Source organism: Hyperoodon ampullatus (assembly GCF_949752795.1).
Source record: "Hyperoodon ampullatus genome assembly, chromosome: 6".
Classification (NCBI taxonomy): Eukaryota; Metazoa; Chordata; class Mammalia; order Artiodactyla; family Ziphiidae; genus Hyperoodon; species Hyperoodon ampullatus.
This window is the reverse complement of record NC_136919.1, coordinates 63,485,256-63,629,434: the sequence shown is the minus strand read 5'-3', so window position 1 is coordinate 63,629,434 and position 144,179 is coordinate 63,485,256.

Sequence of the window (144,179 nt, the reverse complement as noted above, 5' to 3'; positions counted from 1 at the left end):
AATGAGTATTTGGAAACACATTCCCTAGGTATTAGAGTCTTTTATTATTTAAATTTTCAATATCATCAAGGAGTTGTGAAATTCTCAAAGTAGTATTAATGTTGAACCAACTGAAAATATAAAATAGGCTATGCTGTCTCATGCTTTGGAAGATGAGAAGTAGTTACAGCAAACACAAGAATAGAGTGTTAAATTTCCAAAGAATAAGCAATCACTGTTGAAAACAGTGTACGCCTGTGTGAGATGCCGTAAGAAAATATAGGACAATGGCTTTCTTGATAACTGTGAAAAATTAAGGCAAGGCACCAACCAGACAGATCTCCCATTTCTCAGATGCCTTTCAGGAAAGGTATCTCTTACTAAAGCTACAAGATCAAAAGTGAGAGACAGAACAAACATTACAATTTATTACCACCATGATACTTCACCAAGAATCCCTCTAGAAGGATAGAATTTCTTGTGACTGCTGAATTTCTGAGCCAGAGGTGACCAAAATCATATATATATATACACACAAACACACATATATATGTGTATATATATATATATATACACACATATATATGTGTGTGTATATATATATATATACATATATATAAATAACATACCATTTAAGCCTTTTACATCTTAAGGTATCTTTGGACAAAAATTTGGGAAATATACACATGAAATATTGATGCTTATCTGTGGTGAATAATCAGGTTAAAGCTATTGATAGAATGGATTGAGATAATTAATAGGGGGATGTGTCACAATGAGTAAATGAATCCATTATAGTATGTTATGTCACGATCCTATCTTTGCTACCATCATTTTGAAATAAAAATAGCATTTAACAAGTTCTGTGCCACAAAGTTGAAAATAGAATGTTATAGAGTTGTCATTATTTCTTTTCTGGGAAAGATTGTGACTGATAAGATAACTATTGCCTAAACTATTTTAGTATGTGGCATTGGCACAAATTCTCTGCTCTGTGTACTAATTACTGTAATTTTATCATTATAATGATTATAATTTCATATTCACTTTATATGAGATACTCTCTTAACACTGCCTGTCATATCACAGTAAATGTGCTTGTAAGATTCTTTTGGGGGGAAACTATTATATCTTATCAACAATGTCTTTAGTAGCTCAATTAGGATATGTCTTCAGGATTTTTGTAACACCTCTCATAGAGCCTGTTTTCTAAATGAGAATGTTATCCTTCTAAGAGCTGTGTTGAGATACTGTTATCAGTAGGTACATTTCTAATATTTTTATAACAAAAAATATTAAAAACCTAAAATTCCATCAAGGAAGTACTTATTAAATTAATAATGATATATGCATATAATAGAACATCAGATATTTACAAACAGGATGAGGAAACTCCCCATGTACTGATTCAGAAAGGTTTCCAAGGTATATTATGGAATGAAAACAGCAAGTTCAGAATAGTATGTACAGAATATTCTTTGTATAAAATAGGAGACATATAAAAATCTATCCCTATTTTCCTGCATTTTCATAAAGGAAAACTCTGGTAGGATAAATAATAAAGTAATGAGTGGTTTCCTGAAGGTCAGCAGAGGGATATATGTAGTAACTGAGTGAGTGGAAGATGCAGTTAAAGACAAACTTTCACTGTATTTCCTTCCTTAGAATCTCTGTTTATGGGTCCTGGTGCCATGAAACGTTTTTGATATTTATACGGCCCGCTACATCAAGCTTTCTTTTATTTCTTTCAGATTTTGAGTCATATATATAAAAGCCTTTATTTAACTTTTGTCATTTTATCACCTACATAAATTTTTACAATTAAATATTTGATCCATTTGTAATTTATTATGGTGCAGATTATGAGAAATAATGGTCATCCAGTTGCCTCAACACTACTGAATGGATTAAAATTTCCCTATTGGGGCTTCCCTGGTGGCGCAGTGGTTGAGAGTCCGCCTGCCGATGCAGGGGACACGGGTTCGTGCCCCGGTCCGGGAAGATCCCACATGCCGCAGAGCGGCTAGGCCCGTGAGCCACGGCCGCTGAGCCTGCGCATCCAGAGCCTGTGCTCCACAACGGGAGAGGCCACAACAGTGAGAGGCCCACGTACTGCAAAAAAAAAAAAAAAAAAAAAAAAAAAAATTCCCTATTGATTAGAGATGCTATCTTCTTCACATATGAAATTCCCTCAATATTTTTGAACTTTATATTTTTTTACATTCGTCTGTCTTTGTATATGCCCCATGTTTTAATTACTAAGACTCTATGCTTTAAAATTAATAGGTCTGGTCTGCCCTTATTTTCCTTTTCTTTCAGGGGTTTGCTGCCTTTTAAAACATTTTTTTTCAGAAAGGTAAATCATTAATAGAATCAGATTGTCTAATTGAAAAATGTTGGCATTTTACTTATTGTGCTAAATTTATCAATTAAGGAGACTTGATAACCTTATGATGTGTGTCTTCCTATCCCAAACCTGGTATGTCCTTCTATTTATTCTTCTCTTTGGTGTTTCAGCATTATGTTAGTTTTCTTCATATAGGGCTGGTACATTTCTTATTACACTTATTCCTATGTATTTTACACTTCTGTTGATTTTTAAAATTTACTGATTATTCACATATTCAGACTGGTGGTTGCTTGTATAATATATATGAAGGCTATCACTTTCTGATTATTTTGTACCCATCTACCTTACTGATTTTCTTATTGTTGGTAGCAGTTTTCCAGTTAGTTCTCTTGGACTTTTCAGATATATAATCATATTACCTGCAAATAGTGATAATTCTACCTTCTCCTTTCCCTTTTCCATATTTCTACTTTCTTTTTCTCATCTAATTACAATGGTTAGTTAAATACACTCTTAAAAATTCTACAAAGACCAGCCAACGGAATGAAGTTTCTAGCAACAGAATCTGGGTGGAAAAATCTTAACCCATTTACACAATGCATTATTTTAAATAACTCTTTTGGTTATATCAACATGACCTGTAAGTTAGAGATTTTTCTTGATGCATTATTTCTAAGGAATGAAAAATGATTTCACCAGTCATTAAAACCATCTTCAGTGTATTAGTCTGGAGCTGTACTTGAGGGGCAGGTTACAAATGGTCATAATTCATCTGAAGTATTTTAAGGGAAGATACATAGACAAGATAAAGATTGATTTAGCAATTGATTGGTTAATCCCTCTTTTCCCCAAGCCTGGTATATTGGAAATGGATGGAGCAAAATGTGTGGTTTACATCCCACTCCCCACCCTACTATGTTTCCATTAAGTTCTTTTTCTTTTTTCTTTACAAAATTCAGTTTATTTTCTAAAAATGTGGACCGATGGTGGTTGTATAATAAGATGTGCTAGCATTGATAATTTCTTTTCATTTTATTTTTTTATAATTTTTATTGGAGTATAGTTGATTTACAATGTTGTGTTAGCTTCAGGTGTACAGTAAAGTGAATCAGTTATACATACACATATATCCACTCTTTTTAAGATTCTTTTCCCATATAGGTCATTACAGAGTAATGCTATACAGTAGGTCCTCATTAGTTATCTATTTTATATATAGTAATGTGTATATGTCAATCCCAATCTCCTACTTTATCCCTCCCCCTCATACCCCTTAGTAACCATAAATTTGTTTTCTACATCTGTAACTCTATTTCTGTTTTACAGATAATTGAAGGAAAAAAACCCATATGATCATTTCAATAGATGTAGAAAAAGCTTTTGACAAAATTCAATAAGCATTTATGATGAAAACTCTCCAGAAAGTGGGCATAGAGGGAACCTACCTCAACATAACAAAGGCCATTATGACAAACCCACAGCAAACCTCATTCTCAATGGTGAAAAACTGAAAGCATTTCCTTTAAGATCAGGAACAAGACAAGCATGTCCACTGTTGCCACTATTATTCAACATAGATTTGGAAGTTCTAGCCACGGCAATAAGAGAAGAAAAAGAAATAAAAGGAATACAAATTGGAAAAGAAGAAGTAAAACTGTCACTCTTTGCAAATGACATGATACTATACATAGAGAATCCTAAAGATACCACCAGAAAACTACTAGAGCTAACCAATGAATTTGGTAAAGTTGCAGGATACAAAATTAATACACAGAAATCTCTTGCATTCCTATACACTAAACAAAAGATCAGAAAGAGAAATTAAGGAAACAATCTCATTTACCATCTCAACAAAATGAATAAAATACCTAGGAATAGACCTACCTAAGGAGGCAAAAGATCTGTACTCGGAAAACTATAAGATATTGATGAAAGAAATGAAAGATGACACAAACAGATGGAGAGATATACCATGCTCCTGGATTGGAAGAATCAATATTGTGAAAATGACTATACTACCAAAGCAATCTACAGATTCAATGCAATCCCTATCAAATCACCAATGGCAGTTTTCACAGAATTTGAACAAAAAAATTTACAGTTTGTATGGGAACACAAAAGACCACAGATAGCCAAAGCAATCTTGAGAAAGAAAAACAGAGCTGGAGGAATCAGGCTCCCTGACTTCAAACTATACTACAAAGCTACAGTAATTAAGTTCAATTCTTATATTTGAACATACCCATCATGGTATATTTAAGAATATTCTTCTTCATCTATGGTAGCAAGATTGTCTGATGAGTTGTATGAGGATATCTATATTTATATCTTTATCTAAAACTTTAATAGCCAATTCAGGGCTGAATTTGGTCCCAATATGAAGCAAAAAATATTTGACAACTAAATGGAATGAATAACAACTAACAGTTGTTAAGTTCAGAGATTCTTCATTTGAGAAGAGAAATGTTAATCAATACCTTTGAAAATCCAAGGCTGGAATTATCAGTTGCAAGACTAGATTTCCACAATCAAAAGTCACAAATAGGGCTTCCCTGGTGGTGCAGTGGTTGAGAGTCTGCCTGCTGATGCAGGGGACACGGGTTCGTGCCCTGGTTTGGGAAGATCCCACATGCCTCAGAGTGGCTGGGCCCGTGAGCCATGGCCGCTGGGCCTGCACGTCCGGAGCCTGTGCTCCGCAACGGGAGAGGCCACAGCAGTGTGAGGCCCGCGTACCGCAGAAAAAAAAAAAAAGTCACAAATGTTACTGACACAAATCTTTAGCATATGTGATAGATGAGGGAGTTCATTATGGAAGGAAAGGCACATACGGAAATGCTGAAAGACTACCAAAGTTAAACAGGACACTGTATAGTATTGACACAGACAAATTAAACATAAAACACACACATATACACAAACATCTCAAGAGAACTTCCTTACAAGTCAGCAGTCACTTGATTTACAAATAAAGTGTCGTCTCAGACCACAGGGGCCACAAACTCCCATGCTCTGGTTTGAAGAGCCCTTAGCTTTTAAGAGTTGATTTACTTTGAATCCTTGAAGCTCATCTCTGGACAAAAATCAAGATCACTAAATCTGCCATGTAGCAAGAAAGCAAGATCAGGATAAAACTTCCCATTTGTGAGTTCTAACATGCTAGTCCAATCCACTGTCCTTTGCAGACTGAGAAAAAAACTGTCGCCATCTGGAAAAGCTAATGAAAGTTGGCTCCTTATTCTAACTCCCGCATTTAGCCAAGCTACCATTACCTTACAGATCTACAGAATACAGACAGAATAGAGCATCCACTCAACCATGGAAATCCACCAGCATATGTTATTTTAGGATACCAAGATGAGTGTTTCTTACTCATTATGTCTACCAAATTGGTAACACTAAGGTTATCTTTCCATATCAGAGAGTTTACATTTTAACCTAGACTTTCAATGATGAATAGAGAGTGATTTCTACCAGGTGAAAATCTTATTTATCTATCCTAGGCTAAGAGTAAAAAACCCTGAATGAGAGCCAAAAGACACATGAACCAGATTATATGTACTCAGAGGAATTTGTAAATCAAGTGACTGCTGATTTGTAAGGCGTGTGTGTGTGTGTATGTGTGTGTGTGTGTGTGTGTGTGTGTGTGTGTTGTATTTAACTTGTCTGTATCCATGCTATACAATGCCAGGTTTTGTAAATTATCCAATATATAGTCATTACCTATTGAAAAGACTGAATATTGGCTTGGAGGCATTGGCTGAACTTTACCATAGTTCTTTTTATAATTAGATTTTTTAAAAACTTAGCCCCACATGCTGCTACTTTTAGCCTGATACAGCAGGGTCTAGTTAAGCTATGCTATATGCTTTTCAATTAAACCATAACTTTCACATATGCATTTTGTTGTGCTTGCCCAACATTAAATAAATGGATAACACCTGAATAAATTCAGAGTCCCAGCCTACACCAGTTCTTGGACCTAAATTACCAGTGAGAGATTTTTCATTTTCGTTTCATCAAGAGTTTTGCTTAATTGAGGTAAAGCAAGAGTTACTTAAGTACAACCTCTAAAAACAGGTAATAGTAAATTACATAATAGTATTTATGACTGACCCATTTCTCAACCTATTTAAATCTGGAAATATATGTAATAAATTTGAGTCTGGTTTATACACTTGGACTATTCATATATACAGTAAAGCTCTTTCATAAAGCTTCTTATCAGGGGAAATGTCTTAGAAAGGAAATGGAAAATTATGGGCATGGAGATAGGACATGAGATTTCAGCCTCCTATTTTACATTTCTATCTCCTATTTGTATTAAAAGACACAGCTACGGACAATGACACTGTACATGTGTATAACATGTCAAGGAGTCTTATATCCTCAGCAATTCTTGGAACACTAAGAACTCTGTGGCCTCTCCCTACTGCTGATATCATTTTTCTAGTAGCTTTTTCTTGGTAAAGCTGAGTGACAATGACAATAAATGTGAAGTTTCTCATTTTGAAAGCTTCAGCACTTGATTTTTATTAGGTATCTGTTGTGTGGCCTTGTGCAGAGAAGGCATTTAATGGATATTGGTTAATGATGATCACTCCCTGCCAAATAAAATTAAATATTATGCATGATGTAGATGCAGATAAATTGGATGAAGAAACTGAATAATTCTGTGAAAGATCTAAATCTTCAAATTGTAGTCTGTGAACTACTTGCCTTTTGGGCTTCTTGTTAAAAGTAAAAATCCCTAGCCCATACCTAAGGCCCTGTGATTAAGAGCCTATGGTTCTGGAAATTTTAATTTTTAACAATTTCTTGGGCGATGCTCCTGCAGTATAAAATTTGACCACCATTAACCATTAAATCTTGGATTCTTAAAAGACTCCTAATTACCTAGATTTTCATTTTCATTTAGACTACTAGAAAGAAAATCTACAGAGAATATGATTTTCAATACTAAATTCTGAATTTGTTTCCACATGGTAAAAATAATACTCAGTATACAAAGTCTTAAGCTATGCCTGTAAAATTTTTTAAAATACAGCATAAAACTGAAATATTCCCAATGGCAAATATCTGACTTGTGAAGAAAATCTTCGATTTTTGACAAATTTTTTATCAGTAAGTTTGGTGATAAGTCAACAAAGAAGTTTTGAATCAATTTACTAATGGAAAGGTCAGGAAGAAAAAGACAACAGCATACAACAAAACTTTTTACTTTACCATGAACAGCAGGAGAATGTGTGAAAGCCAAAGCTGGAGAATTTTTAGAATTAAGTGCAACATAAAATGATATCATAACACTACTTCTCAAATATAAAAAGCAAAGGCAAGGGACCCAGTAAGAAGATCTGGGATGAAAGAAAGGCTCCCAGAATGAGGAAGGCAATTACCACACCTGGAATTCAATTCACATCTAGAAGAAATTTACACACTGCAGTGCATCCAGGAGAGAAAGCAGGGCTTATGAAAGTTAAAAGAAATTTGGGTGCTTTGTCTGAAAATGAAGAGTTTTGACCTGAGTGTAGATGACGGTTGAGGATACAAGCTGGGGCTGGTGATGTCAGATCTAAACTGATAGCTATACTCAGTGCTTAAAGGGGTATCATAAGAAGAGGGGTTAAACTAACATGGGTTTGAAAATAAAACATGAAGACCAAAAGATAGAAGTAATAGGAAAACTGAAATACGGAGAAAGTCTCTAAAGGAAATTCAATGAACACCATCCTACAGAGGAATAGGATGACCGTGGGTTAATGAGTTCCCTGTCTTGGAGGAACAATTGTCTGGGATGTTGTAGAACAGGAGTTCTCAGACTTAACGGGCATATGGACCATGTAAAGATCATGTTAAGTTGCAGATTCTGGTTCAGGAGGTCTGGGTGAGACTTGAGTTTTTTTATGTCTAACATAACTCCCAGGTGAAACCAGTGCTGCTGGCCTGAGTAAAACATTTTGACTAGCAAGATTCTAAGGGACTTTTCAAATCTAAGATTCCAGAATAGATTTTGTGGCTCTCCCTTTCTGCGTGATCATTGAACTATTTCCTTATCTTTTCTTTGTCTCAGATGTCCTCCATTGTAAATTGGAAATAATAAGGGTTTTGCTTTGTGGGGATGTTTGGGGGATTCAGTGAATTAATGCAGGCAAAATGCACGCAAAAGAGAGCCTTACGTATAGTAAATACCCAATAAATGTCAGCCTTTATCATCACCATCATTATTATAAAACGAAAAATTTTTTAAATGCAGAGTGCTTTGGCTTTTTCTGATTTCCATCTTAGTTGATATAATCAGATTGTGTTTATTATCTCAACGGAGCAGTGATGTCATAGAGTTTATCCTCCTTACTGCCAGACAGAACTCCGACTGCAGCCTAAAGTCACTTCTAGGTTTTGCTAAATTCCAAAGGAAATGAAATCTGCAATGACTCTATTATGCAAATAACAGTAATGTTGAAGAAACATGGGAATGAATTTCTAGAGGCACAGTTTTCAGTCCTGTCTCTAATTAGCCACGTAAACAACGAGTATTCGCCTAAGCCTGACAATCCCACAATGCAGAAGAACATGTGTTCTTTTTACACATGACCCAAACCTCCAGGACATCTTTAATGGATTGATGATTTAGCCATAGGCTTCCAAGAAACAGAGGCTCTCATCATCATTCTTTGGGCTCCATCGTCTCCATCATTTCCTCTGACTTCTGGCTAATGCCCTGCTTCTAGTTACCAAGAATTTTTGGCACTTAAGCTCATATCAAAGTAAAAGGCTATGAAACCTACCTAATCGGTGACTGTAGCTTAATGAAAATATCTGACCTTTTAAATCTTGGTACCCAATAAAGAGCTGAACCTTACTCCCCAAATGCTTTAGCTAACTAAGAAAAAAATCTAAACTTTAAAATGAACATTTAAAGTTCACTTAATGTGTCACTTCCAAAGGCCAATTATAATCTGAAAATAGTTTTAAGTGAAGGATATCTGTTAAGTAAATAAGCATGTGGTAAATCATCAAATATCTATTGAACTCTTACCATGAGGTCAGCTCTGTGCTAAGTGTTATGGAGACTATAATAAAATGCCTAAGACAGAGGAGTTTAACATAGTAGCTAAGAGGATAATACTTACATCCATGGAAAAGTTAGAGACAATTCAAAACTGACATAAGCAGAACGAGCTTTGGGTACCACAAACTCTACAGCACCTCCGCCTGCTTCTCTCTCTCTCTTTTTTCACTTCCATTCGGTTTCCTCTACTTAGTTTTTTCTTTTTTTTTTTCACGACATTTCTGAAATTCTATAAAAGTTACTTACATATTACACTTATTGTCTAGTCTTGTTTTCGCCTGTGAGAATGTAAATTCCACCGGGATGGAATTTTTGTCCTTGCTTATTGATGTATCTCGAGTCCCTAGAAGAGCGCTTGGGACCACAGTAGTACACAATAACTATGGCTTGAGTGAGGGAATGACTCATTCAAGAGACTGATGCCAAGTTTAATCCTGCATTTTACAGTTCATAGCCCTCTTTTGTTCCTCATATGAAGAGGTGAGCAGAAAATATTATATTATTTTATTTTTTTGGCTGCCACCACACGGCATGCAGTATCCTTAGTACCCCATCCAGGGATGGAACCCTTGCCCCCTGCAGCGGAAGCACGGAGTCTTAACCACTGGACCGCCAGGGAAGTCCCAGAAAATATTTTATAACTGACTAGTTTATATGAGTTGTATTTGTTTTCTGTACTCTACAATTCCTGTTGACAGCTAAAAACTAGACTGATCTAAAGATGTAAAATAATGAGAATAAATTATAGATCACTATTGCCATTCCAAAAGGAAATGAAATCTGCAATGATTCCGTTATGCAAATAATAGTAACACTGAACGAACGTGGGAATGGATTTTTAGAGTTCTCGTTCTGCAGCCCGCCTCCAATTAGCCATGTAAACTAATAGTATCTCTTGACCTCAAAGTTCCAATGTCTTCAACTGAAATACGAAATTATATCGTAATGATAACTAATCATATTTAACTTTAACATCTAACTTTTTATAGCACCAACTCCATTTTGCCCACTCCATCCCAGTAGCCCCCCCAATTCTATTCATATTTCAAGTTCAACGAATTAGAAAAGACACAGAAATGAACAAAGAAGAAGGAGAATAATGTCTGATAGGAAACATCTACTGCTATTATCATTATAAGCAGGATGATAAATATAAATCAGATAAAAAAAAATACTCCACTGACCAAGAATCAGGTTTCTTGGAATTCTAACCTAGTCCTGCTTCCCCTCTGCAAACCAAGAAACAAACAAACAAAAAACTTGAAAGTAAATTTAAAAGGCCCTTGAATGGTGAAAATTGTGTCATTACATTTATCCTCTAGACCTGTTTGATAACCTCAGACTCTCACTCAGAGTCTATTTACTTCACACATAATTCTTTTGGGCTTGAATCTGTTTTTCCCAATACAAAGAGAACAGAAGCAGCAAATTTTATAATGTTACTGAGGAAGCCCATGTATTGTCAGAATAAATAAGCTAAAGCTGTTGAGAGTTAAAGACTTACAAAGATAAGCTATTGAAAAAACTTATTGTAAACATTTTATTAGCATCATTATATTACAGCAAATTAAAAAATGTTTTCTTGACAGTGATCCTGGCTTAAGAGTAAATTAAATTATATTGATTACCTGGTATAAGAAGGCAGGCTACAGTTTTTGCTAGAAGTGTTCCCATTAAAAATAGTTGACCTGTAAAAAATTTTATTTGAGGTATCTGGAAAGATGACCTCATATCAAACTTTTAAGCCTAAGTGATGTTGCATAATGTGATACTGCATTCTCTCTCCCTGGATTTCCCTGGTTATGATTAATAAGGATATTTTGGCACTCCTCTTGTATCAATACATTTTCTCATTATATCAATATATCAATATTTAGTATGCATTGGGCAATGTGGGGACCTGCAATGTAAAGCACAGGTCTGGATCTTGATAGTATAGGAGTAGATGGACAAGTCAGATTAAGAAGGAATGGTTTAGAGCATGTGCTTTGGAGAAGGTCAGAAATGGATTATAAGCTCATGCTTACTAGATGTGTGACAATGGGCAAGCTACTTAATAACTCTGTTACAAAGGTTCCACAGCTGTAAAACGGTGATCATGATACCTATTTCCAGAGATGTGAAGATTAAATAAAATACATATGCCAAGCACTTAAATTTAGAGCCTGAAATAAGGATGTGAGACAAATACTTGCTGGTGAATGAATCAACTGGGTTATCTGGGGCAAGTTATTCAAGAACTTCTGTTGTTTCATCTGTAAAATAGGGAAAATGGTGCTTAACTTCATATAGTGGTTGTAAAAAATAAATGAAACTACACATATAATGTACTTATGTACCTGGAACATAATGTAACCCCAGAGTCCAGTAAAAACCCAATAAATTGTATTCTTTAGAAATATTATGTTTTAATAATTTAGAAAACAAATGCCAAGGTACATGGTATAAGTTCAGAAAAAGAGCAGACCAGTGCGGGTGGGAGTCAAAAGGTAAGGCTGCATTTAGAAGGTGCAGCCCTCAGTTACAGTTCTGTAACTCTGACGGGGCCTGATGGAATCAGCCCCTCTGTCCACTCTTTTCTTGGTGCCTTAAGGGGATAGTGGGCATGGATGAGGCCCTAACAATTAGATCATGAGGGGTAATTATCCACAAGGAGCTGGAGATGGGAACTTCAAAAAGGAAAGAATAAAAGTGGAGTAAAAATGGGAAATGGAGGAAATGGAAAAACATTAAGTAAAAGTACTTGATTAATCTAAGAAATCTAAGAAAAAAGAAATAAAAAATAAAAACATGAGCCAAATAGAAAACAAATAACAAGAAGGTAAATTTAAGCCAAACTAGATCAGCAATTCCATTAACTATAAAGGAGCTAAACAGACCAATTAAAAGATAAAGATTATAAGACTATATTAAAAAGAAAACAATATTGTTTTAAAATAAGTGATCTTTTAAAAATAAGGTCACAGAAAGAGTAATAGAAAAAGATATATCATACCAGCACTAACCTAAATAAAGTTGATGTGATTATATTAAAATCAGATGAAGTGGACTCCTCTTTTATTAAGCTATAAAACACATACTGTAAAATTCACTTTTTTTTTTTTTAACTGTACTAGCTTATGGGTTTTGACAAATACTTACAGGTCTCTAACCACCACCACCATCAAGATAGTTCACTGTTCTATCACCCCCCTCCCCTCCCAAATAGGCCACTAGTCAACCCCTTTGCAGTCAACTCTTTTCTAGTAGCCCATGGAAATCACTGATCTCTTTTATGTCCATATAACTCTGCCTTTTCCATCATGTAATATAAATGGAATAATACAGAATGTACACTTTGAGTACGACTTCTTTCCATTACCATAAAGCGTTTAAGATCCATCCACACTGTTGTATTACTTGCTCATTTCTTTGTATTCTGGTAGTATTGTGTTATACAGTTGTACCAGTTTGTTTAACCAGTACCTAGTTCAAACATTTGGATTGTTTCCAGTTTTGTACAACTACAAATAAAGCCACTATAAACATTCACATATAAGTTTTTGTGAGAACATAAGGTTTCATTTCACTTGAGTAAATAGCTAGGAGTGGGATTGCAGGGTTGTATGATAAGTGTATTTTTAACTTTATAAGAAACTGCCAAATTGTTTTCTAAAGTGTCTGGGCCATGTTGTATTCCCACCAGCAATGTGTGAAAGTTCCAGTTGCTCTGCATCCATGTCAACAGTTGTTATGATAAGTAGCTTTTAAAACTTTATCTGTCCAAATAGGTGTGTTGTGGTATCTCATTGTGGCTCTAATTTTCATTCTCCTGACAAATAACTTGCCTAGTCTTTTGGTGCTTCTTTTCCATTTGTATATTTGTTTTGGTCAGATGTCTCTTCATATGTTTTGCCCATTGTTTGATTGAGGTTTGGGTTTTGTTTTTCTTGTTATTGAGAGTAGAACGTTCTTTATAAATTTTAGATAAAAGTCCTCTGTGAGATATGTGATTTACAAAAATTTTCTCTCAGTCTGAGGCTTTGCTTTTCCATTCTCTTAACACATGAGCCAAATTATTTTTTCTTTTATAGACAATGCTTTTGCTGTTGTATCTAAGAAATCATTGCCAGCCCCAAATAGCAAGGGTTATTTTCTTGTTTTTTTTTTTCCTAGACGTTTTATAGTTTTACATATTACACAAAACTCTCAAAACTCTATGATTGTTGTTAATTTTCATAGAGATGTGAGGTATGGACTAAGGGGTGTGTGTGTGTGTGTGTGTGTGTGTGTGTGTGTATGGCATGCGAGTATTTAATTGTTTCAGCAACTTTCTTTTTTTTTTCAGAAAATACTATTCTTTCTCTATTGAATTACCTTTGCCCGTTTGGTGAACATCGGTTGTTTATATCTTTGTGGGTCTATTTCTGGACCCCACTGACCTCTATATCTAGATAACTAGATATCCTTTAATACAACACACTGTCTTGATTTCTGTAATTTCATAATGAGTCTTGAAATCATGTAAAGTGACATTAGATACAATATAAAATAAAGGGAGACCTACAACTGATTTATGAATTTAAAGAATCCATACTGCAAAATTTGTCACTTTTTTCCACATTGGTTTTATGGATATATAAAATACCAGTAATATTTTCCTTCTGTTGCTCTCTTATTTTCTGAAGCATGATAAATTGCTTCTGAAATGTTTATATGAAATTAAAAGGCCAAGAATAGTCTAGACCACTGAGGAAGAAGAAAATATTAGGGACTTGCCCTCTAATTTATCAAAATTATTACAAAGCTACAGTAATTAATACACTATATCACGCACACAGGGATAGACAAATATACCAATGAAACAGAGTAGAAAGAAATCACCAGAAACAGACCCAAACATAAACAGACATTTAATATGATGGATGGCATTACAGATAGTTGAAAAAGATGGACTTTTCATAAAACGTTAGGACAACTGACTATTATATAGAAAAATAAATTTGGACCCTTCTTCACACAATGTATAAAAATCAACTGCAGGTTAATTAAACATTTTAATGCAAATGCAAATATTAAATCTGCTATGACATAGAGTATCTTTACAAACTTGGGGCAGGAAAATTTTTTTAAGCAAGTCTGAAGAATGCATAAACCAAAGGAAAGGATGGATAATTTAGATGACACCAAGAGTAAGAACTGTTCACCATAGGACAATATAGGAAGACTTAAAATGCAAGCCACTACATAGTGATTTGCTATTTCTATAGATGTCAAAGTGATCACCTTGGTAAGTCTAGTTACCATGTCACCATGCAGAGATATTAAAATTATTGACTATATTCCCTACAGTGAGCAATATATTTTTTAGGATATATACATATGATACATACATAAAGGAAATTAAGTCAATGATTATCACAAATGTTATGATTATTTTATTGGGTTATACAGATAATATAATTCTAGAAAAGGATTCAGGGGCTTTAAAAATACTGTCATTGTTCTATTCTTTAACCTGGATTGTATTTACATAGGTGTTTACTTTGTTATTAGTCTTTTAAAAGACTAATTTGACACCCAGTCATGATGTAGCAAAAAAAAAAAAAAAAAAAAATCCCCTGCAGACATCATCCTTAATATAGAAACATATGCAGCATTCTCTTTAAAGTAAATCAGACAATTGTGCCCACCATAACTACTTGTATTCAGTATTGTTTCAAAGGTCCTAGCCAAATTAGTAAAAGAGAAAAATCAAAACAAATAAATATTCACAGGTTTAAGAAGAAATAATAAAAACAAATTATCATTATCTGAAGATGATATGATTATTTTCATAGAAAATCCAAGATAATCTACACACAGAAGATTAGACCTAATAAGAAAATTCTGCACATTTCCTGGATATAAGATCAGTATAAAAAATGATGTTTACTACACAATTAATAATTTAAAATAAATCATTTCAAATGTAATTAAATATTTCATTCAAAAGAGCAACAGATAAAATATTTACAAGTCCTTCTGGTTGGAAAATTTTAAATTTTGTGGGAGGATCCAAAATAAGACTACAATAGATATACTGTTTTCATGAATAGAAAGACATGCATGTTAAAGGTAAATTCAGTTTTCTTAGTTGCTAGCATTTTCATAGAAAATTGACATTGATGTTAAAATTCATATGAAAAACTAAAGAACCAGAAGGATCCAAAACAATTTGGAAGAAGACTGAAAAGGGGAAATTTTCTCCAGTGAGTTACAGATTTACTATGAATTTCCCCTTACCTAGTGTCACCTACTTTAAGATTCTGTTGATATGTCTTCTGTTCTGTGAATCCTTCCCAGCCTGTAGCATTTTCCTTCCCATGTAATTCCATTACACTGTGTACTTATCTTTATCACAGTATACAGCACAACCGCACTGAGATTTGTGTTTACTCCTTTATCTCCTTCTCTGGGCTATGACCTGACTATGTGGTCCATCTCTCTACACCCAGAGTGCCACACAGAGCCTGGTTCATAGGAATCAGTTAAGAAATATCAGCTCCTTGCTCTCTCACATTGCCATTATTATTCCTTGGTAGGATGAGCTTACTGTTTCATTAAGTTCTCACTTAGTCCCCAGGTATGGGAAGAGGACTTTAAGGTTTGGTCACTGTCCATACTCAACTACCTGGGGCTCCATTTTAAAGTCATTTCTGAAAGTAGCAATTTGTTACTACCTCCACATTTTCTCTAATATTGAATGCAATCATGCAAGGCATGCATTATAGAATTCTCACATGAAAAGGACCTTAGCTTATATTCCTTTATTTCTCCTTTTATAGATGAGGAAACAGGGTATGCAGGGTACGCAGACAGGTATTTCATTTAAGTTTATTTTATCTATTGTATAATATTTCTACTTCCTGACATGGGTGGTATTAAATGAACTGAAATCTTAAAGGATGGATTTGGAATTCTGACAATGAAAAGAGCCAGGACATGCAGAAAGTATGTAGAAGTTACAGGATAATCCAGTAGGATAGGTGAGGTTTAAATATTTATAGCCTGTTATTTTTACCTACTCTATTCTCTTATCCTGCTTTACAACATATACTTATCTTGTTAAAATTGTAGGAAAATGTAGGAACATACTTAAGAGACTGTTCAAGAGAATTTCAGCTCATACTCTCAAGACATAAAAATAGTCTATAATTGTGTACAAGCTATCCTAAGGCAGTTGTTTATGTTTCGCAAAGAGTTATGTAATCTTCTGACTTTAATTTCAGCTACCTCTTTCATTAAAGAAATAATTCTGAATATCATTATTTATTTCTTTTTGGAATCTTACCAGGCGAAAAGATAATTCTAATTCTATGAATCTTGGCTAGCAGAAAACTTTGGTGTTGGCTTTGCAATTTATACATCCTGTTTGTATTCTCACACATTGTGAGCAGATTTCCTATTTGCTTATACAATAGCCTTTTCCACTCCTACACCCCTCCTTGTTTTTCTTATGCAATTACAGCTTACCTATTTAAAACTTCAGTGAGTGCCACAGCCAGTATATTTCACTTTTTGGTGATATTCTTTGGAGGAAGCCATTTACAGTAACTTAATCCACTCTTAATTTGAACAGAAAAAGAAAAGAGCTATTTACGAAAAGGAAAGCATTGCCAGCATAAGGTAGTTTTGGCATCTTCATATTTGAGAAGTCAACTTCAGTGAAAAGAGAAAGATGAAAAATTTTAACAAACACAGCCTCAAAAAAATTAAAAGGCCTTGCTAGGAAATTAAGGTATGGATTTTCAATGTGTATGGTCAAAGGAGAAAAAATACAATACAGAATGCTATCATACTTGATCAAAGTAAGTGTGGACTAATTCTGTGTTGATGTGAATAGTGGTTACAATGTGGAGAAAATTGGAATGATACAACAGGAATTGATCTTCTCCCTCCAAAACTAGGAGGAAGGAATGATTCCCATCTCAGCGGAGGCCACAGGCAGACCATCATTGAAGAAATGTGTAGTCATTTTGTCTTGTGGGAGGACTCATGCTTCTGCTTCTGATTGTTTTGTAGAAGAATGTGGAAGCTTAGAGATTTATTTAGCTTTTAAGAAAGAATCTGCTTTACATCGACAAGTTAGTTTAATGAGATTATCTTCCATACAAATTGTAATAATTAGCTGTGGGTTATATGAAATTAAAAATACAAGGACTAGAAAACATAGGCACACTTCCATATATAAAATACTGTGGTTCCACTACTCTTCAGTTTTTCTAAAAGTCTGCACAGGATATATGATGAATATAAATGCATAAAATAATTCATTTTAATCTATTTTCCCTGTCTCTCCTCAACAGGCAAAAATTCTTCCTGTCAGTTATCAACCTAACACCAAACACATAAAAGAGCATTTTTTTTTTTTTTTTGCGGTACGCGGGCCTCTCACTGTTGCAACCTCTCCCGTTGCGGAGCACAGGCTCCAGACACGCAGGCTCAGTGGCCATGGCTCACGGGCCCAGCCACTCCGTGGCATGTGGGATTCTCCCGGACCGGGGCACGAACCAGTGTCCCCTGCATCGGCAGGCGGACTCGCAACCACTGCGCCACCAGGGAAGCCCCCAAAAGAGCATTTTTAAAAAGCCAAAGTTTGTTGTGCCATGTTGAATATATGCTTGAGTCTTTCCACTTCCTTTTTTATCTTTGGTATTATTCACGTAAAGTCAGGGGGTAAAGTAGAAAAAGAACTTAGAAACATGCTCTTGCCAAACACTAAACTTCTATAAAAGGATTTAAAAGCAAAACCCAAACAAAAGAGGGGGCATATTCACCAAGGAATGTGATACAGTTCTGATACATTGACAGCAGGATGTGAAGACTTTTGGTTGGAAGATTGCAATAAGTAGAGTATTTCCCTTCTTGCTCCCTTTCACAGAATTTCAGCAGCGGATTAGTATTTTTGGATAATGTTCAAATTGTACAAAATTTAAAAACTGATGATGTAAGTTCCATCATCTACAGTTTCATTCCATTAAGCCTTGCCTGAACCAATAATTTTGGAAATGTACTTTTGCTGACTTATTACTGCTTTTGCTCATCAGTTCAGTTTACAAGTAACGTACGAATAGTGTATTTTTATTAGGAGTAGTAAATTTTACATTTCTTTCAGAGGTTAATCTTATTCATGTTTTAGACTTCTTTTTTTTTTTTTTTTTTTTTTTTTTTGCGGTACGCGGGCCTCTCCCGTTGCGGAGCACAGGCTCCGGACGCGCAGGCTCAGCGGCCATGGCTCACGGGCCCAGCCGCTCCGCGGCATGTGGGATCTTCCCGGACTGGGGCACGAACCCGTGTCCCCTGCATCGGCGGGCGGACTCTCAACCACTGCGCCACCAGGGAAGCCCTGTTTTAGACTTCTTAATGCTTAAGGGTTTAAATCATTCTCCAAATCCCATGAAATGTACATAATTTCAGATCTTTTTAATGTTCTGAATAAAGGACCATACTATTTCCTACCAGTTTGTCATCCAGGGCGTGGCATTCCTCTGCTGTACTTGGCATACAGATCAACAACCAGGAGGAAGAGGCCATAGCTCTGCCCTCAGCGGCTGACAGCTGTGCTCTTTTGTTTATTGGTTTATTTTTCACCATATTCCTCCCCACTTCCTCCTAGGCTTCTTTAAACTTTTTTCTAATTTTCTTACATGTTTTGCAGCATACAACAGTCTGAAGAAGTCACTGGGCAATTGTTTTAAAAAACTACTCTGCCCAATTCAAGTTGGCTTTTAAAAGGGTTTTTGTCCCCTTAAAAAAAAGTTGATCTAATTCAAATTGTAAAGAGCAGAATCTGGTTTAGATCGTTGAACAAATCATTTTAGTATAAATGGAGCACTGATGATGGGATTATGCAGGACACAGACTTGTGGATTCTGGTATTTTCCTTACTTTTCTGTTCTAGCCACAGAAGTAACAGAGACCTAGAGAGGGTTTCTCTCTGGGTGTAATACAAGGACTCCAAGTCCTTTGCTCTAGAAGGACACATGAACAGATAAGTTTCTATTTAGAGTAATTAGACTAAGTAGCTAATTAAAGGCTTCTTGGCACCTAGTACAGAGAACAGACTGAAATGGTTCTGCTGTCCTCAAGCTTGAAGTACTGCCAATGTGAACACATCAGACAATTTTTGATGCTAGGAAGGTGGCCATATTGGGTTCTATTTACGTCTGGGAAATCAAACCACCTTGTTTAGTAAACTAAGCAAGAATATAGAGCAATGCTTCATTTATCTTGAGTGAATGCAGTGTGTAACTAGGTATTTGACTTTCTTCCAATTTTGCTCTAAATTGTGTTTTTCTTAAGTAACATTAAAGTTAGTAATTCAATAGTAATTTTAATTTATACATGATATTTATACCACAGATGGATAAGAGCAATCTCCTTAGCTTTAAATTCTTCAGGACCCTTGATATTTGATTAGCCTTTTAGGGACACTAAGGAGGCTTTGCTGGAAACTAGTCATTGGGCTATTTAGGGTGGCTGATGATTTACACAAGGTACAGGGAAGTTGGAGGAGCCATAGAACTATTCCAAACAAAAGTCTTGGTGGGGAATGTGTAACTCGACTCTGATTCTGAATGTAAACACCATGTGCAAATGGAGAGTAATACCAAAATTGGCAGGCCCTTTCTCTCTTTGGTTGATGTCCCTTTTGTAATTGTTTGCTGATTCTTTTGCACTCACTTCTGCCAACTCTGTGCTGCCTTGTATCATTCCCACTTATTCTATCCTTTGCTCCAGTGTCAGTTCATGTCTGGTCCAGAGCTAGCTCTACAGAGGTGGGCTGGATAGAGGGCAAGGAAAAGAAGATGGAGGAAAACAACATCTTCCTCCTCTGTCTACCATTGTACTTGGCTCAACTTTAATATTTCTAGTTAACAGGTAAAGTTAGGGTTTTGCACAAAGGATGACAAGTCCCCTGAGTGAATAGGATCTTTCTAGAAGAAACCAGCACTGAAATGGAAATGGCCCTTAGAGATCACACACGGGAAGAAGACATAGCTCCTGCACCCTGGGGAAGCAGACTTCCGCTTGCTCTTGGAAAAAAGGAAAAATGGTGAATTGTCCTCAGTTCAACCTGGCACACAGTACTGAAGGGATATCCATCTCAGAGCAGAAATCCATAATTTTGGTGTGAAGTAGTTTTGTCCCATTTAGTGAAGGAGGTATATATGTCTATCAGGCACTGTAGCCAGAGATGGTTCTAATGGAAGAATGCCTAGCACTGATTATATTTATTGAATGAATGTCAAGTTAGTGACACAGAAGTTAAAGGGCCAGGCCAAAAGCTGGCAGTAATATCAGCAACAATATGGCAGAAGGTATTATTACTGCTTGGGACCAAAGACACCATGTGAGTGGTACCAGCTGTAGTGAGGAAAGGTTGCTAAGGCAACAGTGAAGTAACAGCACCATTATTTTGATGAGGACAGACTGGTTGTTAACCAGGTTCATGGCTGCAGTGACAAGAGTTTGTGGGATCCTCTAGCCCCACCCCAACCTTCTCTGCTGCCCTTCTCATCCTTCCACCAAATTAGATGCCAGGGAACAAAAGATACTAAGAAGAACTAGGGGTCCAGTATGTATTCTTATGGGGATCTGTCTGCAGGAAGTTCTTTGTTTCCCTTACCTTTGTTTTGTTACTCAATTTGTTATCTGATTGTTCTACTTAGCACTGGTGGCATCATCAACATATCAGTTCCCTACCTCTCTTAGAAGGAACAGTTTATTGTTGTGGATATGTGCAAGGGCTCATGAGTCTGAGAAGTCTAGGTGTGAGTTCAAATCAAAAATTCTTGCTAACCCTCTCAAGCTTTGGTTCTGTTAAATGACAAATAATAATAAATGATCATAATAATAGTACTAACCTCTTGGAAATGTGAAAAATGTTTATTATATTATATATAATATAAATACATATTTATATTTTTATATATTACATAAAAATATATATTAATAATATACATTGAAGGCTCAACACAGCAGATACTAGCTAACAAAATTAATTAGATCTTTTGTGTGTTATTAAACTCATGTTATTTCATGTGGTTACAAGTGGAAAAAACAAGAGTAAGAAGAGTGTGCTGAGCAGTGGTGGGAATGATGATTTATTGATTACCTACTCTGTGCTGGGCACTGCCTGAGATGCAGGCGTAATAGCAGGAAATAAGAACTAGTTCCTAATTGATCGTCAGAGTTCTCATTTAAAAATAAGAAAACTCGGGCTTCTCTGGTGGCGCAGTGGTTGAGAGTCTGCCTGCCGATGCAGGGGACGCGGGTTCGTGCCCCGGTTCAGGAAGATCCCACATGCCTCAGAGCGGCTGGTCCCGTGAGCCATGGCCGCTGGGCCTGCGTGTCCGGAGCCTGTGCTCCGCAACGGGAGAGGCCACAACAGTGAGAGGCCCGCGTACTGCAAAAAAAAAAAAAAAAAAAAAAAGAAAACTCAACCACTCAAAAAGTTTACAAATAACAAATGTAGGAGAGGGTGTGGAGAATGGAACCCTAGTACACTGTTCCTGGGAATGTAAATTGGTGCAGCCACTATGGAAAATACTACGGAGGATCCTTTAAAAACTAAAAATAGAACTACCATATGATCCAGCAATTCCACTCATGGGCATATATCCAGAAAAAAAGGAAGCACTAATTTGAAAAGATACATGCACCCCAATGTTTAGAGCAGCACTATTTACAATAGCCAAGACATAAAAGCAACCCAATGGCCCATCAACGGATGATTGGATTAAGAAGATGCGGTATAGGGCTTCCCTGGTGGCGCAGTGGTTGGGAGTCCGCCTGCCGATGCAGGGGACGCGGGTTCGTGCCCCGGTCCGGGAAGATCCCACATGCCGCGGAGCGGCTGGGCCCGTGAGCCGTGGCCGCTGAGCCTGCGCGTCCGGGGCCTGTGCTCCGCAACGGGAGAGGCCGCAGCAGTGAGAGGCCCACGTACCGCAAAAAAAAAAAAAAAAAGAAGATGCGGTATATATACACAATGGAATATTAGACATAAAAAGAATGAAATATTGCCATTTGCAGCAACATGGGTGGACTCAGAGATTACACTTAGTGAAATAAGTCAGAGAAAGACAAATACTATATGATATCACTTATATGTGGTTATACATTATTAAAAAATAGGGCTTCCCTTGTAGCGCAGTGGTTAAGAATCCTCCTGCAAGTGCAGGGGACATGGGTTTGAGCCCTGGTCCGGGAAGATCCCACATGCCGTGGAGCAACTAAGCCCATGCACCACAACTCCTGAACCCACGTGCCTAGAGCCTCTGCTCCGCCAGAAGAGAAACCACCACAATGAGGAGCCTGTGAACCCCAACAAAGAGTAGCCCCCGCTCGCCACAACTAGAAAAAGCCGGCACGCAGCAACAAAGACCCAACGCAGCAAAAATAAATAAATTAATTAAATAAATAATACAAATGAACGTATATGCAAAATAAATGGACTCACAGATATAGAAAACAAACTTGTGGTTACCAAAGGGGAGAAGGAAAGGGGGAGGGGCAAATTAGGGGTATGGGATTCACAGATGTGAACTACTATGTGTAAAATAGATAAGCAACAAGGATATACTGTATAGCACAGAGAATTATACCCATTACCTTATAATAACCTGTAATGGAATATAATCTGAATCACTATGCTGTATACCTGAAACTAACACAATATTGTAAATCAACTATACTTCAAAAAATATAAAGAAGTCCACCACTAAGAATATAGCTTTTCATATGCTCCTTACAAACCAATAATCAGTTAAAAGTATAACAGAGTGGAATTACATTTGGCAAATAAAAATGACTTATGTAAAACCAAATTAGAATCATATTTACGAAATAATAAAATAAATTTACGTTTTAGAAATGTACAGTATGACAATTCCAAGTATTATGTTAAGCATTAAGTAAAGGAAACATATGAAAAGAGTAATGGTAGAAGCTGTGACCAAAATTGTCTTATTTCCTATCAGGTATAAACAAGGTATTAACAAAACTACTGACAACTAGAGAGCAGTTTCAATTTGACTGAAGATACTAAGTAAAAGGTGGAGGAATAGATGAATCTTCTGCTGGATAAACACATTACCGTATTCTTTTTGTTGTTGTTTTTTTTGCGGTACGCGGGCCTCTCACTGTTGTGGCCTCTCCCGTTGCGGAGCACAGGCTCCGGACATGCAGGCTCAGCGGCCGTGGCTCACGGGACCAGCCGCTCCGCGGCATGTGGGATCCTCCCGGACCGGGGCACGAACCGGTGTCCCCTGCATTGGCAGGCGGACTCTCAACCACTGTGCCACCAGGGAAGCCCCATTACCATATTCTTTATGTGTACATAGTGATGTAAATGAAAGAGTATGGGCTTTGGAGTCAAGACAAACCTGGGTTTGTAGCCTCTATGACTGATACTTACTCAACACCTCTGAAACTGTTACACAATCTGAAAAACGGGATAATAATAACTAACAGGAAAATTGCCAAGAGTATTAAATATGTGTAGGCAGGTATAAGTGCAGAATAGTGGTAGAGTCCATTAATATTAGCTTTCCCTCTCTCTCTCACTTTCTTTCTCTATCTGCTTCCCTTCAAAATCACCCCTCTTTTGCAATACCCCAGAGAAGATGGAACAGCTGCTTCCTTACTAAATAGGAACTAAGATAAAATCCCACTAAGATCTGATCAATGTAACATTTCCAGTAATATTCATACTTTAGGATAATTTTTACAATCCATTTGTTGAAAAATACCCATGGGCTGATAAGACCAGCTCAAGTTCAGAAAAAAAAAAACTCATTTTGCATTTAGCATGCTGATCTGTGAATTTATAAAAGTGAGCATTCTGAAAGACGTATTGTTCTATTTCCTTAACATTAGCTTCACTACGTAAAATTAAATCAATTTAAAGTTTAATACAAATAGCAAAGTTTTATAAACTGCTCAAGGGACTTTCAATTCTAAAAATTATTATGGTGTTGATTAAGCTTTCTCTTAACTGACAAATACAGAGGCTGAAATGGGGAGTATTTACTATTGGGACAGACATTTCTTCAAGAGTACAGATGGAATTACAAGGAAAAGTGTAGAGGTGTGTGTGTGTGTGTGTGTGTGTGTGTGTGCGTTTTAATTCTTCAGATTTTAATGCAGATGAAATGAAGGGTGTAGATAGGCATGCTGGATTGGAAACAGTGTATGTAACGCCTGTCTCAAAGGGGTCATTTCTTCATCTCTTGACACATATTTGGGAATTGCTTCCACACATATGAAAAGAAGAAAGAGAACTGTTTATAAGGAACAAAATTCATGCATGGATGTGAGCATGTGTGCATGTGGTATGTGGTTTGTATGTGTGTGTGTGTTCACATGTGTGTAGAGTGAGCCATAGACAGATAGCAAGTTTCTTGTTCCTTCTCCCAGCAGGTGTGGGCCTTTCATTTTTTCCTTTCTTCATATTCCTTGGGTAATCACATCCATTTCTATATTTGGACTATTCTGTTAACAAATTCCTGGCTGTAACATAAACTGAATCCCATCATTTCTAACTATTTACCAGCCACATTTTTACCTCAAACTCCACATGCCTAAAGTAGAACTCCTCGTCTTTTGCCACCAAACAAACTGTTCCTGACATTAAAAATTTAGACTTGGGATTGGAAGGAAAATGCAATTTATACAGTCTACCCTCCCACAAATCGCAATGTAATGCCACCCATAGCAATCCTGGACTTGGTCGTCTATTTACATTTACTTCACCAGGTGACTCGTTACATTATTAAAAAAAAACAAAAAGAAAGACATTACCTCACAAGACAACCCTTTCCATTTTTAAGAGAATAGTACACCACAGACTACTGCCTGGCTTCAAATCTCAGCACTGCTCCTTACTAATTAGATGCGATCTTAGACTTGTTACCTAACTTCCTTGTGTTTGGTGTGCTTATTTGTAAAACTAGGTTAATAACAGTGCCTGTCTGACAAGGCTTTTGTGAGGAAGAAACAAGTTAATACATACTAAATCCTTAGCATAGTGGCTGACCCATAGTAAGTGCTAAGTAAGTTATTATTATTGATATCATTATGATTATTATTATGACACATTTCACACATAAACGTATAAAAGTTGTGTGATTATTATCAAGTACCCACCAACGAGCATAAGAGGCAAAGCATAACTGATATAATTCAAGTTCCCAGGTATCCTTCTCTAACCCCACTTCTCCTTGCTCCTGAAGGCTAACCTCTAGCCTAAATTTGGTACTCACCATTCCTATGCATCGCTTAATAATTTTGTTGTATAAATACCTATCCATAAACAATGCAGAGTATTGGGTGACACGTTTCCTAACTTCCTATCAATGTTATCGTATTGTGTGTATTCTTTTGCAACCTGCTCTTATGGCTCAGCAATGTATTTATGAGACTTATGAATGTGGATAAAGCTAGCTCTGGGTCACTCATTATCACAGCTGTACTTTATTCCACTGTATGGATACACCCCACTTCATTTATTCAGTTTTCTGTTAAAGATACTTAGGTTGATTTTAACATTTTTTGGTTTTTTGGCAATATAAACAATGCTGCTAGGCTATTTAATCATTAGATGGCAAAGAACTTATCTTTCCTAACGATCCCAAAATTTGCCTCCGTACAATGTCCACACAGTGTTTCTAGCTCTTCCCTGTAAATACATACAGGATTCTCTTATAACCTGTATATTCAGGTCTTGCTACTCTGATTTTAATAGTAGCTCATATTATATTATATAAAAACTCGCACTTATTGATCTCATTTTTATTTATTATCTTTTGAAATTGTATAAGTAATGCATGCATGTCATAAAAATCATCTCAACAATATAAAATGGCATAAGTGTAATATGGAAATCACCATTCTCTTCTTGCTAGTGATGACTGCCCAATAGAGTTTGGTGAGCATTTTTCCAGTCTTTTCCTATGCCTGTAACAGTACATTCAAACATACAGGTGTTTGCGTAGTTTTCCTTCTGGATCTGTTTGTGTCCTAATCTCCTCTTCTTGTAACGACATCAGTCGTATTGGATAAGGGTCTACCCTAAAAACCTCATTTTAATTTAATTACCTTTTTAAAGACCCATATACAGTCATATTCTGAGATAAGGTTTAAATTAGCACATATTCATAAATTATTCCTTTGTAAATACTGTATTCAACACGGAAATTAATTCAAGACTCCCAGTTATACAGTGGGGTCATGGCACCATGTGACTCAAGTTTGTTAATAGTTTGGACTCATTAGAGTTCGCTTTCACAGAGTTCATCTCTCCAACCCCTACGATACCATATTTTCCCTCATTAAAAAAAAAAAAAAGTGACTAGAGAATGAAAACCCAGTGACTCTAAACATGAAGTTACAAAACTTAAGTTCCTTTAATACTAGTAGGAAAAATTTTAAACAGAGGGATAAGAATGTGTATTTAAAATTATTTGACATATTTGAAAGCTGCTAGAATTGATCCTAAAGACATAAACAGTACTGTAATATCTGGAATTGCAGGTGTTACTTCATGCTAATCTGAAAGAAACTTGTTGAAATTAAAATGTAATAAAAAGTGTTCTTCGATCAAACTATACACAAAAATAGACTGACAGACTTCCGGGGAAGATGGCGGAAGAGTAAGGCGCGGCACCTTCCTCCCCACAGATACACCAGAAATACATCTACACGTGGAACAACTCCTACAGAACATCTACTGAACGCTGGCAGAAGACCTCAGACCTCCCAAAAGGCAAGAAACTCTCCACGTACCTGGGTAGGGAAAAGCGGAGAGATTCCCGCACAGAGGATCGGTGCCGACCGGCACTCACCAGCCCGAGAGGCTTGTCTGCTCGCCCGCCGGGGCGGGCGGGGCTGGGAACTGAGGCTCGGGCTTCGGTCGGAGCGCAGGGAGAGGACTGGGGTTGGCGGCGTGAACACAGCCTCCAGGGGGTTAGTGTGCCACGGCTGGCCGGGAGGGAGTCTGGGGGAAAGTCTGGACCTGCCAAAGAGGCAAGAGACTTTTTCTTCCCTCTTTGTTTCCTGGTGCGTGAGGAGAGGGGATTAAGAGCGCTGCTTAGAGGAGCTTCAGAGACGGGCCCGAGCCGCGGCTAAAAGCGCGGACGCCAGAGACGGTTGTGGGACGCTGGGGCTGCTGCTGCCGCCGCCAAGAGGCCTGTGTGCGAGCGCAGGTCACTGTCCAGGCCCCCCTTCCGGGGAGCCTCTGCAGCCCGCCACTGCCGGGGTCCAGGGATCCAGGGATCCAAGGACGGCTTCCCCGGGAGAACGCACGGCGCGCCTCGGGCTGGTGCAACGTCACGCCGGCCTCTGACACCGCAGGCTCGCCCCGCCTCCGTGCCCCTCCCCACCCCCCGCCCCCGCCACCCGGCCTGAGTGAGCCAGAGTCCCCTAAGCGGCTGCTCCTTTAACTTCGTCCTGTCTGAGTGAGGAACAGACGCCCTCCGGCGACCTACGCGCAGAGGCGGGGCCAAATCCAAAGCTGAGACATGGGAGCAGTGAGAACAAAGAAGAGAAAGGGAAAGCTCTCCCAGTAGCCTCAGAAGCAGCGGATTAAAGCTCCACAATCAACTTGATGTACCCTGCATCTGTGGAATACATGAATAGACAACGAATCATCCCAAATTGACGAGGTGGACTTGGAGAGCAAGATTTATGACGTTTTCCCCTTTTCCTCTTTTTGTGAGTGTGTACGTGTATGCTTCTGTGTGAGATTTTGTCTGTACAGCTTTGCTTCCACCATTTGTCCTAGGGTTCTATCCGTCCGTTCTACTTCTACTAATTCTTTCTTTCTACTTTTTCTCCCTTTTCTGAGCCGTGTGGATGAAAGGCTCTTGGTGCTGAAGCCAGGAGTCAGTGCTGTGCCTCTGAGGTGGGAGAGCCAACTTCAGGACACTGGTCCACAAGAGACCTCCCAGCTCCACATAATATCAAACGGCAAAACTCTCCCAGAGATCTCCATCTCAAAACCAGCACACCCAGCTTCACTCAACGACCAGCAAGCTACAGTACTGGACACCCTATGCCAAACAACTAGGAAGACAGGAACACAACCCCACCTATTAGCAGAGAGGATGCCTAAAATCATAATAAGTCCACAGACACCCCAAAACACACCACCAGACGTGGACCTGCCCACCAGAAAGACAAGATCCAGCCTCATCCACCACAACACAGGCACTAGTCCCCTCCACCAGGAAGCCTACACAACCCACTGAACCAACCTTAGCCACTGGGGACAGATACCAAAAACAACGGGAACTACGAACCTGCAGCCTGCAAAAAGGAGACCCCAAACACAGTAAGATAAGCAAAATGAGAAAGCAGAAAAACACACAGCAGGTGAAGGAGCAAGATAAAAACCCACCAGACCTAACAAATGAAGAGGAAATAGGCAGTCTACCTGAAAAAGAATTCAGAATAATGATAGTAAAGATTATCCAAAATCTTGGAAATAGAATAGACAAAATGCAAGAAACATTTAACAAGGACCTAGAAGAACTAAAGATGAAACAAGCAATGATGAACAACACAATAAATGAAATTAAAAATACTCTAGATGGAATCAGTAGCAGAATAACTGAGGCAGAAGAACGGATAAGTGAGGTGGAAGATAAAATAGTGGAAATAACTACTGCAGAGCAGAAGAAAGAAAAAAGAATAAAAAGAACTGAGGACAGTCTCAGAGACCTGTGGGGCAACATTAAACGCACCAACATTCGAATTAATAGGGGTTCCAGAAGAAGAAGAGAAAAAGAAAGGGTCTGAGAAAATATTTGAAGAGATTATAGTTGAAAACTTCCCTAATATGCGAAAGGAAATAGTTAATCAAGTCCAGGAGGCACAGAGAGTCCCATATAGAATAAATCCAAGGAGAAATACGCCAAGACACATATTAATCAAACTGTCAAAAATTAAATACAAAGAAAACATATTAAAAGCAGCAAGGGAAAAACAACAAATAACACACAAGGGAATCCCCATCAGGTTAACACCAGATCTTTCAGCAGAAACTCTGCAAGCCAGAAGGGACTGGCAGGACATATTTAAAGTGATGAAGGAGAAAAACCTGAAACCAAGAATACTCGACCCAGCAAGAATCTCATTCAGATTTGATGGAGAAATTAAAACGTTTACAGACAAGCAAAAGCTGAGAGAGTTCAGCACCACCAAACCAGCTTTACACCAAATGCTAAAGGAAATTCTCTAGGCAAGAAACACAACAGAAGGAAAAGACCTACAATAACAAACCCAAAACAATTAAGAAAATGGGAATAGGAACATACATATTGCTAACTACCTTAAATGTAAATGGACTAAATGCTCCCACCAAAAGACACAGATTGGCTGAATGGATACAAAAACAAGACCCATATATATGTTGTCTACAAGAGACCCATTTCAGACCTAGAGACACATACAGACTGAAAGTAAGGGGATGGAAAAAGATATTCCATGCAAATGGAAACCAAAAGAAATCTGGAGTAGCAATTCTCCTATCAGACAAAATAGACTTTAAAATAAAGATTATTAAAAGAGACAAAGAAGGACACTACATAATGATCAAGGGATCGATCCAAGAAGAAGATATAACAATTGTAAATATTTATGCACCCAACATAGGAGCACCTCAATACATAAGGCAAATACTAACAGCCATAAAAGGAGAAATTGACAGTAACACAATCATAGTAGGGGACTTAACACCCCACTTTCACCAATGGACAGGTCATCCAAAATGAAAATAAATAAGGAAACACAAGCTTTAAATGATACATTAAACAAGATGGACTTAATTGATATTTATAGGACATTCCATCCAAAAACAACAGAATACACATTTTTCTCAAGTGCTCATGGAACATTCTCCAGGATAGATCATATCTTGGGTCACAAATCAAGCCTTGGTAAATTTAAGAAAATTGAAATTGTATCAAGTATCTTTTCCAACCACAACGCTATGAGACTAGATATCAATTACACGAAAAGATCTGTAAAAAACACAAACACATGGAGGCTAAACAATACACTACTTAATAACGAAGTGATCACTGAAGAAATCAAAAAGGAAATCAAAAAATACCTAGAAACAAATGGCAATGGAGACACGACGACCCAAAACCTATGGGATGCAGCAAAAGCAGTTCTAAGAGGGAAGTTTATAGCAATACAATCCCATCTTAAGAAACCTGAAACACCTCAAATAAACAACCTGACCTTGCACCTAAAGCAATTAGAGAAAGAAGAACAAAAAAAACCCCATAGTTAGCAGAAGGAAAGAAATCAGATCAGAAATAAATGAAAAAGAAATGAAGGAAACGATAGCAAAGATCAATAAAACTAAAAGCTGGTTCTTTGAGAAGATAAACAAAATTGATAAACCATTAGCCAGACTCATCAAGAAAAAAAGGGAGAAGACTCAAATCAATAGAATTAGAAATGAAAAAGGAGAAGTAACAACTGACACTGCAGAAATACAAAAGATCATGAGAGATTACTACAAGCAACTCTATGCCAATAAAATGGACAATCTGGAAGAAATGGACAAATTCTTAGAAATGCACTGAATGAGGAAGAAATAGAAAATATGAACAGACCAATCACCAGCACTGAAATTGAGGCTGTGATTAAAAATCTTCCAACAAACAAAAGCCCAGGACCTGATGGCTTCACAGGTGAATTCTATCAAACATTTAGAGAAGAGCTAACACCTATCCTTCTCAAACTCTTCCAAAATATAGCAGACGGAGGAACACTCCCAAAGTCATTCTACGAGGCCACCATCACCCTGATACCAAAGCCAGACAAGGATGTCACAAAGAAAGAAAACTACAGGCCAATATCACTGATGATCATAGATGCAAAAATCCTCAACAAAATACTAGCAAACAGAATCCAACAGCACATTAAAAGGATCATACACCATGATCAAGTGGGGTTTATTCCAGGAATGCAAGGATTCTTCAATATATGCAAATCAATCAACGTGATACACCATATTAAACTGAAGGAGAAAAACCATATGATCATCTCAATAGATACAGAGAAAGCTTTCAACAAAATTCAACACCCACTTATGATAAAACCCTGCAGAAAGTAGGCATAGAGGGAACTTTCCTCAACATAGTAAAGGCCGTATATGACAAACTCACAGCCAACATCGTCCTCAATGGTGAAAAGCTGAAACCATTTCCACTAAGATCAGGAACAAGACAAGGTTGCCCACTCTCACCACTATTATTCAACATAGTTTTGGAAGTTTTAGCCACAGCACTCAGAGAAGAAAAGTAAATAAAAGGAATCCAAATCGGAAAAGAAGAAGTAAAGCTGTCACTGTTTGCAGATGACATGATACTATACATAGAGAATCCTAAAGATGCTACCAGAAACTACTAGAGCTAATCAATGGATTTGGTAAAGTAGCAGGATACAAAATTAATCCTCAGAAATCTCTAGCATTCCTATACACTAATGATGAAAAATCTGAGCGTGAAATCAAGTAAACACTCCCATTTACCACTGCAACAAAAAGAATAAAATATCTAGGAATAAACCTACCTCAGGAGACAAAAGACCTGTACGCAGAAAATTATAAGACACTGATGAAAGAAATTAAAGATGATACAAACAGATGGGGAGATATACCATGTTCTTGGATTGGAAGAATCAACATTGTGAAAATGACTCTACTACCCAAAGCAATCTACAGATTCAATGCAATCCCTATCAAACTACCACTGGCATTTTTCACAGAAGTAGAACAAAAAATTTCACAATTTGTATGGAAACACAAAAGACCCCGAAAAGCCAAAGCAATCTTGAGAACGAAAAACAGAGCAGTAGGAATCAGGCTCCCTGACTTCAGACTATACTATAAAGCTACATTAATCAAGACAGTATGGTACTGCCACAAAAACAGAAAGATAGATCAATGGAACAGGATAGAAAGCCCAGAGATAAACCCACGCACATATGGTCACCTTATCTTTGATAAAGGAGGCAGGAATGTACAGTGGAGAAAGGACAGCCTCTTCAATAAGTGGTGCTGGGAAAACTGGACAGGTGTATGTAAAAGTATGAGATTAGATCACTCCCTAACACCATACACAAAAATAAGCTCAAAATGGATTAAAGACCTAAATTAAGGCCAGACACTATCAAACTCTTAGAGGAAAACATAGGCAGAACACTCTATGACATAAATCACAGCAAGATCCTTTTTGACCCACCTCCTAGAGAAATCGAAATAAAAACAAAAATAAACAAATGGGACCTAATGAAACTTCAAAGCTTTTGCACAGCAAAGGAAACCATAAACAAGACCAAAAGACAACCCTCAGAATGGGAGAAAATATTTGCAAATGAAGCAACTGACAAAGGATTAATCTCCAAAATTTATAAGCAGCTCATGCAGCTCAATAACAAAAAAACAAACAACCCAATCCAAAAATGGGCAGAAGACCTAAGTAGACATTTCTCCACAGAAGATATACAGACTGCCAACAAACACATGAAAGGATGCTCAACATCTTTACTCATTAGAGAAATGCAAATCAAAACTACAATGAGATATCATCTCACACCAGTCAGAATGGCCATCATCAAAAAATCTAGAAACAATAAATGCTGGAGAGGGTGTGGAAAAAAGGGAACACTCTTGCACTGCTGGTGGGAATGTGAATTGGTACAGCCACTATGGAGAACAGTATGGAGGTTCCTTAAAAAAACTACAAATAGAACTACCATATGACCCAGCATTCCCTCTACTGGGCATATACCCTGAGAAAACTATAATTCAAAAAGAGTCATGTACCAAATTGTTCATTGTAGCTCTATTTACAATAGACTGGAGATGGAAACAACCTAAGTGTCCATCGACAGATGAATGGATAAAGAAGATGTGGCACATATATACAATGGAATATTACTCAGCCATAAAAAGAAACAAAATTGAGCTATTTGTAATGAGGTGGATAGACCTAGAGTCTGTCATTCAGAGTGAAATAAGTCAGAAGGAGAAAGACAAATACCATATGCTAACACATATATATGGAATTTAAGAAAAAAATAATGTCATGAAGAACCTAGGGGTAAAACAGGAATAAAGACACAGACCTACTTGAGAATGGACTTGAGGATATGGGGAGGGGGAAGGGTAAGCTGTGACAAAGCGAGAGAGAGGCATGGACATATATACACTACTAAACGTAAGGTAGATAGCTAGTGGGAAGCAGCCGCATAGCACAGGGAGATCAGATAGGTGCTTTGTGACCGCCTGGAGGGGTGGGATAGGGAGGGTGGGAGGGAGGGAGATGCAAGAGGGAAGGGATATAGGAACAGATGTATATGTATAACTGATTCACTTGGTTATAAAGCAGAAACTAATACACCATTGTGAAGCAATTATACTCCAATAAAGTTGTAAAAAAAGAAAAAAAGAATCCAAAAAAACCAAAAAAAGAATAGACTGACAAATTTTCCTGTTCTGTATATTGAACATAAACATGTGAAGATGAATTCTGACAATGTCATCAATGAATTTGCACAATTTAAAGCATGAGAAAAAACCTGTAATATTATTATTCATTCCTACATCAGACCAACACATAGGTATAAATTTTTATCTTTTCTTCTAAAAAATTTGTTAATGTTATAGAAAAGATTTAAATCACTACTTATTCTTACTTTGTACTGAAATATTTTGTTTATTAATTTTATTTTTTTCTACAGGTATTTCTGATCATTATTTTAATTCATTTTATAACATAATTATTAATAAAATATTTTTTTTCATATGAAGGAAGATGATACATTCTTTATTTCAGATACACTAGTTACACTGTTGCCCCCAGTTCACCTTATCCACTTTGCTACTTCGATTTGTTGGCCATGCCAGTTATAAAACTCATTTTCTCCACAGAATGACTGGAATCAGAATCCCAGGCCTTGCTGGTGGACAATACTATAGAGCATTATGATACAGTTTAATCAAAGAAAAAGATTTATAAAGAGTGCTGTGCTACTAGAAAAATCAAGTAAAAATCATCTCTCTTATGCTCAGTAAACAAACACTAGCAAGCACCGTGCTAGGAGGGGAAATCCAAAAAAAGGGAAATATATTTTTTATTCTCCAGGACCTTCAAATCCAGTGAGGATATAGAATATGAGCAAAGGGGAGAATGTAGTACAGTAGAGAGACCATTCAATAGAGCATCCAAGGACCTTGGCAGAGACGGGTATTTTGTCACCTTCTAGATTTATGACCTAGGGGAAATCACTTACCCTCTCTGTAAAATGGGGATAGTATTATCTTACAGACATAGTGTATCTGGCACATGTTACGCATCCAACAACCAGTAGTTAAATATGAATAAGACATGATGAATTAAACATAGAGGAAATGATTAAAAGTTTGGTGCAACAGTAAATAATAACCGATTAATTTCCCAATAGAAGATGCACATAGTATAAAAGTTCAGAAAAGGAAAAAACACTTGCAACTGAGAGATCTCAATAGATTTAGGCCCAATACTGGCTTCAGAGCACACACTAGGGAGGTGGATAGGAATGGGGCCTGGAACCCTCCTAAGAAGCCCTGATAAAACCAACTGCCGTGCACAAATGGTCTCAACTTCCCATTAGTTCCTCCTGGCTTAAAACAAGATATATTTCAGTGTTGAATGAAAGAAGCTGGACACAAAAGATCCTATACTGCAAGCTTCCTTTATTTAAAGTACACAAAAGACAAACTCATCTATGGTGTTACACGCGGGGATAGAGTTTACCTTGTGGGAGTGGTAGAGAACAGGAAGGGGCAAGAGGAAATTTCCAGGAAATAGGAATCTTCTGTTTTCTCATGAGGGTGCTGGTTACAAGGCTGTCTTCAATTTCTTAGAATTCATTGAGCTGTATTTTTATTTGTGTACTTTTCCATATACAGAGCACTCTTCAATAAAAAATTCAAAATATATAAATTTTCACTTTGAAAAATTTGAAGAAAAAATATGGGAAGAAAATTAAGAAGAAAAATCACCTATAATCCTGGAACTCAGAATAACTACTTATAACATTTCCAAGTAGATGCTTCACACAGAATTAAGATCATCCTGGATAAACTATTTTACAACTCTTTTATCCCTAAGCAAATATATTCGCAAGAAGATTCCCATGTCAGAGAGTATTTTTCTAAAACGTAATTTATGGATATACCAAATTTTCTTAGCCAATCTCTTATATTTTTACAATTAGCATATTTCTATATTTTAAATATTTAAAAATTACCACAATGAACTCTTTGGTACATAAATATATCTCCTAATACTTGAGCAAGACAAATTCCTATCAGTGAAAAAGTTTAAAGTTTCTGATACACATTTTTTCAATTTCCCTTCAAGATTTGAGCTTATTTTGCTCAAATTCTCAATAGTATTGAGTACATTTTTTAATCTGCACATTTTGCAGTTGAACAAGGCTTTTTCTTTCAAATGTTGCTTTTTTTAGTCCGGAGCTTGAACCTTGTTTTATGTTATTAGCTATCTCTGTTTCTTTTTTTGGAATGCCTCTTCCTAGCCTTGGCCAATTTTTTGGTTTTTTCTGTTAGAGCATTTCATTCTCTCAGACTTCTCAGCTTTGCAGTCTCCTATTGTCTCAACTCAGTATATTTCATTCCAACTAAAACCCAGACTCTACTTGCTTTATGAACTAAGTTCCTTTTCATCCACGGACTCTTTCGGCATGTGACCTCGTTTATGTTTCTGGTTTAACTTGCTAAACTTTTTTCCTGGGTTTTAAAAGCTTTTAATAACCAAACCTACATGTGGACAAGACAGTAGCACTTGGTGGTAGAAGCAAAAGAGATTGAATATAAACGTTCCCCAAGCGTGAGGTCACAGAACAAACCTAATTCTCACTACCATTCCCCAAGAGTCACTATATTTATTCATCTTAAATTATAATTAAAATTGCTGACCCCAAAGTTGTGGCATCATAGTTTTAATAGATGGAGCTTTTTCTAGTTTGTGCAGAACATCTGACTTGTAGAATGAACTTTGCTATGTCTGTTTTTTCTAAAAGCCTGTAAAAGCAAGCAAACATATTTTTATTTCCCTTACTGCACTAATGTCCATTAGGGGAAAAAACCCCAGTATTTTCCAACAAGCGCAGATTGCCTACAGTTTCCTCTTGTTGCGGTTTGTTCTCTCTCCAGCCCAGTTGTGAGAAGGCTGCATGTGATCCCTAGTTTTGTGCCATCTCCTTGAAGGATGACTTTCACATTCTGCAGTGACCAAGTCCCTGCTGGGAATGGCTCAGCCAGGCAGGCCAGCAGAGCACGCAGCAGGCATTTTTCTGTTTTATTCTCGATTTGTAGTGTGCCCTTAGTTCTAAGGGCACACTGCTAAGTGGCAAGCCTTAGTTCTTTTCCTCAGTTGGTCCTGAACCCTTACCTTTATTCCTTTTTTTTTTTTTTTTTTTTCCGGCTTATCCCTATCGTTTCTTTTCCTTCTGTCTTTTGCAGTGGGCTTGGGGAACAATGTTGCAGGAACACAGAGCTTTTGAGGGAAATGTAAATTGCAGGCGGCCCTGAGTCCCGTCTGTTTTCTCATAGGAAAGCAGCATTTCAGAGAGCTGAACTGGCGGCAGGGCTCTGCGAAGACATGCCGAGTTCAGGAATATTCCCTGTTCCCAGGCCCTGGTTGTGTAGAAGTGGGACTTTCTGAAGAGGGGGCACTCTGGGAGGGAGGGGAGGTAAAGGGCACTTTCAGAAGCAGATGCTCCCGGCTTCGGAAGGAAAGCCGCTCTAATCAGAGTTCAGCAGTCTTGCAGACAATCCGCAGCTTTGGAGGGAGAGAGACAAAATAGTCTCTTCGCCCAGTGCATAAATGTAAGAGGCTTGCCTTAAGTGTGTGTGCAGGACTCTAGCTGGCTAAAAATGTTATGCAGAGTTAAAGTGAGGCATTGTTTAGGTTTTAATGAAGGCAACCAATTTTTAACAACAGAAGTTCTGTTGCTGAATCCCACCCCCCACCGCCCCCAACATTCAGTTCCTCTGCCCCTGCACCTGCTTTCATTTTTGGCTTCTTGGCACTGATGTTCACAGAGACATCAGCTGGCAGTGGCGAAATGCTAAAAGCTCCCCTGCAATGCAGCTCTGCAAATGCCAGCCATTTATACACTGGTGCATGCCAGCTGAACGTCAGGTCTCCCTTTCTCCCTCCAACCCGGATCCCCTCAGCCCCCCAATTTTCCTTGCAAATGACAGTAAACGATCCCAGTCAAGCAGTGGTCTGGCCCTTTGAGTATCCATTAAGTGTGGCTGCATCTATTTGCTGCATCTATTTGCTGTGATTATAATATTTTGATCCAAAGAGTCTTGCAGAAAATTTAGATGACAATACTATTTCTCCTATTCAATCAAAGCTCTCGGCCCACAGGCTCATTTCTCTATCCTCAGCAGATGGTGGGAGAGTTCCTTGAGGTTTCTTTGATTTGAAACAGCCTTTTTGTTTTTGTTGCTTATTGAGAGCCAGTTGCCCCAAATTCATTGAATAAAGACATCCACGTCTCAGTTTAGGCTAAGCCCCAATAGATAAATACTGACTTAGAGTTGGGGGCTGACGGACAAGCTGCAAAGGCAAAGGGGCTGTTGGAAGTTAAGTATTCAGCACAAAGCTTTGCAGTTTCAAAAATGATGGCTTTATGTTCTCCATTCAGCACAGCGATTTAGGCTGGATACTGAGAAAGTGTGAGAAATCTGTGAGAAATTCGACATATATTTATTTTTCTTGGAAATTAGAGAATATCTTCACAGTGTACACTCTGAAGGGCTTTTGTTTTGTTCTGTTGTGTTTTTAATGATCTAAACCATCTGGGGAGTTGATAAAGAATGTGATTTTCACAAGCTGAGCTAGCAAAGCCTATTGCTAAATCCCAAACCTTTATCCAGCCTACAGATAAAACCAGGGTGGGAGAATTTCCCTTCCAGCTCTAAAATACTAGGATCCCACGTAAGCCAAATGCTTCAGTCTCTGCGTGGTAAGAAAAATACAAAACTGACTAAGGGAGCCTGGCTCAAGCATCCAGAAATGTACGGTACTTTAATTAATTTTCTTAAGATTGGTGGAGGTCACACATTTCCAGAAAATCTGTCTGAAAACCAAGTCAGCATCATATTTTATCTGATGCCTCCATGGTCTTTTTTGATTCAGGGACAAGAATTAGCACATGCAGATGTTTCTTAATCATCAGTTTCTCAAATCTGGAGTTCAAAATCTATCTAAAAAGAGCACATAGAAAACAATACAGGGACACTTTGATTGTGGTGGCCATCTTACAATAATCATAATCTTATATCAGAAGGTGTGTGAACTTGGGGTTTTTGACAAATGAGGATTTGTGCTCAGTATTTGATCTGGCAATATGGATAAGATAGAGAAATCAGGAAATGTCCTTCCCAAGAATAGGCCATACAATCAAAGTATAATCATGTCACAGTGTTAGACTTCCCCCTCTTTCCCCTGGGTTCCATTTCTTTTCTGGCCGTCTACTATAGAGGTACCAAGATCAAACTGGCAAGTTATCCCTTTGTATCAAACACACGCACACTAGCAGTTATAATTTGCTCATGGTGTGCACAAACATCCCTGAGCAGAAGTTTGACAATATTTCCAAGGCTTGGCCATCAATTAGTTTTCTCTATGAAACCTACAGGTTAATCAATCAGTATTTAATGCTTATCACAGCCTGCTCATAATTTATTCAAAAGCAGGAAACTTGTGTCAGAAATGTCATTTTATTACTTTTGTTTAAGATGCCTTTAGAGTTAAGGATGCAGTTAAGTGTTCAGGTGTGTCACACTTCTACTGAATGGGGCTCCTACCCAGGAGACTCAGGAACCGTCACACTGAACAGCTCACTGTTGCAGGCAGTTCAAAGGAAATCACCACTGGGTCATAAAATTTTAAGTAACGAGGATAACTTTTAGTAATAATGCTTGCTTTATGAGTTTTCTTCTTTTACAAAGCCTGAGAGCTATATTACCCCTGCACTCCTCACTCTAGCTATGATGTGTTTCCGATTCTAGAAGAAGCAGAAAAATGAGGGGTAGACCATGAGACAGCAAATCATATCCCCTAAGACCTCCTTCCAACATTTCCTTCTAATTGTTTAGCTCCTCCGAAACTTAGGTTCCTCATCTGCAAAATGTGAAAGACATTACATCGGTCCTTGTCAAATCATAGGCTTGTAAGAAACAAACTAAATAATCTTAATGAGCTTTAGATCACTATACAATGGCTTATTCTTGTAACTATTTCTTGTCTTAGAATGCTTTGTGAACCACACAGGAGTATATGGCTGTTATAATAATTATTATTCACATTACAATTCTTTTGACAAAGCCTTCTCAAATCTGGCCTTCTTCCTCACTCCCCTAATTCAGAGAATGGCACCATTCAAATACTTGCATGAATTTTTTTTTTTGCGGTACGCGGGCCTCTCACTGTTGTGGCCTCTCCAGGCTCCGGACACGCAGGCTCAGCAGCCGTGGCTCACGGGCCCAGCCGCTCCGCGGCATGTGGGATCTTCCCGGACCAGGGCACAAACCCGTGTCCCCTGCATCGGCAGGCGGACTCTCAACCACTGCGCCACCAGGGAAGCCCCCCTTGCGTGAATTTTGACACCTCCTAATCCCTCACTCTCGTATTCAATCTATCCCAAATTTCACTGATTTTAACTTTTCCAAGTCAGAAGAATTTAGGGCAGTGTATTATATTTGGTTCTGATTTATTAGTGGTTCCTAGCTCCATTTTGTTGAATGAACAAGTAAATTTAATTGACACATATTTTATAGGTGATTACTTTTACTCCACCTATTCTGAAAGAAGGATTTTAGAATATATATAAGGAAGGTTATATGATACATAAATACGACAAAATAGCATATATCAGAAGGAGGTGGAAAATACAAAGGAAAACTAATTGTAGGTACCTGATTTAGACCTGGAAGTAAGGCTAATACAAAAGCATTCGCCATTGAGTTCTTACCATGGATGAGTCCAAATATAACTGGAAAGACACAAAATACAGTGTTCAAGGAATGAAAGCAAATATCTTGACTAAGAGAAACACATGTATTCTGGATAGAATTACAGAGAGATATTTCTGGATAAATCTTCTAAAAAGGATGCTGTGAATACAACTCCTGGACATGTATCTGGAGAAAACTATAGTTTGAAAATATACATGCACCCCAATGTTCATAGCAGCACTATTTACAACAGCCAGGACATGGAAGCAACCTAAATGTCCATCAAAAGACAAATGGTTAAAGAAGATGTAGTACACATATACAATGGAATATTACTCAGCCATAAAAAAGAATGAAACAATGCCATTTGTAGCAATATGGATGGACCTAGAGATTATCGTACTGAGTGAAATAAATCAGAAAGAGAAAGACAAATATACCATATTATATCTATATGTGTGTGGGTGTATATATGTATATACACCCATATATATATGAACTTATTTACAAAACAGAAACAGACTCACAGACATAGAAGACAAACTTTTGGTTACAAAAGGGGAAAGAGGGTGGGGAAGGGCTAAATTAGAATTTGGGATTAACAAATATGAACTACTATATATAAAATAGATAAACAACTAGGGCCTACTGTATAGCACAGGGAACTATATTCAATATCCTGTAATAAACCATAAAGGAAAAGGATATGGAAAAGAATATATATCTGAATCACCTTGCTGTACACCAGAAACTAACACAACATTGTAAATCAGCTATACTTCAATTAAAAGAAAAAGAAAAAGGATGCTGTGAAACGTAATGAATAAGGTTTCTAGTGATACCTCTACAGAAGATACATAGTAGTTTCACAGGGCTGTTTCTTTAAGCATTGTGCCTACTTTGTATTGGAGATACTAAAATACAAAGTCAGGCCTTGCTGTCAAGGAATCACTGAGAAAGACAAATCTATAGTATACAAATCAGTACCATTCACTAAGATAAATCCAATAACAGGAGGAGGGTGCATGGTGCCGTGGGCACAGAGGAGGAACTGATCAGTCCTACTCGGTAGACCAAGGAAGCCTTCTTGGAAGAGATAGCATCTGAGCTCCTGGGTTTATTCAACAAGTACTACCTGTCAGTTGCCAACTGCATGGTATGCAAAAGGATGGGTGCTAAGGTTACAGTGCTGAGGAGAACAATGGCTTTGTCTCTATAAGCAGATAAGGCCTTGAACAGAGTTTCAGTGAGAAAGACTCTCACTTGCTAGTGAGTCCTTGCTACCCACACCCCCAAACGCAGCAACTGTGAACCTTTAAGTAACAGATCCCTTGCTTTCCCTTGCCTACTGAAAAGGAAAAAGAAACAATATCAGGAACTGCAAGAGAAGCTCTGGCCACTGTGCAAAGCTGCCAGAGGCCTTGGGAAAGGAAGTAGATAAGAAATACACTTCTAGGAATGTATGGGGAAGCCTCAGCTTCGGACAGAGGGAGCAGTGACCAAACCAGGACAAAAGAAGGACCTAGGTGTTTAGCATTTAGGAAGGGCAGTGTTATTGAACTCCGATTGAAATAACAGGCTGGGAACTAGACCTGAAAGTCATTTTTTTTTTTTTTTTTTACAGGAAAGGAAAGAAGACACAACGTGGGTCTCTTATTTCTGACTAAGTGAGGTGAGCCAAGTTAATCCTAATGTCAAGGGTAGATAATCTTGACTTTTCTCGTGATCAGGCTTGTGTGGTACTTCTCACTGGTAGCAGAATGTTAGGCCAAAAGAGTCAACACTAGGAGGAAGGGATCCTTTGTTTCTGCCTAAATAAATAACGCTCTATTTTCTTGAATATTACCTTGTATGATTACTTACTACATAGAAGAACAATACTCCTTCATCAGCATTCCTCAGAGGATAATATCACATGCTATTTGCAAGGCACTGACTGGCACTGAGGAAGAGACACAGAAATATTCCAGAGAGACTCCATTAGTATAATGCTTAAAAGAATTAGGAAGAATTCCTAAATTATTCCCAAAGCAATGAAGCAATATATTAAACTATGACACAGCATAAGTGTTAAAAGCCTAGTAGGGAAAATAACTCATAGACAAAATTGAAGAAAGGCTTCCTGGAACAGAATGGATCAGGGAAGATTTTATCAAAAATGGGACCTGAAGAATAGGAAAAATTTAGATAGAAAGAGCATCAGGCAGGAGTACTCTAGGTCAGAAGAGGAAAGCTTATAAAGAGATGGAAAAAATTTTTTTAAAAATAACATGTTCAAATCGGGGAATCAGAAGATTAACTATTAACACAATTGCCAGAAGAGATCTCTTGTTATACACACACACACACACACAAACATACATACACATGCTAAAAAGAGTATTCCTGGGAAGAGTGAAACAATTGAGAAAGTAAATGGAAGTGGATTCAGAAAGAGAAGTATTATCCCTTGTAAAGAACCATCAACCTGTACACATTCTTTCAAAGTCACAAATATTACAGAATGAGAGTTCTTACAAGCAACCCTCCAGGGGAAAAAAAACCCCAACTTATTGCCAAGTATATTGCTGCTGGTGGGTTAACTCTAGGTAGATATGACGTAAAACAGTGATTGCCAGGGAGGTAAACCTGAACAAACCACGTTACTTCATTAAATCCAAAACTGATTATTGGTGTTGTATATCAGACCAAATCACATTTTGGTTATAAATAAAATCTAGTTGTATGACCATAAAATCTCAATAAACCTGGAAACAACAATGACAACAACAAAACTCTAGCACTTGTTTTCAAATGTTTGCTTTAAGAACAAACTGGAGGGCTTCCCTGGTGGCGCAGTGGTTGAGAGTCCGCCTGCCGATGCAGGGGATGCGGGTTCGTGCCCCGGTCCGGGAAGATCCCACATGCCGCAGAGCGGCTGGGCCCGTGAGCCATGGCCGCTGAGCCTGCGCGTCCGGAGCCTGTGCTCTGCAGCAGGAGAGGCCGCAGCAGTGAGAGGCCCACATACCACAAAAAAAAAAAAAAAAAAGAACAAACTGGAATATGTTTTCTGAAACAAGCTGTTATTTTCATCTATTCTAATCCTCTCAGATGAAAATTCTAGCACAATTTAAAAAAATATAAACAGATATATGCATACACCAAATATCAATTTTGATATATATCAATATAAATATCAAATATATTAAAATGAATATAAATATCAAATTATATATATATATGCATATATATAATCTTCAGAGAAGGTAAATAACTCACCCAAGGTCACACTCATGCCTGTGGCTCCAGAGCCCTTAGCTCTGAGTTATAAGAAGTTCTCACCTAATATTGTGCTGTGCATCAGCTCCATGGGGAGCTTTCAATATGCTGATGTAGATCAGCACTAGCCCTGATCTCCTGAGTCAGAATCTCCAGCATTGGGCCCAGGTATGTAGATTTTAAAAACTACTTGACAATTTCACATAAATCCCTGGTTAAGATGCCTCCTACCAAAACTACCAAAAAAACCCCCCAAAACCAAAAAACCAAAAAACCAAAACAATAAGAAGCTAGGAGCGCAATTTGGTCACCGAAATGTAGCAAGATAAGATGGAGAAATATTCGTCTTTGTACAGTTCTTACTTACCTTCACTTCCCAACTTTCCCTTAATTAGTTAGAACTATTTACATTGCCTGAAGGTGAGATTGGATTGTAATAGCAAGAATATAGAGGAAAAGAGAAAATTCATGTTCATTTTTGGCTTTCTCAATGAGTCTCTAGAGAATCAAAAGGCAAGCCTGGCGGGGAGGAGAGCACTGATTGGAAAGAATCAGAGAGAGAAGACAGGGGTTGCTGCCCTTCTCAAGGTGTTCACATAGATGGCAGGCAGGGGTGGGGAAGGCAAGAGTGAGACAGGTACCCCAACTGCACCAGCTAATGTGGAGCAGAATGAAAGAAAACCCTGAGAAATGGTAGTAACATGCTGTCAGCACGTGGAGGAGGAGGAGGGTAACTCTGCCTGGTGACATTTGAGCGAAGACCTGAAGAAATTAGCCTTGGAGTTGAGCATTAATGATGGATACGGTTTTCTGCTGAGAGAGAAGAAAGTGGGAAGAAAGAAATGCTTCTTTCTGCTGTGGGAAGAAGCATTCTGGGTATCTTAGTTTGGCAGTATAGGATTAGTTGTAGACAGCTTTTATTGGGACAGAGCAAAGCAGACTCAAGAGAAAAATACTCTAGTACTTTTAAATTCCATTTGCTACCATATTGAAAGACAAAAATGAATAATATTATCACAGTGACTATTGATTATCTCAGTCATATTGATTTAGGAAACTCACAGCTTGCCAAAGACTGCCAAATCACTTGCACCAAGAAGGTCCCTAGCCAAGATGTCTTTGGTGGCTCTTCATTTTCCTCTGACATTCTCATCTTTACTCCCTTTGCCCACTGTCTCTGATTCGAGGCTCTCAAGCTGCTGGGTTCTCAGCTCTCTGCTTCCAGTGACTCAAGTCATTAAACTCAAAATACAGTCACCTCTCGGTATCCACGGGGGATTGGTTCCTGGACCAGCGTGGATACCAAAGTCTGCGGATGCCCAAATCTCTTACATAAAGTGTCCCCACGTACAGCCGACCCTCTGCAGCCACAGGTTCAGTATCTGCGGACTCAACCAACCACAGATGGAAATTCAAATTTTAACCAAGATCGAAATTCAGTTAAAATGCTCTGTGCATTTTAACTGTGGAAGTAGAAAGATAATGCTCCAATCTTTGTGGACCAACCTATCAGCGACTCATTAGTAATTAATGGGGAACAAATTCAGACCTGGTAGAACAGCTGAGGAATAGATTATAAAAGTTAAAAGTGACCTTCAAGATAATCTAATTTCTATTTTATAATCTATCGATATTGAGATCCCAAGAGGTTAGATAATTTGTCCTAATCTGGAAACTTCTATAGATCAGAAATGAAATGTGGACGCAGATCTAAGACTAGTAATCTTCCTCTGATACTTCCTAAGGAGGGGAGGGGAGGGGTCAGCAGCCACACTTAGGTAAGACTTCGTTGGTTTCACTTCTTCTACCTACTTTACCTAAGGGCCGACCCTCAATCTGAACTTGGTGCCTTAGTTCACTTAATTCCCTTTTCCAAACCAAGACCAAAATCCCATACACTAACTCTATACCATTGAACAACAATAATTTATCTTCCTTGAGTTCATTTTAGACTACACCAGGGAGTGATGGAGGAGCTGGGTAGGCTCGAATTTAATGAGACTAGATTGTAATTAGCAATAAGGGTCTTATCCAATATCACATTTAAAATCATTGACAAAATGAGGAATCATTTCCTTCCCATTTTAATGCACTTGGTAAGGAGCATGAGTTTGCCAAACAAAGAATTAATGAAATTTGCAGAAGATCCATCTTTAGAAATCAGAGCTACAGAGTGGGGATTCAACACTAATAAACAACTTGGAAGAACCTATTTAAAATTTTGAATAACATGTCTCAAATTACAGATGAATATATCTAGAAGTAGAGAACCTTAATACCGTTAATACAAAAAGTTATGTCTGGAAAAAAGAGGAATAAAGTCAAGCTAATCTTTGGTTGATTTACAAGGTAATATTGGAGAAAAGGATATAACATGCAATTTGAAACTGGGACAAGAAAAGTCAGTGCTGGGAATTAAGACTAGATGTTTTTAAAATGCAGAGAAAGAAGAGGTAATTCAAAACAAGGGCGATGGAGGGATTATATCATTTGGGGACTAATGTACCTGAAGACAATACGAACACGATGATCAAAGATTTGGTTAGATAAAGACTGAAGTCATAAAGTATCAACAGCCACGATAAACGGAAAGGGGAAAGTATTGTACTATGAAATAAGCCTAAAAAGAGAATCTTTGAAGAAATTTAGAGAAATTTCTATGCCAGTTACTATGAAAAAAATGTAGAAGGCTCACAGTTATGTTTCTAAAAATGACCTGGAATCCTAAAGTTTCTAGTTTAAAGAAAAAAATCGCCTGATGATTGGGATTGTTACATTTATTTTATCAAAAACTGAGTTACCAAACCAGTCAGTGGCTACATATCTTTATAAATTTGGGTTTGAGGGTCAGTATAAAGTTGAGGAATACTAATCTAACAAAACTCAACCTGAAATAGAGTCTTTTGATAAGTGAGGAACTGTATAATATTAGTCCATTTTTAATACCTGGCTTGTCAATACTGCCCTCAGACCCCAGCAAGAGTGCCCCTATCCTGGGCCCCATGCTGGGAATGCCCAACTCTGGCCTTCCTCAGGCCATGCCCCTCCACTAAGGTAGGCGAATGAGCCTCCAGGGCTCCTTCTCACCTGTCACCTACGCCTCCCCTTCTAGACCATACTCCAGGTACCCAAGACTCCAGAATTTCTTTCCCAGAGTTCCCTGAGCCCACTGGCAGGCCTGTGCTGGCCTCTTCTTCTGGTCCTTCCCTCAGGAGTATGGAATGTACTTGGCCCTAGGCCTGAAGGAGTATACATGGAGGAAAGCAGTGGACAGAGCTTGTGAGAATAGGCCAGATTGTCTGCTGGTGCGTGAGGCCCCTCATGGGGCAGGAAGGAGCCCTGAATGGACTGGAGGCCCATTTCACACTCTCTGAAAGCCATCATGTTCCTTGCAGTAACTCTAACAAATCTCAAACTTGTAAATACGTACCTGCTCTTCCAGATCATTATATTTTTCAAGGTTGGAAGATACAACATATTTAATTTAAAAGTCATTAGCTTGACTTCCATATTTGAAATATTTAGGTTTGTGGTATTGCCCTGGGCCTGCAAACTTTTAGAGGCAGGCCTGTTACTTGCCCCCTTCCAGGCTATTTGAGATCCCTGACAACAGAGACTATTCCCTATCAATCCAGTGCTTTTGAATCGTACCTGACAAGAAGCTTCACCCATGTCTGAGGATTCAAATTGAATTGAAGAAGGAAAATGCAGGGATACACAACCGGAAGGTAAGAGAAGTGAGGCAAGTATTTCCAGTAGTTAGTCTTTTCATCAGTCTGCTCCATTTCCCTGACTTTCCCACTACAGAGAGGAATATTCAGGAATTTTACTCCAAACTCAGAACCCGTAGCCACTGATGAACAAGGTCACCAGGGCTGTACGCAACATTTTACCATCTTGCAGCCTGTGTTTCCTATACTACCAAGGTCCCTGGAAACTTCACTTAGCCCGTGGTTAGAATCTCAAGGACAAGGCAGTTTGAATTCCCCTTGGCTGTTTTTTTCTCCCTCAAAGAAATCAACAGAGGCTCCAGAACTTTTAACTTCATATTTTTGGACATTGCGTATTTCAAGAAATATTTGTCAGTCCTTTTATTGAGGTTTTAAAGTACCGTTGATAATATCCTTTCAATGCACAGTTTTTACACCTTACTAAGGAAAATGGACTTTTTTCCAATGGCTCCTATATGATCCATTGAGTTATTCTTTTTTAACAGAAATTACAATCATTTAAATTCAGTTGTCATTATTTTTAGTAGAACCACACTTAATTCTAAGCCCCTTGTAAGGGCATTTGTAATATGCCCTACATCATAGTATTTTGCATGTGTTACACAATTTCAAAAAAGTGTGCTCTTCATCTTGAATTCACCCTGGAAAGCAATGATATATTTTCCTCTCTGTTGCTATTTATGTATGTCACCCTGTCTCAGCAAGTGGTGAACTTGGATTAGGGTCATTAATGCAGTAACAATTATTAACAAATTAATGAACCAGGAACATATTTATATTTTGTTGTTGTCAGTTGTAATCCTGTATTTATGAAACTGCGACTTCTTTGTCTCTTATGATAGTTCTGGGTGGCTGACAGAGATGATGTTTTTTAAATTCCTTTGCAAATAATTACATTCCTACAAGATTTACCGAAGCTAGGAAATTATTACTCTTGTTGACAGACTGTCCCAAAGACCTCCAATTCACAAATTTTCCTTGAATCCCTGTTTGCTAACTATAGGTCTGGGCAAATTTTGTAAGCTCTCTGAGCCTCAGTTTCTATGTCTGTATACAGTAGTCTCACCCTTTTTTATAGGGCTACTATAGGCATTAGAGAGAGATGTTATTAAAAGTGCCTGGCATGTAGTTGGTAAACAGTGTGGTTTTCTTCGCCTTTCCCTTTCTGTTTTTCCCCAGCAAAACATTCTCCGTTAGACATTACTCCCAATTTCGTTTTAGCCCTTAAATTGAAGAATCCAACTTCAGTTACTAAAAGCCATTTCTTAGTTCTGAATTGACTCCCTTGCATGTGGTCTGACTATTGGTATTAGGACTGATAGAGAAGTGGGTTTTCTTTTGGCACATTGTTTATTATTTTTTCTGCTTTTATCAAAAAGAAGAAACATTTCTTTCTTTTTTACAACAGGTAGGAATAGCAATTAGAGGCAGTTAGAGTCCTGATCCTCAGGACCAGTTCAGTCCACTGTGTGGCAGAACTGGATGGGGATTGCAACCAGTGTCCGCTTGCCAAAAGCAATCCCTCCTATCAGACAATGATTCACCAAGTATCTGACCCAAAGTTAACCTGGAGCAACACAAAAAAAGAAACACTAACACTGTATTTTCTTTTATAATCTATTTCCATAAATGATAACTTTTAGATGCAATCCTCCCTACCCCACACACAATCTAAAATTTTCTCAGAAAAGCACTAAAACTGCACCATGATCATCACTTTCCAAATCAGTCTTAACTATTGAAAAGGAATGCCAAGTCTCTGGAAGGCCCACAATATTTCCATGAGTAAGACTTTACTGATACATGACTTTATCAATGACATCAAAAGTGTCTGTCCAAAGCCCTCGCCATTATAAGTTCATCTGGAAAATGGCTTCTTGGAATGGGTCCTATTTCAAAATTCCTCATCATTTTAGTATAAAATTATAGGCATTATCTAGGTCTAATCGTAATCTTAATCCCAAATTATTTTGGGTTGATCACAAATCAAAAATGAGAGCATCATGTTGTTTCTGGTTTTTATGCATAATATTCTGGTTAACTTAGCTCAATCTTACATTTAATACTGATTGACTAGAAGAGTAGGATTGAGCTCTTACATCTTTCCACCTCTTTACAAGCTGTCAGTTGGGGGAGGGGAAGCTCCCATTCTGAACCTTTTGTACACTTACTATTTTCAGAAAACGGAACCCCATCCTTTCTCCTATATAATCCTCATCTTCACATGTCTTATTGACTGAATGGCTACTTTGTCTATATTGATGTCCCAGATGAAGCAGTCCTGGGTCTTCGTGTGGCAACAAGGGAATACATTTAAGTTGGTTCATCTTAAGGAAGGACCATAATAAGTAATATAACTCGATGTCCCTGGATTTACGAGGTTGGGAAGAATCGCCATAATTTGAATCCCAAACTGGCTAAAAAATAAAAATAAAAAACAACCCTAGATTTTCCTCAAGTTTCTACCCCAGGTATTACTGGGATGTTTCTCAAGAAATTCAAATCCATTCTTCCAATCTTTATTTGTTGTTTCTTACCACCAAGTCTTGTGGGAATGCTGTGGATCACAACTATTCTGCTTGGGATTCAGCCTTCCCAATCCTTATTTATTGCCCAGTAATAGGCAGTAGGAATGTTTCTCTGGACAAATGCCATCCCTATGGACAAAGGTAACTGTTCTCCAGGTTTCCACAGGGCAAATTTTCAAAACTCCATAGTCAGATATCAATGTAATTTCCAAAGAATGGGCTCTTTAGTCTTGAATAACACCACATATGGGGTCTCAACATTATAATCCACATTGGAATTCATACACTGGAATGAGGTGAACATATGTCCCCACTTCCTTTTGCTGTCTCTGTGCAAAATTATAGCAAACATAACATATACAACTCTTAAAAATAAAGGATAAATTTCAGAGATAGTAATAATGAAAATCCTTATTTAGGAAAGAAATCATTTTCAGAATGAAATGTAGAATCACACAGGTAAGCCCTTACCTGCTAACTTCTTTAACATGAGTTGCACTGCAAGATGATTGAATCTTTGGAGACCCATCCTCCCCTTTGAAAGAGAACTGGCAAGGAGTCCTGGCCATCAATTTTACATATGGTGCCCAGTCGACAAAACATGTTTAAATGCACTGCTTGCCTCCCTGTTATAATAGACATTTTGGCATAAGACTCTGTAGAAAATCGGGCCCCAAATAGGCCTTTGAAATCCATGACCATCAAGAAGGGCAAATTCTACTCTTTTAAAATGTACTCTAAATAGTCATTTATATACCGAGTGATCAGGCATTATAAGACTAGACAATCATATACTGCAACAGTTCAAAGGTGTTCTGTCCTTTTACACTGTATTCTTATTTGATTTTTTTTCTTTTTTTAACCTTTATTGGAGTATAATTGCTTTACAATGTTGTGTTAGTTTCTGCTGTATAACACAGTGAATCAGCTATATGCATACGTATATCCCCATATCTCCTCCCTCTTGCGTCTCCCTCCCTCCCACCCTCCCTATCCCACCCCTCTAGGTGGTCACAAAGCACCGAGCTGAGCTCCCTGTGCTATGAGGCTGCTTCCCACTAGCTGTCTATTTTACATTTGGTGGTGTATGTATGTCAGTGCCACTCTCTCACGTCGTCTTAGCTTACCCTTCCCCCTCCCTGTGTCCTCAAGTCCATTCTTTATGTCTGTGTCTTTATTCCTGTCCTCCCCCTAGATTCTAGTCCCTGGGCAGGCTGGATACTTACTTCAGTTGGACGAGTGTTCTGCTTATTTGTTCTTGGTTACTGAATATCAGTATAAGATTAGGAACTGAAAAGAATGGTACTGGAATAGTGAAATTTTCTGAGAGAGCTACAGAGGATTCTAACCTAATCAGTATCTTACACCTAGAAGAGGACAGACCTAGTGCTAGGGGTTGGCAAACAATAGCACACAGGCCAAATGGACCTGCTGCCTATTTTTGTAAATAAAACTTTATTGAAATATCGCCACGCCGTTCATTAACATGTTGTCAATAACAGAGTTTTGTTGCTACAGACCTCATGGACCACAAAGCTTAAAATATTTAGTCCTTTACAGAGAACATTTGCCAAGCCCTGATCTAATATGTAGCTATCTTTCTTGTGAAAATATTTTATAAACTCTCTATTAAAGAAACGGACAAACATATACTTCCATGAAAACAAGCTGTACTCTGAGATTAGATCATCTTTCTACATTCATTCAGCTGAAGTCAATACGAGGATATGTAAAAACTTGTGGAACAAGAGTACAGTGTCATTTGTGTATGTGCTGATGGGACAGTCAATTGTCTCATCTCCATCTGCTGTGACACAGTTTCCCAAGAAAATGCTCTTGGTTTTAGCCAGACAGAAAGTGGAAGACATAAGGTCCACTGCCTGCTAATCATGTTGCTTGGAAAAGAGAATAAAAAATTAAAAGAATGTTTCTCTCTAATCATCTCTTCCTGTAAGTGGATTGTTTAAGAGATATTAAAATAGCTGAAGCTGCCTGGAGAATTGAGCTTAAAAAACAAACAAAGCCAGCAGGCTCTAAGTTCAAAAGGTCTATGGCATATTCGCTATCAATCACTCTATCCATATTTTATTTAACCTTCTGTAAATATTGTCATTGTAGAGCGCTTTGGACGGGCTAAAGTGTTGTGATGTTTTGTTAATGGAAACAGAGACAATAATGCAGAAGGCCATCACCAGACAGGAAGAGGAGGAGACAGATGAGGAAGCGCAGGCTGAAGGCAGAGCCCAGGGTACAGGAGGGAGGTGAGGCCGGGACACTGTGTGGAGCTGACTTCTTTATTAGCAGAACCTGGAGCCATGCCAGAACACTGCAGAGGACTACACTGGAGACTTCGGGAGCCCATCAGTCCCTCCCTCCCCAGCACCCACTTCCCCTCTTCTCTCTCTCTCAACTTAAAAAAAGCACATAATATTATTTTTTTTCCACATCAGAAAGCACTCCTTTCCATGAGAAAGTCGATCTGCAGAAACGGTGAATCTCTTTTAGTTCTGGATAGTCATGGAGTAACTTTCCAATTAGCCCTCTATTCCTTTACTCTTAGATAAAAGTGAAGTAAACTCTTAACTCAGTTGTAGCTTTCAAGCTCTCCGTGCTTTTAGGATTTCATTCCTCCATGCTGTATGCAGTTGGTGGTTCTAGGATGTGGGTGTCTGTCTCCCTACTTACTGTCATCCCTAAACAGTCCCACAAGGCTACTTGGGCAGGGGTTCTGGGGAACCATCTCTTCATCTCATGGATTCCTATCCTGTTTCATGAAAGAGCATGAGTGCCATTGCTTGAACCGGTAGTGTGTTTTCTTCCTTCTCTCCCTCCCTTTTTTCCATTCCCTCCTCCATCTCCCTCTCTCTCCCTTACTCTTTTTGCTGTTGTTGTTGTGTTTCCCACAGCAAAAAAACCTGCCCCCCGGGAGAGCCTAAGTCCACGTTGGCGGGCTCCCGTTGGTGGTGCAGGTGTGCGGGGAGCCCTCCTCCGTGTCGTCGCCACAGCAACCCGCCGCTCTAATCTGCTGAATATGAAAGGAAGAAACAGAAAGAGAAAAGCCATCCACCCCCTTCTGCTCCATCCATGAGTCCAAAAGAAGGATACCGGCTCCAAGCATTCTTGATAATCCCCCAGCCATCGCCCAGGCAACAGTCACAGGGAGCTGGCACGCCTGTGGAGAGAGAGTGGTCCCCTCCCAAGTTCAGACCTCCTTGCGGTCCTCCTCCACTTCTCCCATCCTGGCTCTCCTAATGGCCTCTTACAAACCCATGTCCTACTTCTGGCCTCCCTGCTCCACACCGTCCAGCCAGCAGGGCCCCAACTCACAGACGGGATTGATTTCATCATATTCTTCTAATGGAGCTGAAACAACAGTGTATGTGTGTGTATGTATGTGCGTGTGCATGTGTGTGTATTTATATGTGTGAGTGTAGGAGATTTTCATCTCTAGTCCTTTCTGATGAGCTGTGTTTATGTACTAGAGAGATGGCAATGGACGGAGGATTTTCCTTCTCAGAGCTAGTAGTTTGAAAAAGCAATCCCTTGCTACTTGCATTAATTCAGCTGTTCCTGGGCTTGCAGAGGGTTTACAGGCTGGTTGTCCTCTAGCCCCATATCCAGCAGTGAAAGCTCACATTTGTCTTACCACCATCATGTTGATGCAGCTGGGCTTGACACTGCTTACCTCAGCAGGTTTTTTTTTTTTTTTTTTTTTTTTTTCGGTTGAAAGACAGAAAGCTTCCTTGTGATCCCAGCCTTTTCCTATCAAACGACACTCAGCCATGGTTTGGGTGACTTATTTACTGGCACTGGACCAGAAAAAACAAAAATGAACGTTCACAACTAATAAATCCTCCAGCTTAGATAGCTATAGCAACAGTGGTGGGATTACATCAAAATGTTCGGCCTGATACCACAGGGCTCCCTGGCAGCGTGGAACCTAATAAGTCAAGGGTAGGGAAAGGGGGTCAAACAAGACAGGAACAATGAAATATTTTATACTCTGGGTCTCAGACACCCTCAAAAACTTTGAGCTTGAATCATATGATGTGCTTTCTTGGTTGAGGATTCTAAATGGGGGCAGGAAGAAACAGTGTATTTGAGTCATTAGAATAGGAGATGGCTAAACTTGCCAACTTTTTCTTTTATAAAATCACACCCATCTTCACCATGATGAAGGGGGCCAGCCTAGACTGACGAGACAGAAAAATCACAGCTTTCTCAGCTGCAATGAAAGAAACTATTTTTATAGAGGGCGTAAGGTCAAGAATGTTTAGCAAACAAAATTTTTTTGTTTGTATATTTTTGTATGTCATATTTTTTGTATGTCATCCACTCCTAGATAATTCTCCAAGGACCTTCCTCCTCCCAGGCCCTTACTGAAAGTGAGGGCATCTCTTTAAGGCTAGTGTGACAGTGTTTTTATTTGTTTTGGAATTGATCTTCTGGACAGAAGCACATTTTTTTTTTCATTCGTATAAATCCAGAAAAATCCAACCACAAGACCATTGACTTTGGCTAAGGTTTCCTCATTTTCTCCCCCATGACCACCTCTAATTCAATAAGTAACTATACTTTCTGTGATGATTAACTCTGTTGATTCAGCTTTTGTAGGCTAATGGTTGAGCTTTTCCATACAGGGTTCAATCTTTGGGTAGAAATGTAGATAAAAAGTGGGGAAAAATTTAACCATCACCTAGATGTTTAGTCTATATATTACCAATATTTGACTACTTGGAAAGATAACTATGATTGATTTCACTTTTCCTTTTTAATTTTGGTTTTGTTTTCATGACCTTTAGAGAAACAGTAATGGAGGACACTTATGACAAATTAAACCATACCCAACCAGCAGTTCTGTTTGTTTGTTAGAATGCAGTGGGAAAAAAAAAAACAAACCCTACTTTTTGTTTTGTTTTTCTGTTGTGATACAGCTGGGCTCTGATGCCATCTGAGTACCTGGAAAATGCCTATGGGAAGTAGGTAACATGATCTACTTGCTTTCCAAAGCACCTGATAAAAAAGCCTGCAGAGCTCAGTGCAATTATTATCTTTAAAGTCTATTCCATTGCCACTCTTTAAAAAAATGTCTGGGATAAACCAGTAAAGGAAATATACAAAGGCTAATTCTGCCATCTTAAACTATTAAGAATTCTCACTGTCTACCAGTGAAGTAGCTGTTTCAAATTCTTCCATTAGTCCCAGGAAGTTTAATCTCTCTGTGATTGAATCTAGCTATATTATACCCTCTGTTATGGAGATATTGGCTATAGTCATTGTCTCCTAAGAGAATCAAGTATTGTCTGAATGCATTTTGAAATCCTCAGGGTAAAAGGCATTATGTGTTCAAATCAACTTCAGTTCTGTTTAATTCCTAGAATCCTTATTTTGATGACTTTTTATCCATTATTATACCAATATTTTGGAGACACCTAATATGTGCCAGACGCTATCTAAGCTCTTGGGAGTCAAAGAGCTTGTGGTCTAGAGAAGGAAACAGGAGCATAAAAGTTATGGCCAACTTTTATTGAGTGCTTACTATGTGCCAGGTACTGCTTTAGACATTTTATATGTATTAACACATTCGAGCTGTAAAACAACTCTATGAGGTAGGTAACATGATTTGTTCTGTCTTTCAGAAGGGAAACCAAGGCACAGAGAAGTTAAATTACATGCCCCAAATCACATGCCACCAAATGTTCAGAAAATATATGACCGATTTATGTTTATAATCCATTGAGCTCAGTAGCCTCGATACACAGTTAATAAGCAAAAGCCTGCTAGATGGGAAAAGGGAAGGACAGTACATTAATAGAAGGAATTTCAAATCCCAAGATTAAGTCCTGACATCATCCCAACCTCTCAGGGCTTCTAAGAACTCTTGCTTAGGTGATGAATAATATCTGGTAGTAAAAAATGGTTTTGTGGGTATCTCTGTGTAGTGCCATTCATACATATTTCAACTTAGTTTCAGGAACATTTGTTTTACGTTGCTTCAGACTTAATGAGTTAGTATTTCTAAAGTGCTTAGGAGAGCACATGGTATATGGTAAATTTTTCTTAAATAAATAAAATAAATGAAGGTTAGGTGATAATGTAAAAAAAAATTAAAAGAAGCGTTGTAATGTTGATGGCAATACAGAGAAGAGAGAGGGAAACCACCCTGTGTGTGTCAAGATGCAATACTGATGGCAAGAGAATTGCCCCTTAAGTCAGTAAAAGCTTTGTCAACAATACATGGGTGCCAAGGACTAGACTGGCAGTCAAAGGAAACATAAAATATTAAAGCAGGGCAAGGACACAATCAGATCGGGTTTCACTTAGAAAGGTAATTTCTGCAGCAATGCAAAGGATGAAAAAAGAGATTAGACAGTTGTGGCAGAAAGGCCAATTTAGATTCCATAATCCAGGCAACGGATGTTGCTGCGGCTGAGGTGGCAGTGGGATGGAGATGGAAATTTTGGAAAGATATTTAGGAAATAGAATCCACAGAACACTGTCCCTGATTGGATAATGAACTACATCCCTGGCAACGTGAGGAAATATGGTTCCTGATAGAGTAAGGAAAAGGGGGGTGAGTCCTTGGCTTGGGGCATGGATGAGCAGTATATGATGACCTTGACAGAAAGGAAGATATTTGGAAGGCAAGGCATTCAGTTAGCTTTAGGCATGTTGAGTTTCAAGTACCTAACACCTGAAGGAGCATACAGTAGGCAGTTAAAGGCACAGTCTGGTTTCCAAAGAGACAGATTTTGGAGTCATGCATATAAGGGTTTAGTATTTTAAGAGATGGGACTATACGGGAACACTAAGGGAAAAGACAGATGGAGAGAAAAGATGTGGGGTCGAGGACAGAACTTGGGAAACTCAGGGAAAATCCAATGGGGCCACTTTAAAGAAGATTTCAGACAACGAAAGAAGCTTGGTTGCTTTTTCTTAAAACAGAATCAAAAGCCTTTTCTTAACTCAGAACTACTGTTCTCCCATAATTTCTTCCTATAGCTTCCAATCCATCATCAGAGCTACTCTGCATTTCGAAACCATCAACCAGTTCATGGTAATGTTGATCTTGAAACTTCCCAAGCTTAGACATCTTAGCACCGCCATGCTTTTGAAACATAACTCAATACCTCAAGTCGGCAGAGGTCACTAAGAACATTCTCCTGCCTGAAAGCTGTGGATGCTATCAATCACTGATTAAAAATGCCATCTCTCACAAATGCTTGCTCAGCAGAGGGTCTTGATGAGGAGAGAAAATGAATCCTAATTACTACCTTTGTTCTCTCAAAGTTCGTTTCAAGAAACACAGGAAGACTACCTTCTGTTTACTTACCTCCCCTTACTCAACTCCTACAGGAGATATTGGGCAATCTATTTGTAGAATCACTGCAGGGGCCAGCATACTTCCCTCACCAGTGATTATCATTGAAAAGTGTATTCAACCTCTCAAGGCATGATATTTAAACATAAAAAATAAAAATACAGCCTCTATGTGATTCATTTATAATGGGCTGAATAAGAAAAATGCTAAGTGGAATATGATATTCAATTAAATTGTAATGAAATGAGATGCCCTACCAGAGTTTCTTTTCTTTTTCTTTTTATCCTACAAGAAGCAACCATGTGTTCTAGCTTAAGGTCATCAATTTGGAGGAGATATTAACTGACCCTTCTTAGTTTTGTAAATGTAAGAGAAGCAGGTTGCTGGCCCTGGGAAAAAGATGTATATGATCTTTTGTTTGACTTAGTAAATAAGCCCTTTGTTCTGTTACACAACCTGCTGGGGAGTAAACAGGCAAACCTGAATAAGGAGAGAGGCCCAATAAAATCTCAATCTTGTCTCCTTGAGATTGTGATTATAAAAATCTATGGAACAGACGAGTGTGGCTCTTACTCAGGGCCCTGAAATAAGGTTACCTTAATGAAGTGGTTCTGAACTGGGTCTGATTTTGTCCCCTTGGAGACATGTGGCAGTGTCTGGAAACAATTTGGTTGCCACAACTAGGGGGTAGTGCTACTGGAATCTAGTGGGTAGAGGCCAGGAGTTTTGCTAAACATTCTACAATTCACAGGATGGTCCCCCAAAGAAAGAATCATCTGGCCCAAAATGTCCACAGTGCTGAGGCTGGAAACCCTGTCTTAAAAGTAGAGAGATACAGAACTGATGGCCTATTATTCCTTATATTGTCAGGAGAAAGAAAGGAGCACACTGGCTTTGGTCCATGAGTGGCATTCTCTGAAGCTAGTTTTGTAAACAAGTGGTGGTTAAGTGCTCTTACGGTTGTAGGGATGTATGTTGCTAACTGAGTACATCCAAGAAACATTATACTTCCTCTGTGCTCTACACACAACCTTTGAGGATAACTTTGATCTTCACCATGAGACCCAAACCTTCTACTTTTGAATTACCTTGCCCCTATGAAAGTTGCTGGGTGACAGTATATTATATACTAAATAATATATAAAGTTTTATTCCATATATGGTATAATTGAAATCTATCTTTGATAAGCATTCATATTTGCTATCTGCTTTGGCACTGTCTTTTTAATGCAAGCTATATTATTTCTATTTTGGTAATATGCATGATTTTCTTTTATGCCTTAAAGTTAGAGCTTGAGGAGTAGTACTTTGAGACAATAAAAGCTTCTAATTTTTGCCTGGTAGGAAAAATAAAAACAAGACAGAACTGTAAAAGCACCTGGCACAGAGTTAAAAGGGAATCCCTCCCTTCTGCTCTCTTGGCTCCAGCAAACATGGGGGGTATAGACGGGAGGCTGTCCAGCAATAGCTGGCCCTAAGGCGCTGGCAAAGAAGCCCTTAACAAGAGAATGGGCTCCCTGTTCCAACAAGACTCGGGGATATGAGCGAAACTGAAAGGAGGCACTCAAATAATTCCCTCTGCAACCTCAAAGGGTCACCACAATTCCCCTGTGTTTAAGGGGACCTCCACAACCAGGAAAATAGATTCCAGCCTGTGGAAACAGCCCCTAGCCAAAGGCCCAAGCCTCCCATGGGAGGGCGCAGCAGGAAGTGCCTCTTTGCCAGGCAGTGGAGTTCAACACTTTAAGTTCCCAGAGATATGTGTTTGTGGTTTACATAAAGGTGGGGAAATTCTACTTTGGACCCATACCTTAAATAATTAGCTTTTCCAGTGGTAAGTTTTGCAATTAGACCAATATGTTTACAGTCAAGTATATGGCATATATATTTGACAAGAGAAATTTTCCATAATTCAGGTCTAGAAAAATTATTCTTAATCCAGATGTGAGAGAAAATAAATTGAGAACATAAAATATTTTAAGTCTAGTCCCATGATAGGCCAAACCCAATATTATGGTGAGCCAGGGCCCCTCTTTGGACCAAAGTACTTTCCTGCACGAAGTAAATAACTTCTTCCTATGCATGAAATGTTACTCTCCAGAGGGTATTTTAGTTGCCTGGAGTTCCTGTACTATTGAGATTGTTTAGTAAGTTTGAGCTGAATCTTGTTTCTTTTTCCATCTCTCTGACTCTAGTCTAATAGTTAGCCAATGCTTATATTTTTTTAAAATAACAAATCCTATTCAATGTGATTCTTCATAAATGATGAAAATTATCTCATTGAAACAAACAAACAAACAAACAGATGGTAATGTTTTAAAATATAGTCCAAAATTGGGGGGGAAAACACTCAAATTTTAAAGGAGATATTATAAACAGGAATCGTTGCAACACCTTGCTAACACTTAGGAAGTTTGGGTTTATTTCCACCTGCTGTGTCTCAGTAGGAGACAGTTTAAGGAAATAGCTGCCCAGAGGGTTAAAAAAAAGCTGTGCTAGAAATTTCCCAGCGGAGAGAACATTCATCAGCATCCAAAGAAAGCATTATCCACTCATTTGCTCGTGCTGTTTTGCTAAGGGATATACAGAGTGAGTCAAAGAATTTGCAACCAGAACATCATATTTATGTGATAAATAAATCATGAGATTAATGATTTATGTCAAATTAAAATATATTTTTTATATATTTAGTGTGTGAACGTAATGGAAGGAAATGAAAAAGTAGAGCATAGAGATGTTTCACCCACCATGATTACTCAAATATAAGTAACATGGTAAACCTAACGAAATAGCATTCTCCTTTTCCCAATAATAAAAATCATTCAAACTGATATGTTTTCATATTTGTAAGAGTTTTCAGGAAGCTCAGATTCAAATGTGAGGATTACCAAGTTTGAAGCTTATCCAAGGCATGTTAATCACATTCATTTATTCAAATCTTTTTCATTTTTTGGTCTGCTCCATTTGTCAGTTATAGGGAAATGTGTCAAACTCTTGAACTAGAATTGTAGATTTATCCACCACCCTGTATAATTTTGTCAATTTTGCTTTATATAGTTGGAGCTTACACTCAGGTGCATACAAGTTAAGAATCATTATATTTTCCTAATGAATAACAGCTGAGTCTGAACTTACTACGTGTTACACATAATCTAAGTATGTTACATATATTAACTTTTTTAGTCCTTACAATAACTTTAGGAGAAATATACTATTACCTCCATTATATAGTTAAGGCAAGAGTTTAACTTTGGAGAGCTTAAATAACTTACCCATCAGTACATGGCAACGTCAGGATCTGCACCTAGATATATGCTCCCAAAATTGTACTTGTATCTAATATACTATACTGTCTTCTATATTCTGTTATTATCTAGTGGCCCTTTTTATCATTAAGAATAACTTTTACCATGGTTTATATTGTCTGATATTACTGTAGCCATGTAAAAGTAGTCCAGAATTTGGCAGCCCATGGCTGGTAAGGGAATTGCAAAGGATCCAAAGCCAGATTTCTTTTATCTTTCTGTTCCATAGTTTGCAACCTTAGGAAGATTCATAATGTAGGAGAGCTGGTGAAATTCCAGCCAACACAGATACATTGCATATCAGTAGAAGGAAGAGAAGCAGGACAAAAAATGCTTATTTATCTAAAACTGTGCTAATATAGAAATCACCAGCTACATGTGGCTACTGAGCATTTGATATGTGGCTAGTCTGCACCAAGATGTTCTGCAAGTACAAAATATGCACCAGAATTTGAAGACTTCCCACCAAAAAAAAAAAAAAAAAAAAGCATGTAAATTATCTCATTGATAATTTGTTATGTTGGTTTTGTGTTGAAATGATATTTTGGCTATAGTGGGTTGAAGTATATTATTAATTTCATCTGTTTCTTTTTTTTTTAATGTAGCTACTGGAAAAATGTAAATAACATATGTAGCTCTCATTGATGGCTTGCCTTCTATTTCTGTTGAACTCTATGATTTAAACAGCTTCCTTGGAATTCCCAACCAACAACTTCTGCTTACATTTCACTGACAAGAAGTCAGCTCCACGGCTAACTAGTAAGGGAGATTGCAGAATGTGGTCTTCTGACCAAGTCTATTGCCGCTTCCAACTATTACTATGGGAGCATTGGAGAATGGAGACCTGGGGAGACACTGGTAGCCTCTCCCCACTTTTAAAAAACTGTCTCCTTTTTAAGAAACTACAAACTGTTCCCAGAGTGGCTGTACCATTGTGCATTCCCAACATGCTCACAGCACTTGATATAGCCTGTCACTGATTTTAGCCACTCTTAAAAGTGGTATCTCATTGTGGTTTTAAGGTTGATTTTCCTAATGACTAATGATGTTGGGCTTCTTTTTATATGCTTATTTGACATCTGTATCACTTCTTTGGTAAATTTTCTTTTCAAATCTTTCATTTTTTAAATTATTTTTTTCTTATTTAGTTGTAATAATTCTCTATATATTTAGGATACAGGTCTTCATAAGTGTTTTGTATATATTATCTTCCCTATGACTTGTCTATTTATGTTCCTAATTGTCTTTTGTAGAGTTTTGTATTTTTGATAAAATTTAATATATCAATATTTCTATTTAATAGTTTCTGCATTTTATGTCTTTTCTAAGAAATCTCTGCCTAACCCTAAAGCACAAAGATTTTCTCCTATGTTTTCAGTAGGTTTTCTTTTCAGTTTAGGCACTTACATTCTGGGACTGTTTTTTGAGTTAATTTTTTATATGACATGAGGTAAAGAATCACAGACCAGTGGTGCAACCTCATCCCCTTACGTCTAAGAAGTTAAGGAGATTTCTTCTGTGCCCAGACATTGCCCAGAGAGAAAGCAAAAGATGGGGAGAAAAGCTGAACTGAGTATTCACCTTAAAAGGCTGACTTAAATTGGAAAAGTCTCAATCAAAACTTAAACCAAAAGTGACTAATTAATTGATTGGGAAAATTTAAAATTCTTTCCATAACTAGGCAATAGGAGCTTATGAACAGATATTGTTATAGAAAATGAAAATATCTCTCTATATGTCTGTATTATATGTCACAGATTTTAAACTTGGTACACGTGAACAAGTATGTGAATAATAATAATGTCTGTTTATAAATCACCAATATTACACATCTTTTTTTGTTGTTGTTGTTGTTGTTTTTTTGCGATACACGGGTCTCACACTGTTGTGGCCTTTCCCATTGCGGAGCACAGGATGCAGATGCACAGGCTCAGCGGCCATGGCTCACGGGCCCAGCCGCTCCGCGGCATGTGGGATCTTCCCAGACCGGGGCACGAACCCGTGTCCCCTGCATCGGCAGGCGGATTCTCAACTACTGTGCCACCAGGGAAGCCCTACACATCTTTTAATAAGAATTTAAAAAGAAAATGCTACTCTTCTTAATAAAATTAAAAATAATGTAAATCCCAAAACTCCTAATGTTGATGCCTCCCAGTGAGGAGGAGATCTGGACACCATACTTCTCAGATTGATCTGTCTCTCCATTCACTGTTGCCACCATCACATCGGCCACAAATGGGAAAAACTCTCCCTTTAACAGATGGACAGATGACCCTTCTTTTAATTTCCCATAGCTTATCTAACACACGGCTGTGACACTCAACGTACTGACAACTTTACTAAAGACTTGAAGATAGCAAAAGGAAACTAATAGTAGAATCTAGACAATCTGCAATATATAACTGGGCTAATTTGTTGAAGTCAGCTGTTGACTATACAGGTTCTTTCCTTGTTGGGTTCTTCATGTGACAGATATCCTAAGTAAGAATTCCTTCTTGGATAAAAGGACTCTTTAGAGTGGAGAACACTAGAAAATGGACAAGCTTTTTTCCTGCCATTTCCACAGATTTTGTCCTACAAATACTTCCTGTTGGAAAGCCCATCCCTTCCATGAGTTATTGAAGCTAAGAATAACCTTGTTCTTTAGGAAACTGAAACTATCTCAACAAAAGAGTGTTCTTCTTGATAACCCTATATTAATAAAGTAGTTCAAACATTCCTAAAGTAAGAATTGTTTCTTCATGCTAACTGTGGACAAACACTACTTGAGGAATAAAAAGATTTTGCAAGACCCAGTTCTTGTTCTCAGGAAATTTACAATCCTGTTAGGGTTATGAGGTACATAAGCAAAATAACCCAATAATCCAAAGTAAGTGGTTATTATTTCACAGCACATCAGAAAAAGTAGAGAGCATTGTGGAAGAAGGTCAGGCTTAAATTAGACCTTGAGACATCAAATTGAAGAAGGGACATTCTGAGCAGGGACATCATGTAAATAAAAGCGAAGGCAATGGAACATGAAAGATTTTAAAGGATAGCTCATATCGAGTTTGGTTAGAGAAGTAAGTAGGCATGAAATTAGAATGACAGAGGAAAGTTAGTTGTAACTTTCTCCTTTAGGAAATGGGGTGCCAACACAAATTCTGAGCAGGGTGAATTCATGATGTAAAGCATGGTCTTAAGATAACTGAGCCAGAGGTGGAGATGAGGATATAGTGGTGGGGAGAGCTTGAAGGCAGTCAAGCCAGTTCAAGGCTATTTTAATGAGACATTTCTGAAATGGTAAGAATGTGACCTAGGGTAGTGATAATAAAAAATGAAAGACAGAAACCAACGAAATGAGAAGGAAAATTGCTAAAATTCATGAGAATCCAAGTATTTGACTACTGAAAAGCTAGGAGGTAATTGTTAATATAAAAGTTGCACTTACTAATTGACTCCTGAGGGGGGGTCTTTGAAGTTCATGCTATTTTTATAAATCCTCTGAATTTGGCTAAGTATATATACATAAGGCATTCAAATATATAAATTGGATCACTTCTTTAGGTGCTAAAAGTGAAACTGAGCTAAATGACAATGCTCAAAGCGAATAAAGTATATGGTCCAGATTCACCTGACACTTTCCCACCATTCTGTCCCTTTGCTTTAATCCATCTCACTAAAATGCAGATTGAAGTCCCCAAACAACATTTTAAATTAGTAAATTTCTTCCAGATTATCCAAAAGAAACTCAAGCTACCTCACAGTACTGATGGGTCAGTTTTATCTTGGCCAAATGTTAAGTCTTGAAGCATGTGTCATTACTGACAACAGTTAGATGTGCCTCTAGAAGTAGCCTACACAGCCTAGACTTCAGGAAGAGGCTATGAATATCCAGACTCGGCATGAAACTCCCTCCATGTCCTTTTCCTTTTCTCACTCCTCTTTAGTCATTAGAATGTCAGGTAAGCTGGTTTTCTCTTGACATTTCAAAGGGGACAGTCAGTTTTCTTTCAGGTGGGACTTTCTTTTTTCCCTTGGTTTTGTTTTAACTGCATGTTTTTCTGAAAGTGCTTTTATGCTGGTACAGATCTAGACAAAGAAAACTTTTATGCAAAATAAACAAAATAGAATGTACTGAGCCAGGATTTCTTTGCAGGACATATTCCTTAGGCTATTTCTGAGAGGTTATTTATGGACGGCTGTTTATCCCCTGGAGCCTGACTTCATCTCTCCGTGAAGTGAATGACTTTGTGTTTGGTACATTGGTCTGCCCCCCTGGGAATGGCTGCATGTCAAATATTTACCCCTGTGGGATCGAACAGAAATCAGAGATGACAGAGAAAACAGAGATCAAATCTAGTGTCCTTGGGAATTAGTAAAATTTCAAAGTAAATGAATTTTTAAAGAAAAAACATTTGAAATAAAATGATAGCACAGTGTAACTTCCTTTATTGAAATGGGGCGGGGGGACCCTCTGAAATATAAAGTTACTCGAAGCAGAGGGTATTTCCATCTTATTACTTTCTTAGTGACCACACCCATTCCATTCCCTCACCTGGCTCAGCACCAGGCCCGGAGGGAGAGGTTTTACATTTTCATTTTTTAAAATTGAAAACGGATGCTGCACCTTGTTTTTCATGCCTGCATTTTTCATCAGAAAAAAAAAAAAAAAGAACACCTAGCCAAGGATTAGTTTTGTACCTCTGAAACCTCATAAAACCTAGGAATCAAAACTTGGCATTCAGCTTTATAGATAGTCACATTGGAAAAACTGAGAAACTACCAAATAAGTTGACTGTCTTCCCAAGACACCTTATTTCAAATCATGTGCCTGCCTCCTGCATCAATCCCTCATGCAGAGTCTTCCTTTGGCATTATACTTCTGGTACTGTCAAAAGCAAAGCTACACTGAAAAGTTTAAGTCAAATAAGCCGAGCTACAAAAGGGCTTATAAAATAATCACAGTCATGAACAGCAAGGAAAGAGGACAGCCACTAAAACCATAAAGTGAATACTTTGTGGATGGCTGTGCTTTAAATAAGGTTCACATGAGCTCTGAAACATTAGATGCTTTTAAAATTCAGGGGACAAAGCACAGACATGTCTGTGCATTTCTCTTTCATTTGACAAGTCTTTTTGGATCGGGGCTGAACTACATGCTCTCTGCTGTTTGCACACACAGGGCCGGGAAGTTGGCTTTGTTGTTTTCTACTTTCAATCTTGTGTGCTATTAAGAGGTGAGAACAATTCTATCTCCCTCCTAAAGAGGAAAGAGGCACCAGATTGCGGGCGTGATACGTTCAGGCACAGAACCAGCATCCGTTCGAAATACTGTCCAGGCAATTTACTAGAATCACGGTAGGCTGGTAATAACAGGTTGCCCTGCCCTCTGTGAGGCCAACAGCATTTGGAAGGTGGCTTAGCGCACAAAATTTAAAAGTAAATGGCAAGGCGAGTATCCTCCACAAAGAGGCATTACTTTTCGTAGTATTTTAAAATCTCAGTTCCTGCTGACTCCAGAACTGTGTGCCCCTTTGCACCAAGCCAGGGGACACAGCTTACACAAGCAGACTTTGTTTAATGAGTGCAGCAAGCAGCCATCCCAGTCCTCCTTCGTCTACAATCTTTGGTAACCCTCTCAGCTAAAAATTGTTACTAAGAAAAATTCCACAGAAACCAAAAGAAAAGGGCCAGGCAGACTGTTTTTAAAGAGCTTTTCCAGACTGGCTCCGCAGAGCCAGTCTGCAGGAATGAGTTGCTGAGCTATTATTACTCAAATGGGTTTCAGCTCCAGGGATGTCCCCTAAGGTTAACAAGATAGTTCAGTTAAAAATAACATTAAATTCTTTACCCTACCCCTTACCCCAAAGTGGGAGGGGGGCTTACATCTAAATAACATGAAGGATCTGGTTGAAAGTGACAAAAGCCAGGAAATTCAAAGTTAAGGAAGGTTAGAAGGGCTCAGTGAAGTGAGTTACGGATGGAGTGCCAACTCTAACCCAGCATTAAGGTGCTTCTGTACATTCTGAGGCAGGCTTTTCCCAACTCTTGAAGAGGTGGATGTGGAGAAATGTTGTTTAAAGGAAAAAAAATTACGTTAAGGTGGGGATGAGAAGTACGATGTCTGAAATAATAGCCTCTGACAAATGTCAATTTAGATTTAGCAAAGAAAAGCTTTGGGTTCTCATGCACTTGGCAAAAACTTTGTCATCTGATGAATTGTGCTTCGAGTTTTCTGTGCTTAATCCTTTTCCTTTTTATTTTCAACACTGCGAACACACACAAAAATCCATTCTTCATTTTCATTGAAACCTTTTAATTAAAAAAGAGATGCTCAAATAGAATGGCAATTTGGGTAAAGTATTTGAAAGTCATGGCTTGTTGGACCACTAGATTACAACAGCTGCAAAGATGTCATTAGAGGCTGTGCATGGCCAATGGCTGAGTGGAAATCAATATCACTCACTAAATTCAAGAAGGAAAGAGGCTGGTTCTGAACTTATGTCCGTGTTTTCCCTTCAAGGTGTACCATTATTTCAACTAAGTACATTGCAAACTAAGTATTTTCAAGTGAAAACCCACAAAATGTTTACGATGTCAAGCTATTTTGATTCCATTATGTTTGTGCAGATTCTTACAACCAAATATAAAATTTTTAAAAGTTTGAGAAGAAATATTATGTACTATATGATTAGTGTCAACTACATTTCATGTAGTATCAGGAAAGCCTAATTTTTTTCATTTTGAAAACAAGTGTAATTTTCAGGCAATTTCCAATTTACTTTTTATCTCTATATGAATAAAAAGAGAACATTTCTATTTCTTGTTTGCCTCATTTTGACTCCAAAACACCTCATATGAACTTTTACAGTCTTAGGCTGAAAACTAATATATCCATATTCCCAACACTGATTTAATATTCATGGAACTAAGGGGGAAAAAGCCCATTTCCTATGCATTTGTTAGTGGAAATTTTAAGAAATCATCCCATTTCCATCAGTGGGTGAGTCAGCATCTCCTTACAGTATGCTTGGTGCCTGTAATCACATTTGGTAAAATGCAACAATCAGAGTTTTCCCAAACTGGACAGATAATCACAAGAAACAAACTATTCCACTAAGGCCACACCATAAACAAACAGAGCTTTGTGCTTGGCCAGTGGAGTTCCTTAGTGATAGACTTAACTTCAAGTTTTTATATAACCCTGTCCTTCTTATGCAAAGATGATGGCATTGACCAACAATAGCAGTATTTTCACCTTAGGTAGTTTTTCTGTGTAGTTTTGGTGGATTTCACAAAGCCCGCTACAGTGTTTTGCTATCTAATCTCTTAATAGCACATTTTAAATGGTGGCCAAATGACTAAGATTAGAGACTCAATCTTGGCCAGAGGAGAAAAATCAACAGGCCTACACATGTACTAGACCTCTGATATCTGGCTCCATTGATGCCATTAATTTAAGAACTAACCAATTTTATTGATACAAAACATACTGCCACGTTACCTTTTGAGGAGAGGGTCCCATTCTGAAGTTCTGGAAGTGAGTAATGCAGATAATAGGTGTGTGAGCTTAGGAGAGAGAAGGTATGTGGGCACTGCCATTTCACTAGCTGGGTGATTTAGGTAGGGCTAGACATTTATTACTCCTTTAAGCCTCATTTTTGTCATCTATAACATCTACCTCATAAGGTAGGCTTACATAAAATAGTGAAAAAGTGTTTATCGAGGTGACTGACAAAAGGCTCTCAGTACAGGGTAGGTATAATTACTGTTATTGTCATTATTATTTTGTTTTGAATATTCCCCCTATATTTTTCCTCTCCCCAATTTTAAGTGGTATTTGGCCTTTTATATTTTCTCCCTTAGGAATTTTTGGAAGCTTTGAGAGGAGAAGTAGCCTGAAGACAATGGCTCTTCCTGTTTGGGGTAGAGTCTAAACCCATTGTAAAAATTATAAAACAAATCTCAATTAAAATAGAGTCCAGAGGCCAGAAGGGGGAGCTCTCATGCCCTAGCAGATAGCAGAGCCCAACAGGGAAAAGAAAAACTTTCTCTTCTTGACTGCCAAGAGCTTAGCCAATGAGAGACTGCTGCAATTCAGCCAATGAAAAACCAATATTCTTCTAACTCACTTCCTCCAATGGACTCTGTTTACTAGAGGCCTCCCAACTTCCTTTTTCCCTCTTTAAAAGTGTTCTCTTCAAGGATCATGAGAGATTACTACAAGCAAGTATTTGCCAATAAAATGGACAACATGGAAGAAATGGACAAATTTTCAGAAAAGCACAACCTTCCGAGGCTGAACCAGGAAGAAAGAGAAAATATAAACAGACCAATCACAAGCACTGAAATTGAGACTGTGATAAAAAATCTTCCAACAAACAAAAGCCCAGGACCTGATGGCTTCACAGGCAAATTCTATAAAACATTTAGAGAAGAGCTAACACCTATCCTTCTGAAACTCTTTCAAAATATAGCAGAGGGAGGAACACTCCCAAACTCATTCTACGAGGCCACCATCACCCTGATACCAAAACCAGACAGAGATGTCACAAAGAAAGAAAACTACAGGCCAATATCACTGATGAACTAGATGCAAAAATCATCAACAAAATACTAGCAAACAGAATCCAACAGCATATTAAAAGGATCACACACCATGATCAAGTGGGGTTTATCCTAGGAATGCAAGGATTCTTCAATACACACAAATCAATCAATGTGATAAACCATATTAACAAATTGAAGGAGAAAAAAACATATGATTTTAATCTCAATAGATGCAGAAAAAGCTTTCGACAAAATTCAACACCTATTTATGGTAAAAACCCTCCAGAAAGTAGGCATAGAGGGAACTTACCTCAACATAATAAAGGCCATATATGACAAACCCACAGCCAACATCGTTCTTTTTTTTTTTTTTTTTTTTTTTTTGTGGTATGCGGGCCTCTCACTGTTGTGGCCTCTCCCGTTGCGGAGCACAGGCTCCGGATGCGCAGGCTCAGCAGCCATGGCTCACGGGCCCAGCCGCTCCGCGGCATATGGGATCCTCCCAGACCGGGGCACGAACCCGTATCCCCTGCATCGGCAGGCGGACTCTCAACCACTGCGCCACCAGGGAGGCCCCAACATCGTTCTTAATGGTGAAAAACTGAAACCATTTCCTCTAAGATCAGGAATAAGACAAGGTTGTCCACTCTCACTACTATTATTCAACACAGTTTTGGAAATTCTAGCAATAGCAATCAGAGAAGAAAAAGAAATAAAAGGAATCCAAATCGGAAAAGAAGAAGTAAAACTGTCACTGTTTGCAGATGACATGATACTATACACAGAGAATCCTAAAGATGCTACCAGAAAACTACTAGAGCTAATCAATGAATTTGGTAAAGTAGCAGGATACAAAATTAATGCACAGAAATCTCTTGCATTCCTATACACGAATGATGAAAAATCTGAAAGAGAAATTAAGGAAACACTCCCATTGACCACTGCAACAAAAAGAATAAAATATCTAGGAATAAACCTACCTGGGGAGAAAAAAGACCTGTATTCAGAAAAGTATAAGACACTGGTGAAAGAAATTAAAGATGATACAAATAGATGGAGAGATATACCATGTTCTTGGATTGGAAGAATCAACATTATGAAAATGACTCTACTACCGAAAGCAATCTACAGATTCACTGCAATCCCTATCAAACTACCAAGGGCATTTTTCACAGAACTAGAACAAAAAAATTCACAATTTGTATGGAAACACAAAAGACCCCAAACAGCAAAGCAATCTTTTCTTTGAGAAAGAAAAACGGAGCTGGAGGAATCAGGCTCCCGGACTTCAGAGTATACTACAGAGCTACAGTAATCAAGACAGTGTGGTACTGGCACAAAAACAGAAAGATAGATCAATGGAACAGGATAGAAAGCCTAGAGATAAACCCACGCACATATGGTCACCTTATTTTTGATAAAGGAGGGAAGAATATACAATAAAGACAGCCTCTTCAATAAGTGTTGCTGGGAAAACTGGACAGCTACATGTAACAGAATGAAATTAGAACACTCCCTAACACCATACACAAAAATAAACTCAAAATGGATTAAAGATCTAAATGTAAGGCCAGACACTATAAAACTCTTCGAGGAAAACATAGGCAGAACACTCTATGACATCAATCATTGCAAGATCCTTTTTGACAGACCTCTTAGAGAAATGGAAATAAAAACAGAAATAAACAAATAGACCTAATGAAACTTAAAACCTTTTGCACAGCAAAGGAAACCATAAACAAGATTAAAAGACAACCCCCAGAATGGGAGAAAATATTTGCAAATGAAGCAACTGACAAAGGATTAATCTCCAAAATTTATAAGCAGCTCATGCATCTCAAGATCAAAAAAACAAACAACCCAATTGAAAAATGGGCAGAAGACCTAGACAGACATTTCTGCAAAGAAGATATACAGACTGCCAACAAACACATGAAAGGATGCTCAACATCATTAATCATTAGAGAAATGCAAATCAAAACTACAATGAGGTATCACCTCATACCAATCAGAATGGCCATCATCAAAAAATCTACACACAATAAATGCTGGAGAGGGTGTGGAGAAAAGGGAACCCTCTTGCACTGTTGGTGGGAATGTAAATTGATACAGCCACTATGGAGAACAGTATGGAGGTTCCTTAAAACACTAAAAATAGAACTACCATACAACCCAGCAATCCCACTACTGGGCATATACCCTGAGAAAACCGTAATTCGAAAAGAGTCATGTACCACAATGTTCATTGCAGCTCTATTTACAATAGCCAGGACATGGAAGCAACCTAAGTGTCCACTGACAGATGAATGGATAAAGAAGATGTGGCACATATATACAATGGAATATTACTCAGCCATAAAAGGAAACGAAATTGAGTTATTTGTAGTGAGGTGGATGGACCTAGAGTCTGTCCTACAGAGTGAAGTAAGTCAGCAAGAGAAAGACAAATACTGTATGCTAACACATATATATGGAATCAAAAAAAAAAAAAAGCTTCTGAAGAACCTAGGGGCAGGACACGAATAAAGACACAGACATAAAGAATGGACTTGAGGACACGGGAGGGGGAAGGGTAAGCTGGGACAAAGTGATAGAGTGGCATGGACTTATAAATACTACCAAATGTAAAATAGATAGCTAGTGAGAAGCAGCTGCATAGCACAGGGAGATCAGCTGGATGCTTTGTGACCACCTAGAGTGGTGGGATAGGGAGGGTGGGAGGGAGATGCAAGAGGGAGGAGATATGGGGATATATGTATATGTATAGCTGATTCACTTTGTTATACAGCAGAAACTGACACACCATTGTAAAGCAATTATAGTCCAATAAAGATGTTAAAAAAAAAAAAAAAAAGTGTTCTCTTCTCCTAGCTGTTGGGGAACTTTGCCCAAAGCTGGCCATGGTTGCAGACCCTGAGTTGCAATTCTTTGTTGATCACTACTAAACCCATTTTTGCTGGAGCAATAACTGGCAGTCTCTTTGTTTTAGGTCAACACCATTCAAGATATCATTGAGGTATCCTGACGAAGAAGGCGGGAGGGAGATCTCTGGTTAGAAGCCATAAGTTGCCAAAAAAGGAGGGTCTGAGGAGTCCTGAGAGCGGTGTTTCCTGCTCCAGTGTGACTCTGACCCAAGAAGGAGGGAGAGTTGTAACTTCCAAATGGGGAGGGGAGGTCCTGGCCGTGCTCAAGTTCACCCTCAGATTGCACCTTTTTTTTTTTTTTTTTTTTTTTTGCTTTATTTAGGACAGAATAAATCTTGATTTCAAAACCTGAACATTTTTGAATTATTAGTTTTAAGGACAGCAGAGCAGAAGGGGGTGTTGGAGAAATGGGTTTGAATTCTGCATCTTCAGTGGCTGGCTTAGTAACTGTCAGGGTGATGGAAAACGAGATGTTTTCCAGGGGCCAGTGGCTGGCTATTCTCACAGTCATATCACCTCCGATAGCCACCTCCATTTCTTCCTTTTCAGAAGCGAAGAGCCAAGAAATCTTAGATGAAGACTAAGCATAGCTATGTGATCTTGAGCACATCACTTAACCTCCTTGGTTTTCACTTGAAAATGAGGTTAACGAAAAACACTCTGGGGGCTTCCCTGGTGGCGCAGTGGTTGAGAGTCCGCCTGCCGATGCAGGGGACGCGGGTTCGTGCCCCGGTTGGGGAAGATCCCACGTGCCGCGGAGCGGCTGGGCCCGTAAGCCATGGCCGCTGAGCCTGCACGTCCAGAGCCTGTGCTCCGCAACGGGAGAGGCCACAACAGTGAGAGGCCCGCGTACAGCAAAAAAAAACAAAACAAAAAAAACCACTCTGCTCACTGAGGAGAAAACGGTTGTAGTAGACCACTTCAAGATTTTTCCAGTGATAAAATCATAACAAAAATGAAATGAGGTTTGTGTTCTGCTTGGTGTATTCAAGGTGATGGATAAGAATAACATATTTTTAAATTCATTCATTCTATGGACAAATGTTAAATTATTACTCTGCTGCTCCTTCACTATATTTAGGCACATAGAGAAAGGGGGTCTATAACTAAATTGTGTTTCCTTTCTCCAAGACAGTGCAATCAAATTCACTGAAATAAACTGAATCATTCTCAGTCTATATGTCAGTCCTATGAGGAAACAGGCAATATGGTTTGATCCTGCTGAGAATCGGATTTCTAATAGAAGCACAATGGAAACACTGAATTGAACCATATTTGTACATTTTACCATCAGCTTGAAAGGCTTTTGTCTTAATAATTCTGCAAACCTTTCCCCGAAGTGCTCTGTCTTCTAAAACAGTCCATTACCCATTTGCCTGTCTCAAAATTATCTAATTCTGTACTTCATAGAGAGTTTTCCATGGAACTCTAGTTCTGAAAAAGGTTAGAAGAAAGTATGTGAGGAAAAACAAACAAAAAACCTTTTTCTCATCAAATTTGTTATATGTTGGGTAAACAAGTTCAGTCAGTTTTCTATATTATAGTACATCCTGGAAACTCTAGCACCTTAATATGCATCATGACTTTTAAGAGGAGAACAAACTGCATAGCATTTCCCAAATTTATTTTACCAAGGAAGTATTTGTTTCAAAGAGCATCTCCTAGAAACATAATGGGACAAACTGTGGAAAACTCTAGCTGGAATGTAGGCATTTAAAAAAATCTATAAATTCTTAGCTTCAAGACAAGTACAACTTCTGGACACACACATCAGCAAGACAAACGTGCCAGGATATCTTCTATAGAAAACTTGGAGACTTAAAAGAAGTAGTCAATTTCCCGCCACCAAAGGGGAGCTGTCCAAGGATAGCCAAATCTTCACATACTTTTTAAAACATTTTTTTCCATATATAGAAATGATAGATTCTCATTGTGGGAAATTTGAAAAACAAGTAGAACAAGGGAAATAAAAATTATCCATCCTTCCACTTCTAAGCTATTTGGTATAAATTCTTTCAGTCTTTTCTCCATGGTATGTATGGACACGTACATCTTTTGTATATTTGTATATATAACTTTTCAACTGCTTTCTCATTTTATTTTTGCTCATTAGAATTCTCTCTTCTTATTAAAAATCTTTAAAATCAGAGCTTACAATGGTTGCAAAATATGCCATCACATGGATGTACAGTAACTTCTGTTGTTGGACATTTAGGCTGTTTCTAATTTTTTTCTTATTGTGAATATCCCTGCCCATAAATCTTTGTCTGTATTTGTTTATTTCCTTAGGATGGATTCCTAGAAGTGGAATTATTGTTTCTAATGGCATAAATTTTTTCAAGGCTCTTTATACACTAAGGTCTAATAGCTTGCCAGAATATTTATATCAATCTACACTCCAACTGCATATGAAAGTAGGTAGTGGAACAATGGCTGTGGTAGTTTAGGAATCACCAAATAAAAGTATCTAAAGGAATTCTTTACCCTGAATTTTGTGAAGATCAAGAATTGGTCAAGGAGCCGGAGGAAGATGGCGGAAGAGTAAGACGCGGAGATCACCTTCCTCCCCACAGATACATCAGAAATTCATCTACACGTGGAACAACTCCAACAGAACACCTACTGAACGCTGACAGAAGACCTCAGACCCCCCAAAAGGCAAGAAACTCCCCACATACCTGGGTAGGTCAAAAGAAAAAAAGAATAAACAGAGACAATAGGATATGGACGGGACCTGCACCAGTGGGAGGGAGCCGTGAAGGAGGGAAGGTTTCTACACACTACAAGCCCCTTCGCGGGCGGAGACTGCAGGTGGCGGAGGGGGAAAGCTTCGGAGTAGCGGAGGAGAGCACAGCAACAGGGGTGTGGAGGGCAAAGCAGAGAGATTTTGGCACAGAGGATCGGTGCCCTCAGGCACACACCAGCCCGAGAGGCTTGTCTGCTCGGCCGCCAGGGCGGGCGGGGCTGGGAGCTGAGGCTCGGATATCGGCTTTCAGTCGGAGCGCAGGGAGAGGACTGGGGCTGGCGGCAGGAAGAGACCCTGAAGGGGTAGGTGCTAGCCCAGAGGGAGTCCGGGGAAAGGGTCTGGAGCTACCGGAGAGGCAAGAGACTTTTTTCCCTTTTGTTGCCTGGTGCGCGAGGAGAGGGCATTCCCCTCCCTCCCCTCTGCCTGAGTGAGCCAGAGCCCCCGAATCAGCGGCTCCTTTAAACCCGTCCTGTCTGAGCGAAGAACGGACGCCCTCCGGCGACCTACGCGCAGAGGCGGGGCCAGGTCCAAGGCTGAGACCCGGGAGCTGTGAGAGCAGAGACAGGGAAATCTCTCTGTGCAGCCTCCGAGGCAGCGGATTAAAGCTCCACGGTCCATTTGATGTGCCCTGCGTCTGTGGAGTGCATGAATGGACAGCGAATCATCCCAAATTGAGGAAGTGGACCTTGAGGACAAGATTTAAGACTTTCCCCCCTTTTTCCCTCTTTTTACAACGAATTATCTCAAATTAAGGAGGTGGACTTAGCAAGATTTCAGACTTTTCGCCCTTTTCCTCTTTTTACAACGAATTATCCCAAATCGAGGAGGTGGACTTGGAGAGCAAGATTTTTGATTTTTCCCCCTGCTCTCTTTTTGTGAATGTGTATGTGTAATATTCTGTGTAAGATTCTCTCTGTATAGCTTTGCTTCCACCATATGTCCCAGGGTTCTATCGGTCCGTGTTTTTTTCAATAATTACTTTTTAATTTTAATAACGCTACTATATTTCATACTTTATTCTATTTTACTTTACCTGCTCTTTCTTTTTTTCCTCCCTTCCCTTCCTCCCTCCCTCCCTCCGCTCCTCCTTTCCTTCTTTCTTTTTCTTTCCTCCATCCCTCCCTCCCTCCCACCCTTCTTCTTTCCACTTTCTTTTTCTTTCCTTCCTCCCTCCCTCCCTCCCGCCTGTCTTTCTTTCTTTCTTTCCTTCCTTCCTCCCTCCCTCTCTTCTTCCATTCACTCTTCCTTTTGCTTTCATTCCTCCCTCCCTCCCTCCTTTCCTTCTTTCTTTCCATCCTTCCTTCCTCCCTCCCTCCCTCCTTTCTTTCTTTCTTCCTTCCTTCCTTCCTTTCTTCCCTTCTTCCATTCTTTCAATCTCTCTTTCTTTCTTCTACTAATTATTTCTTTCTGATTTTTCTCCCTGTTATTCTGAGCCGGGTGGATGAAAGGCTCTTGGTGCTGCAGCCAGGAGTCAGTGCTGTGCCTCTGAAGTGGGAGAGCCAACTTCAGGACACGGGTCCACAAGAGACCTCCCAGCTCCACATAATATCAAGCAGCGAAAATCTCCCAGGGATCTCCATCTCAACACCAGCACCCAGCTTCAGTCAACGACCAGCAAGCTACAGTGCTGGTCACCCTATGCCAAGCAACTAGCAAGGCAGGAACACAACCCCACCCATTAGCAGAGAGGCTACCTAAAAACATAATAAGGCCACAGGCACCCCAAAACACACCACCAGACGTGGACCTGTCCACCAGAAAGACAAGATCCAGCCTCAACCACCAGAACACAGGCATTAGTCCCCCCCACCAGGAAGCCTACACAACCTACTGAAACAACCTTAGCCACGGGGGACAGACACCAAAAACAACGGGAACTACAAATCTGCAGCCTGCAAAAAGGAGACTCCAAACACAGTAACATAAGCAAAATGAGAAAGCAGAAAAACACACAGCAGGTGAAGGAGCAAGATAAAAACCCACCAGACCTAACAAATGAAGAGGTAATAGGCAGTCTACCTGAAAAAGAATTCAGAATAATGATAGTAAAGATGATCCAAGATTCTATTTCCCAGATCCAAAATCTTGGAAATACAATAGACAATATGCAAGAAACAGTTAACAAGGACCTAGAAGAACTAAAGATGAATCAAGCATCGATTAAAAACACAATAAATGAAATGGAAAATACTCTAGATGGGATCAATAGCAGAATAACTGAGGCAGAAGAGCGGATAAGTGAGGTGGAAGATAAAATAGTGGAAATAACTGATGCAGAGCAAAATAAAGAAAAAAGAATGAAAAGAACAGAGGACAGTCTCAGAGACCTCTGGGACAACATTAAACGCACCAACATTCGAATTATAGGGGTTCCAGAAGAAGAAGAGAAAAAGAAAGGGACTGAGAAAATATTTGAAGAGATTATAGTTGAAAACTTCCCTAATATGGGAAAGGAAATAGTTAATCAAGTCCAGGAGGAACAGAGAGTCCCATACAGAATAAATCCAAGGAGAAATACGCCAAGACACATATTAATCAAACTGTCAAAAATTAAACACAAAGAAATCATATTAAAAGCAGCAAGGGAAAAACAACAAATAACACACAAGGGAATCCCCATCAAGTTAACAGCTGATCTCTCAGCAGAAACTCTACAAGCCAGAAGGGAGTGGCAGGACATAATTAAAGTGATGAAGGAGAGAAACCTGCAACCAAGATTACTCTACCCAGCAAGGATCTCATTCAGATTTGATGGAGAAATTAAAACCTTTACAGACAAGCAAAAGCTGAGAGAGTTCAGCACCACCAAACCAGCTTTACAACAAATGCTAAAGGAACTTCTCTAGGCAAGAAACACAACAGAAGGACTATATCTACAATAACAAACCCAAAGCAATTAAGGAAATGGGAATAGGAACATACATATCAATAATTACCTTAAATGTAAATGGACTAAATGCTCCCACCAAAAGACACAGAGTGACTGAATGGATATAAAAACAAGACCCATATATATGCTGTCTACAAGAGACCCACTTCAGACCTAGAGACACATACAGATTGAAAGTAAGGGGATGGAAAAAGATATTCCATGCAAATGGAAATCAAAAGAAAGCTGGAGTAGCAATTCTTATATCAGACAAAATAGACTTTAAAATAAAGACTATTAGAAGAGACAAAGAAGGACACTACATAATGATCAAGGGATCGATCCAAGAAGAAGATATAACAATTGTAAATTTTTTTGCACCCAACATAGGAGCACCTCAATACATAAGGCAAATACTAACAGCCATAAAAGGGGAAATCAACAGTAACACAATCATAGTAGGGGACTTAACACCCCACTTTCACCAATGGACAGATCATCCAAAATGAAAATAAATAAGGAAACACAAGCTTTAAATGATACATTAAACAAGATGGACTTAATTGATATTTATAGGACATTCCATCCAAAAACAACAGAATACACATTTTTCTCAAGTGCTCATGGAACATTCTCCAGGATAGATCATATCTTGGGTCACAAATCAAGCCTTGGTAAATTTAAGAAAATTGAAATTGTATCAAGTATCTTTTCCGACCACAATGCTATGAGACTAGACATCAATTACAGGAAAAGATCTGTAAAAAATACAAACACATGGAGGCTAAACAATACACTACTCAATAACGAAGTGATCACTGAAGAAATCAAAGAGGAAATTAAGAAATACCTAGAAACAAATGACAATGGAGACACGACGACCCAAAACCTATGGGACGCAGCAAAAGCAGTTCTAAGGGGGAAGTTTATAGCAATACAATCCCACCTTAAGAAACAGGAAACATTTCGAGTAAACAACCTGACCCTGCACCTAAAGCAATTAGAGAAAGAAGAACAAAAAACCCCCAAAGTTAGCAGAAGGAAGGAATTCATAAAGATCAGATCAGAAATAAATGAAAAAGAAATGAAGGAAACGATAGCAAAGATCAACCAAACTAAAAGCTGGTTCTTTGAGAAGATAAACAAAATTGACAAACCATTAGCCAGACTCATCAAGAAAAGAAGGGAGAAGACTCAAATCAGTAGAATTAGAAATGAAAAAGGAGAAGTAACAACTGACACTGCAGAAATACAAAAGATCATGAGAGATTACTATAAGCAACTCTATGCCAATAAAATGGACAACCTGGAAGAAATGGACAAATTCTTAGAAATGCACAACCTACCAAGACTGACTCAGGAAGAAATAGAAAATATGAATAGACCAATCACAAGCACTGAAATTGAAACTGTGATTAAAAATCTTCCAACAAACAAAAGCCCAGGACCAGATGGCTTCACAGGCGAATTCTATCAAACATTTAGAGAAGAGCTAACACCTATCCTTCTCAAACTCTTCCAAATAATATCAGAGGAAGGAACACTCCCAAACTCATTCTACGAGGCCACCATCACCTTGATACCAAAACCAGGCAAGGATGTCACAAAGAAAGAAAACTACAGGCCAATATCACTGATGAACATAGATGCAAAAATCCTCAACAAAATACTAGCAAACAGAATCCAACAGCACATTAAAAGGATCATACACCATGATCAAGTGGGGTTTATTCCAGGAATGCAAGGATTCTTCAATATATGCAAATCAATCAATGTGATACACCATATTAACAAGTTGAAGGAGAAAAACCATATGATCATCTCAATAGATGCAGAGAAAGCTTTCGACAAAATTCAACACCCATTTATGATAAAAACCCTGCAGAAAGTAGGCATAGAGGGAACTTTCCTCAACATAATAAAGGCCATATATGACAAACCCACAGCCAACATTGTCCTCAATGGTAAAAACTGAAACCATTTCCACTAAGATCAAGAACAAGACAAGGCTGCGCACTCTCACCACTCTTATTCAACCTAGTTTTGGAAGTTTTAGCCACAGCAATCAGAGAAGAAAAGGAAATAAAAGGCATCCAAATTGGAAAAGAAGAAGTAAAGCTGTCACTGTTTGCAGATGACATGATACTATACATAGAGAATCCTAAAGATGCTACCGAAAAACTACTAGAGCTAATCAATGAATTTGGTAAAGTAGCAGGATACAAAATTAATGCACAGAAATCTCTGGCATTCCTGTACACTAATGATGAAAAATCTGAAAATGAAATCAAGAAAACACTCCCATTTACCATTGCAACAAAAAGAATAAAATATCTAGGAATAAACCTACCTAAGGAGACAAAAGACCTGTATGCAGAAAATTATAACACACTGATGAATGAAATTAAAGATGATACAAATAGATGGAGAGATATACCATGCTCCTGGATTGGAAGAATCAATATTGTGAAAATGACTCTACTACCCAAAGCAATCTACAGATTCAATGCAATCCCTATCAAACTACCAAGGGCATTTTTCACAGAACTAGAACAAAAAATTTCAAAATTTGTTTGGAAAAACAAAAGACCCCGAATAGCCAAAGCAATCTTGAGAACGAGAAACGGAGCTGGAGGAATCAGGCTCCCTGACTTCAGACTATACTACAAAGCTACAGTAATTAAGACAGTGTGGTACTGGCATAAAAACAGAAAGATAGATCAGTGGATCAGGATAGAAAGCCCAGAGATAAACCCACACACATATGGCCAACTTATCTTTGATAAAGGAGGCAGGAATGTACAGTGGAGAAAGGACAGCCTCTTCAATAAGTGGTGCTGGGAAAACTGGACAGGGACATGTAAAAGTATGAGATTAGATCATTCCCTAACACCATACACAAAAATAAGCTCAAAATGGATTAAAGACCTAAATGTAAGGCCAGAAACTATCAAACTCTTAGAGGAAAACATAGGTAGAACACTCTATGACATAAATCACAGCAAGATCCTTTTGGACCCACCTCCTAGAGAAATGGAAATAAAAACAAAGATAAACAAATGGGACCTAATGAAACTTCAAAGCTTTTGCACAGCAAAGGAAACCATAAACAAGACCAAAAGACAACCCTCAGAATGGGAGAAAATATTTGCAAATGAAGCAACTGACAAAGGATTAATCTCCAAAATTTATAAACAGCTCATGCAGCTCAATATCAAAAAAACAAACAACCCAATCCAAAAAAGGGCAGAAGACTTAAACAGGCATTTCTCCAAAGAAGATATACAGACTGCCAACAAACACATGAAAGAATGCTCAACATCATTAATCATTAGAGAAATGCAAATCAAAACTACAATGAGATATCATCTCACACCAGTCAGAATGGCCATCATCAAGAAATCTAGAAACAATAAATGCTGGAGAGGGTGTGGAGAAAAGGGAACACTCTTGCACTGTTGGTGGGAATGTGAATTGGTACAGCCACTATGGAGAACAGTATGGAGGTTCCTTAAAAAACTAAAAATAGAACTACCATATGACCCAGCAACCCCACTACTAGGCATATACCCTGAGAAAACCATAAATCAAAAAGAGACATGTACCAAAATGTTCATTGCAGCTCTATTCACAATAGCCCGGAGCTGGAAACAACCTAAGTGTCCATCATCGGATGAATGGATAAAGAAGATGTGGCACATATATACAATGGAATATTACTCAGCCGTAAAAAGAAACGAAACTGAGCTATTTGTAATGAGGTGGATAGACCTAGAGTCTGTCATACAGAGTGAAGTAAGTCAGAAAGAGAAAGACAAATACCGTATGCTAACACATATATATGGAATTTAAAAAAAAAATGTCATGAAGAACCTAGGGGTAAAACGGGAATAAAGACACAGACCTACTTGAGAATGGACTTGAGGATATGGGGAGGGGGAAGGGTAAGCTGTGACAAAGGGAAAGAGAGGCATGGACATATATACACTACCAAACGTAAGGTAGATAGATAGTGGGAAGCAGCCGCAGAGCACAGGGAGATCAGCTCGGTGCTTTGTGACCGCCTGGAGGGGTGGGATGGGGAGGGTGGGAGGGAGGGAGATGCATGAGGGAAGGGATGTGGGAACAGATGTATATGTATGACTGATTCACTTTGTTATAAAGCAGAAACTAATAAAAAAAAAAAAAGAAAAAAAAAGAATTGGTCAAGAATTATCATACTCATACTCTGTATTAAAATTCTATACATTTTTTTATCATATATGGGTATGTATGTGATAGCAACTTCCAATTCTTGCTACATAAAGAAATCACTAATAATCTGCAAGTAATAACAATGAATAACTAGTTCTAATTCTGGCATTTCTTATCTTTGCTCCATGAAACTTGTTTCTCCATAAACTGCTCTAATCTGGGGTTTCAATCCTGCTTTGAGGATATTATTATTAACTTCTGAGTTTTTTTATACATTTGTTAAAAATACAGTCTTATCTATCAGTTTTCAAGTGTTAGTACTCTCTCCTTTGCTCACTTCCCCAATCTCCTTGCTGTTCCTAGAATATACTTTTTTTTTTTTTTGGTGCTATGCGGGCCTCTCACTGTTGTGGCCTCTCCCGTTGCGGAGCACAGGCTCCGGACGCGCAGGCTCAGCAGCCATGGCTCACGGGCCCAGCCGCTCCGTGGCATGTGGGATCCTCCTCGACCGGGGCACGAACCCACGTCCCCTGCATCGTCAGGCAGACTCTCAACCACTGCGCCACCAGGGAAGCCCTAGAATACACCTCTGTAATCACTGTTTTCTCTTCCCAGAAATTCTTTCTCCTTTTATTTGTTCATTGACTCTCTTACGTTGTTTAGATCTCTGATCAAATATCACCTCTGAAAGTGCATACTTCGTGCTTCACATTTTTTACATTATTTTTCTCTAACAATTATTATTACTTGACTTCATATTATTTATTTTTCTATTTGTGTATGGTCCTTTCCTCCCTCCCAACAAGAATTAAAACTACATGAGAACAGGAACTATTTCTGCTTTATCCACTATGGTAGCTCTAACATGCCCTGAGTGTCTGGCACATAGTAGCAGCTCAATAAATATTTAATGAATGAGCAAATAAATTTCCCTACCTCCCAACATCTTGACAAAAGCTGTGTACCTGTTGAATTTGCTAATGAACATATCTGTGTGATCGTACATCTATACCTTTTCCTACCTTCACATTCTACGTCTGTATTCTTTCTGCACTACATATTTTCTCCTGTGAGATTGGAGGTTTTAGTCACAGGAAATGCTAAAAGGAAGAGCACTTAAACACCATTTAATGAGAAGACTCATTTCCTGCTTAGCATCTAATCCGTAAATTGATCTCCCACTGAGAAGAAATATGACTACTTCAATGTTTTCTGTTCAGCATTTTTACATCTTCCTGAGCTCAGGAGTGCTATTATTTACTTATGTTATATCTGATATCAGGAGGCTGGACAAGAAGCCTCTTGAATAGATCGGTGGTGACAGGTGTCCTGGGTGGACGAGCACGGCGACCTGGTCAGTATGAATTAATGCTCTCATTAATTAGTGTTCTTGGTGCTTTTGCCATCTTATACTATACTCTGTGTCTCTCTTTCTTCATCTCAAGAAGTGGCCTCCTACTACTATATTGATTTGAAGTTGACATTCAGCTGGCTCCCTAGTTGCTGATTAAAGACTGAGGAAATATGGCATCAAGTAATGGCGTAGTGTTGAATTTGTGCATTCTAGTTTCCTTGCCTCTACCTGGGAAGCAAGTAAAAAATCACTTAATTCTACAGAGCTCTTCATCAGAGAGAAATTGGACTAGATGATCTCTGAGTTCCTATAATCCAAATACTCTAAGATTATGATCTATGGCAGAGCATCCCAAGTGTTTTCCATGGAATTACAAATTCCACAAATGTCACTAAAGAGCATAGGGGTAGGAGGAGCCAATGGACAAGGGCAAATAAGTCAGGGCAATGGAAAGCATCATAACCCCTTAAGAAATGCAGACTACATGTGAGCATATTAAGTGTTGATTATTAATTATGTACCCTCTCCTTCTTATTTACAGACGAAAAGTTCTTTACCTTTTATGTTTGTTCTTTGAAAGGAGTAGTACCCTTTCCTTGATCATTGTATTTTATTCTTCTCTTTTCCTTCTTCAGATAAATTACAAATTCTTTTGTATTTCAGCAGTTGATGGTCTATACTTATTTGAGAAGGTCCATCATGATTTTGACATGCACAAGACAATGTTCCTGTGGTTTCATAGGTCTTTCCTGATCATCACCAAAATTGCATTATCTCTTTCAGTAGCAGCAGTAACAGCAGTTCACTGAAGCAACACCTTTGGGGAACATCTTCAGACATCTCTTTTAGAAGGTTCTGGCTTAGATACCTCCCTTAAATGTTAATTTTCACTTGCATATAGAAAGAGTAATTGATTCTCTTTTTCACCTAATATCCCTTTTTAAAAATGGAGGTTGCCATTAGAATTTTCTCTTCTTCAGAATAAATATCCCTCAGTCCTTTACTTCAGAGGTAGCAAATTGTTGGCTTGTGGGCTTGATCAAGTTTGGAGACAGTTTATTCATTTTACACAGTGATTTTTGTTGTTCTTATTGGCAGTGTGTTTTATTAACTGGACTAATACAAAAGAATTGGGTGATTTTGCATAAGTATTCAAAATTCAGTTTTCATTTTAAAATATCAGGAGTTCTGGTACCACTGGGCCAGCATTCCTAAATGGCAATGATTAGCTAGAGGTGGGTGGTGCTTGTCTTCCTTAGAACAGGCCTAAGTTGTCTAGTGCACCACGGTCCCCATCATTCTCCACTGTCTGGTATACCCCGAGGCAGGCTACTGGTTTCTTTCACTATCAGGCTTATGCTGATTCTTCCCCTAGAGTAGAAAAAGATATCTCTGCTTCTACTCCATTTCAGTTATTTATATTATTGACCTGGCTACTGTAAGTGCCTGAATGGTTAACTCATGCTTTAAAACTTGCACAGATGATGTGGTTTCAAATCTTAATACTGGTCTCTCTTCTGAATGAGGTTCGTAGCCTCTCTTTGCTTTAAATGTAACCCACAAATGAATACAGTGTTCCCGAAGTTGACTAGCCAAAGTCCAGTAGGAGAAGTATAGTCAAGGACTATTTACATGATATTAAGCTGAGTGTGGAATAAAGTAGAAAGTCTGCTATAAAAGCTATTTTCAAATATTCTTCTCTTAAGCCAGGTTTCCCTTATCCAGTACTTATCTAGTTGGTTTACAGTCCTAAGAACACCCCCTTATATACTGCAGGTCACCTGTGAGATGATCATATTTCAGCAGTGAGGAGGGCACAGGATGCACATTCAGAAGAACTGGGGTTATACTCACTAGTTTGTTGTATTTTTTATATTCTACATATAAATTATATCATACAGTATTTGTCTTTCTCTGACTTATTTCATTTAGTGTAATACCCTCCAAGTCCATCCATGTTGTTGCAAATGGCAAAGTTTCATTCTTTTCTATAGTTGAATAGTATTCCATTGTGTATATGTACCACATCTTCTTCATCCATTAAACTGTTAATGGACACTTAGGTTGCTCCCATATCTTGGCAACTGTAAATAATGCTGCTGTGAACATTGGAATGCACATATTTTTTGAATTAGTGTTTTTGGTTTTTTCTACTATATACTCAGGAGTGTAACTGCTGCATCATATAGTAGTTCTATTTTTAGTTTTTTTGAGAAATTGCCATACTATTTTCCACAGTGGCTGCACCAATTTACATTCACACCAACAGTGTATGAGGGTTCAATTTTCTCCATCTTGCCAACACTTGTTATTTGTGTTCTTTTTGATGATAGCCATTCTGACAGGTGTGGGTCGATACCTTGTTGCGGTTTTGATTTGCATTTGCTGATAATTAGCTATGTTGACAGCATTTTTATGTGACTGTTGGCCATCTGCATGTCCTCTTTGGGAAAATGTCTATTCAGGTCTTCTGCCCATTTTTAAATCTGGTTGTTTGTTTTTTGATATTGAGTTGTATGAGCTGTTTATATGTTTTGGATATTAACCCCTTATTGGTCATATTATTTTAAATATGTTCTCCCATTCAGTAGGCTGTTTTTTTTTTCTGCTGTATTGCTTTTTATTTCTTTAGGACTCCAACTTTATAGAAACATTTCAATAAGATGAATTACAGGTTGAAGCATATGAACATTTTCATGATTCTTGCAAAAGGAACATGATATTTTTGAAAATTTTTTTTTTTACCAATTTATGCTATCTTTTTTTTTTTTAGTTTCTGCTTTATAACAAATTTAATCAGTTATACATATACATATGTTCCCATATCCTCTCCCTTTTGCATCTCCCTCCCACCCTCCCTATCCCACCCCTCCAGGCAGTCACAAAGCACCTATCTGATCTCCCTGTGCTATGCCGCTGCTTCCCACTAGCTATCTACCTTACGTTTGGTAGTGTATATATGTCCATGCCGCTATTTCACTTTGTTACAGCTTACCCTTCCCCCTCCGCATATCCTCAAGTCCATTCTCTAGTAGGTCTGTGTCTTTATTCCTGTCTTACCCCTACGTTCTTGATGACATTTTTTTTATTAGTCTCTGCTTTACAACAAAGTGAATCAGTCATACATATACATCTGTTCCCACATCCCCTCCCTCCTGCATCTCCCTCCCTCCCACCCTCCCCATTCCACCCCTCCAGGCGGCCACAAAGCACCAAGCCGATCCCCCCGCGCCACGCGGCCACCCCCCACCATCCATCCACCCCACGCCTGGCAGTGTATACACGTACATGCCTCTCCCCGGCCCCGTCACAGCCCCCCACCCCCCATATCCCCAAGCCCACCCCCAGTAGGTCTGTGTCTCTATTCCTGTTTTACCCCTAAGTTCTTCATGACATTTTTTTTTCTTAAATTCCATATATATGTGTTAGCATATGGTATTTGTCTTTCTCTTTCTCACTTACTTCACTCTGTATGACAGACTCTAGGTCTATCCACCTCATTACAAATAGCTCAGTTTCATTTCTTTTTATGGGTGAATAATATTCCATTGTATATATGTGCCACATCTTCTTTATCCATTCATCCGATGATGGACACTTAGGTTGTTTCCATCTCTGGGCTATTGTGAATAGAGCTGCAATGAACATTTTGGTACATGTCTCTTTTTGAATTATGGTTTTCTCAGGGTATATGCCCAGTAGTGGGATTGCTGGGTCATATGGTAGTTCTATTTGTAGTTTTTTAAGGAATCTCCATACCGTTTTCCATAGTGGCTGTACCAATTCACATTCCCACCAGCAGTGCAAGAGTGTTCCCTTTTTTCCACACCCTCTCCAGCATTTATTGTTTCTAGATTTTTTGATGATGGCCATTCTGACAGGTGTGAGATAATATCTCACTGTAGTTTTGATTTGCATTTCTCTAATGAGTAAAGATGTTGAGCATCCTTTCATGTGTTAATTGGCACTCTGTATATCTTCTGTGGAGAAATGTCTATTTAGGTCTTCTGCCCATTTTTGGATTGGGTTGTTTTTTCTTATTGAGCTGCATGAGCTGCTTATAAATTTTGGAGATTAATCCTCTGTCACTTGCTTCATTTGCAAATATTTTCTCCCATTCTGAGGGTTGTCTTTTGGTCTTGCTTATGGTTTCCTTTGCTGTGCAAAAGCTTTGAAGTTTCATTAGGTCCCATGTGTTTATTTTTGTCTTTATTTCCATTTCTCTAGGAGGTGGGTCAAAAAGGATCTTGCTGTGATTTATGTCATAGAGTGTTCTGCCTATGTTTTCCTCTAAAAGTTTGATAGTGTCTGGCCTTACATTTAGGTCTTTAATCCATTTTGAGCTTATTTTTGTGTATGGTGTTAGGGAGTGATCTAATCTCATACTTTTACATGTCCCTGTCCAGTTTTCCCAGCACCACTTATTGAAGAGGCTGTCCTTTCTCCACTGTACATTCCTGCCTCCTTTATCAAAGATAAGGTGACCATTTGTGCGTGGGTTTATCTCTGGGCTTTCTATCCTGTTCCATTGATCTATCTTTCTGTTTTTGTGCCAGTACCATACTGTCTTGATTACTGTAGCTTTGTAGTATAGTCTGAAGTCAGGGAGCCTGATTCCTCCAACTCCATTTTTCATTCTAAAGATTGCTTTGGCTATTCGGGGTCTTTTGTGTTTCCATACAAATTGTGAAATTTTTTGTTCTACTTCTGTGAAAAATGCCAGTGGTAGTTTGATAGGGATTGCATTGAATCTGTAGATTGCTTTGGGTAGTAGAGTCATTTTCACAATGTTGATTCTTCCAATCCAAGAACATGGTACATCTCTCCATCTATTTGTATCATCTTTAATTTCTTTCATCAGTGTCTTATAATTTTCTGCATACAGGTCTTTTGTCTCCTTAGGTAGGTTTATTCCTAGATATTTTATTCTTTTTGTTGCAAAGGTAAATGGGAGTGTTTCCTTGATTTCACTTTCAGATTTTTCATCATTAGTATATAGGAATGCCAGAGATTTCTGTGCATTAATTTTGTACCCTGCTACTTTACCAAATTCATTGATTAGCTCTAGTAGTTTTCTGGTAGCATCGTTAGGATTCTCTATGTATAGTATCATGTCATCTGCAAACAGTGACAGCTTTACTTCTTCTTTTCTGATTTGGATTCCTTTGATTTCCTTTTCTTCTCTGATTGCTGTGGCTAAAACTTCCAAAACTATGTTGAATAAGAGTGGTGAGAGTGGGCAACCTTGTCTTGTTCCTGATCTTAGTGGAAATGGTTTCAGTTTTTCACCATTGAGGACGATGCTGGCTGTGGGTTTGTCATATATGGCCTTTATTATGTTGAGGAAAGTTCCCTCTATGCCTACTTTCTGCAGGGTTTTTATCATAAGTGGGTGTTGAATTTTGTCAAAAGCTTTCTCTCCATCTACTGAGATTATCATATGTTTTTTCTCCTTCAATTTGTTAATATGGTGTATCACGTTGATTGATTTGCATATATTGAAGAATCCTTGCATTCCTGGAATAAACCCCACTTGATCATGGTGTATGATCCTTTTAATGTGCTGTTGGATTCTGTTTGCTAGTATTTTGTTGAGGATTTTTGCATCTATGTTCATCAGTGATATTGGCCTGTAGTTTTCTTTCTTTGTGACATCTTTGTCTGGTTTTGGTATCAAGGTGATGGTGGCCTCGTAGAATGACTTTGGGAGTGTTCCTCCCTCTGCTATATTTTGGAAGAGTTTGAGAAGGATAGTTGTTAGCTCTTCTCTAAATATTTGATAGAATTCGCCTGTGAAGCCCTCTGGTCCTGGGCTTTTGTTTGTTGGAAGATTTTTTATCACAGTCTCAATTTCAGTGCTTGTGATTGGTCTGTTCATGTTTTCTATTTCTTCCTGATTCAGTCTTGGCAGGTTGTGCATTTCTAAGAATTTGTCCATTTCTTCCAGGTTGTTCATTTTATTGGCATAGAGTTGCTTGTAGTAATCTCTCATGATCTTTTGTATTTCTGCAGTGTCAGTTGTTACTTCTCCTTTTTCATTTCTAATTCTATTGATTTGAGTCTTCTCTCTTTTTTTCTTGATGAGTCTGGCTAATGGTTTATCAATTTTGTTTATCTTCTCAAAGAAGCAGCTTTTAGTTTTATTGATCTTTGCTATTGTTTCCTTCATTTCTTTTTCATTTATTTCCGATGTGATTTTTATGATTTCTTTCCTTCTGCTAACTTTGGGATGTTTTTGTTCTTCTTTCTCTAATTGCTTTAGGTGCAAGGTTAGGTTGTTTATTCGAGATGCTTCCTGTTTCTTAAGGTAGGATTTTATTGCTATAAACTTCCCTCTTAGAACTGCTTTTGCTGTATCCCATAGGTTTTGGGTCGTCGTGTCTCCATTGTCATTTGTTTCTAGGTATTTTTTAATTTCCTTTTTGATTTCTTCAGTGATCACTTCGTTATTAAGTAGTGTATTGTTTAGCCTCCATGTGTTTGTATTTTTTACAGATCTTTTCCTGTAATTGATATCTAGTCTCATAGCGTTGTGGTCAGAAAAGATACTTGATACAATTTCAATTTTCTTAAATTTATCAAGGCTTGATTTGTGACCCAAGATATGATCTATCCTGGAGAATGTTCCATGAGCACTTGAGAAAAATGTGTATTCTGTTGTTTTTGGATGGAATGTCCTATAAATATCAATTAAGTCCATCTTGTTTAATGTATCATTTAAAGCTTGTGTTTCCGTATTTATTTTCATTTTGGATGATCTGTCCATTGGTGAAAGTGGGGTGTTAAGTCCCCTACTATGATTGTGTTACTGTTGATTTCCCCTTTTATGGCTGTTAGTATTTGCCTTATGTATTGAGGTGCTCCTATGTTGGGTGCAAAAAAATTTACAATTGTTATATCTTCTTCTTGGATCGATCCCTTGATCATTATGTAGTGTCCTTCTTTGTCTCTTTTAATAATCTTTATTTTAAAGTCTATTTTGTCTGATAGGAGAATTGCTACTCCAGATTTCTTTTGGTTTCCATTTGCATGGAATATCTTTTTCCATCCCTTTACTTTCAGTCTGTATGTGTCTCTAGGTCTGAAGTGGGTCTCTTGTAGACAGCATATATATGGGTCTTGTTTTTGTATCCATTCAGCCAATCTGTGTCTTTTGGTGGGAGCATTTAGTCCATTTACACTTAAGGTAATTATCGATATGTATGTTCCTATTCCCATTTTCTTAATTCTTTTGGGTTCGTTATTGTAGGTCTTTTCCTTCTGTTGTGTTTCTTGCCTAGAGAAGTTCCTTTAGCATTTGTTTTAAAGCTGGTTTGGTGGTGCTGAACTCTCTCAGCTTTTGCTTGTCTGTAAACGTTTTAATTTCTCCATCAAATCTGAATGAGATCCTTGCTGGGTAGAGAAATCTTGGTTGCAGGTTTTTCTCCTTCGTCACTTTAATTATGTCCTGCCACTCCCTTCTGGCTTGTAGAGTTTCTGCTGAGAGATCAGCTGTTAACCTGATGGGGATTCCCTTGTGTGTTATTTGTTGTTTTTCCCTTGCTGCTTTTATTTTTTTTTTTTTTTTTTTTTTTTTTTTTTTTTTTTTTGTGGTACGCGGGCCTCTCACTGTTGTGGCCTCTCCCGTTGCGGAGCACAGGCTCCGGATGCGCAGGCTCAGCGGCCATGGCTCACGGGCCCAGCCGCTCCGCGGCATATGGGATCCTCCCAGACCGGGGCACGAACCCGTATCCCCTGCATCGGCAGGCGGACTCTCAACCACTGCGCCACCAGGGAGGCCCTCCCTTGCTGCTTTTAATATGATTTCTTTGTGTTTAATTTTTGACAGTTTGATTAATATGTGTCTTGGCGTATTTCTCCTTGGATTTATTCTGTATGGGACTCTCTGTGCCTCCTGGACTTGATTAACTATTTCCTTTCCCATATTAGGGAAGTTTTCAACTATAATCTCTTCAAATATTTTCTCAGTCCCTTTCTTTTTCTCTTCTTCTTCTGGAACCCCTATAATTCGAATGTTGGTGCGTTTAATGTTGTCCCAGAGGTCTCTGAGACTGTCCTCTGTTCTTTTCATTCTTTTTTCTTTATTTTGCTCTGCAGCAGTTATTTCCACTATTTTATCTTCCACCTCACTTATCCGTTCTTCTGCCTCAGTTATTCTGCTATTGATCCCATCTAGAGTATTTTTCATTGCATTTATTGTGTTTCTAATCGATGCTTGATTCATCTTTAGTTCTTCTAGGTCCTTGTTAACTGTTTCTTGCATTTTGTCTATTCTATTTCCAAGATTTTGGATCTGGGAAATAGAATCTTGGATCATCTTTACTATCATTATTCTGAATTCTTTTTCAGGTAGACTGCCTATTACCTCTTCATTTGTTAGGTCTGGTGGGTTTTAATCTTGCTCCTTCTACTGCTGTGTGTTTTTCTGTCTTCTCATTTTGCTTATGTTACTGTGTTTGGGGTCTCCTTTTTGCAGGCTGCAGGTTCGTAGTTCCCGTTGTTTTTGGTGTCTGTCCCCAGTGGCTAAGGTTGGTTCAGTAGGTTGTGTAGGCTTCCTGGTGGAGGGGACTAGTGCCTGTGTTGTGGTGGATGAGGCTGGATCTTGTCTTTCTGGTGGGCAGGTCCACGTCTGGTGGTGTGTTTTGGGGTGTCTGCGGACCTTTTATGATTTTAGGCAGCCTCTCTGCTAACGGGTGGCGTTGTGTTCCTGTCTTGCTAGTTGTTTGGCATGGGGTGTCCAGCACTGTAGCTTGCTGGTCGTTGAGAGAAGCTGGGTGCTGGTGTTGAGATGGAGATCTCTGGAAGATTTTCGCCGTTTGATATTATGTGGAGCTGGGAGGTCTCTTGTGGACCAGTGTCCTGAAGTTGGCTCTCCCACCTCAGAGGCACAGCACTGACTCCTGGCTCCTCAATTTGGGATGATTTGTTGTCTATTCATGTATTCCACAGATGCAGGGTACATCAAGTTGATTGTGGAGCTTTAATCCGCTGCTTCTCAGGCTGCTGGGAGAGCTTTCCCTTTCTCTTCTTTGTTCTCACAGTTCCCGGGTCTCAGCTTTGGATTTGGCCCCGCCTCTGCGTGTAGGTCACCGGAGGGCGTCTGTTCTTCACTCAGACAGGACAGGGTTAAAGGAGCAGCCGCTTCGGGGACTCTGGCTCACTCAGGCCATGGGGGAGCGAGGGGCACGGAGTGTGGGGCAAGCCTTCAGCGGCAGAGGCCGGCGTGACGTTGCACCAGCCCGAGGCGCGCCGTGTGTTCTCCCAGGGAAGCCGCCCCTGGATCCCGGGACCCCGGCAGTGACGGGTTGCACAGGCTCCCGGAAGGGCGGCGTGGACAGTGACCTGCGCTCGCACACAGGTCTCTTGGCGGCGGCAGCAGCAGCCCCAGCGTCCCACGCCCGTCTCTGGGCTCCGAGCTTTCAGCTGCGGCTCGCGCCCGTCTGTGGAGCTCCTTTAAGCAGCGCTCTTAATCCCCTCTCCTCGCGCACCAGGAAACCAAGAGGGAAGAAAAAGTCTCTTGCCTCTTCGGCAGCTCCAGAGTTTTCCCGGACTCCCTCCCGGCTAGCTGTGGCGCATTAGCCCCCTTCAGGCTGAGTTCTTGCCGCCAGCCCCAGTCCTCTCCCTGCGCTCTTACTGAAGCCTGAGCCTCAGCTTCCAGAGACGCCCGCCCGGCGGGCGAGCAGACAAGCCTCTCGGGCTGGTGAGTGCCGGTCGGCACCAATCCTCTGTACGGGAATCTCTCCGCTTTGCCCTATCCAGGTACGGGGGAGTTTCTTGCCTTTTGGGAGGTCTGAGGTCTTCTGCCACCATTCAGTAGGTGATCTGTAGGAGTTGTTCCACGTGTAGCTGTATTTCTGGTGTATCTGTGGGGAGGAAGGTGATCTCTGCATCTTACTCTTCCGCCATCTTCCCCGGAAGTTGTGTCTTTTTGTTTTGTCCATGGTTTCTTTTGCTTTGCAAAAGCTTTTGTTTAATTAGGTCTCATTTGTTTCCTTTTGCTTTTATTTCCTTTGCTTTAGGAGACATATCCAAAAAAGTATTGCTACAGCTTATGTTGGAGTGTTCTGCATGTTTTCCCATATAACAAACTAATGAATATAACAAAAAAGAAGCAGACTCACAGATATGGAGAACAAACTAGTGGTTACCAGTGTGGGGAGGGACAATAGAAGGGTAGGGGATTAAGAGGTACACACTATGTATAAGGTAAGTTACAAGGATATAGTATACAACACAGGGAACATAGCCAATATTTTATAATAACTATAAATGGAGTATAAACTTTAAAAATAGTGAATCACTATATTACACACCTGCAACTTATATAACATTGTACATCAACTGTACTTCAATAAAAAAAGAGAAAAGAAGAACTGCGGTATGGCCTGGATTCTTCCACATATCAGCTGTGTGCTGTTGGTTATAGTTTTGTTTCCTGGGTCTCAATTTCCACATCTTTAAAAAAAAAGTGATTGCACTATATTCCTATGATCAAAAATAAAATAGCTTTGTCCTCTAAAGTTTTTTCTAACTCTGAAAATGATTTTACTGGTTTAAAAGCATTCTTCTATGTGTTTCCCCTAATTTTCCAATGCTTTAGCACATGCCAAAATCTAGCCTATTCTGACACTCTCTTAAAGGTATATTCAATTTCTAAAGTCTTCCTGGTTAGAAGCCTTCCTGGTCACCTTTCACACACACTCTTCTAGTTTGGACTTACTGGAGAAATCCTCCTGCTTTTTATGCATCTACTTTCCTTCCTCATTGTGATCAGGTGTAATAGGATAATTAGGATTTAAATGTTGACATCTTTCTACTATTATAGCCAGTTTTATTTTTGAGATTTTTTAGGCCATGGAAGTAGCCCTTTTCTGTAGTTATTGTGTGTTTGTTTTGACTTTTTCATTCCTACCTTCCTAATATCATCTAAAGGGCCCATTTAATATGCTTAGTCTTTCCCTTCCCTAATTATCAAGCTACTAAAGACTGCTTGGACACATTATCCCAATCCACCAAAAAGAGGATCTAAATATTCAGATCATTATACTTTCTCTGCCTTTTGGGTCTAGAAATCTTATGCTAAGGAAGTCAGGAACTTGCCAGATGCTTTGCTTTTAGTCAAATTAGTTTTCCAGTAAATACTTCTAATCTTTCCTAGATACACCGATTTTAGTGAAATGCTATTACATACTCAATGGCCGATCAATATATGCTTTCATAATAGTTAAGAGAGAGGGGAATTAGAGTCAGAAATAGTAAGCCAAAGGTCTCACTTTAAAGAAGAGACTTAAAATGCAGAATAATGGAATGTCCACTTTCATTATTCTCATTCATTCTAAGCCCTTGTCAGAGCAATAGCTATTTAAATTTTGCCTATGGACGCAAGAGCTGGTTTCATGAAACCCTGAGATGACCGCTTACCAAATATTTTGACCATTTCTTCTTGGGTTGCTTCCTATGCCTGCCTACCAAATGATCTTTTTATGACAGCTGAGAATTCAGGAGTGGGAGCTTCCTGGAAGGTGACCGACAGTGACGTCTGCATCTGAGCAGAAAGGGAGCGGAGCATCACATGAGAACTCACAGAATCAGACATCTACATCTTTTATTACTCAGATGACTTAGACTTGGGAATTTGGGTCATGCTTGGAAATGAACTTTCTAAACTTTGCTCCTTTCCATCTCTCTGTGTGTAGTGAGCCTCCTGTAAGGCAGGGAAAGAGACTGCAGCCAGGAGAAAGAATCCCGAAGACAAAGGTCCTTCCTGGAAATGTCACTTTCTTGAATTTTAAAGCCAAAGACATGGTAGGAGAGAGCAAACCTCTGACTCTCTTACTTCTTACCTTCTCTTGTTTCATGATATTTTCTTACCATGACTAATCTTGCTTCCCTTACCATGCTTCTCTAAGTTTCCAAGGTGACACTAGCTCTTGTTGCAAGGCCCAAATGTCTGCTCTGGTCAGCAGGACACACTTTTGCCTGCAGGTCTCCTGGTCCTTGTTCTTCATTCCCCAGGGCAACTATGTTTATTTAACATTGCTGATTAGGGAGACTTTCCAATGACTAGTGGACAATAGTAGTTCATGTAGTAAAGCTGCCTCACACAATAAGCACAAACTAGTAAACAAAGCTAATGTCTCTCTTCTCCAAAGAGATCTGAGTGGCCCCAAGGCCTTGACCTAGTGTCAAGTTAAATCACTGACCAAAGTAGTAAAACTCATATCACAGTTGGCCACCCCACATTAGGGACCTCAAGAGTAAAAGCAGAGGACTCCATTGTTTCTACCTTGAATATAAAAGCAACAGGCACCTACACCGCACAGCATATTAAAATGTTAATTATTTGCTCTCTTTAGTCTTAGCATATGAAACAAATTGCCTAGAATTTAAATATACTTTATATGTTAAGTATCAAGAGACCTAATATTTTATTGCTTGTCAGCATTGCTCTATTAAATTTCAAAGCTAGCTTTTCTTTCCTGTAAGCACAAACATGGAAGATGGTACATGTGTGTCTACCAGAAAAAAAAAAGACGTGCATGTACGTTACCTTGACCACACTGCTATTTAAAGTTAAAACTAATCACTGATCCCATATTCATTTTCTCTGCAAGTATATTTTACTTTTATCATGAATTAATGGAAATTAGCATCTTTGTAAAATTTACATTAAATCTGCCAGTTTATACTATAGTTTCCTACAATCTAAGTTTTTGAGTTTGTTTAGAAAAAAATTGAATCTGAAAACCATTTTAACACAGGCACTGATTAAAACATGATCAGTGTAATGGCTTTGTAGATATTTTTCATTAGGTTTTCATGCAAGATCCCTTTAGAATAGAGATTTCAGAGTTTGTACCTTTAACTCAAAATGGGACTAAATTTAATGTTGAATTAACAGGTCATTTGTTGTTTAATGATGTAAAGTTCCAGTAAAAATCATGGCTCATGGAAGCTTAAAATATACTTAACACAACATTTTGAAAGGTAGAAATCTTATTTTCCTTCATGGGCACTTAGAATTATAGTTGAATAAGTTTGTGAATACAAACAGGACTTTTTCTCCTGACTAGAGGTGTTACCCTCCATCTGGCTACCTTCCCACTCAGGTAATTACACTAGGCCTTTTGAAATCACCCCTGAAGTTCTAATTAGACACAATCTTCTTTGCTTCCTGTTGTAAACTGCTGCTTTGAGTCTCACTCTGAAGTGTGTTTCAAATCCATGCCCACTCCCCATCTTCCTATTCCTGTGACTTTGCTAATCAATGCTCTAAAGGACACTAGTGATCTGAAGGGGGCTATGGGACTTGCAATATCTTATCATCAGCTTCACCACTGACATTTCACAAGGGCCTCTGCAGTTAAACAAAGTGGAGATGGAAACAGTAAACATTCAATGACAACTGTGGCACATACCATTAGTAATATTACTTATTTTTCCCTTGAATAATTCTCTAGCACCTATCAGGCCCTCTAGAAGAAGGAGCTTTGAACCAGATGCTGAATCACTTTGCAAGTGTGAATGATTATATTATTAACAGTTGACTGTATAAGGGTAACACCTGCAGCAATGAATCATCTTAATCAGTTTAATAGAATATTTTAAAAATCGCCTCAATGAAGCACCAAAACTAAAAATTTTCCTTGAAAAGTGAAAGCAAAATCATGAAATGTGCATGTTCTCAAATTTAAAATAATTTTACTGCAATTTTTTTTTCATGAACGCTATTCAGCTACAGACCACGTTATCCTGGAAGCTCACATAAAACTTTCTGGGAATATATAAAATCAGTTTGTAATCCCTTTGTTGAAGCTATTTTAAAATCATTTCTAAGATATATACATATATCTTATATGCATATTGGCATATATCTTAGGTAATGACTTTAAAGCAGCCCCAATGAAGAATATATATATGTATATAAATAATTGAGAATTTTCATTTTTTCTAATTAAAATAGCAAAATGTTATGCAAATAGAGTAATGCCTTATGTATCTGACAGTCTAAAGAAATATGTTATTCTCCAAAATTCCATGTGTCAGATAAGAAAAATTGAGGGAAACTGCATCAGAATAAGCTCTTACTAAAAGTGAATCTTTTTGAGATTTTTAGAAATGGTTTAAATTATAGGGCTGAGCTAGGTCAGAACAAGAATTTTTTTTTTCTTCTCTATTTTTGGTAATTGGTTAGGATTTGCATTGTTTTCAACTACTTTTTAATAAATTCCAAGCTTTGGACACTGAGCGTTTCTATATAACATCACTGACAGAATTAAACAGACACACCACAGAAGGAGGTAATTCAACAATTTAAACTCTTTTACAGGGATAATGAAGTGAGAGTTTATGGAAAAAATATCTGGTGGATTATTTCTTTTCCAGAAATCTCTTCTTACTTGGAGAAAGATTTAAATTGTTAGAGGTTTTGATTTTTCATTCAAGTATGTGATTATTTTTCTTATTTTCTGTGGGGAAACACTGATGGGCTATTCCTTTGTCTCCAAAGGTGGTCAGTGTAGGGTTAAAGTGAGACAAGGTCAAAGGTGGTCATGTGACAAGAAGAAAGTTGTAAATTACAGGTGTAGGTTCTGAGAGGCTGGTGTTGGGTATCACAGTGCTGTTACCAACTGCATTCTGGTCAAGAAACTAAGCCCTTGGACAGTAAGAGGGGCAAAAACTTCCTAGCCATGTTATGCTGTCATCAAACAGTGGAAGTTTATTCTACTTTCTTCCTTTGCCTTCAGAGCCCAAGATTCTAAAACCAGGACAAGACCTGGATGGTTACTCTGGTTATATGGCAAATATTTTCATCGTAAAATTTAGAACCTAGACTTTAGCTATGATGTTGACACTCCAGCATGACACTTTCCAAAGGTCCTTCACATGGGATCAAGGAAAGTAATCAGAAAAATAGAAAAATATTTGAAGAAGAAAGACATGATTGTAATGGATTAAATGCTTCCCAGTACCTACATCAAGCAGGCTTTCAATTCACAATATTAAAATATCTGGGCAGTTAAAGATCCCTTATTTCCATGGAGAAGGCACTCATCTACTTGGGAGGCCGCATGATGTAGTGGAAAGAACACAATTTAGAGGGTTATACACCTGAATTCCCATCCTACCTCATACAGTAAATAGCTCCATAAACTTGGGCAGTTACTCCTTTCAGTTAGAGTTTTCTCATTTTAAAAACACCTACTTTGCCGTGTCTTTTGAGGACTGGACATGTAGGCCCTAGCAGAGTGCCTACAGTATTGTGGCAATCAAGAAGGACACCAACATGGAAGTTTTCTCTTTATTAAAACTGCACTATTCTACCTCATCGCTTGAATTGACTTCACTGAGTAATGCCAGCAAGACATTCATACTTCTACATAACTCATCTTAATGACAGTATCTTACAAGGTATTTAAAACATAAGAGTCTCTCAATTAATATTCCCTTTCAATCGATAACTGAGTTTCCCTGACTTGCTGCTTTATATTGCAGCTTTCTTCCTCTGTCCCCAGTATATAATCTTTAATGACTGTAATCTAATGACCCTCCTAGATGATAAGCTTTACAAAGGGAGGAACTGTGCTGATGTTGCTCACACTTAGCATGATGCAGTTAATGAGCACTTACTGAATGAACGTATAAGTAAAGGAAGGCATAAAAAGTTCTTATTATTACCATACAGTATATTAGCCTAAGAATGTGACTCATTGATATATATTAGGCAAAAACTACCTAGTAGATAAAAATTAATTTCCATGGCAGTAGGAAGAAGTGAACTAGCTAACTAAATTACTTTATCTTAATATCATTAAAAATTTTTAAATATACATGAAAGTAGAGAGAATAGTATAATAACCTTTAAATACCCACCATCCAGCCTCAAGAGCCATTATCTTCCAACAGATTTTGTTTTATTTATTCATACTTCAAAACATGAAACACAAAACCTCTCTAGTGGGGCACTCTCTCCACCCAGGTTGTATAGGTTTAAGCTTCATTCTTAAATTGCACACAAGGGCCCAGTCAACTTCAACATGAATTGACAGATTCAAAGAAATAAAATTCAGATGACCAAGAACTATAGTTAATAGAAATATATTTTTAAAATGACAGTAAAACCATATTAAAATTATTAATGATATAAATTAAGGAACTGAGAAAAGCAGCTTGCAGGAATCAGCCATTCTAAGATACAGAATAAAATCAAGAAAGGCAATAAGTGGCTGCGAGAGAAAAGGAGCAAGTAAGAGAAGTAAGGAGTATGAGAAAAGAAGTACAGTAAGTTATATAGAATAAGTAAAAATAAATCCACATCTATTTTATTAAAATTTCTGAACCTGAATGACAAAGAGAAAATTGTAAATGTAATGAGTGTAAAAAGATAATTTTCAAAGGAACGTAAATTATAGAGATTTCTCAACAACAAGAATAGAAGCCAAATAACAACAGAATCATTTCTTTTTTGAGCTGAGAGGAAATAATTGCCAGCCTGGAATGCCCAGCTAAACCATCGTTTAAGAGAGAGGGTGAAATAAAGATATTTTCATATAAGGAACGAGAGGAGTGCTCTCAAATCCTTGCTGAAAGAACTACTACTATACCATATAATTCAGAAAGGAGAAATGTAAACTCAGTTAAGGTGTGTGATACAAGAAACAATAGTAACATAGCAAAGAATGATAAGCATATGGATAAACCTAAATAAGCAGTGACTATATAAAATACTACTACTACTACTAATTTGGGGGAATAAAATAAAGCTGAAAATAATGAAAAACAATAATCTAGATGTCAGGAGGCAGGTAATTAGTATTGAAGCACTTAAGATATCATTGTGCTGAGAAGGGGTTGTGCTGGTATCTTCTGTTTGCTCCACCTGATACAGTCTTCACACTTCTTTACCTACCCTCTGCCCTAAAGCCTGACTTGAATGTATTACATCATCATGACCCTAAGTCCTCTGGTTCTGGTTGAGTTCAGCCAATTGGTAATCCTGGCAAAAGATCAGAGGGAGGGGAAAAGGGAGGTTAAGTGTATTTATTTCCCTTGTTCTCTTCCTGTGGGTTCACCTAGGACTGTCTGTATCTTTCAATAAGGTCACTGCTGGACTCAAGGAAAGAGATGCTTCCAGGTTCCTAACAATTTTCCCTCTTTGTTCTGAGACTAGAAATAGTGACCTTTCCACTGCTGCTTGACCCAGGTTCTTTCACTCTCTAATATAAAACCCATAACCCCTCTCATCTTTGTAAATAACCCCATGGTGAATCGATCCTCTTCATATGAACTTAGTTTGAAAGTTGTTGCTTTCCTTTTGACATTTGACTGATACAGAAGGCAAACGTATTGATTAAATTTACACTTTGAAAAACTTAATGGCAGTCACAAAAAGAATAGAAAGAGAATGATCAACTTTCAAAGAAAAGGAAAATAAAGGAGATGAAAAGATAAAACTCAATCCAACAAAATGCAGGAAAAGAGAGGGAAAAAAATGGTAAACAAAAAGTACAAAATAACATTGTAGAAAATAATTAAGCAAGAGTCCCAGTGCTGGTCATGGTGGAGTAGCCTATAATAGACTCATCATTTACAGATAAAAATTATAAAAGTTGAACCAAAAAAAAAAAAAAAAAAAAAACCATGGGAAAAAACCTCCACAACACAATACAACAAATAAAACCCTCGATCTTTTGAAGGCATTAGAGAACATCCAAAGTAGGCAGAAACTGTAGGAAATACAGTTCTTGAAGGAAGGGAAGTTTACTAGGTAAGCTCCACATTCACCTGGCGTTTCCTCTAAGGGCACTTCCCAGTTCTCTGTGGGCCAGGAAGGCATCTAACCACACTGAAAAGACCAGGGATTTGGGGCTGCCATAGAGACTTGAAATAAGCGGGGAGAAACTTATACACAGCCATTGCTTATACATTGTCTATGGCTGCTTTCATGCTACAGCAGCAGAGTTGAGTACCTGTAACTTCTACCTCCCTAAAAACCTGCAAGATTTGCTATCTGACCCTTTTATTGACCACTTCTGGCACAGGAGCTAATAGATCCACTGGTGTTACATTTGCCTGCAAAAACATTGACCTACACTGGAAGAAAATAACATCTGCTAGAATCTTAACAATTTTTCATGCACATTGACACTACATTAAAAATCAAGAGGCATGCTAAAACAGTGCACATTGACTGGAAATCAAGAAAAACAATTTACAACTGAAACAAATCTTGTTTCTGTCATGATTTTGATATTTTAAGTAGAAGTATTTAATTCTTAAATTTTTTTTTATTTTGCAATATTATAGACTTACAAAATTTTGCAGAAATAGTATATCAAAGTTGTCTTCTACTCTTCACTCCTTTTTCCTCAATGTTACCATCTCATCTTATATAATCACCGTATAATTTTCTAAATCAAAAAATTAACATTGACGTAATATTATTAAACTCAGACCTTATGTGAATTTCATTAACTGTCCCACTAATTTTCTTTTTCTGATTCAGGATCCAATCCAGGATCCCACATTGCATTTACTTTTCACATCTCTTAGCTTCTTCTAATCAAAAGCAAGTTTTCAGTATTTTTTGTCTTTTATGAGCTTGACACTTTTGAAGTATACTGGCTAGTTGTTCTGTAAAATGTTCCCCAGTTTGTGTTCGTCTGATGCTTTGTCATGATTGGATTGAGGTTATACTTTTTATGGCAAAAACATCACTGAAGTTGTTTTGTACCCTGTGCTTTGCATAATATCAGTAGGGACATGATGTCAATATGCCTTATTAATGCTGATGTAAATTTTGCTTGATTAAAGGAGTGTCTACTAGGTTTCTCCACTGTAAAGTTATTATTTTCCCTTTGTAATTAATAAGTATCATGTGGGGAAATACTTTGAGACCATGCAAATATTCTGATTCTCATCAGTCTTTCACCTACGAATTTCATCAGCCATTGATGATTTCATCTACAAAAATTATTACCGTGTTGTTTGCCAAATGAGGATTTTATTTCTATTGCAATCATTCCTTCTGCACTAATTAACCGGAACTTTGCTGCCTGGAACAGTTATCTATTTCATCATTTATTTATTGATTTAGCCATTTATGTATATCAGTATGAACTCAAGGTTATGTATTTTATTTTATGAGTTATAATTCATCACTATCACTACTTATTTTGTTACTCAAATTGACTCATATTTGGCCACTGACAGCTACAGTATCCTTCAGACATGCCTGAAAAAATTTTGAGCACTTTCATACTTTCTGGCCCATAAGCTTTTCCAAGCTCATCTGAATCCAGGAAAAGAGAAAATATCCAATTGAGAGACAACAATATTAAAAACCAGAACAGAGCTTAAAAGACATGTAGAATATGGACAAATGCCTTAACACTTATGGAACTAGAATCCCAGAAGGAGAGCATAAAAAATGCAGCAGAAGAAATATTTGAAGCAATAATGGTTGAGAATTTCCTAAAACAGATTACAGAAATCAACACACAAATTCAAAAAAGTCAGGGAGACCTAAGCAGGATAATTAGAAAGAGAATTACACTTAGACACCTCATAGACAAATTACTAAAAACCAAATAAAACAGGGACTTCCCTGGTGGTGCAGTGGTTAGGAATCCGCCTGCCAATGCAGGGGACACGGGTTCAATCCCTGGTCTGGGAAGATCCCAAATGCCACAGAGCAACTAAGCCCATGTACCACAACTACTGAGCCTACACTCTAGAGCCCATGAGCCACAACTACTGAGCCCATGTGCCTAGAGCCCGTGATCCACAACAAGAGAAGCCACCGCAATGAGAAGCCTGCACACCGCAACAAAGAGTAGCCCCTGCTCGCCGCAACTAAAGGAAGCCCGCGCGCAGCAACGAAGCCCCAACACGGCCAAAATAAATAAATAAATAAAACCCAAATAAAAAAATAAAAATATAAAAGCATCCAAAGAATAAAGATATATTACCTTCCAATCAACCAAAATTATTATAAGTCCAAATTCACAACAGAAACTATAAAAGTCATAACTCAATGGGATGACATTTAAAGCAAGCCTCAACAAATTTCAAAAAATTGACATATTTGAGTATGACATCCATTGAAACAAATTAGAAATAATTTATAAAAAAGATAACTAAAAACTCCACAAATGTTTTGAATTAAAACAACACACTAAAAATAATCCAAGGGTCAGAAAACAAATAACAATGGAAAGTAGAAAATATTTTGATCTGAACAATAATAAAAATAGAAAATATCAAAATATGAAGCTTATAAATGAGTGCTTATGAAAAATGTATTATTAAATGTAGATATTAGAATAAAGAAATTCAATGATATGAATTCCCACCTTAAATTAAGGAAATAACATCAGATTAAACTCAAAAGAACTAGAAGGAAGTAAATATAAGAGCAGAAATAACTGGCTTTAGAGAACACTTATAAGATCAACAAATCAAAAGTTGGTTTGGTGAAAATGTGACATAAATTCATTAATATAAATAATGTAAAAATAAACCCATAGTAAAAGATATCTTACTGCAAGGAATAGGGAAAATATAAAATTGTTAATCTCTGCAATGAAATAGGAGACATCACTATAGATTCTGTAGATATTAAAAATGATAATAAATAAATTCAACAATTTACATGAAATAAACTAATAATTTGAAAAGCACAACTTCCTAAAGTAACACAAGTAAAAAGGAAAAAATTGAGTGGTGCCATATCTGTTAAAGAAATTAAGTGTATAATTAAAAACCTCCCCACAAAGAAAACTCCAGGCCAAGATGCTTTATTAATGAATTCTCCCAAACATTTAAGTTAGGAATAATATCAATGTTATCAAACTCCTTTCAGGAAAGAGAAAAAGAAGGAACACTTCCCAATTGATTTTATGAAGGCTTGATGCTGATGACTGTCATGGATTAATAAAAAAAGAAAATTACAGATCAATATTCCTTGTAAAGATATATGCAAAAATGTCTCAATAAAATATTGGAAAATAGACCACAGCGATATATACATCATAATCAAGGAGGTTTATTCCAGATATGAAAGGTTGATTTAACATTCAAAAATCAATCATGTAATTTATCATATTAAAATAATGAAGGAGAAAAAATTTTATATATAGAAATTATTGTTCCTATAGATGCAGAAAAAAAACTTGATGAAATTTAGTACCTGTTCATGACAAATTTATCAGCAAACTAAGAGCAAAAGAAACTTTCTTTAATCTGATAGTTTCTATTTTTTTGATAGTTTCTATTTTTAAAATTACAGCTAACATTATACTTAATGGTGAGATACTGAATTTCACCCTAAGGTTGGAAACAAGGCAAGGATTTCTTCTTTTTCTTACTCCTGTTTAATACAGCTGTAGAAGTCCTAGTCAAATAATATGGCATGAAATAAAAGGCATAAAGATTGGAAGGAGGACACAAAACTGTGTTTTTACTTTTAAAAGAAAATGCAAAACAATCTATAAACTATTAGAATAGATAAAAATTAAATTATATTTCTATATACTATAACAAAAACAATAGAAAATAAAATTTTAAATAAGTCCATTTATGATAGCATTGAAAAAATTAGATATTTAGAAATAAGTTTAACTATTTAAATTTTAAATATTTAAATTTTAAAGAAAACAACAGAACGTAATTGAAAAAAATATAAAAGCTCTAACTAAATGGAGCAATACCCCATGTTCATGGATTGGTAGACTTAATATCATCAAGTCTAGAACTTTAATAAGGTCAAATCGGAATGCCAGAAGTTTTGAGTGTGTATGTAAATTGATGAGTTGATTCTAAAATTTATGTGGGGGTGCAGAGGATCTAGAATAATGGCTAAAACAATCTTGGCATATCAAAGTGAATTTCTAGATCTTATATACCATTTCAAGATTTACTACAAAGATTGACTATATTACTATGACAAAACGGTAGTGTGAGAAAGTGAACAAATATTTTAATGGAACAAAATAGAAAGCTCAGAAACAGACCCACACTTAAATGGCCACTTAATATATGAGAAAAACACTAATAAAATTTATTGATGAAAGATTGGTCTTTTCAATAAATGATGCTGAAGTATAGAAGCCATATGGAAAAAAAAAAATCCTGACTCCTTCTTCACACTAGTCACAAAAGTCAATTCAAGATGGACCATACACATAAATGTAAAAGCAAAAATTATAAAGCTCTGGAAGAAAACATAAGAAAATATTTTCAGAAACTTGGGTGATCAAAGATTTTTAAATGCCACACAAATAAAGCACTAATTATAAAAATTTTAAAAGATAAATTAGATTTTATAAATGTCAAAAAATTCTGTCATCAAAAGACTCCCGTGAGAAAGTGAAAAGGGAAGCCAGACACTAAAACAAGGTATTAGAAACACATATATCTAATAAAGGACTAGTCTTTAGAATATACAACTTCACTAAGAAAAAGACTGAATTTTTAAAGGAAAAGGACTTAAACAGGCACTTTGCAACAGTCACTAAGAGGATACTATCCAAATGGCCAAGAAGCATACAAAGATATACTTTACATCATTACTCCTCAGAAAGAGAGAGGGATGGACTGGGACTTTGGGATTGGTAGATGCAAACTATTATATTTAGAATGGATAAACAACAAGGTCCTACTGTATAGCATAAGGAACTATATCCAATCTCCTGGGATAAACTATAATGGAAAAGAATATTAAAAAAAGAATGTATATATGTGTAAAACTGAGTCACTTTGCTATACAGCAGAGGTTGGCATAACATTGTAAATCAACTATACTTCAATAAAAAAAAAATTCACAATGAGACAACACTACATATTCATCAGAATAACTAAAATGTGAAAGTGCTGGCAAGATGTGAATCAACTGAAGCTCTCCTACATCACTGATGGGAGTGTAAAATGGTAAAATATTTTGGAAAATAGGCATTTTCTACTCAGTGTAATTATATGCTTTCATAAGACTCAGCAACTCCACTCGTAGGTATATTAAGAAATAAGAAATGCCCATCAGAATACATGAAGAAGGATGTCCATGGCTGTTTGATTCAAACTGGCCTCAAATAGAAACAGCCCAAATTCCCATCAATAGGAGAATGAATAAACTGTGATACAGTCACACAATAAAATACAAAAAAGCATTAAAAAAACAAACAAAAATAAACAATGAAAAAACTACTAGTACATGCCACAGCGTGGATAAATCTGACAGGTATTATAATGAACAAAAGAAACCAGGCACAGAAGAGTATCTATCGAATACTTTATGATTCCATTTATTAAAAAACTATGAGTAGCCAAAACTCATTGATAATCATAAAATCAGATTAGTGGTTAGCACTACAAGGAATTATAGGCTTAGATAAGACAAGAAGGAGTCTTCTGGGGTTCTGCATATGTGCCATATCTTGTGATTAACTACAACTCATAAGATATATTTTAAAAATCATCAAACTTAAGAGGGAGGAGATATGGGGATATATGTATATGTATAGCTGATTCACTTTGTTATAAAGCAGAAACTAACACACCACTGTAAAGCAATTATACTACAATAAAGATGTTAAAAAAATCAACAAACTTTATACTGAAAATTACATGTTATATCTCAATTTTAAAATGAAAACAATCAAGATAGTAACAATAAATATACATGGACAAAATTCATCACTAACAATATGTTCTTAAATTGGAATATAAAATAATACATCTATGTGCTGTTTATAAGAAAGTCTGAAGCATAAAATCGTTAAAAGATTGAAAGCAAACATTCCAAATTCACAGTAAAGAGAGTCCAAGTAAAGCAAAAGCAATCGTGAAGAAAAATGGAGAAGATAAGCAAGGTCAAAGGAGGATTTGATTTACTACATATCACTATAAAGATCACTATAAAGCTATAGTAATTAAGACACTACAGTATTGGTAATGAAAAAAAATCATCCAGTTGAGTAGAGTCAACAGTTCATGTATATACAGGATTAATGTATTTATGAGTGCTTGTTATATTGACTGAGAGAGAAAGTATTCTGTATACAAATTATCCTTACTGAAGAACCATAAACATGCTATTTCTAGTTCACATCATATTAAAATATTTCTAAATAGATAAAACAGCAAAATATATGAAAAACAAAATTTTAAATATATTAGAATAATATGTGGAAAATACCCTGAACATTTATTAAGCAAGAGAAAAACAGAAATCACAAGCAAAAAATTATGAGTACCTTAAAATGTGGTATGATTAAATGTACAGTATAAGTGAAAATCAGCTTCACTTATCATCATTGTGGCTGACAGCCACAATGGGGAAGAAATATTTTCAAGTATTGTAACAAGGGACTCATTTCTAAATTATATTTTTAAAAGCTTCTAAAACCTATATCAAAAGGGACAGACTACTTAGACCAAAAGGACGAGGCAAAGGATATGAAAGGAAATAAAGGAAAGTTACATGTGTGTGCCTAATTAAAACATAAAAAAGAGGGGGGACCTTCAAGATGGTGGAGTAGTAAGACGTAGAGATCACCTTCCTCACCACAAATACATCAGAACTACATATACATGTGGAACAACTCCTACAGAACACCTACTGAATGCTGACAGAAGACCTCAGACTTCCCAAAAGGCAAGAAACTCCCCACGTACCTGGGTAGTGCAAAAGAAAACAGAAAAAAACAGACAGAAGAATAGGGATAGGACCTGGGAGGGAGTTGTGAAAGAGGAAAAGTTTCCACACACTATGAAGACCCTTCACTGGCAGAGACAGCGGTGGGCGGGGGGGAAGCTTTGGAGCCATGGAGGAGAGCGCGGCAACAGGGGTGCAGAGGGAAAAGTGGAGAGATTCCCACAAAGAGGATTGGTGCCAACCAGCTCTCACCAGCCTGAGAGGCTTGTCTGCTCACCGGCTGGGGTGGGTGGGGGTTGGGAGCTGAGGCTCAGGCTTTGGAGTTCAGATCCCAGGGAGACGACTGGGGTTGGCTGCATGAACACAGCCTGAAGGGGGCTAGTGCACCACAGCTAGCCGGGAGGGAGTCTGGGAAAAACTCTGGACCTCCCTAAGAGGCAAGAGACCATTGTTTCAGGGTGTGTGGGGAGAGGAGATTCAGACCACAGCCTAAAAGAGCTCCAGAGATGGGCATGAGCCACAGCTATCAGCACGGACACCAGAGACGGGCATGAGAGGCCAAGACTGCTGCTGCAGCCACCAAGAAGCCTGTGTGCAAGCACAGGTCACTATCCACACCTCCCCTCCCAGGAGCCTGTGCAGCCCGCCACTGCCAGGGTCCCGTGATCCAGGGATAACTTCCCCGGAAGAATACACGGCATGCCTCAGGCTGTTGCAACATCACGCCGGCCTCTGCCGCCACAGACTAGCCCCGCATTCCGTACCCCTCCCTCCCCCCGGCCTGAGTGAGCCAGAGCCCCCTAATCAGCTGCTACTTTAATCCCCTCCTATCTGGGCAGGGAAGAGACACCCTCAGGCAACCTACATGAAGAGGCAGGGCCAAATCCAAAGCTGAACCCCAGGAGCTGTATGAGAACAAAGAAGAGAAGGGGAAATCTATACCAGCAGCCTCAGGAGCAGCAGATTAAATCTTCACAATCAACTTGATGTACCCTGCATCTGTGGAATACCTAATAGACAATGAATTATCCAAAAACTGAGGGGGTGGACTTTGGGAAAAACTGTAGACTTGGGGATTGCTTTCTGTGTCTAATTTGTTTCTAGTTTTATGTTTATCTGAGTTTAGTATTTAGAGCTTATTATCACTGGTAGAATTGCTTATTGATTTGGTAGCTCTCTTCCTTTTTGTTTTCTTTTTTTATTATTTTTTCTCTTTTTATTTTATTTTTTATTTTAATAACTTTATTTTATTTTATTTTATTTTTATCTCTTTCTTTTTTTTCCCCTTTTCCTTCTGAGCCGTGTGGCTGACAGGGTCTTGGTGCTCCAGCCAGGTATCAGGCCTGAGCCTCTGAGGTGGGAGAGCCGAGTTTAGGACATTGGTCCACCAGAGACCTCGCAGCCCCACATAATATCAAACAGCAAAAGCTCTCCCAGAGATCTCCATCTCAACACTAAGAGCCAGCTCCACTCAATGACAAGCAAGCTACAGTGCTGGACACCCTATGCCAAACTACTAGCAAGACAGGAACACAACACCACCTATTAGCAGAGAGGCTGCCTAAAATCATAATAAGGTCACAGACACACCAAAACACACCACCGGATGTAGTCCTGCACACCAGAAAGACAAGATCCAGCCTCATCCACCAGAATACAGGCACCAGTCCCCTCCACCAGGAAGCCTACACAATGCATTAAACCAACATTATCCACTGGGGGCAGACACCAAAAACAACAGGAACTAGGAACCTGCAGCCTGAGAAAAGGAGGCCCCCAAAACAGTAAGTTAAGCAAAATGAGAAGACAGAGAAACACACAGCAGATGAAGCAGCAAGGTAAAAACCCAACAGACCAAACAAATGAAGAGGAAATAGGCAGTCTACCTGAAAAAGAAGTCAGAATAATGATAGTAAAGATGATCCAAAATCTTGGAAATCGAATGGAGAAAATAAAACAAACGTTTAACAAGGACCTAGAAGAAATAAAGAGCAAACAAATGATGATGAACAACACAATAAATAAAATTTAAAATTCTGTAGAAGGAATCAATAGCAGAATAACTGAGACAGAAGAACGGATAAGTGACCTGGAAGATAAAATAGTGGAAATAACTACCGCAGAGCAGAGTAAAGAAAAAAGAATGAAAAGAATTGAGGACAGTTTCAGAGACCTCTGGGACTATATTACATGCACCAACATTCGAATTATAGGGGTCCCAGAAGAAGAAGAGAAAAAGAAAGGGTCTGAGAAAATATTTGAAGAGATTATAGTTGAAAACTTCCCTAATATGGGAAAGGAAATAGTCAAGTCCAAGAAATGCAGAGAGCCCCATACAGGATAAATCCAAGGAGAAACACGCCAAGACACATATTAATCAAATTATTAAAAATTAAATACAAAGAAAAAACATTCAAAGCAGTGAGAGAAAAGTAACAAATAACATAAAAGGGAATCCTCACAAGGTTAACAGCTGATCTTTCAGCAGAAACTCTGCAAGCCAGGAGGGAGTGGCAGAACATATTGAAAGGGATGAAAGGGAAAAACCTACAACCAAGATTACTCTACCCAGCAAGGACCTCACTCAGATTTGACAGAGTAATTAAAAGCTTTACAGACAAGCAAAAGCTAGGAGAATTCAGCACCACCAAACCAGCTCTACAACAAATGCTAAAGGAACTTCTTTAGGCAGGAAGTACAAGAGAAGGAAAAGACCTACAATAACAAATCCAAAACAATTAAGAAAATGGTAATAGGAACATACATATGGATAATTACCTTAAATATAAAAGGATTAAATGCTCCAATCAAAAGACATAGCCTGGCTGAATGGATACAAGACTCATATATATGCTGTCTACAAGAGACCTACTTCAGACCTAGGGACACATACAGATGGAAAGTGAGGGGATGGAAAAAGATATTCCATGCAAAGGAAAATCAAAAGAAAGCTGGAATAGCAATTCTAATATCAGACAAAATAGACTTTAAAATAAAGACTATTAGAAGAGACAAAGAAGGACACTACATAATGATCAAGGGATCAATCCAAGAAGAAGATATAACAATTGTAAATATTTATGCACCCAACATAGGAGCACCTCAATACATAAGGAAAGTGCTAACAGCTATAAAAGAGGAAATTGACAGTAACACAATCATAGTAGGGGACTTTAACACCCCACTTTCACCAATGGACAGATCATCCAAAAGGAAAATAAATAAGGAAACATAAGCTTTAAATAATACATTAAACAAGATGGACTTAATTGATATTTATAGGACATTCCATCCAGAAACAACAAATACACTTTCTTCTCAAGTGCTCATGGAACATTCTCCAGGATAGATCATATCTTGGGTCACATATCAAGCCTTGGCAAATTTAAGAAAATTGAAACTGTATCATGTACCTTTTCTGACCACAAAGCTATGAAACTATATATCAATTACAGAAAAAAATCTGTAAAAATTACAAACACATACAGGCTAAAAAATAAACTACTGGGCTTCCCTGGTGGTGCAGTGGTTGAGAATCTGCCTGCTAATGAAGGGGACATGGGTTCGAGCCCTGGTCTGGGAGAATCCCACATGCCACGGAGCAACTAGGCCTGTGAGCCACAACTACTCAGCCAGCGCGTCTGGAGCCTGTGCTCTGCAACAAAAGAGGCTGCGATAGTGAGAGGCCCGCGCACCGCGATGAAGAGTGGCCCCCACTTGCCACAATTACAGAAAGCCCTCACACAGAAATGAAGACCCAACTCAGCCAAAAACAAACAAACAAACAAATAAATAAATAAATAAAAGCCAAGCATTTGAAGCTCTTTAAAAAAAAAAAAAAAAAAACTACTAAATAACCAAGAGATCAGTGAAGAAATCAGAGGAATTCAAAAAATACCTAGAAACAAATGACAATGAAAACACAACGATCCAAAACCTATGGGATGCAGCAAAAGCAGTTCTAACAGGGAAGTTTATAGCAATACAATACTACCTCAAGAAACAAGAAACATCTCAAATAAACCACCTAACATTACATCTAAAGCAATTAGAGAAAGAAGAACAAAAAACCCCCAGAGTTAGCAGAAGGAAAGAAATCATAAAGATCAGGTCAGAAATAAATGAAAAAGAAATGAAGGAAATGATGGCACAGATCAATAAAACTAAAAGCTGGTTCTTTGAGAAGATAAACAAAATTGATAAACCATTAGTCAGACTCATTGAGAGAAAAAGGGAGAAGATTCAAACCAACAGAATTAGAAATGAAAAAAAAAGTAACAACTGACACTGTAGAAATACAAAGGATCATGAGAGATTACTACAAGCAACTACATGCCAATAAAATGGACAACCTAGAAGAAATGGACAAATTCTTAGAAAAGCACAACCTTCTGAGACTGAACCAGGAAGAAATAGGAAATATAAACAGACCAATCACAAGCAGTGAAATTGAAACTGTGATTAGAAATCTCCCAATAAACAAAAGCCCAGGACCAGATGGCTTCACAGGAGAATTCCATCAAAAATTTAGACAAGAGCTAACACCTATCCTTCTCAAACTCTTCCAAAATATAGCAGAGGGAGGAACACTCCAAACTCATTCTATGAGGCCACCATCACCCTGATACCAAAACCAGACAAAGGTTTCACAAAGAAAGAAAACTATAGGCCAATATAACTGATGAACATAGATGTAAAAATCCTCAACAAAATACTAGCAAACAGAATCCAACAGCACATTAAAAGGATCATACACCATGATCAGGTGGGGTTTATCTCAGGAATGCAAGGATTCTTTAATATATGCAAATCAATCAATGTGATACACCATATTAACAAATTGAAAGAGAAAAACCATATGATCCTCTCAGTAGGGGCAGAAAAAGCTTTCAATAAAATTCAACACCCATTTATGATAAAAAAAAACCTTCAGAAAGTAGGCATACAGGGAACTTACCTCAATATAATAAGGCCATAAATGACAAACCCACAGCCAACATCATTCTTAATGGTGAAAAACTGAAACCATTTCCTCTAAGATAAGGAAGAAGACAAGGTTGCCCATTATTCAACATAGTTTTGGAAGTTTTAGTCACAGCAATCAGAGAAGAAAAAGAAATAAAAGGAATCCAATATGGAAAAGAAGAAGTAAAACTGTCACTGTTTGCAGATGACATGATACTATACACAGAGAATCCTAAAGATGCTACCAGAAAACTACTAGAGCTAATCAATGAATTTGGTAAAGTAGCAGGATACAAAATTAATGCACAGAAATCTCTGGCATTCCTATACTCGAATGATGAAAAATCTGAAAGAGAAATTAAGGAAACACTCCCATTGACCACTGCAACAAAAAGAATAAAATATCTAGGCATAAACCTACGTAAGGAGACAAAAGACCTGTATGCAGCAAACTGTAAGACACAGATGAAAGAAATTAAAGATGGTACAAACAGATGGAGAGATATACCATGTTCTTGGATTGAAAGAATCAACAATGTGAAAATGACCATACTACCCAAAGCAATCTACAGATTCAATGCAATCCCTATCAAACTACCAAGGGCATTTTTCACAGAACTAGAACAAGAAATTTCACAATTTGTATGGAAACACAAAAGACCCCAAATGGCCAAAGCAATCCTGAGAAAGAAAAACGGAGCTGGAGGAATCAGGCTCCTGGACTTCAGACTATACTACAAAGCTACAGCATTCAAGACAGTATGGTACTGATACAAAAACAAAAATATAGAATAATGGAACAGGATAGAAAGCCCAGAGGTAAACCTACGCACGTATGGTCACCTTATCTTGATAAAGGAGGCAAGAACGTACAATGGAGAAAAGACAGCCTCTTCAATAAGTGTTGCTGGGAAAACTGGACAGCTACATGTAAAAGAATGAAATTAGAACACTTCCTAACACCGTACACAAATATAAACTCAAAATGGATTACAGACCTAAATGTAAGGCCAGACACTATAAATCTCTTTGAGGAAAACATAGGCAGAACACTCTATGACATAAATCAGAGCAAGATCCTTTTTGACCCATGTGCTAGAGAAAGGGAAATAAAAACAAAAATAAACAAATGGAACATAATGAAACTTAAAAGCTTTTGCCCAGCCAAGGAAACTGTAAAGAAGATGTAAAGACAACCCTCAGAATGGGAGAAAATATTTGCAAATGAAGCAACTGACAAAGGATTAATCTCCAAAATATACAAGCAGCTCATGCAGCTCAATATCAAAAAACAAACAACCCAATCGAAAAATGGGCAGAAGACCTAAATAGACATTTCTCCAAAGAAGATATACAGATTGCCAACAAACACATGAAAGGATGTTCAACATCACTAATCATTAGAGAAATTCAAATCAAAACTACAATGAGGTATCTCTTCATACCAATCAGAATGGCCATCATCAAAAAATCTACACACAATAAATGCTGGAGAGGGTGTGGAGAAAAGGGAACCAACCCCCCTGCACTGTTGGTGGGAATGTAAATTGATACAGCCACTATGGGGAAGAGTATGGAGATTCCTTAAAAAACTAAAAATAGAACTACCATATTACCCAGCAATCCCACTACTGAGCATATATATACCCACAGAAAACCATAATTCAAAAAGAGTCATATACCACAATGTTCATTGTAGCTCTATTTACAATAGCCAGGACATGGAAGCAGCCCAAGTGTCCATCGACAGATGAATGGATAAAGAAGATGTGGCACATATATACAATGGAATATTACTCAGCCATAGAAATTGAGTTATTTGTAGTGAGGTGGATGGACCTAGAGTCTGTCATACAGAATGAAGTAAGTCAGAAAGAGAAAAACAAATACCATATGCTAACACATATATATGGAATCTTAAAAAAAAAAAGGTTCTTAAGAACCTAAGGGCAAGACAGGAATAAAGACGCAGAGGTAGAGAATGGACTTGAGGACATGGGGAGGGGGAAGGGTAAGGTGGGACAAAGTTAGAGAGTGGCATGAACATACATACACTCCCAAATGTAAAATAGATAGGTAGTGGGAAGCAGCCCTATAGCACAGGGAGATCAGCTTGGTGCTTTGTGCCCACCTAGAGGGGTGGGATAGAGAGGGCAGGAGAGAGGGAGATGCAAGAGGGAGGAGATACGGGGATATATGTATACGTATAGCTGATTCACTTTGTTATACAGCAGAAACTAACACACTATTGTAAAGCAATTATACTCCAATAAAGTTGTTATAATATATATATATATATATATATATATATATATATATATATATATATATATATATGGCGATGAGAAACCTCACTAGCAGTCAGAAAGCATCCAAGTTAAAATAATGAGAATTCATTTATATGTATTAGCTGGGCAAAATTATACACCCTGTTAACACAAAATCTGTGGATAGAGTAAAATTCATCTAATTTTAGGGTGAGAATATTTAGAACAACCAATTTGTAAAGAAAGTTGGCAATAACTAGTAAAATTGTACATGTACATATGTAATTGACTATGTGTGAGGCATGATAATCATACACCAAAGATGTCCACATCCTAATTTTTGGAACCTGTGAATATGTTACTTTACATGGCAAGAGGCTTTGCAGATATGGTTAAGGATTTTGTCATAGGAAGAGCTTCCTGGATTATCCAGGTGGACTCAATGTAATCACAAAGGTCCTTGTAGGTGAAAGAAGGGAGCAGGAGAAATAGGATATGTGATGACAGAAGCAGAGTTCACACTGATTCAATTGCTAGCTTTAAAGATGAAAGGGGGCCACAAGCCAAGGAATGTGGGCTGCCTCCAAAAGCTGGAAAAGGTCAGAAAATACATTTTTCCCTGAAGTCTCGCCTCTAAAAGGAATACGGCCCTACAATACCTTGATTTTAGCCCAGTGAGACTCATTTCAGTCTTCTGACCTTTAGAATCGGAAGATAAAAATTTTGTGTAGCTTTGAACCACAAAGTTTGTGGTACTTTGTTTACAGCAATTGAAAAGTAATATTCAATACATTCTAGTATTTCCATTTCTATATATCTACCTTCAAGTATCTGAAGATATATGCAAAATATCCTTGGAACAAAACTAGCTGTCTCTAAGTAGGAAAACAAACTGCAGTTCATTTATATTTGCAATATTAGATGACAGTTCAAAAGAATTAATTAGGTGTACATAGTCAACCTGGAAACATTTCAAAAGTATATTCGAGTAAAAAAGGAAGTATAGAAGGCAAAGGCAATATACTTACCTTTGGAACAATTTACTACAAGTATAGTGGATGAAATTGACTTAACTTATTCTCATGTAGTTTTGGAGGTCAGGGGCCCAAAACGAGTCTCACAAGGCTAACATCAAGATGTAGTCAGGCTGGTTTCTCTGGAATCTCTAGGGCAGAATCCATTCCCTTGCCTTTTCTATCTTCTGGTTCATGTTCCATTCATCACATCACTTCACCTTTTCTCCCTCTGCTTCCATTGTCACACTGCCTTCTTCTGGAGTCAAATTTCTCACTGCTTCCCTTTTATAAGGACACCTGTGATTACCTTTAGGGTCCACCTGGATAATCCAAGATAATCTCCCATCTCAAGTTCCATTACTTGATCACACTTGCAAAGTCTCTTTTGCCATGTAGGTTAATTTTCACAAATACTAGGGATTAGGACTAAAATATATTTGTGTTCCATTATTTAGTCTACCAAAGTAAGATTTAAGTTAGCTATTTTATAAGGCACAAAAATTCAAGATATTTACATTTAACAGATGTGGATGTATTCAGTGAAAATAGTGAAATAAAGGACTTTCTGAAATAGCACAAAAACGTCAACTCCAATTTTCTGAAAATGTTTTTCAAATTTCCTAATGTTTTAGTATCAGTGAGCAAAAAATAAGTGACAACTGAACCAGCTGCTTCACTACTATGTTAGAAGAACCACCAACTCTCCAGTCTAGAATACTAGAGCCTTCACTCTAACTCCTTCTCGGTCAATTCTACACATGTCACTTATACCTATGTGTAGTTATAATTTTCCATATTGGAGTTCATGGATTAAACAGAAACTGATTAATTTTTTTCCAAAATGCACCTTATTAACTTGACACATGAAGAATCAGATGTAGAAGAGAACAGAAACCAGAGCAATTTCAGAGAACTAAGTGGAAGGACTAATGGGCTGTTTTAGGGGAGCTACCATCTGTACGAGTGAGAAGTTTACAGAGGTTTGAGGAAAGTGAAAAGGTACAAGAATGGAAATATGATCAAACCAAAGAAAAGTTGCAACATCACCTAGTAATACTGAGTATCCAGTTCGGGTTAGCAGCCATGAATTTGTGAGTGATATCAATTTGCCATATTGTATTTTTTTTTCTAACAATACTCAGTCTTAAGATGAAGATATATAGGAACCTAATAGCTTTGTTCATCCAGGGCTAAGTTTTTTCCAAGGGGTACAACAAAAAGAAGAAGGGACAAAAGCATGGAAAACATATGCATGAGTGGTTTTACTAATGTTTGATGGGAATTAAGTCCAATAACGTGGGTTGTGAGAAGAGGGGACAGACAGGATGAAAGTGATTAAGATGATAAACTGGAGGCCACCATGACATAAAATTTAGCAGTAAATAAGACAGAAGGATAGGACGATGGCATGTTTGGATGATGATTTTCAGAGATGGAACAGTTTCAGTTGATGACAATGTCAGAATATGATCATGGAAGTAGGTGGGTTCTCTGAATTGTAGGAAAAGCCCATGGAAGATGAGAAAGCAAGAACTCATGCAAGTATATAGTACTAACAGGTCATCAGCACAGGCATTTGGTTAATTCTGAGAGTGTCAAGAATTTGGATGGAAAATTAAAATATTACCCCAGTGTTACAATCTTCAGTTAATCAAGCTAAGTAACCAGGCAATACCTTGAGCAATTAATTAGATTGTGGTGTATTCACTGAGGAAGGAATTACAAGACAGGAAGGGGTAGCTTTGGAGGGTAAGACAACCAGTCCAGTTTTGAACACACACTGACTTTGAGTTTTCTATGTGGTAGCAAAATAGATCTGTCCAGTAGGCAGCTGGCCATATAGATTAGAAAGTTACGAGAAAAAACTGGACATTCCTAATTTATAGCTAGTAATTTAATTAAGGAAACTAGAATGAGATGAACCAAGCTTTTATAGACTGTTTAAATTCTATCAGAAAACTTATGAGTTATGTGTCACTGATTGTACTTTTATAATACCTGAAATTATTGCTTATAATTGTATGTGGGCTTATAATTTATATATCCCTTATACTTTATACACTCACAGTTGCATCAACTGGATCATTAGGTTTTAAATTTCCAGACCATGTTTTGTAACTGCTTTTGTTTCTACAGTGCTTAGTAGAAGACTGTGGATGCAATAGATAATATATATTTGTCCTTCATTTATTAAATATGCAAACATTCAGTCTAGCTTTAAACAAGCTTCTGAGATTATTTCATGTAGATAACACAGTTCACTATGCTATATTTTGATGATATTAATAACTTTCATCTCTGTTCACTCACTTTAGGAAGTAGACTCCAATGAAGTTAACATTCTCTTCTAGAAGTATCCTATCTTTTCACCTCTTGCTAGGGTAACATAGGTATATTCTGTTTGGGATGGATTGCATACCGGTAGAAGAATAGCGTTAAGAAGTCAGGCAATGTCAATAACAAGGATATACAACAAATTGATTCAGTTTCTGTTTAGAAGTTTATTCTCAAACTAATTGATTTTTTTATGTATGCGACTAAGCCCTGACCACAGACTGAGAACAAGTTTGAATCTCTACAAACATGATGGAATTAATATAATCAATTTTCACACTGTATCCCAAAGCCATGTACATGGAAAGAGCAATGGACTTAAAATCAGAAAAATCTGCCTTCAAGTTTTACTACTTCTTAGTTACATGACTTTTGGCAAATTCCTGTTTCTCTGAACTTCAGTTTTTTTTCATCTGAAAAAATGAAGATAATAAATTGAAAGATATTAAATTATGGTGTTCCTAAAGGCTTTCTATAAGAATGTTAAATATAATTAGATCTAGCATAGAACTATAACCAAGAGGAAAATAAGCTAGATATAAAAACTGGAGGAGTCAAATAATATGAGAAAAAGTATGATTCATGGTGTTGCTCTTTGGGGTTATAGTGATAAACTTGCATTTGGTCTTTGGTTACCAAATTTCTCAAAAGCTTCCGGGACTTGCACAGGTTTCAGTGAAAACCCTCAAATCCTTAATAAGAAAGTTCAGGTATAAGAAAATTCCCAGCTCACTCAAGAAGAGGAAGAAGAAGAGAAGTCAGTAAACCTCACCCTTGATTACAGGTGTTTTAAATAAGGCCAGTGCTGCTCAGTCTGGGGCACTGAATGGTTGCTGCCAGTGACAGAGTTAATTGTTGACTTGGTTGTTCTTACAAAATACTGCTTTTCCATCTGCCCTAATTATTAGTCCTGTTCTTTCTACATTGTTAGGCCAAGACTTGGTCTGTTCTTAATTTGGGGTCTGCTGCATGGGAGTACTTTGCATTGCTAATTTTGGAACGAATTACCGAAAGTGGAACCTTTGACAGAAACTAAATACCAAAACCTGAATTCCTGGGTCAGTTGTCTAAAGTCTGCTACATTATATTTTTCAGAATGAAGAGGTCTTCGTGGGTATGTTGGGATCCTGGATTCTGTGTCAGAAGAGATGCACAGGTATGCTTCACACAATTTCAGTGGCAACTGGTAAATATAAAAGTGATGACATTTAATATGACATTAATAGTTAGCAAAAGAATACTAAAGTGGGACTGAAACTGAAATTCAAGCAATTCGGCCTTCAGAATATGAGTCTGCAATGGAAAACCTGTGATTTTATTAGAGTTTTGACCTATTAGGACTCCCGTAGCGGGCAGAGGTTTTAGTCTTCCTGTTTGGGTGATGGGAAGAAAATCTGCTTTTTCCCTGGTTGATGTACTCTGCCTACAGTAGGTGTTCTGTGTTCTGAAGGTGGGTGAGGGCAGGGTAGAGGAAGCCCAGCTGAGCCTTTTGACTGCATGCATTTAATTAGGCTATGCATTGTATAATGGTTGTAGCAGTACAAATAGTTTATTCGCTAACCTTTAATTACAGGATGCTGGTGTCCAAACAGAGGAAGAAAAAAAATTTCTTTTTCCATTTAAAAATCAATGTTATTCATTAAATTGGAAAAGAAAATGTACAGAGTCCTATAGATCAGCCACTTGATAAAAGGTTATTCTCTGATTGACTTTGAGAATCGTCTGCATTGTAGTTTATAACCCAGTTTCTGGGTTACTAAAAGATTTACGAGTTGAGACCTCAGATTCCAGAATTTTCACCTTTTGCATCCAGTTCAGCTGTAGGGACCATTTACTTTTTCGGCTAGAGTAGAACTGTGGATTGGCAAGGTGTGAACAACTAGAAGCAGCACTGGGTAGAAACTCAAAAGGGCCAGGATGCTATTCCTAGTCCTTCTGCTGACTAATCATGTGAGCAGAGGCCACACTCATAACCTTGTGGGATTGAATTTCTTGCTTATAGAATTCCAAGTGCAGGGTGGGAGCTCTGCCAATGATGTGGGCCTTTGGACAAGTCACTTGACCTTCCTGAGCTTGTACTCATATTTATAAAATGAAAATCATCAATACCACCTTCAAGAGTTGTGTGAGGCTTAAATGAGAACATCCACACAAAAGATCTCTCAGAAAAACCTGCAACAGAGTAGCTACCATTAAGAAGGTGATTAATCATAAAGATAAATAATGCAATTAAGTTTAATCTTCATAAGGTTCATGTGTTTATAGCTATTTCATATTTGCATTAAAGTATTTGCAGTTCCCAGAAACATTTACATTAAAATGTTACTTCAGGATGGGTCTGCCTAAGTTAACTCTCTACTGGATCAGACTTTTCTTTCTCAAATTAAAGTTGCTGGAGTCAGCTGGATGGGGAGATAGAAAACATAAATACTAAGTGATTATGGCCTCTCTATTAACGCACTTCCTTTTCAGCACAAATTCTAGGTAAAGCAGGGAACCAAGGAATGTGTTATCAGCAGGATTTAATTAAATGATTCATCAGGCGTCTACAGACAGGTTTTTTTCACTTTTCCTGTTGTATTTTGAGAAAGAAAATCCAGTATTTAAGAGAACATGCTCTTTGGGGGATATACTAAAAATGTGGGCATTCTTGTTTTTAAGTTAAAAACACACATCAGTCAGTGGAAGAGATAATTTTGGATCCCTGCCCCACCCCTCCCATTCCTTGGCCTGAAGTATTTTATTTTTTAGGTAGTTAGTTTCTTTCTTTTTTCTTTTATCAGCTGTGTTTTGGAACTTGAAAGGGAAGGATACAGATAGAAAAGCATTTACATTTTCTAAAGCTGAGAAGCTATATGTCTTTAGGGTAATTATGATTTTGTGACTCTTTCAATATGCAATATCAAACCTGGTGCCTTTAGAGCCTGCAGGAGATCCTTTGAAAGCCATGACTAACGTTTCACTATTTTCCCACCTGGAGACCTACCTATCTCAAAAGAGAAAAATATGCTTTTCTACTTCAATTGTTGAATAGCACCTTCATGTGTTATATCCGGAAAACAAAACATACACATTGTGGGAAGGACAAAACATGCAGTGTGAAAAGGAACCATGTAGCTTACACAGGCACATATTTTTACATATTTGTTTCTAAATGTACAAACAGGATCTGCTCTACAAAATGCTCCAGGATAGTATTTGTTTCAAATTTATGTAATCAGCCATGTTGCAAGATGGTATTCAAAAAGAAGCTGAAAGATGTGTTATCCTTGTTTCATATCTAACATCCTCTCTCTCTCCCTATGGACCCATAAGTAGCAGAGACGAAAAAATACTTAACGTCAAACAACACAATAAAATACAGAAATGTCTTGTGTTTAAAGAGCATAATCATAACTAAAAGATAAGCTGTAGCTGGTAGAAAACCTTTTGTGTAAGAGGAGAGCTCAGTTAAAGTTCAGGGGTTTCTGGCTAGTTTGTAGATCTTAACATTTATAAGCAGATTTCCAGATGTTATATTATCAAATGATAACGAGTTCAGTTCATTAAAATGTACCTGCTGATCAGGACCTCAATAGAATTCCCAACATTATCTCTCTCTTGTATATTTGTTTGAATGGTTCTTTGGCAGGCTGGATCTTGCATTTGTGGTTTTAATGATAGGCATCACCCTTCGACACATGATTATCTGAATCCTGAACCACTGCATGCAAAATAAGACATATGTGTTTCTGGAAAACAAGGCCTCGCCAAAAAAGTGGCTGGCATAGTCTTCCAACAACAGTCCAACCCAAGGATCTTTTAATTATGAAACAGAGCTGGAAAGGAAAGGAAAGAAAAAGGTATCCTGGAAAACTAGATTCTTACTATACTCCAATTCTATTGCTTTATTGCAAAGGGTTCCAGCAATGCTTACCCTAAACATATATGTGTCTCTTAAATATGATTTAGAGTTTTCCAAAGATAGAGATTATTCTAAAATAAGGCAACCCCTTGGTCTGGCTGAAGAAGACTGAATCATCATGTATTAGGAGCCTTTATTTTTTCCTGGGTTACTAAAGTTGTCACATAAAGTCACAATTAGCACATTGGCTGGCCCTAATCTCAGAGAGAGAAGATCAAACACCCGATATAGCAAGATAGAGGGTGTATACTGATAGAGCAAATTATTCTCCAGTGAGTTTATAGCTCTGGTAGGAATGCTACCTGTGCTAACCAATGGTTTTGACAGACATAACTCTAGTTTAAATATGTTTTTGCTCAAGTTTTGGAAAAGCCTACTTGCCAGTATGTCTACCAGACAAAATTACAAATATTCCTTCAAATCAGAGTCCAAGGCAATGTGGAGGATATTTCAAAAAGACTGATAAAATAAAATAAGTAGGAGAGGGACTAGTCGACAGGATAAATAAATATCCTAATTCCTCTTCAATCAATTTCAGTGACTTCAGTGGGAATTTGGATCTATTCTTGTCCACTTTCTGATCACATCCTATTTCACCAATCTTATTAGAATATACTATATATATATAGTATATTAGAAGTTAAGGTACCTTTTCATGCTGGATTAGCTTATAAAATTTTCTCTGAGTTAAGTCTGCAAAGCAGGAATATACATTTATTTACTCTTCATAAACTTGTATTTGAAAAGAGAATAAAGCCCATTTTAATTGGATTAGAGAAAGAGAAAACATATAATAATCCTTCTATGGGAAAATAGGTAAATAAGCATTTTGAAACTGGGGTTGGCAAAATATAGGCACAGCCTTGAGCTGAGAGTAGTATTTATATTCTTTAAATGGCTATTAGAGAGAGAAAGAACATGAAATGAAGACTATATTCTCACAAAGCCTAAAATATCTGTCCTTTACAGACAAAATTTGTCAACACCTGTTCTTCATCAAGTGGTATTCCAGGGTACATTTTTAAAATTATTTCTCATCTATAGTACATAACTGTAAATATATGAATCACAAAACTGAAAACCAAGAAAAACTAAGAATTATTTTTCAAAAGCTAAAAATAGTATCTTACATATATACTGTGTGAAGTTCAAACACAGACAAAACTAAGCTATGATGACACCAGTCAGATTCCTGGTGACCTCTGTATAGTATTGACAAGGAAGCTGTATGAGTAAACTTCTCAGGGTGATGGAAATATTCTATATCTTAATTGGGGTAGTGGTTACAAAAAGGTATATATATGGACTTAAAATTTCATTGAACTGTCCAGTTGAAATGTATAATTTACTGAATATGTTATAACTCAATAAAAAATAAAGCAATAAATAAAAACATACATACTTTAATACTCATTACACACCTACATATTTTGTAGTATAACATAAACCCAAATAAAAGGGGAGAAAATTTAACAATACCCACAAAAAGAAAGACAAAACAGATTATGTGAAAAGTAACATAATTAGATTGACAACAGATTTATCAACAACAACAGTAGAGGCCAGAATACAATGGAATAATATCTTTTAAACGCTGACAGAATATAAAGGTCAACCTAAAATCCTCTAACTAGCTATACTGTCATTCAAAAATAAAAGCAAAATTAAGCCCTTTCCTGGAAATATAATAAGAAAGCTTTAGACATATAGGCTCTCAATGAAATAACTACTCAAGAGTATGCTTCTGGAAGAAGATAACAGAATCTAAAAAGAAGAAATGGAATTAAAGAATCAATATAAAACTAGGAAACAGATACATAGGGGACAGATATAAATAAGAATTTATTATTAAAAAAGTAACCCTAATAAAAGTTATTAATTTTGAAAAACAAGCTGAAATACAATATAGCTCATATAGAAATTCATTGAGCTATATACTTAATATTTGCACAGTTTATACTACATTCAATTTTTTAATTGAATTCAAATAATTCAAATAACACCCTCCTATTCCACCATATTAACCCCAAAATAAGGACCATTATTGTTTGAAGGACCTCTATCCACCCTTGGTGAGGGATGGATTCCCACTCTTGGATTATGGGAAGGCCTGAACACATAACACCTGACACTGGACAGATGAGATCAACAGGTTATTAGGTGTGTACCCACAGCCCAGAAAAGGCAGATACTTATGTAGGACCACAGAGGGGTTAAACTTTGGAGTAGGGTGAACAAGAAGTGATTGTAGGGAAAAGGCTTTGTAGAGACTGGGGTGCCCCCTGGTTTCCACAGGACTTTGTGATTAAGCTGTTTGAATAACTCTATGGGCTGGCAGAGAATTAAAATTCATTTCTCATGGATAAGCAGGAATTGCTCCTAGTCCTTTTGATGAAGAGGGTTGCTCTTCTAGGGGACCTCAGCTGAGGGAGCAAACTGGGGAGGGGAACCTACAGGTAGGTTATTTGATACCTTCCTGGTTTCTCTCAGATATTGAGGTAGTGCACAATATTGGGCCTTAATTTTCAGCCTTATACCACGATTACTGGCTTGCCCCAGAACTCAACGTTATCAAAGTGATAACATCCCAGTTTTAGCAGTCTTTGGGTAGTTATGAGAGGAGTATATCCCTCCATAATATGTCTAATTCTTATTTCTAGTAGGTCTAAGAGAGTAAAATTTGAAAGCAAGAAGGGGGAAGTGAAAAGACATTGTAAGGCAGCATGGTAGTTATGTTGTTGAAAATAGGGCAGCTAGAAAGAAATGGCATAGTCTGTAAGAATGATGTTTGTTCTTCAAGGAGTGTGTGTGTTCATGTGTGTGTTTGTGTGTATCTGAGAAAAAAGGTCCACACTTAGTGGGTTATCTACTTCCACGCCATTGGAAAGGCCTCATGTGAAAGTGCACTGTGCATACCAAAGCCCCTAATGGATTCTCCTGCTGTAGGTCCTGGAGTCTTATTATCAATTATTCAAGCTTAAAGGGCATTTTATGCAGGGGAGGGGCAAATTCTGGAGCAAAATTAAATTCTGTAGGTGGACATGTCCAAAAACTTGAGTAGAGAATCAAGTGGTAGAGCTCTAAGGAAGAAGATGCTCTAGAGGGGAAGAGGTAGATAGATGAGAAAGGAAGTTTAGGAATTATATGTTCTAGACGCATGCTTCCAGCAAAGGAACATAATCCTGTGTATTAATATTTCACTCCCATTTCTCCCCAACCTCTAGAATATACTCATTTCTTAAAATTTGATCAGTATAAAGAAAAAAAATTCTTTCAAGCATTAGAAAATGATGTGAGAAGCAGAACTCTGTTTTATGATATTATTAACAAACTCTTCTGGAAAGTATCTAGCATTTCTGATAGATTTTGATGAGTTTAATTTTTTTCTGGAAAGTTAGATTTTACTCACCCAAGTTAACTATCAATACTTAAGTGAAGCAAATGACTTTTAGTTAAAAGACATTTTCTTCTTACACCTAGCTAACAATATTTCCACCTTTAGTCTCCTATAAATACTACCCAAAGATTAATCTAAGCCTTCTCCTTTGTAGGCACATTTGAAATAAAACGTTTACTCACAATTAATTCATCTGAGAAGTTGTTTTAAAAAGAGAAAAGCATCTATTTTTCATTATAAAGTATTCTATGGTAGAATTTATTTTATGACTGTACCACTTTCCTATAGTCAAACAGAACCCTCTAACTAGAAATGTAGCAGAGAGCTTTGGAGAAATAGGAGGGGATAAACTGTTAAGCCTAAAACTGCTAAAGACTAGATTTTAACTTGGGAAGTTGGTCATGGCAGAGTGTAATAGCATTTAAATCTTAACCTGTCCATTTGCAGGCATATGCAGAGAAATCCTGTATCCATCTTGGTTACTGGAAGCTTCATATGGACCTCAGAACATGAGAAAAACCAATAAGGGATTTGAAAAGCTGCTAGCAAACAATCCACAGCCACCTAGGACATTTTCTCTAGGTGTATCAAATGGAGCTTATCAACCACAGTGGTTTTCAACTGGAAGTAACTGCCCTCCCTCCCCAGCCCTGGGGACATTTGCCAATGTCTGGAGACATTTTTGATTGTCAAGACTGGAAAGGTGAGGGGTGGGGTTGTCACTGGCATCTAGTTGTAAAGGGCAAGGATACTGCTAAATATCCCTCGATTCACAGGACAGTCCCTGACAACAAAGGATCCAGCCCCAAATGTCAATCCTGACAAGGTAGAGAAACCCAGATCTAAAACATCAGTGGTACTGTTTAATGATGACAGTGTCAAAGGTGGCCTGGGTAGGGGGGCGAGGTAGGTGAGAGTGGCTAGAAGTGAAGGACAAAAGAAGAACTAACAGGTATTTTTCAAAACTCTACCAAGAAAAGTCTTATGGAAATGATGTTATCCAAACTCAGACTGAACTTTAAGAGAAGAACAGTAGGTCAAATGGTAAAGACTCTCCTATTTTATGGGGTTAATGGATTTCAAAGGACTAATCGGAATAGGAATGGGACTGACTAAGGTTGAAAGAGAGGGCGGGAGGAAGGGAGAGGGAGAGATAGAAAGAGAGAAAGAGGAAAAGGAGAGTGAGTCTCCAACAATTAATAATATCCAGTAGGGAAGAATTAGCTGGGTTAAGATTCCGGCTGCTGCTGCTGCCTGGGGAAAAGTCCTTTCTCTCTGGGAGGAAACCAAAGACCAAGTTCAGGATAGTGTCAAATTAAGGTTTTATTCCAAGAGGGGCTGTGAGCGGGAGCCAGGGAATTAGACTATTGGGGAAATTGGGGGAGGGGTGCCAAGATAATCCGCTGAGTGCAAAAGAACTAGAAGTAAAGCCAGGATAAGCAGAAAGTCACATGGAACACAGCACAGGAACTGAGTGGTAAATTTGGCAGTTGGTTTGAGAATCCCAGGAGAAACACTCTGCGGATAAGTCTGTGGGCACAGCCATATTATGAAGCTTGTGCCCAGGCCCTCAATCGCATTCCTCTGGCTCATCAGACCCAATCTAATTTTATCCCAGTGAAAACGAAAAGATCTCATCTGACATTTCCTTGGACGTCCTTGTGGAATGTGTAATGAACCCAGACAGGAATAAACCTTGTGAAGGCTCAATTCTCAGTGGAGGCAGCTACCTGCTCTATTCATTCAAAACCCCAAAATCCTGATGTAAAAATCTGGTGGGTCCATACAATGCAGTCATTTTTCTAGAATAATATATTGAGAGTTATTTTATTCTGATAGTTGTTAAGGCAACAAGAAGACTGATTGGAAATGACTGAACCATAGGATTTTACTCTTTGATGATTTTACTACCAGAAACATCTGGGTTACTCTTGCAAAAAGTAAGAGAGTCCAAGAGAGTTTAATAAAATGACTTTGCCAATAGTAAACAGGAAAAATAAACAGGATTATACAAATTGTGAGTGTAACAGACCTTGACAAATAAATAATAATAATGAATTGAACCAGTGAAATGGACATTGTGTCATGCACAATATAGACCTTTGCTATTTTATTCAATCTTCAGGACCTGCAAGGTCAGTGTTGCTTTGTTGTTTATATGAGGAAACTGACCTACAAATCATGTAGGTGGGCCTGAGAACAGCAAAATACATGGGAGCAGTATTTGAGGCACAGTGGGTTGTTTGTTTGATTTGGGTCAATAAAAGACCTACAGGTAGATTTTAGATTTTTGAAAGCATAAGTGTTTCACTGTTATAGTCAGAGAACCTGGCAGTAGAAATAAACTTCTACCTCAGGGCAAAAAGACACACTCACCAAGTAGATGCCTACTTAATACAGAAAGCGAACACATTTCTTGATTCCAAGATAAGAGACTGGTTCCACTCATGTAGGTGTGGAAAACGGTGGGTATTAAGGGCAATCTATACCCAGTGTCTATGGGCAAAAATCAGATCTAGGCAGACTTTTATTCAGTTAAAGAATAAGAAAAAGCAAAATCAAAAATGATAGGACATGGGAAATTTGAACCACACATAGAAAAGAGATGTCTGAAGACAGAGAAGATGAGAATATTTCTGAAAATTGTTAATTACACGAATCAGGATATAGAAAAAAAATCAGTCAACATAAGCTAGATTACGTGAAATAAAAAAAAATCACCAAATAATGGTGGCTTATAATAAATCAGTGCAGTTCTTACTCATACTACATGTCTATCACAGGTCAGCTTGAAGGCTCTGCTTATCTTGTGTCTTGAGGGACCCAGGCTGATAGACTTTCTCTTATCCTTATGCTTCCTTGATTGCAAAATCAGGAAAAGGGAGCATGGAAAACTAAACATTGACTCTTAAAGGTTTTACCCAGAAGTGACATGAATCACTTCCACTCACACTGCACTTTCTAAAGCAAGTCACAGAGCCAGGCCTGAGAGCACGTTAGTGGAAAACAATTCTACTTTGTGCTCAAAGTGAGAGAACTGATATTTGTCAAAAATTTTCCTAACAACAATCACAATCAACTCTTCCAGTCACAAATATATGGCTGACTTTTCTTTTAAGCAGCAAGTTATACCTGGCCCTTCCCACAACCCATAATCACTAGATTGGGCTAAAATTCTATAAGTATCTCCTCTTGGAAATCTATGAGCCAAAATGGCAACTTGTCTGTCCCCCATACTCCTAATATAAAACTGCAGAATGCATCAGGTTTTCCAAATAAAAATTCTAATTTAGAAAGGGGAGAGACTCTGTAGTCCCTGATCCAAAGCAGTTCTGAAATTCCACTATTTATTTGGAATTTAGGCTGTTATTGCAAGGGCAGTCTACTCTGGAGGTGGGGAGTGCTCTGTCATTAGCACTTGACTCCATTCCCTAAAATAGTTCCCACGTCCTTCACTCTCAAGACCCCTTGGTGATGTTTTTCTTTTTACATTATCATCCTTGGCCACATGTGGAGAGACTTTGGAAGCTCCTCTTTGGAGACTGATCAGTTTTCTCAGCCTGCTTCCTGGATGTAGAATTTGTGGGGGACAAAAGGATATTATTTATAGTAGCCACAAGTAATAAAATAATTAGGAATGACTAAGCAATAGATGTGCAGGATCTATCTATCTATCAATCTACCGTCTGGAGATATCTAGAGATATTGATAGAGATACCTATCTCTATAAATAGAGATAGATTCATTGATCTTGCACGTTTCTTATATCTATCTATAGATAAAGATATAGATCTCTGATCTTTACAGATATAGGTATATATGATAGAATGATATATATATATATATGTATAAAGGCAGGTAGGTAGGTAGGTAGACAGATAGATATAGATACCTAGAGAGAATGTAAGATTTTAGAGAAAGATCTCAATAAATAGACTAAATAAATCTCCATTTTGAAATTCATATATTTTGAATGTCATTACTGAATACTATAAACATATCAATTTGCTTCATAGACTTCTATGAATACAATGTACATTCAAAAATGTTTACCTTGATTTATTATGGAATTGAAAAATTTAGAACAATGTTCAAGTGGAAGGCATGAACATAAGAATATCCATGGACTTTCTGAAAACAAAATGACTCTGAAAAGAAACATCCAGATATCAACATAAGAAAAAATATCATGTACTATCATCCCAGGAGTCAATAATTACTTTAAAAAATAGAATAAATAATCCAGGAGAAGAATGATTTATATATCAAATTTTAATTTGTATTACTTTCTTTTTAATTAAGTGGAAAATGATCAACTATTCCAGCAATGTTATTGCAAATAGTCTACTCATGCAAAAAAATATTTGGACTCCCTACTACACAACACATACAAAAATAGCTCTGGGTAGATTAAAGAGATAAAACAAAAGAAAATAACAGGGTGGGGAGCTTCAAGATGGCAGAAGAGTAAGACGTGAAGGTCACCTTCCTCCCCACAAATACATCAGAAACACATCTACATGTGGAACAACTCCTACAGAACACCTACTGAACGCTGGCAGAAGACCTCAGACCTCCCAAAAGGCAAGAAACTCCCCACGTACCTGGGTAGGGCAAAAGAAAAAAGGAAGAACAGGGACAAAAGAATAGGGACTGGACCTGCACCAGTGGGAGGGAGCTGTGAAGGAGGAAAGGTTTCCACACACTACGAAGCCCCTTCGCGGGCGGAGACTGCAGGTGGCGGAGGGGGGAAGCTTCAGAGCCATGGAGGAGAACACAGCAACAGGGGTGCGGAGGGCAAAGCGGAAAGATTCCCGCACAGAGGACCGGTGCCGACCAGCACTCACCAGCCCGAGAGGCTTGTCTGCTCACCCGCCGGGGCGGGCGGGGCTGGGAGCTGAGGCTCGGGCTTCAGGCGGATGCAGGGAGAGGACTGGCGGTGTGAACAGAGCCTGCAGGGGGCTAGTACGCCACAGCTAGCCGGGAGGGAGTCCGGGAAAAGGTCTGGAACTGCCAAAGAGGCAAAAGACACTTGTTTCAGGGTGCGTGAGGAGAGGGGATTCAGAGCACTGCCTAAATGAGCTCCAGAGACGGGCGTGAGCCGCGGCTGTCAGCGCGGACCCCAGAGACAGGCACAAAATTCTAACGCTGCTGCTGCCACCACCAAGAAGCCTGTGTGCGAGCATAGGTCACTATCCACACCTCCCCTTCCGGGGAGCCTGTGCAGCCCACCACTGCCAGGGTCCCGTGATCCAGGGACAACTTCCCCGGAAAAACGCACGGCGCGCCTCAGGCTGGTGCAATGTCACGCCAGCCTCTGCCGCCACAGGCTAGCCCCGCATCCGTACCCCTCCCTCCCCCTGGCCTGAGTGAGCCAGAGCCCGCGAATCAGCTGCTCATTTAACCCAGTCCTGTCTGAGCAAAGAACAGACGCCCTCAAGCGACCTACACACAGAGGCGGGGCCAAATCCAAAGCTGAACCCAAGGAGCTGTGCGAACAAAGAAGAGAAAGGGAAATCCCTCCCAGCAGCCTCAGGAGCAGCGGATTAAATCTCCACAATCAGCTTGATGTACCCTGCATCTGTGGAATACTGAATGGACAACGAATCATCCCAAACCGAGGAGGGGGACTTTGAGAACAATGATATATATATATATATATATATTTTTTTTTTCCCTTTTTCTCTTTTTGTGAGTATGTATGTGTATGCTTCTGTGTGTGATTTTGTCTGTATAGCTTTGCTTTTACCATTTGTCCTAGGGTTCTGTCTGTCCGGTTTTTTCTTTTGTTTTTTGTTTTTTAGTATAGTTTTTAGTACTTGTTTAACATTGGTGGATTTGTTTTCTGGTTTGGTTCCTCTCTTCTTTCTTTTTTTTTTTAATAATTATTTTCTATTTTTTATTTTAATAAATTTATTTTATTTTACTTTATTTTATTTTATCTTCTTTCTTTCTTTCTTTATATCTTTTTTTTCTCCCTTTTATTCTTAGCCATGTGGATGACACGCCCTTGGTGCTCCAGCCGGGCATCAGGGCTGTGCCTCTGAGGTGGGAGAGCCAAGTTCAGGACACTAGTCCACAAGACACCTCCCAGCTCCACGTAATAAATGGTGAAAATCTCCCAGAGATCTCCATCTCAACGCCAAGACCAAGCTCCACTCAACGACCAGCAAGCTACAGTGCTGGACACCCTATGCCAAACAACTAGCAAGACAGAAACACAACGCCATCCATTAGCAGAGAGGCTGCCTCAAATCATAATAAGGCCACAGACACTGCCAAAACACACCACCAGACATAAACCTGCCCACCAGAAAGACAAGATACAGCCTCATCCTCCAGGACACAGGCACCACTCCCCTCCACCAGGAAGCCTATACAACCCACTAAATCAACCTTAGATACTGGGGACAGACACCAAAAACAACGGGAACTAAGAACGTGCAGCCCATGAAAAGGAGACCCCAAACACAGTAAGTTAAGCAAAATGAGAAGACAGAGAAACACACAGCAGATGAAGCAGCAAGGCAAAAACCCACCGGATCTAACAAATGAAGAGGAAATAGGCAGTCTACCTGAAAAAGAATTCAGAATAATGATAGTAAAGATGATCCAAAATCTTGGAAATAGAATGGAGAAAATGAAAGAAACATTTAACAAAGACCTAGAAGAACTAAAGAGCAAACAAACAGTGATGAACAACACAATAAATGAAATTAAAAATTCTGTAGAAGGGATCAATAGCAGAATAACTGAGGCAGAAGAACGGATAACTGACCTGGAAGATAAAACAGTAGAAATAACTACTGCAGAGCAGAATAAAGAAAAAAGAATGAAAAGAATTGAGGAAAGTCTCAGAGACCTCTGGGAAAACATTAAACGCACCAACATTCGAATTATGAGGGTCCCAGAAGAAGAAGAGAAAAAGAAAGGGACTGAGAAAATATTTGAAGAGATTATAGTTGAAAACTTCCTTAATATGGGAAAGGAAATAGTTAATCAAGTCCAGGAAGTGCAGAGAGTCCCATACAGGGTAAATCCAAGGAGAAACATGCCAAGAAACATATTAATCAAACAATCAAAAATTAAATACAAAGAAAAAATATTAAAAGCAGCAAGGGAAAAACAACAAATAATGCACAAGGGAATCCCCATAAGGTTAAAAGCTGATCTTTCAGCAGAAACTCTGCAATACAGAAGGGAGTGGCAGGACATATTTAAAGTGATGAAGGAGAAAAACCTACAACCAAGATTACTCTAGCCAGCAAGGTTCTCACTCAGATTTGACGGAGAAATTAAAACCTTTACAGACAAGCAAAAGCTAAGACAATTCAGCATCACCAAACCAGCTTTACAACAAATGCTAAAGGAACTTCTCTAGGCAGGAAACACAAGAGAAAGAAAAGACCTACAATAATAAACCCAGAACAGTTAAGAAAATGGGAATAGGAACATACATATCGATAATTACGTTAAATGTAAATGGATTAAATGCTCCAACCAAAAGACACAGACTGGCTGAATGGATACAAAAACAAGACCCATATATATGCTGTCTACAAGAGACCCACTTCAGACCTAGGGACACATACAGACTGAAAGTGAGGGAATGAAAAAAGATATTCCACGCAAATGGAAATCAAAAGAAAGCTGAAGTAGCAATTTTCATACCAGACAAAATAGACTTTAAAACAAAGACTATTATAAGAGACAAAGAAGAACACTACATAATGATCAAGGGATCAATCCACAAAGAAGATATAACAATTGTAAATATTTATGCACCCAACATAGGAGCACCTCAATACATAAGGCAAATACTAACAGCCATAAAAGGGGAAATTGACAGTAACACAATCATAGTAGGGGACTTTAACACCCCACTTTCACCAATGGACAGATCATCCAAAATGAAAATAAATAAGGAAACACAAGCTTTAAATGATATATTAAACAAGATGGACTCAGTTGGTATTTATAGGATATTCCGTCCAAAAACAACAGAATACACTTTCTTCTCAAGTACTCATGGAACGCTCTCCAGGATAGATCATATCTTGGGTCACATATCAAGCCTTGGTAAATTTAAGAAAATTGAAATCGTATCAAGTATCTTTTCTGACAACAACGCTATGAGACTAGATATCAATCACAGGAAAAAATCTGTAAGAAATACAAACACATGGAGGCTAAATAATACACTACTTAATAACCAAGATATCACTGAAGAAATGAAAGAGGATATCAAAAACTACCTAGAAACAAATGACAATGAAAGCATGATGACACAAAACCTATGGGATGCAGCAAAAGCAGTTCTAAGAGGGAACTTTATAGCAATACAATCCTACCTTAAGAAACAAGAAACACCTCAAATAAACAACCTAACCTTACACCTAAAGCAATTAGAGAAAGAAGAACAAAAAAACCCTAAAGTTAGCAGAAGGAAAGAAATCATAAAGATCAGATCAGTAATAAATGAAAAAGAAATGGAGGAAACGATAGCAAATATCAATAAAACTAAAAGCTGGTTCTTTGAGAAGATAAACAAAATTGATAAACCATTAGCAAGACTCATCAAGAAAAAAAGGGAGAAGACTCAAATCAATAGAATTAGAAATGAAAAAGGGAAAGTAACAACTGACACTGCAGAAATAAAAAGGATCTTGACAGATTACTAAAAGCAACTATCTGCCAATAAAATGAACAACCTGGAAGAAATGGACACATTCTTAGAAATGCACAACCTTCTGAGACTGAATCAGGAAGAAATAGAAAATATGAACAGACCAATCACAAGCACTGAAATTGAAACTGTGATTAAATATCTTCCAACAAACAAAAGCCCAGGACCAGAGGGCTTCACAGGCGAATTCTATCAAATATTTAGAGAAGAGCTAACACCTACTGTTCTGAAACTCTTCCAAAATAAAGCAGAGGGAGGAACACTCCCAAACTCATTCTACAAGGCCACCATCACCCTGATACCAAAACCAGACAAAGATGTCACAAAGAAACAAAACTACAGGCCAATATCACTGATGAACACAGATGCAAAAGTCCTCAGCAAAATACTAGCAAACAGAATCCAACAGCACATTAAAAGGATCATACACCATGATCAAGTGGGGTTTATCCCAGGAATCCAAGGATTCTTCAATATACTCAAATCAATCAATTTGATACACCATATTAACAACTGAAGGAGAAAAACCATATGATCATCTCAATAGATGTAGAGAAAACTTTTGACAAAATTCAACACCCATTTATGATAAAAACCCTCCAGAGACTAGGCAGAGAGGGAACTTCCTCAACATAATAAAGGCCATATATGACAAACCCAGAGCCAACATCGTCCTCATTGGTGAAAAACTGAAACCATTTCCTCTAAGATCAGGAACAAGACAAGGTTGCCCACTCTCACCACTATTATTCAACATAGTTTTGGAAGTTTTAGCCACAACAATCAGAGAAGAAAAATAAATAAAAGGAATCCAAATCGGAGAGAAGAAGTTAAGCTGTCACTGTTTGCAGATGACATGATACTATACATAGAGAATCCTAAAGATGCTACCAGAAAACTACTAGAGCTAATCCATGAATTTGGTGAAGTAGCAGGATACAAAATTAATGCACAGAAATCTCTTGCATTCCTATACACTAATGGTGAAAAATCTGAAAGTGAAATTAAGAAAACACTCCCATTTACCATTGCAACAAGAAGAATAAAATATCTAGGAATAAACCTACCTAAGGAGAAAAAAGACCTGTATGCAGAAAATTATAAGACACTGATGAAAGAAATTAAAGATGATACAAACAGATGGGGAGATATACCATGTTCCTGGATTGGAAGAATCAACATTGTGAAAATGACTATACTACCCAAAGCAATCTACAGATTCAATGCAATCCTTAAAAACTACCAATGGTATTTTTAACAGACCTAGAACAAAAAATTTCTCAATTTGTATGGAAACACAAAAGACCCCGAATAGCCAAAGCAATCTTGAGAAAGAAAAACGGAGCTGGAGGAATCAGGCTCACTGACTGCAGACTGTACTGGAAAGCTACAGTAATCAAGACAGTATGGTACTGGCACAAAAAGAGAAATTTAGAATAACGGAACAGGATAGAAAGCCCAGAGGTACATCCATGCACATATGGTCACCTTATCTTTGATAAAGGAGGCAAGAATATACAGTGGAGAAAGGACAGCCTCTTCAATAAGTGTTCCTAGGGAAACTGGACAGCTACATGTAAAAGAATGAAATTAGAACACTCCCCAACACCATACACAAAAATAAGCTCAAAATGGATTCAAGACCTAAATGTAAGGCCAGACACTATAAAACTCTTAAAGGAAAGCATAGGCAGAACACTCTATGACATAAATCACAGCAAGATCTTTTTGATCCACCTCCTAGAGTAATGGAAATAAAAACAAAAATAAACAAATGGGACCTAATGAAACTTAAAAGCTTTTGCACAGTAAAGGAAACCATAAACAAGACCAAAAGACAACCTCAGAATGGGAGAAAATATTTGCAACCGAATCAACGGACAAAGGATTAATCTCCAAAATATATAAACAGCTCATACAGCTCAATATTAAAGAAACAAACAACCCAATCCAAAAATGGGCAGAAGACTTAAATAGACATTTCCCCAAAGAAGACATACAGATGGCCAAGAAGCACATGAGAAGCTGTGCAACATCACTAATTATTAGAGAAATGAAAATCAAAACTACAATGAGGTATCACCTCACACCAGTTAGTATGGGCATCATCAGAAAATCTACAAACAACAAATGCTGGAGAGGGTGTGGAGAAAAGGGAACCCTCTTGCACTGCTGGTGAGAATGTAAGTTGATACAGCCACTACGGAGAACAGTATGGAGGTTCCTTGAAAACCTAAAGATAGAATTACGATATGATCCAGCAATCCCACTACTGGGCATATACCCAGAGAAAACCATAATTCAAAAAGACACATGCACCCCAATGCTCATTGCAGCACTATTTACAATAGACAGGTCATGGAAGCAACCTAAATGCCCATCAACAGACGAATGGATAAAGAAGTTTTGGTACATATATACAATGGAATATTACTCAGCCATAAAAAGGAATGAAATTGAGTCATTTGGTGAGACGTGGATGGATCTAGAGACTGTCTAGAAAAACAGAGAAAAACAAATACTGTGTGCTAAAGCATACATATGGAATCTAAGACAACAACAACAAAAAATGGTACTGATGAACCTAGTTGCAGAGCAGTAATAAAGAGGTGGACATAGAAAATGGACTTGAGGACATAGGGTGGGAGCTTGAAGCTGGGGCAAAGTGACAGTAACATCGACATATACACACTACCGAATGTAAAATAGTTGGCTGGTGGGAAGAAGAAGCATAGCACAGGGAGACTGGCTCAGTGCTTTGTGATGACCTGGAGGGGTGGGATAGGGAGCCTGGGAGGCAGGCTCAAGAGGGACGGGATATGGGGACATGTGTATGAATATGGTGATTCGCTTTGTTGTGCAACAGAAACTAACACAGTATTGTGAAGCAATTATACTCCAATATCGGATGAATGGATAAAGAAGATGTGGCGCATATATACAATGCAATATTACTCAGCCATAAAAAGAAACGAAATTCAGATATTTGTAGTGAGGTGGATGGACCTAGAGTCTGTCATACAGAGTGAAGTAAGTCAGAAAGAGAAAAGCAAATACCGTATGCTAACACATATATATGGAATCTAAGGAAAAAAATAAAAGGCATGAAGAACCTAGGGGTAAGACAGGAATAAAGACACAGACCTACTAGAGAATGGACTTGAGGATATGGGGTGGGGGAAGGGTAAGCTGTGACAAAGTGAGAGAGTGGCACGGACATATATACACTACCAAACATAAAACAGATAGCTAGTCGGAAGCAGCCGCATAGCACAGGGAGATCAGCTCAGTGGTCTGTGACCACCTAGAGGGGTGGGATAGGGAGGGTGGGAGGGAGGGAGACATGAAAGGGAAGAGATATGGGAACATATGTATATGTATAACTGATTCACTTTGTTATAAAGCAGAAACTAATACACCATTGTAAAGCAATTATACTCCAATAAAGATGTTAAGGAAAAAAAAGATTAAAAAAATAAAAATAGTAAGCATTTCTGGAGAAAAAAATGGTGTGTGTCTAGAAATATGTTTTAATATTAAAAGAAAACAATTTCCTGAGTGGAAAAAATTAAGGGGTAGCAAAATTAGAGGAACTGTTTGTCCAAAATTTTGCAAACCCATAAAGATGCTGTCAAAAGCTGTGGAATCTATTTTTACTTTTTTAAGGAAACTCCATACTGTTCTCCATAGTGGCTGTATCAATTTACATTGCCACGAACAGTGCAAGAGGGTTCCCTTTTCTTCACACCCTCTCCAGCATTTATTGTTTGTAAATTTTTTGATGATGGCCATTCTGATTGGTGTAAGGTGATACCTCATTGTAGTTTTGATTTGCATTTCTCTAATGATTAGTGATGTGGAGCATCCTTTCATGTGTCTGTTGGCAATCTGTGTATCTTCTTTGGAGAAATATCTATTTAGGTCTTCTGCCCTTTTTTTTTTTTTTTTTTTTTTTTTTTTTTGCGGTGTGTGGGCCTCTCACTGTTGTGGCCTCTCCCATTGCGGAGCACAGGCTCCGGACGCGCAGGCTCAGTGGCCATGGCTCACGGGGCCAGCTGCTCCGCAGCATGTGGGATGTGAATTGGTACAGCCATTATGGAGAGCAGTATGGAGGTTCCTGAAAAAGCTACAAATAGAACTATCATATGACCCAGCAATCCCACTACTGGGCATATACCTTGAGAAAACCATAATTCAAAAAGAGTCATGTACCACAATGTTCACTGCAGCTCTATTTACAATAGCCAAGACATGGAAGCAACCGAAGTGTCCACCGACAGATGAATGGATAAAGAAGATGTGGCACATATATACAATGCAATATTACTCAGCCATAAAAGGAAACGAAATTGAGTTATTTGTAGTGAGGTGGATGGACCTAGAGCCTGCCATATAGAGTGAAGTAAGTCAGAAAGAGAAAAACAAATACCATATGCTAACCCATATATATGGAATCTAAAAAAAAAAAAAATGGTTCTGATGAACCTAGGGGAAGGACAGGAATAAAAACGCAGAGGTAGAGAATGGACTTGAGGACATGGGGAGGGAGAAGGGTAAGCTGTGACGAAGTGAGAGAGTAGCATTGACATATATATACTACCAAATGTAAAATAGATAGCTAGTGGGAAGCAGCTTCATCCCACGGGGAGATCAGCTCGGTGCTTTGTGACCACCTTGAGGGGTAGGATAGGGAGGGTGGGAGGGAGATTCAAGGGGGAGGGAATGTGGGGATATATGTATACATATTTCTGATTCACTTTGTTATACAGCAGAAATGAACACAGCATTGTAAAGGAATTATACTCCAATAAAAATGTTAAAAATAAATAAATAAATAAAATTAAGATTATGGAGGACCTTAAAAAAAAAAGCTGTGGAATCTATTAAAATCACCTCAAATGAAATAAAGTCTGAAATGATAGCATCATGGCAAATTAATTTTATAACACAGATAGTATACACAAGTCCAGATCACCTCCCCCATGTATAGCAGAAACCTATCTATTGGAAAACATGTTACTACCTCTCAAAATGGAGCATATCTTGATAGTCTCAGACATGTGAAAAAAAATTCATCACCTAAGCTGTGCGTTAAAATCTGAATGTTGTAATGTATTACATTGTTTTGAGCAAAGGATAAAAGGCCAGTTGAAAAAACACTTTTGATTAGTCTTTGGCTTTCTTAGACGATTTCAATATTGGCCTCACTTTTAAATGAAAAGAATTAATGTTAGCCTGATCTTGAGAAGAGAGTCACCTCCAACATTTTGGAAATTGCAAATAGCGTGACGGACAGAGTGCAATGTGTTTGATTGGTGGTTTTCAATCAGGGCAATTTTGTCCCAAAGGGGACATTTGGCAATGTCTAGAGTTATTTTTGGTTGTCACAACTGGTGTGGGGGGAGTACTACTGACATCTAGTAAGTAGTAGCCAAGGATGCTACAAAGCATTCAACAACATAAAGAACTACTTCTCAAAACAGAGAATTATACACCGCCAAATGTAAATATTGCTACTGTTGAGAAGTCCTGTGCTAAGTAAAAATAAAGCACAGTCACGATATACTTTCATGTGGAAGTTGTTAACTGTAGAAAAATAGTTTCAACTAAATATGTTTTATAATCTAACATAGGTATTTATACTATATGTGTATGTATATTATATATATATGTGGGTGTGCAGAGATAGATAGATAGATAGATAGACAGATAGACAGTTGTTCATTTGTTTGTTTGTTTAAATAGGGATTATGCACTTAGGGATAAAGGAGTATCACACATAGTCCAGAAAGCTAAGAGCAGACAATAAAAGTAAATAGAAAAAGGATAAATATAGAAAGCAAAAAGTAATAAGGAAAAAGTAAGAACAAACACGTTGGTTAAGAAAAAAAGACATATAAAACAAGTACATTTGTTAAATAAACAAGAAGCTGAATACGTGAAAGCACCTGTGAAATATAAAAAAACCCAGCAGGCCTATAATAGTTTTTAAATGAAAGAAAGAAAATAGAAAGAGGAAAAAATATATATAAACAACATTAGGAATGAAAGAAGAACATAGATTCACAGACATGGAAGAAATTAAAAACCATAGGTGAATGCAATATAAAAATCTGTAACAATGATACCAAGTAGGAAAAATTTATAACACACAGAATACTATAGTTTTGTAGATGCATATATGCATAATTAAATATAAAACAGTGTTACATGACATATATACACTATTGATACTATGTATAAAATAGATAACTAATGAGAACCTACTGTATAGCACAGGGAACTCTACTCAGTGCTCTGTGGTGACCTAAATGGGAAGGAAATCCCCAAAAGACAGGATATATGTATACGTATAGCTGATTCACTTTGCTGTACAGTAGAAATTAACACAACATTGTAAAGCAACTATACCCCAATTAAAAAAAAAAACTGTTACACACAACTTCAGAATAGTGGGCACCCCTAGGCAACAAGAGAGGGGAAAGATGGAGTTGAGACTTTAGCTCCATGTACAATATTTTATTTTTATTTTTAAAAATAGGATCTGAAGCAAATTCAATAAAATGTTAACATCTGTTAAATCTGGGTGGTCAGTGTTTGGGTGTCTGTTATCTCAAGTTCTGACCTTTTCAGAATATATGAAATGTTTCATAATTCAAAATAGAAAAATTTTAAAATAGCTCTTGTCATAGAATTTTGGCAAAGGTCTTTTAAACAGCTAAATAAATTAAATTAGCTGATTTTTCTCAGGCCTATTTTCCCAGTCAAATAATTCAAAGGGATTAATCAGTGATGATTTCTATTTTTAAAGATAGACTCCCTTGATTTCACTTTGATAAGCTGTAGGAGTAGGTTAAGCATTTTCTGGGAATACTCATACACAACAAATGTCACATATCTAAATTCTGAATCCCACTCAAGATAGTTGAGACATTTGATCTTAATGATTATTGGACAACCAAAAACAGAGGCATGAGCCAAGCTCTTAGTCCATGGAAATTACCATTTGTGCTACTCCTCCTCTGATTTAGCTGATGCTTCTGCCAAGCCTGCCCTCGCCCTCGCTCAGGCGTGACACTCTGTGACGACCCAGAGTGGTCTGCCCCAGTGGTCCTGTTTTGCCAAGCCCAGATCTAATCGCTGAAATCTTCACAACTGTTCTCAACACCTCAGGGCTCAACAACTTACCTACATCCATACCCCGCAGACATCTCCCCTCTCTTCCCACTCCAGGTCCTGTCTGCCTCTTGTGGAAACCACCCATGCCCTCTGGCTTCCCTGGAGTCTTGTGGGGCAGACCACATTTTTTTCTCTCTACTACCTTCAGCTTTCATTTTCTTCCTCCTAGGGACTACTCAGTTTAACCCACATCCAATGATCTTAGACTCTCCCCAAAGGGAAGTTTGGGTAGGGGTCATGGTTTGATTCAACTTTTATTTTTATTTCTTACTTGCAGAAGCTGTTAATGACTGCTTAGAACAGAAAACTCAGAATTCAGAGCATAAAACTTGGCTCCCCTCTTGTGAAATCTGGGAGAAAAGAAACAACACCTTATATACACTAACCTTCTATAGCAGCTTGAACAAAACTCTCAATCAGTAATTCGACCATATTTTGCATAAATATCACATGATCCCACTCTTTTATATAGTTTCTGCCAATGTCCAGATATAAAATCAAGTGCCCTTTGAGAAGAATCCTCTATTACAGGAGAGTCCTCTGCATATTTTGGTTGGAAAGAGCTCTTCTCATTCTTCAGTTTCTTCAAAACACCAGGTTGGATGCCAGGCTGCCAATGTACAAATGATCTACCTTCAGTTTTCCAATTCATTTCAGCATACCTTGTGCTTTTAGCATTATTTGTTCTCTTACCTCTGCCCTGGTTCTGTCAAAAGACAATTTCAGAGTGGAAAACTCCCTAAGATCTTCCTCAGAAACGATTGCAGGCAAGAATTAACTGAGTCTCTGTTATCTCCTTTCTCATTTTTGCGATAGACCTTTCACACTGTATCCATCTCACTGTTTTTTGGCTGACTTCCTCCCTCTAATTTATTTAAAGAACTACATATTATGGGCTTTGCTTTTGCTTGTAGGAAGCTCTTAATTTTTTTTTGAGGGGGTCTATTTACTTTTGAGTTTGCATCTGACTGTGCATGTTTCCTGGGCTCCCTTATTGCTTCTCTTTGGCAGTCTTTCTTACTTTTTAAAAGATGCTTTCCCTCAGAATAGCCTCTTGGATATTTATTGCCAGTAAAGCAGGAAGCATTTTGTTTGAATGTCTGAGATTTAGATACATAGCACATGTCTTTCCTGGACTTCTAACTTCTAATAGGTAATTGCTATTTTTAGAGGTCACCAAGCTTTGCAAGGTATTTGAAAAATATCTATATATAAATATATGTAGATATACATATTTATTTATTATATTCCTTTTTGTCCCCCCAAGCTAATGCCTACAGTTGTGTTAGAGTTTGCTTTTCTAAAATTGAGTAATCTAGTGATTTAAAGAAGTTTTCTCTTTGAAATGCTAAATTCCTTTTTTTGTGATCACCATTGAAAACATATCACACTGCTCCTGATCTAGCCCATATATATTGCTCAGAACCTGACGTAGTTGATATACCAGTTATTTCTTGCTGTGCTACAAGCAAACCCCAAACTTAGTGGCTTCAAACAACAAGCATGTATGACTGCTCATGAGTCTAAGGGTTGGCAGAGCAGTTATTCTGGTCTTAGATGGACTTAGCCATGGATCTGTTGTCAACTGGAGCTTACATAGTCAGCTCTAGGCTGGGCTGTTTCACATATTTGGAGGTCATTTGGCTGTAAACTGGTCCGGGATGACCTCTACTGGGACAACTGGACTTTCCTTATATGGTCTCTCACTCTCCAGCTGGTGAGTCCTAGCTTATTTAAGTGGTGGCGGCAGAGTTCCAAGAAAGTATGGAAGCAGGAAGGGCCTCTAAAAGTCAAGACTCACAAGCGGCATATCGTCACTTCAGCCTCATTCTATCAGTCAAAGCAAATCATGAGGCCAACCCAGACCCAGTGGGGAAGGATACAGGCTCCAGTTCTTGAAGGAGGAGCTGCAGAGTCATGGTATAAGTGGTATAGATACTGGGAGGAGACAAATTGGGGCCATCTTTAGACTCAGTCTACCTGCCACTGTTGATTTCCTTTCCTGCCTAATTGTAAAAATCAAAGTAAACCAAAAAAGATTTATTGGGCACCTCCTATGAACAGAACACGTTATTAGTCACTGGTAGGACCCAATTCTGAAGAAATTTTAAATCTTAGGACATAAGAAGGTGAAAGTTAAGCACTCCTAGCAGTCTTGATTTATGAGTGGGCTATGATACAATTTTTTTTTCTTGAGTTGATTATTTAAAATCTGGAATGCATTTTCCCATAGAAATATAAATGGTAATTTGGAATGCAGGCAAAGTCATTTTTAAGCCATAATTTATGGTATACAATATAGTACTCAATTATACCATAAATATTATAGGAAATAATTACCTGTGTGAGTGGTTTATATTTAAACATTTGTTCCTTAACTAGTGCTGAGGAAACACCAGTAAGTATCTCACCAGCATCCTTCCTACCCCCTAATTTGGTGATAAAGTCAGAAAATGACTCACTCTGAAGGGAGAAAAACTACATTGCACACCCTTATATGCTAAGCCCTTGTAGGTGCATTATCTATTTAATTTTTACAATAGC